Here is a 112,669-nt window from a genome sequence, read left to right on the forward strand (position 1 = left end):
GTTGAAAATCCTACCATAAGCTTGCTGCTAATCACAGTGACAGGATGAAAAAAGGCCTTTCCCTTGTGTCCAAAGAGAAGCACTTTTTTTCACCACCAGTAACTGTCACTAACTGTCACAACGGCCGTCAGTTTCCGTCTGCCTTGTACGCTTCAGAAGTTTTCATCAACACAGAGAGAGAGAGCCAAAAACACAGAATGAATCAAACAGCGACGTTTTCCATCGTTAAACTACCCGCCAAACATCTCGAGTTAAATTCAGCTTTGCTTGCATTGGACTTTAGGCCGGCAGCAAAACCCTCCAAATATTCCTCTTTTGACTCATACAAGCGATGCATCCCAACCCTTTCAACTGTCTTCACATTAGACCTCATCTCTCTCTCTCTCTCTCTCTCTCTCTCTCATCGTTTCCCTCTGGTCCGAAAATGGCGAAACAAGTTTTTGTTTATGCTACAAGCTTAATACTGATCACCACCGCTGGCTTTGCAGCTGCTATGCCTTCTGAATCCAACTGCAGCCTTCATTTTGATTTGGGATCATCCCCCTCTCCAAATTCAACTTGCGAAGAAGGGGACTGGGGAGGGTTTCTGCACAAAGACTGCTGCGCATCAGCGTTCAATGACTACCTCTACGCGTTGGGGCAGCGCGCGAATCAAACAGGGTTGATATACCTCGACTCTGCCGAGCAGGGGGTTTGCTTGGCTTCCATGAAAAATTTGCAGAAGGATGTTTTCGGCTGTGGGATTGAGAAGTTGACAAGTGGTGCCGGTGGCTGCTCTGACTTCTCTGTCGCTGAAGTTAGGAATAGATTGGGCGACAAGTTGAAAGGTTTGGAGAGGAAGTGTGGATTCCGGTTTTCTGATGGAAAAAAGGGGCAGCTGTGCGGTTCTTGTGTGAAGAGTTGGGAAGACATAGGACCATTGCGTTCATCGTCCTGGGATGCAGAATCTTTGGAGTTTCAAACTAATATTTGCAGGTTTGCAGTGCTGGTGTCGTATACAAGCATTAAACTTGAAGATAAAGGGCATCTTCTTGCAGTTTATAGTTGCCTTGGGTCACAAGAAGGCTTCGCTGGTATGTAGCCTGATGAAACTTTCCACGATGCGCGTGTATTGATTCATTAAAAGTTGTTTGTAAATGATGTTTTTCTCCTTGGCAGATAATCAACCACCAAAGAGTCACAGGAAATTCAGTAAAGGTAAGGCTTCCTCCATCACCGAATCAATACTCACATTTTCAAAACTGAAAACCAGGTGCTTTCACTAACAATTACGATACTTGATGGAACTAGGTCTATGGATTATGATTGGAGGAGGCATCGTGGTTGCCTTTGTTTTTGTAGTACTAGCTGCCTGCATTTTGTCAAAGAAACGTACCAAATCAACTCCGCCACCACCCAAAAAAGCCGGTATGCCAGACACTAATTCATTCACAGCTACATCAACACCAAATCTAAGCTGCAATTAGCATATGGTGCATACTAATTAAGCCTGATTTGTACGTAAACAGCAGCATTTAAGGAAGTGATCTTCGAGGACTCAGGCTGTCCAAAAATTCCTGTCAAGGAAGTCTATTCTGCTACTGACAATCTAAACCCAACAAATTTCATCGGCGAAGGAACTGCTGGTAAGAATCTAAATAAAAGATGATGCAAAACCAACTTAGATATCGTATAATCTGATGATTTATAATTTATATATTTTTTGTTCATAATATAACAGGAAAGGTGTATAAAGGCATCCTATCAAACAATCAGCGTGTAGCAGTTAAGCACATTATCAATGACGGAAATGTGGAGACATTTGCCAGAGAAGTTACGAGCTTATCGCACATCAGACACCCGAACCTTGTTACTTTGCTAGGTTATTGTGCAAACGAAGATGAGTGCTTCCTTGTCTATGAGCTTTGTCCCAACGGAAACCTCTCAGAATGGATTTTCGGTAATTCTTTTGCCTTGACACGAAATTTTTTAGCTTTTCAAACTAAAGGTTTTGTGTAGGTTAATAAATTAATGTGGTAACTAAACAACAGGGAAAGATAGGAACCTGTCCTGGATCCACAGGCTTGAGATTGCAATTGATAGCGCTCGAGGTCTATTGTTCCTCCACACGTATCCAGAAGGCTGCATTGTCCATCGCGATATCAAGGTATGAGGATCTAACTGAACAGTGTCACCCTAAATGAATGAAAAAGTTGGACTCTCTAAGATTTGTATTTTTTCCTGTTGCAGCCAACAAACATTCTCCTTGGGGAGAATTTTGAAGCAAAGCTATCAGACTTTGGACTCTCCAAGATTATTGAGCTGGGAGAAACCTATGTCAGTTCAGAAGTGAGAGGAACTTTCGGGTACGTTGATCCTGACTATCGGAACAACCACCACGTAAATTCATCAGGAGATGTCTACAGCTTTGGAATCGTACTTCTGCAGATCCTATCGGGGAAGAAAGTTATCAACATGAATCTGAACACCCCAATGCCATTAAATAAACAGGTCAGAAAATCACCATTTCCTCCCACAATCTTTTTTTTTTCCTTTCAAATTGATTACCTATAAATTTTCCGGCATTGATTCAATCTGTTCTTTCTACTTGCTAGGCAAAGGTCCTCAACCGAGATGGCAGCATCAATGAATTTGCCGATCCTAAACTTGACGGGGAATACTCAGAAGAAGCGTTTAATCTGACGCTTCAGCTGGCTCTCTCATGCACAGCACTCAAACAACAAAGACCGTCAATGCAGCAAATTGTTGTGAGATTACAAGAGGCGCATGACATATCAACGCATGCAAAGGCCTCTACTCCTGAAGATTCACCAGATGCTAGCTTCTCGTATTGACAGTTTAAATCCACGAAACAGAAATGGAAACAGAAACAGAAACTATTAGCTTATAAATTGTTATGAGAATGCTTTTTTTAGTGTTCATAGTTCAATTTTACTCTCGTAACAATATGTCAATACTATTGGCAGAATACAAATGCATTTGTGATTCTGCATCAAATTCGCGTGTGGATGTGTGCGTGAGTTTAAAACCAGCATTCTAAATGCAGGCGTTGGTAAACTAAAATGACAAAATTTGGAATTATGAAATAGTAGAAGTTCATAGAACTTACAGATATACAAGTATTTCCATGCTCAACTGTACAATGTGGGTACGGAAATTCAGAGGCACTACGAAATTATGATCGAACTTGCTGGTCTCTTTCCGGAGTAGTAGGCAGCATCCTTCACCTGCAAATAGTTACTGAAGCTGTAAATTCGCAGTCCTCTTGTGCGCACTCATCCAGTGTGCTCGTAAAAGCCAAATGCTTTGCACTTTCGAGCATGAAAGATCCCATTGTGGTTAACCTGCACCTTCTGCATAATGCGTTACAATCACGATGGATTTCCGAATATTAAGTCCAAAATGGCCACAAACAAGAGCGTCACAGCACGCTTGTATCGCAATTTAGGTTGAAACTTAATTTTAGCTACTAAATTTAAATACCATAAGCTAGAATCTTGGAGAACAGTAGTTAATATATTTAATCTATTACAGGTCATTATACCGATATATAAGAGTGAATAATTTAGCATTATAGAACTAGAAAACTGATGGTCATTGCTAATCTACCTGCAGTATAAATTTACATCATTTTAACAAATTTTTGTTCCTAACTATTCTTTCGTTAGATCGTTTTCCTGTTCCCTGATCATTCATTTTCGTATATTGTCTCAATCTGCAGAGAAATCAGGTTCATCTGGCTTTAACAACCGAGGCATGTCCAAACTGGGAGAAGCAGCTTCAACCACCTGCGCTTTCTGCGCAATTCCGCGTTTTGTATTTGCAGCAAACTTGGAAGCGAGAAATGTGACCCCAAGATGTTGGCCTTGGCCCGAATTGCTTGCATTCTCTCCTGATCTCTCACCACTCGCATCACCCTCATAATTTCCACCTGCTTGTTCTTCATCATAGTAGTAGTAACCGTCTTCCTCTTGGCCCGGATTTTGCATATAGTAGAAGCTCTCCTGCATAGCCAAGTCCCTCGTCATCTTTCGCTTCTTAAACCTTCTCCAAGCGGCTTGGATAAAGCAAGCACCCCATGTCCTCCATTGGTGGGAATAGTACCTAAAGGCATGCTGTAGTTTCTTGCTGTGAAGGCGTTTGAATTGCCCAGCAACAAACTTAAGGTCCTCCGCTCGAAGTGCAAAAGCTTCAACTTCGGTAAGAGCTCTAACTGTCCGTGTGGATGAAGGCAAGTTGAGACTAGAGCTTGGCATCAAGGCCCATGTCAGCAGTTCCTCGCCGCAGAAGTCCCCAGGTCCAAGAGCGATGGAGTTAAAGAACCCGGACCTCCCTCCATTGGTTGTGGAGCTCTCGAGTTTCCCTCGAATGATAAACAGCATCTCATTTACTGGATCACCCTCTTGAACTATATGCGTGCCTTGGATACTCAAGGATGAGACAAGACGTTCGCATATGGCATCGAGAAGCTGATCATCCATTTGTGAAAAAAAAGGAACCTGAAAAATAACAGAATCGGATTTATCAAAGTAGGAAATCCTCCATTTGCGAAAATTCAACTGCTTTAGTTGCATACATAATCCATCGATCCACTGATAGGGTTTTGGGTTTCATGACAGAGACTTACACGACGAACAAGCGAAAGGCATAAGTGCCGCTGGATTTCATGGCAGAGGTCTAAAGGTAATGACCGCAATATGGATTCTTCATCAACTCCTCGTGTGGCAAACCATTTGTACTGCATAAATCTACGAACACGTTCGCGCAAATCCTCAGGTAACTGCCGATGCCTCATCCACTCCTCAGTATCTTTTAGCTTAATCCTCCATTCTTCGAATTTTATCGACATTGATTGCAGATAAGTCTGAAACAAGGGGGAAGCAAGTATCAGTTAGACAGCATCAGTATTTGCAAACACTTTTCATCAAATCACAGTCGATCTATATAACTGCGACCCTGACAAGATCAACATATAACTACATAAATAGTACTGGTGCTGAAAGATAAAAACTCATACAATACCTGCATGTTGCCAATCAATAATGAGAACAGAATTAGACCAGTGAGACATAGTGTAATGGAAAACATTATTTCCCAAAAGTAAGTGCTCGTCTTCAGAGTCTGCCCATATGAACTACAAAGAGAAAGGACCGTATCAGAACTACCAGCGGTAGAGTACTTAAAAATACTATCATAAAACACTTGTAAGCAGGCATTCATCGATTCTTTCTTGACAAGAATAACCGAAAAAGAGAGAAGGTTTCTCCAAAGATCACGAATGTGTGTGTTGTCCATATTTATTATGTAGGTGCATCATTCATGTGTGCACGACTATATGTACGTGTTCCTAAAGCAATTAATCATGACCAACTAGATCGTGGAACTCGATGTATATGTTATGTATCTGTATATTTATTTCTAAGGCCAATTATAGAGCATTGGTTGAGAAGATCATTTGTCAAAAGATTTCCAAGAATACAAATTTCAAAATCGATTCAGTAATCGAACATGGTCAGAAGTGAATACAGATGTAGCTTAGATTTCTCCACAGAAAACGAATGGATAGCAAAGATTCCCGTAACATAGCAGTTGCAGACTTATAACATTTAAGTAGAATGATACCTTAAGTTTCTTAAACCCCACCACAAACAATACAGGTACTTTGGATAGAAGTCCTTTGTAGTAGCAACATCACTCTTGAAAGCATCCCCAAAAATTCCAAACTTAAATTTGGCTTTCTCATTATTTGCATCACAACTTTTAACAACTTCGGTGACGTTGACCCAGTACTTCCGTTCTGGTAGTTCTGTACTACTACAATCCAGAAAACTTGTGAGGCAAGAAACAATCCTTTTCGAGTTCTCCTCTTTACAATAGGATTTCCAGCAAGAGAACTGCCGCCCTATGGAAGATATATACCAGACAGATCCAACTATCTGTAGCAGCAAAGGGAATTAGTGTTCAATTAACTTAAACCAAAGTAATTAGCTGAATTGATGAGTTTATCAGAAGTAAACAATTAATGGATGATTGCTTTGTTGCTTACATGGCCGGCTAGAACGAAGAGGAGGAGATTGTACGCAGCTCCCGCCCATGCAGTCTTTGCTACAACACCGGTTGTCTTTATGATACGTTGATTCAATGGGAAGATGAGGAAGATCCGAGGAATGTACTGAATCAAAACGAACAGTGCCAGAGTGTTGTTGGCATGATCAGCTCTCGAATTCCTCGTTGCTGGAATCACCAACCAGATAACAAGCTGCGCAACAAGTCACGCAAAGCAAACTTTTGTTTACAAAAACCTCAAAAGCAATACTCTACTACGCTTTCTGGAGAATCATTCCAAACTAATTTATCGGTGTCAACTGGAAACACGATTCTTGCAAGCAATCAAAGGGAATCACAAATTAAAATTGCCCATGTTTGGTGGCTACGATTGGATAGGATATCGAGAGGCTATGTTGAAGTACCTCTCCTGTGGCTTCTCATAAATGAATCCCAAGAAGGCCAGAATCAGTAAGCACCTCTCTCATATGCTTCTCCGTAAATCACTTTAGAAATCGCTAAATTGATTTTATGGAGAAACAACCCTCATGTGTTTAAGGTGCTGAATCAACTCCTAAACGAGCCCTAACTTCCGAAATTTGGCTAGAATTCGATCATATTAGACGAATCACTAAAATGAAGCCAACTTCCATATTTTGTCCAATTATCCATTTCTTCGTAACCAATTCATCATCTACTTCAACTTGTACAAAATTGGGAAGCTTGGCTCCATTACTTCCTTCAACATACTTTGAATCTAGCGAGTTATTCAATTCAATACAATGACATGAAACGTATTACAAATTAATTACTTAATCAAATCAAAGTTTGAATTCCATGCCTGGGGGACCGGAAGGGTGGCGGCAAGATCGACAATGAAGTCAGACTTCAAGTAGCGGATGGCAATCAGGTGGGGGTCCATGACGAGGTCACCGCGGCCGAAAACCCTAGTGCTGGGATTGACATAGGCCGTGCGGAACTTGATGATCATGTGGAGGAGGTAGAAGAGGTCGGTGAGCGTGCGGAAGCAGGTGACGACGACGGCGAGCTGGTTGTCGGTGGTCAAGCAAGCTGTGTCGCCGACCCAAGGGAGGTAGAAATAGAGAGGGTCGACGAAGAGGGCCAGAATGCAGATGACGAGGAAGATGTGGTTCCAATGCGCTACGATATCGCTGTCGGGGTCGAGGATTTGGTGGTTCCATAGGATTGTGAGCGGGTTCTGTTCGTCGGGCACGGCGGAGGTGGAGACGTCGGCGGAGTTAGGGTCGGTGTAGAGGGGGCGGAATTTAGCGGCCGGCGTGGGGATTATTCTATTCATCTTCCATGGCGGACTCCGGGTTTAAACTCGGATTCCGCGTTGTGGAACCTCGTGGTACTGATCTCCACGCCCACACGCACACGAAGATCGAAAATTGTTTGCGAAAACTTAAGAGAGAATTTCTGAAATTCAAATTTTCATAACCTTGATCAATTGATGATGTGATTTGATGGAGTGTTGAGAGAGAGAGAGAGAGAGAGAGGGATGGAGAAATCCGTACAATGGCATGGGGGTGAGAGGGTGGGAGAGAGAAAGGACGCAAATTGGGAAGAAAGGGTTTCGTTATTTTTAGACCGTTGAGATTTTCGCGGGAAACGGGAGAAAAAGCGTGGACTTCGGTTTCACGTTAACGTCCACTCTTTCAAATAGTGTTTGCGTTTTGCTATCTTTCTCTTTGCAAAAGCTCGTGCTATCTATATACTATTTTTTATTTTTTACACTTTTTTTCAATTTTCGACATCCGATTGAATAAATTGAAAAGATCAAAGGATAGCATCACCCATGTAAAAGTGAGATTTTCACAGCAAGGTGTACAGTTTATATATGTCCGTGTTGACGTTAACTAGAGTTTGTATTAGCATCACACACACACACACACTCAATAGTAGTGAGTGAATTATTAGGCTGAGGACTTGATTAACAAACAAATATAAGGTAATGGACATGAACTAGCTTTTAGTATAATAATACTTATTTTTTCAATGTTGAAAGAGACGCATTTTTAGAGTAGAGTCATAGATTGATTAGGGACTTAAATATCCATCTATAAACTAAATAAAGCTTGCGGTATCTGTATTATCGTCGTTGCTACAAAGTGGTAAGCCATTTTTGTTCCTCACATACCTGCCATTACTTCTTTCCTCACCAGGAAAAAAAACATACTAAACCATAGATGACAAGGATGATCAAATAAAATAGCAAAGTGTAAATAACAACTCGCTTCAATTCTTATTATTGAGTCCTTAACAATTTGGGCTTGGATTATTTGTCATTGCGTCATGACATATAGATTGAGAAATATCAAAGCCCACTTTGACAAATTTCGATAATATCTATATTTTTTCTTGCTTTTATAGAAATAAAAGCAATTTTGTTGTTGTTGCAAATGAGAATTCTGAACCCTTAAACTCAAACTCCTACCGATCACGACATCATTTCCACATACCCTTACTAGTGTGCTGACCCAAGCGGGTTATGAAAGCTAAGAATTACAAAGCAAAACTGGAAATGTCGATAAAAATGAAATAAAAATTGGGAACTAGCTGTGTGAACTGAATTTGTAGTTGCACAGATTTAGAATTTCCATGAAAAGCAATCAACAATTACTTGAGAAAATGGGCACCTTCAATTGACCACACAATCGCATGCAGACATTATTTGGGGCCTATTGTTCCACCGGCTTGCCTAGCTAGGAAACCCTACCTAGCTGTGTCGAGAATAGTTAGTGTATCAGATCGTGTTCTTGGCACATTGAAAATTTTCTCTAGCTTAACTACACAGACAAAAAAAGAGACGCAACTTTGTAGGGCATTCTTCAACGTTATGTTTCTTTCTCGTTAAACAAATTAATTTTGTAATTAGAAAGAAAAAACAAGTCTTCAAACAGTAGGGACTGGCCTGCCATGAAAACTCTTTGGTTGCTATCATATGAAACGAGTGATAACACATCCCGACAGTCCAAACAAGCAAAATAAAAAAATAAAAAATAAAAAATAAAAAATCAAGAGTCAATACAAATTTTCAGAAACAATATTCTTGTGGAGCATAACACCCTTTCATAATTTTTTTATAAAGAAAGAAAAAAAATAGTGTTTATTAGGGAAAAAATATTATGCATTAATTAGAATAAAACTTTCTCAAGTATTGGCCGGCTTGCTGGATATGAGTCATATGACAGTCGTTTACCTACAGTAATTAGAGTAAATAATATACTAATATAAGATTTAAGTAACTCTTTTTTATTTTTCCTAGAAAACAAGAAGAAGCATTACAAATGAATCTTAGACATGAGAGAACAGTAATATTTTCAACACCTGGGCGCATGTATGAGACGGAGGGTGGGCAAAAGCAATGGAGAAAGACCTAAGAATACTGAGAAAGAAACCTTAAGAAAATATATGAAGTATATTAGAGTTAACGGAAGACTTGACTCAAAACTAAGCGCAGTGGCATTCTAATATTCATACAGCCGACCCCATTTAGTGGAATAAAATTGGTTGTTGTTGTTGTTGTTTTATTTGTGGATATCCCTCTAGTTCTCCTTTTCCCATAAAAGATGGAGACCTAATTAAAGCTTTGGATCACATCCACGTTGTTCCACAAATTATGCAGTAACCCCACTAAAAATTATAAATCCTCTACTCCATGTTTGAAATTAAAGAAGAAAAAAAAAATCATGTATAATTTGGATTTGTTTTTGGTCAAAATAATACTTTCGATTTTTTAATTTTGATCAAACAAGTAATAATTTGGATTTGGTGATGCAATCTTGAGCTGCTGAGCTGAGAGCTGACCTGTAGGTGTAAGAAGCAGCATAAAACCCGGATTTTCTGGCCTCGGGTGATGGTTTGTACTTAATTATATTGTATATATATTTGCATGAATCTCCACCGATTATATATATAACATTATTTTACTATCTATAACAATGGCCCGCAAGTTCTCCACTGTTGCATGGATCTGCAGATCCTTTTGTGGAGATTCTCCAGCGTTTTTACGCGTCACTTTGTTTTGACATTGCTAATTCAACGCTTCCTCTATCAGCTTTAAGTAATATAGATCTAGATGACCTACCTCTTACCATGAGAAGAGATAGAGATGATCTTGGTTTACGTTATTAAAAGTGATATATGCTTCAGCGAGTAATGTGTTTATACATTTGAGTGCATAAAAATTTAAAAAATTTAAAAAATTTAATTTTAAGAGCATAGGGTTAAAAAAAAAAAAAAACAAAATAATCCATGTAAGTATTTATGTAGAAATAACGCAGTGAAAACAATAAAAATAATATGAGATCTTGGTATGAGTACAACCTTATAATACTCCTACAAAATACTAATTTTGAAATGAAAATAAATTAAATGTAACTAGTCGGCCAAAAGGCCCACATATAAAGTAGTGCAAAGACTTGGTCGTCTTGCCGTTCTCTTAAAATCTATATAAAATTATTAAGAGAACTTTATTTGTCAAATTTTTCCCTTTTTTTTTTTTCATTTTGCCCTTACTTTTGATGCACACTATTGACAAAAATGAGGGCAAAATAGTAGTTTTGTACCTTTTGACAAAATGACAATCATATTCCTATTTTTTATATTTTACCCTTTTTTTTTTTAATTAAGAAAATGACAATCATATACTTATTTTTTCAATTTTACCCTCACTTTTGATACATATTATTTACATAAGGATGACAAAATAGGAAAAATAGGGGGAAAAAGTTGACAAGGAGGCTTCTCTTAATAACACTTTTGATACACAATATTTACATAAGGAGAACACAATAGGAAAAAAAAGGGAAAAAAGTTGACAATGAAGCTTCTTTTAATAATAGTATAAAAAAAAATGCACTTATTAAGAGAAATTGTTCACACACAGTGTGTGCTCTCTACTAGTACATATTATGAATTCAAATTGAACACTTGCCCTAATTAACTTCATAATCCTGAAAACCTAATTTTTTTTTTTCACTCATGCATATGTCATCTATAATCTGGTCCGTTGGTTGTTCTTTATAAAGAAAATACTATTTTCACGAGCATGTGTCTACTGTGTGCAATTGAATACCATGGGGAATTTGATAAAAATAGTAAGAACAACAGTTGGATATTATTTTGGGGCAACTGAAGTGATAAGTGAAAGAGTTGATCGGTCACTCAAGGTAATGGGATTAAACTATTTGATGTCAAATATCTCTACTTGGATGCGAAAAATCCCGAAGTTGATGCAACAGGAAACAAAAAGTTGTGACCACTCGAAAAAGAAAGTTAATATTAAAGTGACATAAAGTTGTATGAGAAATGTTAAGGAAATTCTTTTAAAAGTGAAATTATTAATAGACTCACTGATGATAATTTATAATTTAAAGTTAATTATTGTGCTAACATTATAAAATATTATATAAAAAACATAAAGTGACGAGTTTAAGAAAATCGCTTTAGTATTTCTCAAGTTGGATTTGCACTTAGCTTTTAGCTAGCCCTACTCGATCTCTCTTTCCTCCTTGGCGTCTACTGCTTCAATCTTAATCAATCTTAATACGTGCACAATTCTCTTCACTCCTCCTCCACATTCAGCTAGCATGATGTGAATGCCCGCCTTCCTTCACAATCATGCACCTCTGTCTCATTTTTTTATACATAATTATTATATATGGGAATCATTTGTCGTAAGCAGATCATCTTCTTATGAATCGTATCTTGCTCCTATTAAGAATATTAATGGAACAATAAGTTTATAGTTTTTTTGTTTTTGTTTTTGTTTTTTGAGACACAGGCCTCTAATGATCAATTTTTTTTTAGTATGTAATCGATTTAATTATGATTTTTTCAACAACTGAGACTTGATTTTCGATAATTTGCCAAGTTCTCTTTTGTTTTTTTAATTCCAGCGATAATTTAATTTAACCTAAACTATGATAAAAGGGATTCGAACTTAGGTTGATGTACAACTATATTATCTAAACCAACTTGGTTACATCCATATGGTACCGTTTGGTACGTGGGACGGAACGGAACAGAGTGGGACAAGGCGTTTCGTCCCACGTTAAACGGGTGGAACAAGCTGTTCCACGGGACGAGTTTTGGGTGAATTTTCGTTCCACCTCACCCCCCTGGAATGACTCGTTCCACATCCGTGGAACACAAAATTATAACTTCTCCGTCTCCTTCTTCTTCCTCCTTGTTTCCATCCGAGGGCATCTTTGCTCCCGCTCCGTTCCGTTCCGTCCTGTTCCGTCCCGTCTACATACCAAACGATATATGCACGTCGGGAGTTAGTTTTTTTAGTTGTCTATATGATGTCGATGATGAACGTCCACTTTCTTAAAATTATAAGTAGGTAAAGGTTTTTCTGCATGTATATGTGTAAAAGCACTAAAAAGTATTCCATGGGCTCCCCGACCTAATTTGAGCACTTCCAGTTTCATGTAAGCAAGAAGAACAAAGCATTTAGGGCATTGGGAAGGATGGGGTCCATCCATGCATCACGCATGTAAGTGCTGCAATTTCACCAAATTATCTGGTCGGATTTGGACCTGTTTTGGGGACCTTTTTCTTTGTCACAATTTTTGTGTGAGAGAGTAGTTCACTCAAATATGATTTGATTGGTTGGAGTTAAATTTACTTACAGAACTCAAATTCCAAGTCGTTTTTTTTCTCTCATCTTCTCTTTGTCCGTTCCTTGCATCACAAGAAGTTGAAAATTCTTTTAGAATATCAGTAGAGGATGTATCCCGTTCTTGCAGGATTGCTTAGACAAAAAGGAAAATTTGCTTTATGGTAATAAATGCTTATATTTAGGTTATAGATAGAAGGATGATATTTGAGGTAAACAAGAGTAACCGCTATTGACTATAAAATTGGAGAAAATCGATTAAGGTGGTTAAGGCAGGGACGGAGTCAAAAAAAATTTCTAGTGGGGGCAACAAAAAACAACTAAGAAAACCCTATTATAGTATGGTTATATGCAATATGATATTAAGGATGGTTTCAAATGATGATGTATCACAATTCCAATGTTACAAAAATTTCAATATAGTAGTGGAAAGTGGCAAAGTGATGAGAAAATATTTAAGTACATGATAGGCGGGAGAGTGTTTTTTCGGTTTGAATGATAGAACAAGAGCACTATTGCTCATATAATATTTGATATAGAGTATAAGTAAAATGATTGTATGTTGGATATTAGATACATATATTTTCTTCAAAGATAACCCGTGTATATTATATAATTGTAGTCTGCAACTAAACAAACGAATTATTTGAGTGGGGGCATCTGCCCCCAATGAGCCTTCATTGGCTCCGTCCATGGGTTAAGGGAATCTGGAAATAGACTTTAAGAACATATATGGAGTACTTAAAGCTAACTACGCAAAACCGAGCGCAGCAACTTTATAGGATTCATACAACTGACTCTACATAGTGAGATAAAGCTTTGCTTCTGTTGTTGTGGTTGCTTATTTAGGTTCTAGAAGCAACTAAACTATTAGGGTTGCTCAACATATTTTTCTCTAGTCTAACCTCTGTAGTATCTAGTATCTTAAAGCGACTTCACTTTAGATAGTGAAAGATATAAGAACTTTGGCTAGGAAAACTAAGACCTATGCAATCGCCCGGTTGTGTTCGCTCGATGATTAGGCAGATCTCTCCATCACTTAGCCTGAAATAATCCGGTTGCATTCAGAGTTTCTCCCTGCAAATGGTCAGTCAAACTTCATTGTCTTTCAACGGCACACCATTTGAACTTATTCTTTCAAATATTATGGATTGAGACATAAAGAAAAAGCTAGCTGGCTTAAAACGTACTTAATCTTTTTTTTTTGATCAAATAAAACATACTTATCAACTTATATATTAAGAGTAGGTAAGAGATTCTTGGCTAACCCAAGAATATTTCTTCTTCTAATTAGACCGTTAATCATGTATTTTTATTTTTATTTGTGTGTCGCTCATTACGTGAATACGTATTTGTATAAATTATATTTTTATCGTAATAAGAAATATAAAAGAGAAATGTATAATGTTCATGTGCTAGAGTGTAGGTGGTGGTAGGCTACTAGTCTAATTAGAGAGCAATCATGAGTTTCCAAAACATAACAATTTATTGTTTGTGTGATGCTAGAAAGACAATTATTTCACATTATATTTTGTAGACCACATAATGTGGCAACTGTAAAAATATAATTCAACCATCAACCGCCACATCATGTGATTTACAAAATATGGTCTAAAATATAGGTCGCCCTATCATTTTTATTGTTGTTGAAAAGATGATAATGAATTAGGCGAGTAGAGCTATGCATAAGACTCTGGACTACAATAGTATAAACTTACTCTCTAAACTTGCACAAGGCGGAAAGAAAGAACCAAGAACCCATGATTAGTTATCAACCACACGTAGGCTACTTCATTCCCGTTCATATCGATTAGAAATGACTAACTCTCTGATAGAACGTTCCCGTCGTCCTAGCATTTTCCTTATTGTCTAATTACTTTGTCAATTTACAAAATAAATGACCATCATTTTCCTCTAATAACACCAAAAAACACTATAACACGCAGAGCACACCCATTTCACTATATTATATCTTTGTAAAATCCCGTGGACACTAGTGAACAACAAAACAAAAAGATTTTGCGCTTTTAGTCCTTAACTTATTAAATTCTTTAAATTACACTTTTCCCCATCAAACACCATGAAACTGCAAAAATGCCACTCTGGATATTTGCCCTGGGTTCCAGATAAAGACCAATGATTCATTGACAAGTGAGGAGCTTGCAGTCTCGCATTTGATGGGTTGCAGTTTCATTGCTGTGTCAGATTATAACTATAACTATAACTCTAAATATATATATATATATATATATATATATCTATGGTGGGTTTCGGAGATGAGCGTGAATTGTTAAGAAAATTGCAGTGAGTGCATGCTTGTTTACAGAGCACTACTTTCCCCCACTCCCAGTGTTCTCTTCTCTCAGACACAGCCAACTAGCCAAGTGGAGAGGATAACCTACTCAGAAAGATTCCACATCTCCATCTCTCTAGAACAAACAACTTTTTAGCTGAAAGAGAGAACCAAACTCAAACCTACCATTTGTTTTCACAAAAAATAAAGACGTTAAGACCCATTTTCTCTCTCCTCCACTCTCTCTCTCTCTCTCTCTCTCTCTCTCTCTCTTTTCATATTCCATTCTGCAGCTCCAATCCCTAGTTCCCAACCATCCTACCATCCTCTATATTCTTTTTTCTGGTATTCTGGTTTGTTCTTATCTTTATTTGTTTGCATTGGTTGGTCTAAAACTAGTACTAGTACCACAATAAAAATAAATAAAAATCCAATCTTTGCTATTTTTTCTGTCCAATTTCTTGTTTTTCTCGACTTGGTTGAACTGGGTTTTCTTTATTTTCCTTGAAAAAATGGATTGTGTATAGTTTCTAGACAGCCAGTCATGGATCTGGAGGGGGTGAGCCGCAGCCATCCAATCAAGGTAATACATGCGGCCGAGTGTTGTCAGTGTGAGTGTTTCACTACCCCAATTCAAATTCTCAGCTTTTCTGATAAGTGCTTCTTGTGCTTCTGCTTAATTGTTGCAGAAAGATTCATGGAAGACGCTGTTAACTCTGGCTTACCAGAGCCTGGGAGTAGTATATGGAGATTTAAGCACTTCTCCTCTGTATGTTTACAAAAGCACTTTTGCAGAAGATATTCACCACTCAGAAACCAATGAGGAGATTTTTGGGGTTCTCTCGTTTGTTTTCTGGACATTGACGCTGATTCCATTAGTGAAATATGTGTTTATTGTGCTTAGAGCCGACGACAATGGCGAAGGTGGGACTTTTGCTCTGTATTCTCTGCTTTCCCGGCACGCCAGGGTGAGCTCCTTGCCCAATTGCCAGCTGGCAGATGAGGAGCTATCGGAGTACAGCAAAGATGGGGTTGTTCCGGCGGCCAACAGCGCTTTCGGGTCGAGTTTGAAATCGACATTGGAGAAGCATAAGGTGCTGAAAAAGGTGCTGCTTGTTCTGGCTTTGATTGGAACTTGTATGGTTATTGGTGATGGGGTGCTCACACCAGCAATTTCTGGTACTTTTGAGGTTATATATATCATCATCAATATCATGCTATTGGTTTTTTAGGTTTGAAACTTGTGGAAATTGGGATTTTGAGTGATTAGAATTTGCTTATTTGTGGATGCAGTTTTTTCCGCTGTTTCGGGGCTGGAGCTCTCCATGTCGAAAGAGCAGCATCGATGTAAGCTCTTCGCTGCCGGAGCTTTTAATCTGATCCTACAAATCAATTACATTGTTTTAGGAGAATATTGAGTTAAGGATTTTGGTTATGTGGTTGATATTCTCTGCATTCTTCATCATCTAGATTGAATATAACTTTCCAATTCTAATTTAGGAGCTAATAGAAATGTTGGATACTAAAATACGCACAGCGGAAACATGACTTCATGATCAATACAGAATTATTTAGATATTTTTGAGTAGTTAATCAGGATTAAGACCTCTAACACGGCAAAGAGAATTCTAAAAATCGAAGCTGCTTAGTGATATCTTTGCATCTATTCCGAATATATCTGCAAAGAGACTATTAGCAGATGCAAATCATGTTTTGGTATCAAAATCTTAGTTTTTGCAGAAGCTAATCCAAAGTCATGGATGTTCTAAATTTCAGAAGCTTTCTCTTGGTTTCTATTGCGCAGACGCGGAGTAAGTGACAAGGCAGGCAATAACAAAATTTGGGATAAATGAAAACATTATGGCGGTGACCCTACAAAAAAATTAAGACAAATTAGCCTGCTTTAAGTAAAGTTAAATCACCACCAAGCTAATAAAAATTGATTAGTGGAACACCTGGTTAGTTTTTCTCTGTTCTTTTTTCTGTCGACATTTGATTAAACTTGTTTGTAGAAAACTAAAGGCGAAACAAGTGGCTGAAAAAAACAAAGTTTAAATTTCATGAGAGTAAAAAGTCTTGTCTTTTATAAAGTAACATTTAGCTACAAGATGAAGAAGAAAGGTGATTAATTTAGGATAAGACTGATTAGTATAGATAAAGTTAAAAGAGCGACCTAGAGCAGACATTGTATCGCTTTCATTGCTTTGAATCTGATTGGCAATATGGCCATAGTTAAACTTGTCGATAAGATTATGAATTATGACCTGTGTCCTAATCACTAATCAGCCTCTGATCAGACGTACATAATCATGACTTTGGTATCGAGCCTTGACCCGCTTGCTGCTGATTAAAACATTTTATCAACCTGAATGAAGTCACCATCTCATCAGTCTATTTTCAAAGTGCTTAAACTGTTCTAGTTAGATCTTCGCCTTATATCGGTCACACTGTATATTTGTGTGTGCTTTTTTTTTTTTCACAATTAGTATCGTTTAACCTCTTTTGTCGATGATCCTGCCAACTTTAATTTTCTTGTACTTGCTAACAGAAAATTTTCGGTTGCATCTCGTTTTAAGCATATGCATGTTAAGATATAATACAATTAGAATATACTATTCTCGTCGTTTTTCCTGCTTAATATGTTGCTTTATACACGTTCCTACTATGACGGTTGGCAATCCAGATAGTTTGCCTATATCTTTGATGAATTACGGGCAAGTTATGCCATGGTTTCTTACCTGAACTCAATAAATTGGTTATGAACTTATTGTAATTCCTCATAATGTGTGGTTTCTGCAGATGTTGAAGTCCCGGTTGCTTGTGTCATACTCGTATTTCTGTTTGCCCTTCAACATTACGGGACCCACAGAGTAGGGTTCTTGTTTGCACCAATTGTGATCACATGGCTTTTGTGCATCAGTTCCATTGGTGTATACAACATCTTCCATTGGAATCCCCATGTTTATCAAGCACTCTCTCCATACTACATGTACAAATTTTTGAAGAAGACCCGAAAGGGAGGTTGGATGTCCTTGGGCGGTATACTATTGTGTATGACAGGTACGAGAGTCTGTATAGTAAACCTTCTTTTCATGGATGCTTAGTTTACCTTCTCTGACATTATCTTGTTTATCTTTTGAAGGCTCGGAAGCTATGTTTGCTGATCTCGGACACTTTTCACAGACGTCAATCAAGGTATCCGGACTGAATGGACTATATTTGGTTAATTGGAGATTTTCCATTGTACTAAGTAGCCCGTTGCATTTTATGTTGCAGATTGCTTTCACCTTTGTGGTTTACCCGTCGCTGATTCTAGCATATATGGGACAAGCTGCATACCTTTCTAGGCATCATATCGTAGCAAGTGATTATCGGATTGGCTTCTATGAATCAGTTCCTGGTATGTGTCTACCAAACTTGCAGCAGTTATTAACTTGTAAACTGTACGACCGAGCTAATTAGAGTTCTCTCCTTGTCTCAGAGAAAATAAGATGGCCAGTTTTGGCAATAGCCATACTCGCTGCGGTGGTGGGAAGTCAAGCCATCATAACTGGAACTTTCTCGATAATCAAACAATGTTCTGCTTTGGGTTGCTTTCCAAGGGTCAAAATTATCCACACGTCTTCGAAAATACATGGTCAAATTTACATCCCCGAGATTAACTGGACTTTGATGTTGCTATGCTTGGCTGTTACCATTGGTTTTAGAGACACAAAATCCATGGGAAACGCATCAGGTACCATCCACATCAACCTTAACTTTTTGGTGCGTGCGTGTGCGTGTTAGCTTTTGTATAATGTATTTCTGTCTTACCTTCATGTAGGTTTGGCCGTCATAACTGTCATGCTGGTAACTACCTGCCTTATGTCTCTAGTCATAGTCTTGTGCTGGCACAAAAGCCTCTTCTGGGCAGTTTGCTTTATATTATTCTTCGGCTCCCTTGAGGCACTCTACTTCTCAGCATCGCTCATAAAGTTTCGTGAAGGGGCTTGGGTCCCGGTTGCTCTTTCATTCATCTTCTTAATGGTTATGTATGTTTGGCACTACGGCACCTTCAAGAAGTACGAGTTTGATGTCCAAAATAAAGTCTCCATCAACTGGCTCCTCAGTTTAGGTCCTACTCTAGGGATTGTTCGAGTCCGGGGAATTGGCCTTATACACACTGAGCTTGTCTCTGGGATCCCGGCTATTTTCTCTCACTTTGTTACCAACCTCCCTGCTTTCCATCAAGTTGTAGTTTTCCTCTGCATCAAATCCGTCCCAGTCCCACATGTCAGACCCGAGGAAAGATTCTTAGTGGGAAGAGTTGGTCCAAAGGAATACCGGCTATATAGATGCATAGCACGCTATGGTTACCGTGATGTTCACAAGGATGACGTGGAATTCGAAAGGGATCTGGTTTGCAGTATTGCAGAGTTCATTCGGTCAGAGAGACCAGAATGCAATCTAAGTCCAGAACAGTTGGAAGACAATGAGAAAATGACAGTTGTTGGAACTTCATCATCAAACTTAGATGGCATAAGAATGTCTGTAGACGAGGCAGATTTTTCCGAAATAGCAAGCACCTCGGAGTTGCAGGAGATAAGGCCTACAGAAAAGGCAAAGAAGAGGGTGAGGTTTGTTGTTCCAGAAACCCCACGAATCGATAGGGAAGCAGTAGAGGAGCTGCAGGAACTGATGGAAGCAAGGGAGGCAGGAATGGCATTTATATTAGGCCACTCGTACGTGAAGGCGAAGAGAGGTTCAAGTTTTATGAAGAAAATAGTGATCAATTTCGGGTACGATTTCTTGAGGAGGAATTTTCGAGGGCCGAGCTATGCTTTGAGCATTCCTCATGCATCTACTCTAGAGGTTGGGATGGTCTACCACGTATAATTCTGCGTATACGGTACAACTTGTACTCAAATGTACTCTACATCATGGCATTTTATGCTCCCCTTACACTGTAAAAACTTGTAGAGCTCTTGGGCAATGCAAAGTGCTTCTGATGGTGCTGAGCATGCCTCCTCAGTAAATATATGCTAACATCAATAAGAGAGTTGGGCCAAGTTTTGGGCTTGTTATTTGGGTTCAGTTTGTAAAGCTTCTAGCACATTATTCTTGATCAAATCAGCATTTTTTTTATTCGGGTGATATTCTGATATAATTCAAACTGGTACGGTGGATTTGAACTTAGTTATGAAAGGAGTACGTTGCTGTAATCAATTTTTCTACATTTATGTTTGCGATTCGTGACTTTAATAAAATACATGAAGTAATTAGAGCTCATGGAAGAATTGAGGCAAAATCAAGCTCAATAACGTTCTAAGATTTATACAGTTGATTCTATTTAATGGAATAAAATTTTATTGAGGTTCTATGACTGCGTTTCATCGTTTCATCTAATTCTAAAGTGATGAACTACTTCCATGATTATATAGTAGAAAGATCGAATTGCAAAAATAAATGTGATAATGATGGGAATGGGAGTCGGTGCTAATTCACGTGGACGAGTCATGATTGTTGAAAGCCCTACTCCAAAAGAAACCTTAGGAGGACACGAGAGAGACTTATCTATACCGAGATGCCATAAGTGATATTTAAAGTCAATTTAAATTGTCATCGTGTTTTAATTTAGAAAATTGTTATTAACACTCTAAAAATCTCGTTTGGCACTCCAAGTTTTCTATAATTAGAAGAAAAAAAATACACTTGTGAGAGGAATGTAGAATGAAATTTTTGGAGTGCTAATACCAATTCCTTTTAATTTATTCACATAATAATATGCGATTGAGTTTGAGTTACCGTTATAGTGATATTTCGTTTCTCTTGCAGGAATGCTTTTGTTGACTATTGAAGGAAAAACAAAGATTCATAGAGGATTAAAAACATTCCTAAGGTCACGAGAGACCCCTTTAGTTTGTTAGCATATGACCAGTGAGATCTAATAAGCACGTGATGAGAGGTGATGAGGGTTAAGAAACCAAAAAGATAACAATAAACAAAGGTGGTCCTCTTTCGATTTATTCGATTAGAAGGCGACAAACTGAGAGTATTATGTAGAACGTAAAAATAGGTATGTAAATAACACAACTCTAAACAAAAACAACAAATGTAGAACAAATAATTGAAGTAACTTGGAGAGTTGTAAATTGATTTTATTGTACAAGCGTCGTCACTCTTTCTTTGTAATTTACAGGCCTACAGCCTACAGGTCTGAAGACTGAAGTCGCAGTTTTTATGGACAATTTCTGTGGATGCTCCAAAACAGCACAACATCAACTGACGATGCTGTGCTTTGCCCGATTTAGAAAGAAGTATGAACAACCACACCCTTATAACGAAATGACGCTATTGAACTTAGATGTCAAAACGGTGATATTATGTCAATCATATAATGTCATATGAAAAAGTTCAAATACACAATAGTACTTGATGGACTTGAGATACTACTGCAAAAACTTTTTAGTTGTAAGGCTTCTGAGCGAAGTAATTAGCACCCACTGTAATTAAACACAAATTTAAAACCCAAAAAATGTAAAAACAGAGGATATGATTCCCTCCTCTTGGTTTTATTTCACAGCAGTGAGATCTCTCTCTCCTTTACCTTTTCTTTTCCTTAACATTGAGAGGTTCATTGCGTTCACTGTTCAGTACTGCCAAACCTTCCAAATTCTCTATACCCTGTTTGTCTCTTTTACCTTCTCTCTCTCTCTCTCTCTCTCTCCCCCCTCTCTTTTTATCTCTCTAGAAAGAGTCACTCTCACTGATTAATTTGTAGAAAAAGTAACGGAACACTGTCTGTTGGGTCTCCTACTTAAGTGGATTTCCTACAAGCTCTGACCTTTCAAATCTTCAGGTGTGAGTGAGTGAGCATTCTTCTGCTCTTAGATGCTCAGCTCTGATCATCCAAAACAGCATCAATGGTGAGGAATTTGGTTGCATTGCTTCTGGTTTTTCTGCTTCTCTCTGGGGATTTCTCTTCAGGAGCATCTGCCACACCTCCTGCAAGTGAGTAAAGTATCCAACTTTATACCCCCACTGTGCTTCAAATTCCTCATTTGCTTCAATTGGTAATCTTGTGATTTCACATATATGTATATGTGTATGTATATGCAGAAATTGTAACTGGGGTTGTCTCCAATGTGGTTTCTGCTCTTTTCAAATGGCTCTGGTCACTGAAATCCACCTCAAAAACCAATTCAGGTATTTCTGCGAACTCACATTTTCCAAATTTTGAGCATGTTTGTAATTAGTGTGTTTTGTTTGGTTGTTAATGTGGTAATTAGAGAATGTTCTTTGCAATGGTGAGGTTTATGAGGTTAATGGGGTCCAAATTTTCAGCTGTTTCTAGCCGTTCGATGATCAAATTTGAAGGTGGATATACCGTGGATACGGTGTTCGATGGAAGTAAGCTTGGAATTGAACCACATTCAGTTGAATTATCCCCAAGTGGAGAGCTTCTGGTTTTGGATTCCGAAAATAGTAACATCTACAAGATCTCAATGCCATTGTCTCGTTGTAAGCCGCTTTCGCTGCCCTAACTCTTGAATTGTACCATTATATCACTGCTCTCGTTGCTTGTTTTACTAATGTATATCCATGGACCCAGTTAGGGAGATTCGAACTCGTGTGCATAGGCAATGTGGCTAGTAAGGCTACGCCCACATCAGTTCAACCTGAATAGTTAAATTTTCTATTCGTGTTGATGTGCAAGACATTAGAATTTGTACTTAAAGCATTGTTTTTCTGATTCCTTTCTTTACTTCAACTCTTTGCCAAATTCCATTCATTTATAAAAAGTACCGTTGCTGCTTTTATATGCTTTTGTTTAGTGGAAGCCTGTACTTTCTGGTTAATCAATTGCTATCTTTTTGGAGATTTACTTTTCTTTTGGTTTGCGACCACGATTCTCTAATGACCAGTTAAGCTTCTTGTTTACTCATGTTTTTAACCTAAGCTAGATTTGTTTACTTTAACACTGGAAACTTGGGTTCGTTGTATTTCATCTTCATTAATACCTTTAAGCTTCTTCAAGATAAAATCTTTGTCATTTATCGGTTAATGATTTGGCATGCCACTTTTTCTTTTGTAATTTCATCTTTATTTGCATTTGTTAGTATATTCAGTCATTAAAATGATAAAAAATAATATCAATGAAATATGCAAACTACAGTCTTCAAATTATCACTTTTGTTGTAGAATTAATTTCAGTTCAGTTCCTAGGTGATGCTTGCTTGCTATCTGTTTTTATTTTGCTAGAACCTATCGTATTCTTTTATATGCTGAATGAACGATATGCAGATAGCCGACCCAAGTTGATTTCTGGATCACCTGAGGGTTACTCTGGGTATGTGGACGGGAGGCCAAGAGAAGCAAGAATGAACCACCCAAAAGGGCTGACTGTGGATGATAGAGGAAATATTTATATCGCAGACACAATGAATATGGCTATCAGGAAGATAAGTGACACCGGTAAGTCTCTGGATGTTTAAGGCATCACAGTTGTTAAGGAATCACCCCTTTCTTCTGTAATTCTTGTGCTAAACGTAATGGCACGAAAAACTTATTTCACCCTTATATAGGGGTTACGACTATTGCTGGTGGAAAATGGGGCAGAGGAGGTGGTCATGTTGATGGTCCAAGTGAAGATGCAAAGTTTTCTAGTGATTTTGATGTGATATACGTCAGTAGCAGCTGCTCTCTTTTGGTTATTGACAGAGGAAACCAGGCAATTCGGGAGATCCAACTCCACTATGATGACTGTAACGACCGCTATGATGGAACTTTCGGTTTAGGTATAACTAAAAAAGTATGGACTTTCAACAGTGTAATTTGCTTTAGGTGATGCAGCTCTTTAAAATCTGTTCTCGATCGTTGCAGGAATAGCAATGCTGATTGCAGCTGCATTCTTTGGTTACATGCTGGCACTGCTGCAGCGTAGGGTGCAAGCAATGTTTTCGTCAAATGATATAAGTTATTTACAGGATCAAAGAACTATACATAGGGCTGCAACAGTGGCACCATATCAGAGGCCTCCTAAATCCGTCAGGCCCCCTTTAATTCCAAATGAAGATGAAACTGAGAAACTAGATGACGGCTTCTTTGGTTCACTAGGGAAGATCGTCCTCAACACTGGCTTGGCTGTGTCTGAAATCTTTGGGGGAATATTTACGGGCTTTAGAAGTAAGCCCCGACAATATCACATTCAGCAGCAGTATCATGAAGCTAATAAACATTCAAATGCTTGGCCCATGCAAGACAGCTATGTGGTTCCAGACGAAGACGAGCCTCCATCATTAGAAACGAGATCCCCAACCCCAAATAAAACCTACCCATACATGACCAAAGACCTGGAGAAGCCTCGCCATTCGAAGCAAAGTCAAGCTTACTATAATTCATGGGAGGGTGAATGTCAGCAACATCAACAACAGCAGCAGCAACAACTTCAGATGCAGCTGCAGCAGCACCATCACAGGCATTACTCAACAAACCCGACTACATACTACAAGGAGAGCAGTGAGACAAACGAAATTGTGTTTGGGGCCGTCCAAGAACAGGATGGACGGCGTGAAGCTGTGGTGATAAAGGCAGTAGACTATGGAGATTCTAGATATAACCACCAAAATATTCGACAGCGTTTCAATTATATGGATTATAATTCCTCTGGTTACTGATTCCCATCAAAAGAAAACAAGAATATCATCCCTTATGTTGTATTTCTTATTTTCTCATGGAAATGTTAGCTTTCCGAGAGTCGTTTCTCAAGGAAATGTGAAAGTTTTATACCTCAGCTTAGGTCTGCATTTTCCTGTGTCTAGAGATCCAAAGAATCAAAGCCAGTGCCGGTTTTCAGATGTAGACTTAATCATATTGGCTAGATTGAATGTACTTTTCGGTAATGGATCATGAACTACAGCTAACAAGCAGGCCCATGAAATATAATTCTCAGCTACCATATGGCTCATCATGTATTCAGTTCCAACGGAGATTAATAGTTTCAACTTATTAAAACCAAAATAAAATCCAAACATGTAAATTCGAAATATATAGCTTTAGTATTAGAATATTGAGCAAATTAAAAAATGATACTTTTTTACACAATCGTATAAATTTGACTACCTAAACTAGGAAATACAAACAGTGTAATTTCTTATTTTCTGACTGCCACGTGCAATATCGTATTAACACGAGCAGTTCCTTCGAACCCTATAGACTGACATATGGAGCTTGAAGCTAGCTAGCACCACTTCATTTTTGTGCATGGAATATTAATGGCCGACGCCGGGGCTTGGACCAGAATTCTTGACTCCCCAGAGGGAAAGAACATCAGAAAAATAGTTAACAACACCGCCTCCGCTCGGACTGGCGGTCTTCCTTGGATTGTGATGCTCCCGGTGGCTGTGGGGGTGACGATGAATCTGGTGATGAACGTGAGAACCATGCTCGTGAAGAGGACGGGCTTCGACGGCGGCAAAGAGCAAAACAAAGCTCACCAGAAGTAGGGCAACAACGAAACGTTCGCGTGTGATGATTTCTCTGGCCATGATTACTGGACAATATTGGAGTCACTGGGTTCTAATGAGTTGAATGATTTTGCTTGGAGTTATAAAATTGTGTAAAGTAGGGTGTGGTATTTATAGAGAGAAATATGGTAAGCTTGTTTTGTTTGACTAAAAAATGTATGAAAATAATATAGTTTGAATTTGAGTGCCCGTTCAAACGCGTAAGAGAACTGGTTTCATGTGAGGAAGCATGAACGAAATTGAAACCCTAATGCAGAAAGATTCAAAGTTTGAAGAGGAAATTAAATATAAAAAAAAATAGGACTGAATAACTAGCTGGGTGTAGTATAATTTGAATGCGTGTACCCAGTAATTCAGTCGTTCAAGTTTATCTAGGTATGATTAATATTTTCTCTTAAGCCATCATGGCCTAAATTTGTTTGAAATATGTATGCACACAGAATAGTATTTGATTTAGTGCTAGCGTCATGCATGCATTAAATATTTTGACTTGTTACAGATTCAACTCTCACTAGTTAATTAATTTCTAGTAGATGATTAATTAGTTCTAGTTAAGGACTAGTTAAGCACTGAGTCTGGTAGTGTAGGCTTGTAACTAAGTAGGGTATAAAAGCGATTGCTGGGTGATGAAGCCTTGGTCAAACGAGGTCATGGTGTTTGAAATTTGTTCACTAATCTTGTAAAGTTACTTTAAGCACGCTCTAAGCCTCTTGCGTTAGTAGGCCATCCTTACCAGTGGGTTAGCAAACAAAGGACTTAGTTAAACGCTCCAATACGTCGTTGATTAATATTAGGGTTCATGCTGTATCTATGCGACTTCATGTTCATTCAAACATGTTCTAGATAATCATTACATATACAAGTAAAAGTCTAAAATAAAAAATAAAAAAATTTAAAACATGTTTATGATCTTATATATAGCAGTTGACCTATTCAGCAGGAAAATGCATACATAACGAGGTACAACTTTTTAAAAAAGAGCTAATTTCCACATACATTTTTTAGATTTTTTTGCACCGTTCTTTATTTTTGATCATCAGAGTAATTAAATCAAACGAAAACAACTAATATGATTAAACATGAGCGTGTCTGATAAAAAAAAAAGACGTGTGTGTTTAGCATTTCTGTTACGTGAACAACTCAAAAGGATAAAATTGGACTTTTAAATTCTATGATGCCAAACAAGCTTTGAATATTTTGCTTTGAGTGTTTATATATAATTTTGCCCTAGCAGTAGGTCAAGTTTGATTGGACTTATATCAATATATCCATCAATTTACTTGGCCAAATCATGAAATCATGCACGACTAAAGTTTCAACATTTGAATTTTTTCATCTGTATCTTTTAATTGATGAATTTCAAAAATGCGTTCTTATTCTGTCTGAAATATTATTGGTAAAGAAGAATAATATATAGGAAAAAAAAAACGCATTATTCTTTTCTAAGAAAACGATGTTGATCCTAGAAGTCAACAATTTGCTTCAACTTCAAGGGAGGAAAAAATAGGTGCTTACTTGTTGGTCAAGGAAAAGAAAAAGATTAAATGTGCTTCATGCTCAGTCAAACCCAGCTAGCCAGCCAGCCTACTTCCTTTGACAAAAATGAAAAGAAAAAAAAAACAGAAGGAAAAAAAAAAAAGTATAATGACCTGAATGGACATGCAGATTTCATTTTTCAAGTTAGTACCCAGAAATCTAAAAAGAAGGAAGTCCATGTTAGAACTAATAACCCTTGACGGTATCTTACAATGTTCTTCATTCAAGCTTGTTTGGAAGTCATTTTAAAATGATTAAAAACGATTTTAGAGAAAATATTTTTGGATTCCAAAAGCACTTGAAGTGCTTCATCAAGTGCTTTTTCAGGATTCACTTGCATTTTTACGAACGATTGGTTCCAAAAACATTTTCACCAAAAGTATTTTTAGTCATTTTAAAAGCACTTCTAAATGAGTCCTCAATTTCTAAATTCTTTTTTACAAACGATAACGTTAGTGAGTTAAATTATTAATTGTTAGGAGGTAGAAGGATCTATGAGGATTAAACCCGAATCAAAGTGCATAAACATAATTGTTTTCCAGCACTCTAATAAAGCGTAATATGCGATTCATTTTCTAGGTTTTGGACAAACCAATCTGTTTAATAAAACAATTGATGATAAAAAAATTCCCCCATAATTAACCTGGAATTGATAATATAAATTAAAAATATGATTAATCACAAACAGTCTGTTCCCGCCAGTGACAGATGGAATTACATAAACTACCAAATTTCCAATATTACCCTCATCGCGTCCAGTTAACGTTGACCTGGCTCCCGCGCCACAGAGGACCCTCTTTGGTAAACTCACCAAATTCGACCGTTAAAACTTTGCTGGTTCTCCGATTAACACCTGGCAGCCGGTGCCCGGTAAAATACATTTCACCTCCAGCGAGAATTCCGTTACATATCGACCTATATTTGTCTCCCTCATACTCCTCGCTCCCGGATCAGAAAATCCAGAAAGCAATCGATCGAGAGAGGGCGTTAGGGTTTGCAGAAAGAGAAAGATTTATGGATTTAGGGATTTTACCCAAATCGAAAATCCTTAAATCTTTCTCTTTCTCTGCCCAATTTTCCCTCTGATTTCCGAGCCCTAATTTTCACCTAATTTTCTGTTTTGAATGGCATCAAAAATCACGTACGATGCCGTTCCGAATCCGAAAACGGACTCCGCCGCGGAATCCGATGACGGGGAAGAATTGATGCTCGCGAGGAGAAGCGGGTGCTGTTTCTGGATCCCCTGCTTTGGATCCGAACCCTCCTCTCCCGACGGGTCGTGGGAGCGGATCCGTTCCACCGGTGACTGCGAGGGTCTGTGGTGGAACCGCGGCTGGAAGAAGATCCGGGAGTGGTCGGAGCTCCTTGCGGGTCCCAAGTGGAAGACCTTCATCCGGCGGTTCAACAAAAACAACCCCAGGCGGTCCGTGAAATTCCAATACGACCCCATGAGTTACGCCCTCAACTTCGACGAAGGACCGGGGCAGAACGGTAATTTGAGTGATGATTATTTGTACAGGGATTTCTCGTGCCGGTACGCGTCGATTCCGGCGTCGGCCAAGTCGTCGATGGATTTGAGTAACGACTCCCCCTCCTTGACGTGAGAGTCACGTGATGAGCGAATGTAGAGAGTGTGTGAAAGAAGGCCGAGGAAATTGATGGTGGGTGTTCGGTGCGCTGCGCGCTGGGTTGTGCGGGAGAGTTGACGGCGGAGGAGAATAGAGGAGCGCGGCGGCGTTTGATTATTTTGCTATTTAGGAAGCCCTGACTGTTGGTTAAGTTTGAAAATATACGATCAGATTTTTTTCATTGTTTCATTTGTTCATTTAATTAATAAATGGCAGATCATGAAATATTGATTCCTGGCTAAAATTTATATATTCTCTCTGGTTGGAAGTGTATTTGTTGGTTCGGAAAGTTCTTCAATGCTTGTGTTACTACACAGAAACTTGCATGCAAGTGAGACGTCGTGATGTCGGTCTACAAGCTTACCGACATCACGAGCATTAACTTGACATTTTCATTGTATGTAAGTTGTTTTTGTGTTACTGACTTGATTGTTGTCCTTTTAAGTCTCATTTGGTCTCTATGATTGAATTAGAATAGATAACTCATAAGATTCAAGGATAATAAAAGTAAAGGTAAATGATCACTTAGTACTACGGTTTAGTTGTATTTTTCTTTACTTGTAAGTGAGATGTCTTAGGTTTGATTTTCGCCAACGGCGAATTCGAACTACATTATTGCTAACCTATTGTGAAGTTTAACTCACTCACCTACCACTTTAGTATAGATAATATCATTTGTTAAAAAAAATAAAAATAAAAAAGGAACCACATGGTGGCTTCGCCATGCCAGTCCACTCTTCCAGGTGCTGGGAAGACTCATAGAAGCATTTCAGCCCCCTCTGACTACCATCGTTCACCAGCGCCATGAATCGAATCCATAACATGTTGTATAGAATACAGACCTGGAATTCGTCCCCAACTAGATCTTGAGAGGATTAGACATGCAAAAAATTTATTCATATAATCATCATATTTTGAAGGGGATTTGGAATAATAGCTCAACTTTCTTAATAAGTACATCTTCTACCTTTAAGTTTTGAATACTTTTGATATTATCTACACTAAGGATGGCCAAGTTGGCTAAACTTCACAATAGGCTAGCTATAATAATTTGGTTTGAAGTCATCTTTAGCGAGAATCGAATGTAAAAACTCTTACTTACCAATAAAAAAAAATACCACCATACCTCTTCTACCTTCACGTTGACCACAATTACTTTATTCTGCCTTCGACGTACCTCAAATATGTCGGGTTATCCACCTTATTAATCCTAACTAGGAAACGAGAGTTTAGACTTTTACTAGGGATTTGCTTTGCGTGCTTGTGTGTGGTGTTTTGACAAGGAAGGCACCCACAAAGCCACAAGCTCGGGCAAGTTGCTTATCTTTTCTTTCCGCATGTCATCCCTTTCTCCATCATCACCACTTTTCTTATCTTCCTTTCCATCATTATATTTTCTCTCTTTCTCCGAGCACCAAACCAGTATAATTATCTTTTGTCAACTTTCATTTGTTAGAATAAATATAGAAATATAGAGAATAATCCAAATGATGATTTTGAGGTACGACTTGAATCGTTTTTTTAAAGTGTTATTTGCCCCTATTCGAATGAGTTTGCTAAAAGGTTATTGGCAAATCACTTACAGGATACAACAAAGTATGAAATATTAGATTAGCAAAACCTAATCGTATTCCCTTATAAATAATTAGAAAGAAATTGATGAATGTGGTGGAGAGAGAAGAGAGAGCAAAAAAATTGTGTAGACAACAAATTTCTGAATGAATATTCTCTTATATCAATGTTACTAATATATAGAGAGTATTGCACCCGTTAGACACATTATTTGGTTTGAGTATGCCTTTTCACCATGTGATACAACTTATTGCAGTAGTATATCCAAAAGACATATCTGATACAAAACACCAATTACCCAAAGGTCATATATGTTATAAAGTATGCGATCAGATACCCAATCAATGGATATGTCTGTTAGCAACAATGAAAAGTTGCAATGCTTCAAATTGAAGAGATGTAATTATTGGGCAAAGAACCCAACTCTTTTCTGCCAATACAGAACACACGCATATACATATGCCTATTATATACAATCATACAATATAATATATATATATATATATATATATATATATATATATATATATTGTTCTTGAAATATTCTACATCATTCACAGTCGCGTAATGAGTACTATAACGGGATGAAGATATATTTCCGGTCGGGGAAGACAAACTTCTGGTTATCTCATTTGAGGGTCCTTGATCGGATGACCGAAATACAGGCAAATCCTCTCAGCTCGACATTTTTACAAACACCGACCCCTACTCAATAGGGCACCGAAACGCTATTGGTTATCAAGATTGCTCATTTGATAATTCAAAATTTAACTATCTTATTTTTTCCACAAAACGCTTTCAGCTCTCCTAAAAACACCGTCAGACGAGCACTAATTAACTTGTACCATACAATTGTACAAGGGGCAAGTCACAAATGTATCTCGATTTTCAACGCACAGCCGTAGCTATAGCCTATGTACAAGGGACAAATCCCTAATCTATCTTATCCTGTGATTTATCTTATCCTGTGATTTTCGTTGCGCGGACATCTCTACTGTACTTATCAAGGGGAATCTGTGGAGCCCAAAAATACATAAAGGAGGGCATCTTCACACTTTTATTTATTCGTTGGTGCATTGGTGACTGTGTGATGCTTTTGACCCAGGAAAAAAATCTGCATATTCCAATCCAATCCCAAAGTAAACACATAAAGTAGTACCATTCAAATTTGTTTCTTGAAACTACCAAACCACAAGTAGTTGGCGACGAACTTTATATTTGAATTTTACAACATACGTTTTGGATTCGATTTTTTATGTGTGTGAATTACACGATAGTATCATAGTAGTTAAAAGAAGATAAAATGCTTCTAGCACCTTTTCGGCCCATGAAGAAGTAAATTACTGATCTTTAAAAAAAATCAAAATCTATTTCTTGGTACAACCTCTTTAATTTTTTTTTAACAATATTTTTAGTAGTTAGGAGCCAGTTCAGTTGACAACTCTTCTCCCAAAACAAAATCACTGGTTATAGTTAATTTTTTTTATTATCTTATTTGAGTTAATACAAAATACAATGTGGAAACCTCAACTTTTTTGCTTGTTATTTCAGCACAAATTTTTGAAAATTATGAGGGGAATTTTGATTTCAACATGGCCACATGGGAATGGCCAAAAAGTGGGACCTGGCTTCTCTGCCCTCACAATTCTCATCCCTCCTATGCAGTCACGGTTAAACTACATCAACATTTTATATTATTATTATTTTTTATCTTATTATCTTCGTAAAAAATTAATATAAAATATTAAAGTGATTTAATCGTAACCGTACAAAATAAGAGAGTATAGAAATGTACAAGAACAGAGAGAGAGAGCAGAGTAGCCGGGTCCAAAAAAGTGAGAACCTACTACACCCAATTTTTGAATAAAAGGTCTCATTTCCCAAGAAGCAAAAGATTCTGTCAGTCTGTCACACAGCTTTCATGGATCCCCACTTTCTGCATTCTTCAGCTTCCCTGCCCCTTACTATCATTCAGTCCGAAGATTAGGAAAAACATGAAAAAATGCTTGAGAAAAAAAAATGAGGGAGCGAAAACCACTTCCCCGACCAATCAAAAGCAAGAAAAGGAAAATGCATTTGAATTGACCCCTAGCAATAGAGATATTTTTCAATGTGCCAGAAATACAGTCTGATACTTCATGTGTTATAAATTTTATTCACTTGTATTATTACACTTGATATATCAGGTTATGCTCGGCACAATGACTAATTTCTCCTTGCCATAGATTGGCTCATGAAAATTGTCAATTGAGACCTTTAAAGGCAAAGGTCAAAACCTTCAACAGGAGAATCGTCGCTTAAAACCAGCATTGATTGGATTGTTGTTTGTCTCAAATTATCTTTGCCAAACAAGGATCTTGAAGAAAAACATATACAGAAGATAGAAGCAATGAAGTTCTAACTGCAAACAATTTAGAGCTAATTCCATGGATCCCATTACGAACGAACTACAACAACATTTGCTTTTCCGACGTACATAGCCTCCGCAACTTTGAAATTGCGTTAAACAAATGCGCGAAAGCGCAATCCATGTGACAAGATTAACGCAAATTTCCCACAACCTTGGCATAGAACATATCTCGGCTGCCAGCATTGTCATTCCCTAACATTAGAAAACCCCTTCTTCACAAGACATTATATCTGGTTTTAAAAAAGTACGCGATATGGTACACAATCAATCATCACAAGTACAGAATTAGCATTACAAAAATTTTGGAAAGGCGAAACTAGACCAAGGCGTAACACGCTTTGATCATTGGATTAATAAGCAACCATGGAAACTATAAAGAATATACCTCTCATTCTGGTTGTGTTCTATTCATCCATGGCAAGTCTGTGTTAAGAGACGAAGGCATGCCCATCTGTGTATCTATCGAGCTTGAAAACTTGCCCTTCTTCGACCAGAGCCAGATCTTGGAAACAGAGTAGCTTTCACCCTTAGTCACACTGCTGATCTTCTTTCCCTCCATGTCACTATCAATTGAAAGATTACCATTGTTTTCTATCGCTCTTGTTGGCCTTACATTGCGGCCTAGTTGATCATTTGATAAGGGAACCCGAAGTTCTGAATCGTTAAGCACATACTGATACGAACCCATTGAAAAACATCTTCTTGCATCCAATCTACTGCTACTACCCTCTCCTCCTTCTGTCTCCCCTACCTCAGCATCTACCTTTCTAAATTTGCCGAGTCTCACAGGCAAGATCCCCTTATCGACAACAATTTCGTCAATGTCCAAGGTTTTTTGCCTTGAAGCAAACCCGTTTTCTCCATTACCAGGATACCCTTCTTCTTCTCTATAGTCATCAAAATCAAAAATTGGGTTTTCAATCGAATACTCGGGATTAAAAAGGGTACTCCTACAAAGAGGACATGTTGAATTTGATAGTAGCCAAGTATCTATACAGTTGATATGGAAAGCATGGTTACACGTAGGGAGCAATCTGAGCTTGTCCTTCTCGGTAAACTCACAAAGGCAAACAGAACAATCGAACGGCTCTTTCGCACCCACAATATCACGATACTGGAAAACAGGAAGTGCATCGATAAAAGCTTGATCTAGACCGGAATCATGAAGGTGGAAGAGCTGCTGCAGCTGTCTCTGAAGAACATCAGCAGTAGACATTTCTGGGTACCTATTAGACTGAGAAGCTGCTGAGGAAGACGGGTGCTTAGTAAGAAATCGAACGAGCAGGTGGAGCAAACCGGAGATGAAAAACAGCACAGCCAGAATCACTATTATAAAAAGCAAAGCGGGACTAATTCTTGAACCGGCTGATGATGGTGGTGATGGATTCGAGTTCGATTCACTACGAAAAGCTCCAGCATATGGGGGTGAAGATTGAAGAGAAAAAGGAGGAGGGTAGCTCAAATAACCATCTTTAACCTGGATTTGATGCTGAACCCAAGACATCTTCAAATGAGTGTGCCCAGAAAACCATCTAAGATCTTTCCCCTCTGCCATTCGAGGTATCATAAAGCCTTCTGATACAAGTAATACTGGGGAGGGTGAAATCAAACACCGGAGCTCGGATGCAAGGGCGAATGCTATTAACCAACTACGCTACGAGCCCCTTCAATGTTCATATATATCGTTACAACCAATGACCATGCTCTTCTCTTTACTCAGAGATTAATCAAACACAAACCCAATTCATTTTTCATGGGATTAAAGCCAAATTCAATCACTTTTCCCAGTTCTTCTTCCATCATCGCCAGATTTCCATCCCCAACTTCTATTTTCCTGCAGATAAATACCAATATTTTTATCTAACTTCTATTGTCGGTATGTATGCTTTCAATTTTCACACCAAAATGACTGATAATGCAACAGAATCTGACAAAAATAATGCGGAATAAAAAAAAGGAGCATACCTAACTTGATTCTTCTGAGGAATCCACCATTTTTCATGTAATTTTCAAAAGCTGTGCAGCAAAACGATGCTCTTTGCTAGCTTCCAAGTTGCAGCAGAGAAGAAGAAACCCTAAAGACTCCGGCCTTTTGATTCCGGTGGTAAATGTACAGCGGAAAGAAGAGGAAAGTGAAGTTGGGTTTCTCTTTCTCTCTCCAAAAGTGTCACTTTCTCTCTCTAGAGTTCTTGATTGATGGAAGCAGAGAGCGCCAGAAGGGTGACAGTGGCGAGAGTTCCAAAAGTGCCAAAAAGGAAAACTAACGTTTAGCTCCCACGTGCTGAAGGGAGCGCGTGGGGATCGTATGGTCAACCGTAAGCGACAAAGTGCTTAACCCCGCAACCATGGGCTTCAAGGTGGGCCTGGGCTTGAACTCAAAATGGCTTGTCTGTATTCCGGTGGATTAGGATGTAGGATAACGAACCAGCCAACCGGGTGGATGACTTCTTTTCTAAGGCACATCCAAGTGGCTGAGTTTTGGAAAAAATAAAAATATTTTGGTAGCATTAGAGATGTGACACCCTAGTCCATTTTGAACCTAATTATGCGCCACTTCTAGTGCTGGATTTAGAAGTAAGTAGGTCAGTTGGTTAAGATAACTGTGTTTTTTTTTTAACGAATGTTTTGTTATTAATATGTTATTGACACGTGATCACTATTTTATGATGGTTCCATCACTTTTTTTCTTTTTGTACAAATGATATTCTGTTTTAAACTAATCTAAATTGAAGACATGGAGATTTGAACTCGAGTATAATAGGATTATATTATATTGAGAGATTATATTTACACACCTCAAATTACTTCTCCTACACTTTTTTAATTTTTTTAATATTCTCTATACACTACTAACACTTGATAGAAAAATATTAAAAAATTAAAAAGATGTGGAAGAAATAATTTGAGGTGTGTGAATATAATCTCCCTATTCTATTTTAAACCAATCTCAGTGTGATGATATTTTCATTTCAATGTTAAAAGAGTTTGGAAGTGCGATTCTTTTCTCCATGTTGATAAAGAAAAAGTGAAGTGTAAGTAAGTTATGAGTGCAACTTTACATTCAGCTAATCTGTTAAAATTTTCAACATTTTAGGTTAATGATATTACGTGCATGATAGTTAATTGGGTGTGCCTTTAAAGCATGAAGTTGTGAATATATACTTTATCTTAAGTTTAAAGGCAATTAGGTAATTAGGTGAGGGTTTTGGATTGCAATCATAATTTAGTTGGAAAATGATAAGAAAGATGACAAAATAATTTAGGCTGCCTGCACTTAGGTACATTATCCCAAGGCTAGTCTGCCCAGATGTCTCTATCTCTCTCTCTCTCTCTCTCTCTCTCTCTCCCCAAGCAATCTCTTCATCTGTTAGTTAAAAATGTATAATTGCCATTTGATGATGTTTAATTTGCCACGCAAACTATCGGGGTACACTGTAGAGAGAATAATAATCATGGCGTGTGCATAAGATCGATTTAGGCGTGTGTATAATCACATTGGTTAAAGATGATGTGTTTTCTGTAATGTATCCAAGTTCAAATATTCCTCTCTATATATATATTGTTTGTAAAATATAATAATAAGAATAGGGGATCCCATATAATATTGATAAGATGTTTATAATATGTCAATAACAAAATGTACCGATCTGATATTAACGCAAGTAACAAGTTTCATAGTCTTCAAGAATGAATTTCTACAAATTAATCATAGGCATTAAGCTTAGATTGTTCAACTTATGACACATGGGGATGGTTTATTCTATTCTCTATTGATTTGAGAATTGAAGGATTTTTGATTGGGTGAGTTCAAATCAAAGAAAGTTTTTTGGTCTATCTTATTTTCTTTTTATTCATCGTTTTCAGATGTAATTGAAGGAAAAGAGGGAAGATTTCGTAAGACTTTGCTTGGTAAACGGGTCAATTATTCGGGATGTTCTGTGATTGTTGTAGGTCCCTCACTTTCATTACATCGATATGGATTGCCTCGCGAAATAGCAATAGAGCTTAATAAGACATTTGTAATTCATGGTTTAATTAGACAACACTTTGCTTTGAATATAGGAGTTGCTAAGAGTAAAATTCAGGAAAAAAAGTCGGTTGTATGGGAAATACTTCAAGAAGTTATGCAAGGGCATCCCGTATTACTGAATAGGACGCCTACTCTGTAAACTGTCTACTTGAGACTGTCCCTTGGCCCGTACGTCCTGATACAAGGTTAGAATTCTAGTTCTTCTAGAGTGGTATCTCGTTGAAGACTTGGGCCTCTCACCACCCCCCCCCCCCTCTTTCTCCTCCTCCTCCTCCTCCTCCTCGTCGCAAACAAGCCCAGTTTCTAAAGCAGTTTCTAGCAGTTGAAAAAAGGTTTGCTTCCCTCTACCTAACAAGCAAAGGCTAGAGCACACTGCTGCTCTTGTGCCTAAAAGAGATTAGCTTTTCCAATATAATCTAAATTACGGGATTGAAAATTCAAACTTGAGTACAGATAAAGAAGCACACTACTCTAGTCAACTTTGTCAAGCTATGTCTGGGCTATGCAATCTCAGTCTTTTAGATTGCAGCCAAAAAAATTTCTCAATTTCTTTCTTTAAATCTAAATCAATTTGATCCATGTGTTTTTTTTTTTTTTTTTTTTTCCCCAAAGATTTCTAAGATAAGCAATTTTGCTGCACGGTTAAAAGAGTAAAATATCACAACAAAACTCAGATCTCAATTAAGACATGAGATAGTGGCTGCATATTATACTTTTATTGGTTCAAAATACAAACATTTCTCTAAAATAATATGCTATTATGGACTTAATTACTACATGGAAATATAGATAAATATGGGCTTAAATTGGAAAAACTATTTTCGTAATCAAATTAGGCTCATAGATGATTGTGGATCAAAGACTCTGGACCTCTCTTCTTCCTCTATAATGGTGTTGATCATTATGGCAACTTGGTCCATGCTCGGCCTAACCTCCGCAGAACGGTTCACACACTTTATAGCCACCTGCAGCAGGTTCACCATCCTCTCCTCACTCGCATATTCCGACATTAGGGTTTTGTCAAACACTTCTGCAGTCCATTCCTCTCGAACCACTGAGTGAACCCAAACCATCAGATCCACGCCGTTATGCTGCACAAGTTTGCCCGTGAGTAGCTCAAGAAGGATCACACCAAACCCGTAAATGTCCCCGTCGAAGGCGCTTGAGGTACTGCTGGTCCTAGAAGCCTTGCGCGGTGTTTGGTTGTCTAAATCTTTGATTACCATGAGGCCGTATTCACTTATGCAGGGCTCCATTTTATTGTTGAGCAAGACGTTGGAAGATTTTAAGTTGCCGTGCGCAATCCCCTCTGCGCGAAGCTCCTTATGCATGAAAGCTAAAGCTTCTGCTATGCGAGCAGCAACGGAGAGCCTGCTGCTCCAGTCAAATGCTTGGCCCCTATGGCTTCCTGTTACTACAGGGTAGAATCATTCTACATAAAGAAAACAGAAAACCAGGCTTCGAATCTTGTTTTTTTTTCTAGCAAGTAATATATTGTCACATCACATGTTACATCATTTCGTAACTAAAGTTAGTGTACAACAAAACAATGAGGAAATGATTTCCTTGCAATTCATTTTAATTTTGTTCCTTAATTTTCTTTTGATATAAAATAAAAATACTAGTGTGGACTAGGGGAAAAGAGGCCCAAAGAAATCATTTCACAAATAACAAAATATCTATATATTTTATGAAAATATGCAAAAAGTTTTTACCATGGATGAGTCTGAAGAGGCTTCCATTCTCTTGATACTCGTACACCAGAAGCTTCTCTTGTTTCGAAGCGTAAAAGGCAAGAACCGGCAGCACATTCTGGTGCTTAGCCTGGTACAACCTCTCCATTCTCTTCTTAAAATCGCTACCTGAAATCGCCCAATCTATCCTTTTCACCACCAGTACCATCCCCTCCTCGAAGATGACCTTGTAGAGACTGCCATACTTGCCTCTCCCAAGCAACTCGGCAGGGGCCCTGAGCAAGTCCTCGAACTTCAATCCATCCACCACAGGGCTCGTGAGGACGATAAGTGAAGACAAAACCATATTAGTGCTCTGGCTCTCATCATCTGACATTGTGACAGAATAATTGGACTTGCTCAATCCTCCCTTGAACTCACTTGATGCTGCACTAATTTTGCTCACGCTTTCATCGACTGCCGAAACTTTGTTCGCGGCATCAACCTTTTTAGCTTCCTTTTTGTTCTTTGTACATATTTTGAAAAATACTAGCACAATAAAAACCAATGCCAAAATAGCATATCCTATGTATAATATCACTTGATTTTTTGAGACACCCTTGGAATTTTTCGAGTTCCCATCCGTTGTCAAGGATGACGACAGACACTTGTTTGCCAGTGGATCTCCACACAACTCTGAGTTTCCCACGAAGCTGTTTGCTTGGACAAAGCCTTTCGTGTTAGGGATTGGTCCTTGGAACTTGTTGTTAGAGACATTGAACTTGTCGAAATGGGAGAAGTCAAAATTCGGAATCAGCCCAGTAAGCTGATTGTTGGAAAAATCGAGCGTTTTGAGGTTGTTCAGTGCAGTAAGGGACTCAGGGAGGGTACCTGAAAGACGGTTGTTGCTGACAGTGAATTGAGTGAGCTGATTGCAGTGTCCAATCTCACCTGAAATTTGTCCAGCAATGTTGTTGTCATCAAGGGCAAGGGTGGTAAGAGAAGCCGCGAGAGGTTTCGTGTTGCAAAGCGAAGCAGCATCAAACGCGCCGGTGAGATTTTGGCCATTGAGGAAGAGTTTTGTGACAGTAATGTTGGGAGAGTCACAGTCCACATTCTGCCAATGGTCCTTGCAGGGATCAGAGGATGGATTCCAACCCCACGAGAGGCCGGGTTCGACACCATTAGAAATCTTCGCAAGGAAGATGATGAGTGAGTTCTTGACTTCAACTTCCACAGAATGCGTTCTGTGGAGGACGAGGGAGAACGAAAAGAAGATTACCAAGACAAAGATTCTATTCATTTTTTTTACAAATATCGATCTAGCGTTCGTACGTGTAAAAGGGCTTGCAATAAGTGGGATTGAGGAAGAACAAACTCTCAAGGGTGATGTGGTTTGCCGACTCTATACAATGAGAGCTTGGCTTCTTATTGTTTACCTTGATGTTAGGGACTTAGGAGATAAAGCCATTGGCCAGCTAAGGTTAAGTAGTTATTTGAAAAATATATGGCGCCGGCAGACTAATGACGGGTGGAAATGTGTTGCCAGCTCCCTTGGAACAATGATTTTGGGGGTGACAAAGTCTTATTTTATTTTGTAATTACTTATTAATGTTTAATTAGTGTAATTTTCGGACAACTGTTAATGTGAATGAGAAATACTTAAAAGAATTAAACTTTACAAGAAAATTGTAGTAATTTTCACACTCCCGTTTAATCCTTATGCGCTCTTTCTCTTTGTTGGTCACTTAATCTCCTTTGGTTTATTAAATCTAAAGGCTAATAGCAGCACATGAAAACAAAAAGCAAGTTCGTAAATACTTTTAAAAAAAATTCTTTATCAACCATGTTAACATTGGTATAATATTAGTTGTTCTTGGAAAGAGAAAAAATTACTTATAACAATAATGCAATTGTGGCGATATCAATCTAGCGTTATCATATAAGACTTGGAAAAAAATAAGTCGATGCTTGATTAATTTGACCTATAGTCGCACTGAGGTAAGTTACTCTCCCGTCTAAAGCCATTGGTGAAGTTGATCTTGTCAAAAAGTCACCTTACAATTCTTGAAGATTTTATGATTCAATGGCTGAGACGTATTCATCAAGCGTTGATCCATCCAACAGGGACTGCCATGCAGTACAACTGTACAAAAACAATGCAAAATAATTAGGTCACTATCCTATAGTGCTGCACTTGTTTAACTAACAATGATTGTCTATTTTATATTCTTCCGTGGCTTTCATGCTTATCTCTTAATTAATTACTAGCTATTGCCTATCTAGGGGGCTCATCGCATCGACTGCAACTTTGGCCTGAGGGAGTATTAAAGTTCACAAAACTCAAAGCATAAGACAAATTAATTTAGATGAGCTCAGGCTTGAAGTCGATATTTCTGAAACAGATTCGAATCATCATGTTTACAGTATCTCATTCGGCTCAAATATAAAATAGACAATCTGATGATGCCAAACTTTGACACTTCCCATCTCATTGCGCACCTGTCACCGAGTGTTTTACTTGATCGTGTGTCTCTGTCTTTTATTTTGTGACGTGACGAGAAATAGTAAATATGTGTGATGTGACATGTATTTATACCCAGGGCCGCACAAAATTTTCTCGGTAACTCCAAGTGGTTGAATTTTTACAAATTCTTTACTTAATAACGAAGCCGAAACTGGATATCCGAATCATTTTATACTAACTTAATATATCGTACTGTTTGTTTTCAAGATCCAATTTACCAGCATATATAAATAGCATTTGGGGAGATGCATGTTATCATCACCACGAAGCAGCCTGTTCGTCTTTGATATCCTCATCATCAAATCCTACATCACATAAAGTTAATTAAGAGATCACTAATTCATCCCAAACGTTTAGTTTTATATGAAATAAATTTCAGCTACAATTGATTGTAATAGTACATGGACCGAGTTGCTAAGGCATTGTACTTCTTTTTGTATTCAAGTTTGAATCTTCATATAATTTAGATTAGAATATCATTCCGTAAAAGAAAAATGCATGGGACCAGAAAAGTTTCCACAAGCCAATACCTCTCATGAACTACAACACCAAATCGAGATAATTTGATTTGAAAGAGTGAAAATTAATAGTCTAGACTGCAATAAGAAGAAGAAGCAAACCTAACCTTCCAGTTCCTGTTCACACTGATTTCAGTAACTTAAGAGCTTTCATCTATCCATAAACGCTTTTTTAGCCTCAGTTTTTGGTTTGCACATTCAAGCGTTGAATAAGGCCTTAGAATGGCTTTCCTCTATTCGGGATCGAAACCTTAATGGTTGATCCTCCCGCAATAGTTGCAGCAGCTAGATATGATCCAAGTTGCTTGCACATTGTCGAGTAACTTAGACACACAAATTCATAACCACATCACTAAGCTTCAAGAGCCCCGTGAAAGTTTGCCAGCATGTTTCTAGGACAAGGCAATATCTGCAGAAGTTTTTGTATCAAATTCAAATACACAATAAAACATTTTGTACGTGAAAGTTTATATAGTTACCAAATATTGTACTCTCCAAGATTGATTGATTGGTTGATGACATCCAGGCATACAGAACCAAAATTTTCAAATTAAAAACGCGATCCCAATCGACTTAAAACAACTGACCTAGGCGCAGTACATTGACAGATTTCGTAACAGACAACACAAGAATTCGAACATTCGCCTAGAAATATCAGCAAGATAAAAGGAAAAGGTCAGAATCTACTAGACCTATTCTTATCATTTTTTATCCCCTCCTCTCATACATTACTTTTTGTCTTATTATCTCTATAAAAAAATCAATATAAGATGTTGATGTAACTTAATCGTGACTGTTCAAATAGGAGAACATAGAATAGTAAAGAAATTAGGAAGATAGAGAATCCTCATCTCTTTTGACATTCGCCTACAAATATCAGCGAGAAAAAGGAAAAGGTCAGGAACCTACTCTTTTCTTTGTCTCTTTGCAAACGTGCATACTGCTGGAAGGTCAGTTGTACATTGGGTTTCATTAATTGGTACTGTTCAACTGTCTCTAATTAAAAAAAAAAGTTTTTTTTTTTTTTTAAAGCAAGCGTATAGCTGCATCTGCTTTCTCTTGTTTTTGATCCATAATTTTGAAAAAAAAATTTCTTTACTAAATACAATTAAGATCTCAACTTTTTTTTAGAAGTTGCTTTAAAAAAAATTGACGTAATCCCCAAACTAGCCCTAATTTCCTCTCTTTTCTGCTTTTCTCCTTCCCAGTCTCTATTTTCTTTGTGAATATTTGCCGTCTAGGTCCGAATGCGGTGGTTTGGGGATGTGGTTCTGCCACTGGGGTTTTTGGGTGGGTCCTGTAGGTTGGAGTGGTTGGGATTTTAGAAGGTAGTCCTGAGGTTAACCAATTTTGGGTAAGGGGGTGTTCTGGATTGTGGCGTTGGATGGCTTTTCCAACAAAAAATAAATTAAAACTTTTAATTTATTTTCAGTTTTTATTATTCTAATTAAAAAAAATAGTTGAATTGATGCAAGGACTTTTAAAGAATATTAATTGGTGGGAAAACAAGATTTTTATTTTTAATTTATATATTTTAACTTTTTATGTGGGATGAGAATATAACATCGTGAACAAATAAAGTGAGTTGCTCTAGCAGTTCTATTTTAAGAAAGAATGCAGTCATTGGCACTAAGGAACAGGTGTCAAGAGATGTTAAGCCACATGGCAGACAACATGGGTGACACATCATATGATGAAGTGTCAGACCTGTTTTGATATAGATGTGGAAGGATAATATCTTCAGAGAGTGCTTTCCGCACATACTTTTATACTTCTCATGTATTTTCTTTTAAAAAGTTTTGGCACTAGATGAAATGAATTGGAAAAATCAATGGACATAACAAGAATATATGAGAAGTAAAAAAAAAAAAAAATGTATGAATATCAATATCCTATCTTAATAAAGCAGTTCTGGAGTTGCAATCACTTTAGTGGAAGAATTTTCAAATCAAAATCATTGAAAATTAATTAACTAATACCTTCCACATTGGTTATAGTGAGTGTAATACTTATATAGGAATAAGACATGTGAGTTTTGATTCGTATTCTGCTATTGTTATAAAAGTGGGAGTTTAATAAATGACTTATATATATAAATTTAAAGACCCATTTACTTTTGGCTAAATTTTTTTCTTGATTCCTGTGGTGAGACACTACTTTTAAATCGACCCATGTGATAAAAAAAGTGTTAATCTTAACCCTGTGGTGAAGTTCGTTATCAATCGTAGTCCAAATTGAAATTTTTGTCAAAATCTCATCTACATGCAGGGCTAAAATGGTCATTCCATTCTTTTTTCTTTTCTTTTTAGTAATTCCACTTTTTTATAATCAACAAAAATAGAAGGAAAAAAAAAAAAAAAAACAAAGAAATCCCTCCCCAATCCCTATCATTGTCACCACAACCACAACGACCACCCACCACCTTCCCCCTCTCTCTCACATAACCCTAGCCGTCCCTTCCACCATTGTTCTTCTTAAAATAAAACTAAATTCAATGTTTGCATATATAATAACTTATATTCTAATCTAAATGCGGCGATGTCTTTGTGATTTTTTAAATCTTGATTTTGGACTCTTGGCTATCTTGAAAAGAGAAAGTTTGATAATATGAACCTTGTAATTTTATTGTTTATTTATTCTTTTATTGTAGCTCTAAAAGTTTTAAAAATAAAAAATAAAATTTATGTCCATTCAGCGCTTTATGATTGGTTGATGGAATCAATAAAAACGAAAAAACAATTTTATCCCTACAAATTATAGAAGAATGAAGAAAAATCTAATTTGGACTATGATTGATAACAAATTTCACCGCAGGATTACAATTAATAGCTTTTTCACCATAAATGTCTATTTAAAAGTAGGGTATCACCACAAGGATCATGACAAAAATTTGGCCTTACTTTTTATTTATTTTTTATTCTATGATTGGACAAAAAATAAGAATCAGTACATTCAGATGGAAGGAGTTTAATTCTCATATTGTTAATATCTCCAACTTTCCAGTCTACTGCAAAACGCTTAAGAGCAAATTCATTTAATCTGGGGTGGGTGGGTTTTGTGAGTTTATTCTTGTCCACAAATCTTAAATTAATCCAGAATTTAGCATAATAATCATTATCCACAAACAATGGCAAGATTGATTTTTAATATGCCTGTTTTGTACGCTTCTTTGTCAGTACTTAAAGAGTTTGGTAGAGAGAGAGAGAGAGAGAGAGAGAGAGCAGAAGAGAGCATGGATATGCAGGTAGGTTGCAGGTGGGGTGTTTTGTTACCTGTTGTGGCTATGGTGACGGTGGAGTTCACAGACGTCGGCGTAACGACTGTAAGCAAAGCAGCAATGTCAAGAGGAATGAGCAGTTATGTTTTTGTTGTTTACTCTAACGCCCTTGCTGCCATCTTTCTCCTTCCTTGCTTCATTTTACAGTAATAATTCTCTTCTCAGTTCTCACATCCATTCATTTCATATCTTCTCTGCAGTTCATCAGTGATTACTTTTACCTTAAGGTAAAACAATGACATTTCTTCCGTTTACTCTCTCTGTCTCTGCAGAAAGAAGCCGGCCGCTTCTCTTCCTCTTTCGCTCCTTTGCGGACTCTTCCTCCTTGGCTTAATTGGGTAAGAATATTGTGTCATTTTGTTCTGTTTGCTTAATTATAATCTGCGTAATGAATGCTCTCATCGCTAGATCAATTTCGTACTGCTATCGAAATCTTATGTGACAAGGAAGATTGTTGCAGGAGTTCGAGCCTGATATTAGCATATAATGGCATCAACTACAGCTCACCAACAGTTTCATCAGCAATGGGAAACCTCATACCAATTTTTACCTTCGTACTGGCGGTCATTTTTAGGTATGGAACCCTTTCTTTACTTTCTTATGCACACATCGCGTGTTTGCATTTTCTTATAACTTCTTTCAAAACTATATAGGATTGAAAAGCTGGATTTAAGGAAATCAAGCACTCGAGCCAAATTGTTGGGCACTATTGTATCGGTATCTGGTGCTTTCATAGTGATCCTTTATAAGGGCTTGGCAATCTTAAAGTTCAAGGGTTTATCACCACCAAACTTTTCTAACCAGCACTTCGTGTCGCAGCAGACAAATTGGGTCTTTGGGGGTTTTCTCCTTGCTCTGTCTTGCCTTTTGGCTGCTATATGGAACATTGTGCAGGTACCCTGCAATCCGCGAGATTCTACCTTGTAATCGGGGGATATATCCTCAGGTCACATGATGAGCAAGACACTCACATGGCATATTTCCCCGATTACATGCAAGTTTTTCTTCTGCAATCCAATTAATATATTCATTACATTATCATGGAAAGTTCACTTAGAAACTGAGTTTTCAGTTTTCCCCATCTCTCAGGCACCCATTGTTAACAACTTTCCATCAAAGGTGACCATAGTATTCTTCTACATCTTTTTCGTCACAATCCAAACTACAATATATTCCCTAATTGTGGAAAGGAATCCAAATTCTTGGGTATTAAGGCCCGACATTGAGATGATCGCCATTGTCTGCTCCGTAAGAATAACTATAAACCTTAATTTGATTGTGATGGAACTTGTTTCACGGTGATTATGAATTGATGTGTTCTGATTTACATTATTTTAGGCTATGTTTGGGAGTGTCTTTCGTACCGCTGTTCATGTTTGGTGCTTGCAGCAAAACGGGCCAATCTTTGTAACCATGTTCAGGCCGTTGGGAGTTGCCATTGCAGCAGCCATGGTGGTCATCTTCCTCGGTGAATTGCTTCACCTTGGCAGGTTTTATTTATATCTCATTCATTAAATTCAACTCAACATTCCCAGATTAAGCATTTGCATGGTTAATCGAATGACCTATACATGTTAATATCTATGTCTATGGCAGTGTAATTGGATCAATCATTATTGCAATTGGATTTTATGCTATGATATGGGGACAAATCAAAGAACAGAAAATCGCTATGGAGAATGAAGTCCACAGCTCGGCATCAGCCACCCAACAGGCTCCACTTTTGCCGTGCAGAGTGGCGGAAGATCAATGACAAAGAAACTTGCAAAAATTTGTTCATGAATAGGATGAGAAAGAGGTCCCTTCGGGGATATCAAATAAAATTAGAACGATACAGAGGATATGATGAAAAAGAATTGAGCTTCAAATTTATTTAGAGGGGTAAATGGGATTTAAACTTGTAAAAGGTGTGAGGTGGATTTAAGAAAAGTGCTAATACATCGATCCTAATATCTTATCTTTCCACTCATCTTATATTTCGACCCACCATACAAAGTAAATAAAAACCCATACTATTTTCCCACCCATTGTTATTCCCAAAGCACCCTTACCCCCAACACCCTGCTCATTGGCCTCCTATTCCGATCATTACTGCCCGATCAATGCTTGATTTCCTTCTCATGTAACATGTTCTCCATTCTATTTTCAATTCTTTGAATAATATTACCAAATATGATTGAAGTGTTGGCTTTCATTGCTACATTCATTGGTATAAATAATTAGTTTGAGTTACAAGAGTCCTACTGGGATACTGAGTTCCCATAATCCCATCTATACTCAATGCACAAGATTACAATTATCACATCTTTGACAGATTACAATATACTTCTAATTAACATGGGACTCTTGTTTAACAATTTTGAAACACAATAGAAAGAAAAATGTGGAGCTCTTCAGTCACTTGATACAATCATACACATATGCTGCACTTCCATTGTAATTTGCATGCTTTGCCTGTGCCTAGCTAGCGGGTTTGGCAGTGGCATCTCAATCCGCAATAACCGACTTCCCTCCAAATGCCTCATCCCCTTCCTCTCTCTCCTCGCCATTCACCGACACAAAGTGACAAAAACATGACCCTCACTTGTATCACCTATCCACAAGATCCAGTCCGTCTCATAACCTTGATCAAAATAGCATGCTTAATCATGTTGTCCATTCTGGAGGTTGAAGTTTCGGAAAAGATTGAGAGGGCTCGGAGGCGACAATAAAGCGGGGTGTGAGCGGTGTGCTAAATCGCTAGGGACGAGGGAATGATACTTCCTTTTTTACTGTCCTTATATGTCATTTTATGAGAGGATAAATTAGTCCTTAAAACTTTAATAAAAAGTGGTAACACTCTCTAAGAATTAGTGGGGACTTTAATTTGTATGTTGAATAGTCCTGCACTTGCTTCATTTTGTCTTGGGGAATCATCACGATTGGTTTTGTAGGAAAGAGACAACAATTTGATTAATTATTATCGTGCCACAAAAGGTGACAATATTTTTAATATTTGTTACCAATAAGTTAACCTTTCCCTTTCCTCTCTGGTCATCCATATATCATATGAAAGTTTCATCCTGGAAAATATGCCTGCTTTCTATGTATCTTGTTTTACTTTGTGATTAGTTAGGGGGGGGGGGGGGAGAGAGAGAGAGAGAGATGCAGATGGAGATGGAGATAGGTTGTACATGTATGTGGGGTGTGTTACCTTTCGCAGGCATGGTAACTATGGAGTTCGTAGACGTGGGCATAGCAACCATAAGCAAAGCAGCAATGTCAAGAGGAATGAGCAGCTATGTTTTTGCTGTTTACTCCAACGCCTTTGCTACCGTCTTTCTCCTTCCTTTTTTCATTTTACAGTAATAATTTTCCTCTCACACCCTTTCAGTTCATACACACACACATATACTGTTTATTTTTACTCAATGTAATATATAATGACATATTTCATTACTCTGCAGAAAGAAGCCGATTTCTCTTCCTCTTTCATTCCTTTGTAGACTTTTCCTCCTCGGCCTAATTGGGTAATATTTTTTAAATGTTCCCTTTGTTTTGTTTGTTCATAATCTGGGTAAAGCTTTCGTAGAGCATACAGTTTTGTGCAACTTGCAGGAGTTCGGCTATGCTATTGGCGTATAGTGGCATCTACTACAGCTCCCCAACACTTTCATCAGCAATATCAAATCTCTCACCAATTTTTACCTTCATACTGGCAATCATTTTTAGGTAGTAAGGGCTTTTGTTTTGTTTTTTTTTTTTTTTTTTTAATCCTCTCCTCTATGTACACATCAGATGAATTACTATTACCTTTCATTTTTTTTTTCCTGAACTAGGATGGAAACACTGGATTTAAGGAGAGCAAGCAGTCAAGGAAAATTGTTGGGCACTCTAGTGTCGGTATCTGGGGCGTTTGTCGTTGTCCTATACAAGGGATCGATAATCCTAAAGTTAAAGGCTGTATCAACCCCCGACTTCCTTCACCCGCACTTGATCATCTCAGAACAGACAATGTGGGTCTGTGGAGGTCTTGTACTTACAATGGGTTGCTTCTTTGGTGCATTATGGAACATCACTCTGGTACGTATTGGTTACCTTCATTTATGATTAATAGCTAGAGACGGATATATCACTTGCAAACCAACAAACTCCCACTCTGACCTTTATTTTTTTTCCCTGATCTGTCAGACATCCATTGTTACGAACTATCCATCAAAGGCAACCTTTGCATTCTTCTACAAGTTCTTTATGACCATCCAATGCACAATATTTTCTCTAATTCTGGAAAGGAACCCAACTGCTTGGGTGTTAAGGCCCGACTTCGAGATGGGCACCATTATCTGCTCAGTGAGAAGAACTATAAACTTGATTCTTGAAAATGTTGCTATTTAAGTATCTTTTATGTTTAGGATTGATATATACCAGCTTTTGATTATTTAGGCTGTATTGGGGAGTGTCTTTCGTCTTGGAGTCTATTCATGGTGCGTGCAACAAAAGGGACCGATCTTTGTATCCATGTTCAAGCCCTTGGGTGTTGTCATTGCAGCATTCATGGTGGTCATCTTCCTGGGCGACGCGCTTCACCTTGGCAGGTAACGGGTTTTATTCATATCTACTTCATTAGATTTATGATCAAGGCAGAAATTATATCGGTTGAAATTTGTCTGTGGCAGTGTGATTGGATCTTTGATTATTGCAATTGGATTTTATGCTATGATGTGGGCACAGAGCAAAGAAAAGAGCAATTCTATGGAGAAAGAAGTCCACAGCTCGGCATCAGCCACCCAACATGCTCCCCTTCTACAATGCAGAGCCACGGAAGATGTATGACAACTCGAGAATGAATCAACTCGAAAGGAACGTGTTTTTTTTATTGAACTCAAGGAATACGAAACTCAATGACTTTTAGCTACTGTGCACACATTACAATTTAGGGAAGAGTATGAAACATTATGAAACAAAGATGGAACTTTCTCAATAACCAAAAGATGCATGACCTAATCGACAATGCCACGTCTAAATAGTTTATCTGCCATTGTTACTACTTCGAACTTGATTAACAAGATCAGGTGCTATATCATCCACATAGTAGTACCATGCGCAATGATCTCTTCAAATAATTTTTTTGGAAGATACAGGTAACATGGGCATTGCTTTCATTGCGTCTACAAACCAAGATGTAGACTAATTTTCTCTCATATTATCTTCAATTGCCACCACTCCTACTTTACCAGATATCTTCATTCTTGATCATGTCCTTTCTCATGTGCCACATATCCAACGAAACATTCTCATCTCTGCTATACTTATTTTTTGCATGCTTTGATGCTTGACTACCCAACATATCATGCCATAAGCATTGTTGGCCTTATTGTTGTCGTCTAATATTTTTTTTGTGCTTTAGTGGCATATGTAACGACCTATCCCCAAATATTACAGTTTTTATAATTTTAAAATGTGAATTTACGATAACGCCCTTCAAGGCAAAAACATTGACTTTTGTTGACCATCTTGTCATGTCTTGTAAGATTCGTTTCCTTGGCGTATCCTTGTAGTACTCATCGTTATGAACGCGTAGGCGCAAGTGGAATTGAATTTGGAGCTAAAACGAAGATTTTACATAATTCAAAAACGTTAAGGGCATTTTGGTAATTTCACTATCGGAGATATTTCTCCACTTTGGGCCTCTCCTTGACTGACACGTGGTAGACTTTCTCCCCATTTCTAGGGGTGCCCGTTTCTCCTTCGTGCCTTCTCTCTCTCTCTGTGCTTTTCTCTCCCTTTCTCGAACCCTCTCCCTTTTTCTCCCATCTGAACTCTCTCGCTCTAATTCTCTCCTCCCTCAAACTCACTGTTTATTATTCTTTGCCAATCACCGAGGCACCACCACACTGACGAGTAAGGATCGAAAACCCTCAAATCATGTCATTATCGCTGTTTACATTATTTTCCTAACTTCCCTATGGATTTTTGTGACGGATTAACACATAAACAACGAAGAGGGGAAACTTCCCTCATTTGTCCAATGACTTTAGAGTGATTTTCCGGCCAACTCCGGCCACGGCCGAGGAAACCAAAGGTATATTTCTATCCCTCTCATTCGTAGCTTCAAATCCATATATGGCATGTTAGTTATAGTCGTGAAATTGAGCTAATCGGAGCTCGAGAATTTCCCGGACATTTTTCCAAAATCCGACCGACCCACGGCTTGAAATCGAGTCGACCCGACTTGTAATCCAAACCAGATCCAAAACCCAGCTACTGGGCCCAATCCAATAACCGTCTCAAACCTTTGGGCCATGTAACCCAAACTTTTGGGCCATTAACCCTGACCCGGATCCAACCCAGCAACCCAAAGCCCAGATTCGACCCGACCAGGACCCAATCCCAGTTTCCATGGTCGGCGTGTGGAGATCACGCCCTTTCGCAGGAGGTACTGTGCTCCGCCGCAGTGGTTGTTGTCAGTGAATTTTTTGGCGACCCATCTTGGCTCGTGCGGTGGCATGTGGTCTCCCAGGCCACCATCCCGTTGCAGCGCGTAGGGGAACCCAAGGTTCCTCCTTAGGTTTTTTGACGTGCCGAATCCGAATCTGCAGTCCGTTTTCCCAAATTCAATCGTTTTAGTAGAGTTTTATTAAATGGCCTTTATTTGTGTTAGGTGTGTCGGTGGAAATGACACCGTCTTCTCTAGTTCGAGCAGCACCCCGACAACAAAATATCTGTGAGTGGACCCCTTCTCAAATTACATATTTTTTTTATAAAATATTAGGCTTGCATGTATTGCAGATTTCATAAATTGAGTATGTTTTATATTATGTTTTACAAATTTCTATATTTATGGTTTACAAAGAATTTATGATTTATTTAAATTGCTTTTACTAAAGGTTATGAATTATTGGATTTTCGTATATGAAATTCTATGGATTTACGAATATGAATTATCATGGATTTATGTGATGAGGCTTTGAGTTTTTGAGCTCCGGATTTGATATGAGATTTTGAGATACGTTTTCGGTGATTATCTAGTGGGTTATCATACAACACATACACACAACCGAGTATGTAGACATCTATGGATATAAGGCACAGTTGTGGATATTTATGACATACTCCCAGCTTCACTAGCCACAGCTACTGTCAGTGTGTTATGTTATATGTATATGTTTCTTCTCTGGCGTAACCCAGAGTCGTACAGCTTCACCTTCGAGTGATGGTGTGACATCGCACATCGCCTAGGGGAGTGATCCTTAAATGTATTTTCCCATCCCTACCTAGCACGAGGCCTTTTGGGAGCTCACTGGCTTCGGGTTCCATGGGAACTCCGAAGTTAAGCGAGTAGCGCACGAGAGCACTCCTAGGATGGGTGACCCATCGGGAAGTTCTCGTGTGAGTTCCCAGAAACAAAACCTTGAGGGCGTGGTCGGGGCCCAAAGCGGACAATATCGTGCTATGGTGGTGGAGCGGGTCCGGGAAGTGATCCGCCCCGGGCTGGGATGTGACAAATTGGTATCAGAGCCTAACCCTGGTCGTGGTGTGCCGACGAGGACGTCGGGCCCCTAAGAGGGGTGGATTGTGACATCCCACATCGCCCAGGGGAGTGATCCTTAAATGTATTTTCCCATCCCTACCTAGCACGAGGCCTTTTGGGAGCTCACTGGCTTCGGGTTCCATGGGAACTCCGAAGTTAAGCGAGTAGCGCACGAGAGCACTCCCAGGATGGGTGACCCATCGGGAAGTTCTCGTGTGAGTTCCCAGAAACAAAATCGTGAGGGCGTGGTCGGGGCCCAAATCGGACAATATCGTGTTATGGTGGTGGAGCGGGCCCGGGAAGTGATTCGCCCCAGGCCGGGATGTGACAGATGGACCCTATATTTCTTTTCTGGCGTAACCCAAAGTCGTACAACTTCATCTTCTAATGATGGACCCACTACATATACATATATGTTTCTTCTCTGGCATAACCCAGAGTCGTATAGATTCACCTTCGAGTGATGGACCCTTATGTTCTTCACTAGCGTAACCCGATGTCGTAGAGGTTCACCTTCGGGTGATGGTTATGCCTTCAGGCCACTATGATGCCCCTAGTTGAGTACATCATTGATATGATTTACAGATGTTTACGAATTTGCCTTTGGGCAACTATATTACCATTACTAAGCACTAGTTTACACATATGTAATTTACGAACGTTTTTCATGGCATGCTAGAGTTTTCAGAAAACCTACTATGTAGTACTATATATGTGTTTTCCAAACAAGGGGTTAGTATGTTCATAAAGAAAATGGTTTTCTTACTATTAGCATTATTATTATAAATTTTGGTCCACTCACCCTTTGTTTTGCGCCCCCTTAGGAGTTAGAATCGAGGCATTCGATTCCGGCATCAGGGCACTTCCGCATAGGTATCATCAAGTCTTCCTTGTGTAGGACCCACTCCTTTATTCGTAACATTTTATATTAATTCTCTCACATTATTCTTGATTAGTTGTTTGCTCTGAACATGTTCCTGCAATTGCATACTTCATTATATTCAAATTTACACATTTTTTTTACGTTCGTTCTTTCTTTATATGTTGCATGCATGTTCAAAATGGCTTCATCACCCTCGGGTGTCGGCCAACATGTGCCTATTCTGATATTTGGTGATATAGGTGTCAGGGCGTGTTAGCATATGGTTACATAACACATCATATGCACTCTTTCACTTCATCCATTCAGCTTGTATTCTATAGTAAAGATCTCCATCTAATCCTCCCTTCTTCTTTTCTTTTTTTTGCAATAAAGATTCAAGATAGCAAAAGTGTTCACTCTTTGGTACTTCCTGATTTCTAGTCCTCACACCTATCTCATCTTAACTCCATTCCTAGTGAACTTGCACTTGCACTTCATATACTTTGTCTTTGACCTACTTGGGTGAAGATCTTAAGATTCCAACGCTTTCTGTCAAAGGTTAAGCTTCACATTTACTTCATCTTGTGTTTTATTTATCAACACTATATCATCTGTGAAAATCATACATAAAAAAATATCATCTATCAACACTTATATCATCTGCGAAAAGATATATGACAACGAAATTAACTCGCAAAGTTTCATTCGTGAATCGGATTAGCAAAAGAGCTATAATGGTTATACACTCAGCACTAACCTTAAATTAATCCAGCATATCTTGATTATGTTGGAGGAATCCTCATAATTTGGCTGTTGTAGCAATCAGACAGCACTTCAGGTATTAATATATTTGTTACCAATGCCTTTTCCCCACGTATCGTATAAAATGTGATAAATTATATAGCACCCTGATCAGTACGCCTGCTTCCTGTATATATAATTGTTTTACTTTGTATGTATGAGAGTTCTATATTAAAAAAAAATGAAAAAAATAAATTAAATTGAGAGACAGAGGCATGAAATCCATGGATATGCCGGCTGGTTGTAGTTGTAGGTGGGTTGGTGTGTTACCACGATGTGGGCATATTAACAATAAGCAAAGCAGCAATGTCGAGAGGAATGAGCACATCAGTTTTTACCGTTTACTACTTTACCCTAACGCCCTTGCTACCATCCTTCTCCTTCCTTTTTTCATTTTACAGTAGTTCTCTCACCCTTAAATTTCATTTCATATATATCACCTCTGCAATTCATCTATATGTATAGTGATTACTTTTACCTCCATGTAATACATAATTACACTTTCAATACTCTGCAGAAAGAAGCCGATTTCTCTTCCTCTTTCACTCCTTTGTAGACTCTTCCTCCTCGGCCTAGTTGGGTAATTATTTAACTTTTCCATTGGTTTTGTTTGTTCATAATCTGCGTAATGCTCTCATAAAGCATACATTTTGATTTACTTAAATATCATACGACGAGAAAGAAAGATACGTTGTTGCAGGATTTCGGGTCAGATATTGGATTATAATGGCATCAAATACAGTTCCCCAGTACTTTCATCCACTATGTCGAATCTTGTGCCAATCTTTACTTTCATATTGGCAATCATTTTTGGGTAAGAAGGGGTTTTGTTTTGTTTTTCTCGTGTTATGTACTGATCGAATGTGCTAGCGTTGCTAGTAGTACAATATTAATATCACCTTCTATTCTATTTCTTTCTAAACAAGGATGGAAACACTAGATTTAAGGAGATCAAGCAGTCTTGCTAAATTGTTGGGGACTCTTGTGTCGGTATCTGGGGCATTTGTAGTTGTTCTATACAAGGGCTCAACAATCTTAAAGTTAACAGCTTTATCACTGCGGAGTTCCTTCACCCGCACTTGATTATCTCAGACCAGACAATGTGGGTCTACGAGGTCTTCTCCTCGCAATCACTTTTTTTTTAGCGGCAGTATGGAACATTTTTCTGGTAATCCTACACTAACCCAGTAACAGCCTGTTACATTGTCATATTTCCTTGCGAATAACGAACTCCTGCTATGACCTTGATTTTTCCCCCTCCCTCGGACATCCTTTTGTGAAGAATTTTCCATCAAAGGTGACCGCTGTATTCTTCTACACCTTCTTCATGACAAGCCAATGACAATATTTTTTCTAATTGTAGAAACGAATCCAAACGCTTGGGTACTAAGGTCTGACGTTGAGATGATCGCCATTGTCTGCTCAGTGAGAAGAACCTTAAACTTGATTCTTGAGAATGTTTGTAATTCGGTCTCTTTGACCTTCAAATTGATATACACACTGGTTTTGATTAATTAGGCCATATTCGGGAGTGTGTTTCGAGTTGGTGTTCGTTTGTGGTGCTTGCACGAAAAGGGACCTATCTTTGTATCCATGTTCAAGCCCTTGGGAGTTGCCGTTGCAGCATTCATGGTGGTCATCTTCCTAGGCGACGTGCTTTACCTTGGCAGGTACGCAACAGTTTCTCTTAATATCTACATCATTAGATTCAATCCGAAACCTTCTGATAGATGCACTGTCCATTTGCATTGTTGATGAAAAGACATGTATTAGTCAAGTACATTGGAAACTTTGTTGAAATTTATATGTTTGTGGCAGTGTGATTGGATCTATGATCATTGCAATTGCATTTTATGCTACAATTTGGGGGAAGAGCAAAGAAAAAAGCAGTCTTGTGGCGAAGGAAGTCCACGCCTAGGCACAATCCACCAAAAAGACCCCTCTTTTGCATTGCTTAAACAACATTTCATTCACTAGAGGAACCAAAAGTTTCAAAAGAACATTTTTCTCATTCACTTGTATTTAATTTTGTTTTTTCTTCACTTGGTGTATTTTGGGAAACAAGAATGTATAATGAATTTTTATAAACGAGCTCTATTAAATGAGAGAAAATTGAGTATAACAGTTTGACTCAAAGAGTAAGATCGTGTGCATTGAGAGTTGTACTTGTGAAGGGTCGGATGATTTACGAGAACTAGGTGGAACAAGTTCACCGTCATTGTGCCATTCTAGATCACTATTACACAGCCATGTGGAGCGAGTCTTGCACTCAAGGTGCCAAAAAATGATAGAGAAGTCATTCTACTCAAAATTTTCTCTCCAAATACAAGGGAACTTGTTCTTTTATGAGAAATACATGATCAATCAATTCGGACAATCCTACTAAAATTTCTCCCCTAATATTTGAGGGCATGTACATATACTGTCCTGCTACCTTAAGGTCTTAACAGGTGGGTGATGCAGGCCATTCACAATTAATGCAAAGGCTGCATCAGCAGCTCAACATTAATAGTTTGGCTTCTTGCTAGTTGGTTTCTGTGCCACTGTAGCTTTTTGCAGCAAATTACTATCAAATATGGGGATTTAGATTATTGAAATTTAATCTAACGATTATAAACAATGATCAACTTTAAAAGTTAAAATAATTTTATCCGTTTGATTAAATTTCAATAATCTGAATCCTCGAATTTGATGATTTAGGAGAAAGAAATCCAAAAATGATCTCTTTCTGCAAATTAATAAGCCGATGAATAGGTAGTCAACATTATTTTATTTTTAGAAAATTAAAAATCCTTTGTCATTTTCCAAGTTGTAAGTTGGAAAAATAAAGGCTTGAAGCATGCCGTTTTGAGTTGAGGCAATGAGGGCAACTTGAGGTATGAAATGTCCATGTTAATGCACGTCATTAGCAGTACTTTTCCAAATTAACTTATTCTGTCAGATCTTCGTTTTACGAAATTGGTTAGAAGAGTGTATTTTTCCACCGCACTCAAGGATGAGTTATTTTTTTTATAATTTAGATTAATTTAGTATAAATTGATTATCGTTTGTATAAAAGAAAGACACATGTTTATTAAATATTTTTCTGCCTGAACCTCTTATTCTTGGATTCTTCATGCTGCGCATGCTTGCGTTTGATACTTGTAATGACTTTTGTTGTATGTAAAACAATGAACTTGTTTGACCTAAAAAAAAAAACAATGACCTTGTACTGTATTTAATAACTTCATTATCCAGATGCTGACTGGTTGGTATAATACAAGGAGGAGGATTTTTTACCTTTCTAATCACTCTATTATTCCATACTTTTTTATTTGAATAATCATAATTAAACTACGTTAATATCTTATATTAATTTTTTTATAAAGATAATAAGATAAAAATTAATATATGAAATAAGGAGATAAAAAAGGGATGAGAATAGGAGGATGAAGAATCCTCTTCCGTAATATATATATTGCTCTTAAGGTGAGAGGAAAGAGAGCACTACAAATTCTGCTCTCCTTGCAACTTTTTCTTCACAAGAAGAACAAGGAGCATTCTGATTTCTGCAACCGCGAAAAGAGAGTAAGAGATGGTGTGGCAACAGCGCATATGGGGGGCCGTGCCCTTCACTGCCATGGCAATCGTTGAGTGTGCAGAAGTTGGCGTGTCAACAATAAGCAAAGTTGCCATGGCGGAAGGGATGAGCCACTTTGTCTTCATTGTCTACTACAACGCTCTTGGTACCCTCTTGCTTCTCCCCTTCTTCATCTACCGAAGGTGTGATTATCTTTTTCTTAATAATTTTATTTGTATTTTGTTGTTGGGGAAGCGTTGACTTCAATGTGGCAGTGCCCGCTACTATTTAAAAGTACAATTTCATTTTTTTCTGCAGAAACAAGCGACCACCCTTGACTTTCAGGCTCATTTGCCAATTCTTTCTCCTCGGCCTAATAGGGTAATTCTAGTTGCTTTCACTTGATCAAATTCGTATTGAAGTAATTGATATAGACATATAAATGATGAAGTATGCGATAATACCAACTCAAATGCATCTGATCCCATAAGAACTCCGAAATTAAATGAGTTTAGGCGATAATAGTATTAGGATGGTTTAGGATGGACCTCCTGAGAAGTCCATCCTACGATTCCTACCACCTCTTTCTTTTCCAAGGAAAAAACGGACATATAAATGATGAAGAAAACTGTACTGCAGGAGCTCAGGGAAAATTCTGTTTTTCGCCGGTGTCAAAAACAGTTCGGCTATTCTTGCGGCAGCAATGGCGAATCTCACCCCAATTTTCACTTTCTTGCTTGCCATAATTTTCAGGTGGGAATATCTTTTAAGTTCATAAATTGTATGTACTTCTGTGACGGTCTATATGTATTTGGCTAATAAGGACTTCAACTTTAGGATGGAAAAGCTAGACTTGAGAAAAGCAACCGGTTATGCCAAATCCTTGGGCGCCATTATAGCAGTGGGAGGGGCATTGATAGTGACCCTCTACGACGGCCCTGCTCTTTTGAATTCTTCCTTGTCTTCCGGCTTGAATCACTCGACTCATAGATCTTTCGTCTCACAGTCATCAACCTGGATCTTTGGAGGTATGGTACTTGCAATCCAATGCCTCGTATCTTCGACATGGAACATCGCTCAGGTAAAATTTAATCCCACAACTCACCTCATACTTTGGTGCATTAGAAATTGGGAATATTTTGGTTTACCCTGTCTTATGTGTTACTCAAGCAAAACTTTGCTCGAGATGGGATTTTCTTGTGACATGTAAATGGTTTTTGTGATGTAGTTTGGAGGTTTTCTTTAGCACTTATTTCTTAGGAGGAAATTTCAAATTGGTAAATTTGTTTTGAAATCGATTGATGATCCCTTTTTTACACCGATCATCCCTCGTTTGATGCACGCCTTAATACTTATTTACAGCACGCAACAGATGCATTCTCACGCTATAAAAAGTCACTTTTGGTATCAAGCGTGGCATGAAGTTGTACTTCTTTTTGGTTAAATGAACTTGTACTTTCAGGCAGCCACTGTGAAGGATTACCCGGAAGAAATGACCATAGTCTTCTTCTACACCATGTTTCTGACAATTCAATGCACAGTTATCTCTCTAATTGTGGAAAGGAATAATCTGAGTGCTTGGAAAATGGAGCTTCCCATTGAGATAATCGGCATTTTGTATGCGGTGAGAAGAACGAAAAAACTTGTTATAGTGTTTATTAAGGAATTTTAATATGATCTCATCGTTTATAGGCAATCTGTGTGAGTGTGTTTCGCATCAGTGTTCATGTCTGGTGCTTGCACAAGAAGGGGCCTGTTTATGTAGCCATGTTTAAGCCCTTAGGAATCGCCATTGCAGCAGTTGTGGTGGTTGTTTTCCTTGGCAACACCTTTTATCTTGGCAGGTATGCTCAGGCACATAAACAAACTTTTGCATTTAAATGCTCTTCATCATGTTTATCAATGGATTTATTTCTTGTGCAGTTTGATTGGATCTATTGTGATCTCGCTGGGATTTTATACCGTGACATATGCACAACTAAAGGAGAAAATGATGGAGGTTGATAATGCAGTTCAACAATCAGAACCGTCGACCCAAACGACTCCGCTGTTGCGAAGCAGTAATGAAGTATGAAAGGCTAATACCCGGAAATTGGAGTTTCAGAAAAGAAACTTAGAAGAATGTGTAATAGGTAATGCCAAGATTTTATTGGCATAAAATGTGAGGCATGCCAAATTCGGATTTGTATTGCAACATTTATTCGAAATTTAGTTTAAATTATGTAAACAAAAAACTCTTCCCACCCAAAACTCCTGCCAACCTTTCGTTCTTTCCACACAACAGTCACGACTCACTCACTCCCTTCAAACCTTCATAAACCAACTCCATCCTCTTTCACGTTTATTGACACATTGATATAAATTTTAAAAGAATGGATGACCAAACTTCGTTTGAAAGGTATTGAATTTCTACTCATGCATCTCCGAATTGAAAACCCCCCTCCTCCCCCTCCCTTCCTATATTATTGAAATAGTTTCAAACCTTTTTATCTCCTCCTAATAATAAAAAGACTTCTTAACCAAAATGGTCCCTGAGATTGTCATAAGTTCTTACTTTGGTCCCTAAGATTGTCCACCATTTCAAATCGCATGATCGTTTTGGATAAAAAAACCTAATTAAAAATAAAAAATAAAAAATAAAAACCTTCGTTTCTAAGATTTGGAAGAGGTATGGCACCAATTTTTTTTTGTACATCTTTTTGTTTGTTTAAAATCTTTTGCCAAAATGTTAAGTTTACCACATATTTATACTCTCTCTCTAATACAAATGATAGTATAAATATTTAGTAAGTGTACCATTACTCAAAATCTTGAGTTCATGTTTTGTTTGGCACAACAACACCTAACACATAAGAGCAACTCCAGCGTTGCAAAGGCCCCCTAGGGCAACTAACTATTGAATAGTCTCTAGTGAACAGTAACTGCATTTTGCATCTCCACTCTTTACACTGAATAGCCATGGCAATCGTCAATAAAATATTGGTATTTTTTATTTTACAAAATAATTTTATTTGTAATTTCAGATAAGATTTTTAATCGCTCTCGTTGCGCCACGTGTCATTATCCGAAAAGACAATTTTTTGTGATAGATTTCGATAAAATATTTATCGAATGCCATCGTACCACATGTCGTTACCTTTTCATAATTGTTGAGGATAGATTTCCAATAAGATTTTTAACCAATCACGCTGCGCCACGTGTCATAATTTGTTTACAATCTTTGATGATAGGTTGCGATTAGATTTTTAACGAACGACGCTATGTCACATGGCATTATCTACAACCTAATCCTTTCTTTTTCCTCCATATAACCCACTATCCATCCTAAGAAATCGCACACCAAAATCAAAATCTCTATCATTATTCATAGTTTCTGCTTCCTTCTTACAATGTCTTCTTTAAGGATGTTGTGGGAAATTGATGAGTAAGAAAAAGAATTGTTTAAGTAAGGAGAAGAAATGTTCAACCTCCAGGTGGGCGAAAATGTGATGGAATAGGAAGAAGATGAGGAGCGTAGAAGGAGAGATGACAAAGCAAGAAGCCAAAGAGCCTCACATTCCCGTCAAGTTATCCAAGTTGCGGCTCAGATATGCAGGTCCAGCCGTTCCGTAAACATTGATAGAAGCAAGCAACGATGAGGTACGGATCTCTTGGACGATTATTTTGTCCGTAACGGTGCATTCCTTGAACGGGCGTAGAGTGTAGATGGGTGTTATTCATGACAACTTATGAACTGACATGCATAACTCTGAATTTAGGACAATCTTTGACAATATTCCAACATTCCCACCGGGTGAATGATTTGTTTTTGTTTTTGGTTTTGGCATCATACCAAGCTTGTGCTTAAAGTATCTACACAATGCGGGAGAAGAAATAATTATAATCAAAGTAACTAATGTAAATTTGGGTATAGTACAAACAAATAAAGAATATATTATTACCTGATCCGTTAAAATTTTCCCACTTCGAAGATTAGCACTAGCTTGTGCCAAGACGTCTCTTCAAAGACTAAACGATTGGTTGAGTATTCTCCAACAACTGGACATTGATTATTTGGTTCTTTTCCCACCAATTTTCTCAAGATAATTGGTATGAATAAGACTCTACATTTCTCGCAACTGCATCTCATTACCCGTAATCGGATCAAGAGTAATTTCAACCCAACTATAACACAACGTAACATCTTCAAAAAGCATCCAATTCGTACCTGCATCATTAGTCATTTTGTTGGAAACCAATTGGATTGAAACTTTGAGAGAAAGATTGGAATGTGGTTGAAAGTATTTGAGAAAATCTGAAATTGTGGTGTAAGGTAGAAGATAATGAGAAAACATTTATAGAAAAGTAACATCATTTTTTTTTTAAATTTTTTTTGGATTATTTTATTAAATTTTTTAACTTAATTAATTTCTGCCGTTGGATTAAAAAAAAATTTGAAATCCAACCCTCCAGATTGTGCCATGTGGCACAACATAACATTTTAGAATTTTTAAATGTTATTTGTTTTTTTTTTTAATTTACAAAGGCGAATAACATGGACCGTTGATCTTAAATCCAACTGTTGATATTGTGCCACATCATCTAGCCGTTGGCGGAAGGTTTGATTTTTTTTTTATTTTGACCGTTGGAAATCCAACGGTCCAAATAAGCTATCCATTGAAATCCAACAGACGACGTTGCGCCATGTGCCCCACAACGGTAACAATTCAAAACTCGGCGCTGTGGGCCTCACCAACTGAAAAGTTGTCGATGATGCGCCCCCAAACGCATGTGAACAACACGCGCTTGACGTAAATTTTTTTAAATCATGGCTGACGTCATCATGATGTTAACCTTGCAGCACATGGCCCCCAGACTCTCGGACCACTGATTGGAGCCAGGCCTCTCACTCGGCCCCTCTCAGTCCACACGCCCACATGGGCTGGAGCTTGCAGCTCTGGCTATTAGGTTGGAAAAGTCGCCAGTCCATCGGGCTAATTGTCCCGGTGGAGTTGCTCTAAGGGATAGGAAAGGTTGGGTTGTTTCCAACCGATAATCAAGAAGGTCTACTTATAAGGATGTTATAGTGGAGCAAAACAAAATCATTCTAAGAGAGAGATGGGATGGAGGAGGTGGTTTCAAAAGGATGTTCTGCCGTTCACGGCCATGGTTACGGTGGAGTGCACAAACGTGGGATTAAACGTCCTATTCAAAGCAGCAACCTTAAAAGGTCTAAGCTACTATGTTTTCATCGTCTACTCCAACCTAGTTGCCACTCTTGTCCTCCTCCCTCTGCTTTTCTTGTTTCCAAATCCCAGGTAATAACAACATCCATCTCTTCACTGCATACGAGATTTACCATGCTCCGATAATTCGAGTCTTCGTTTCGAATTCGATGCAGAACAGGACTTCCTTCTTTCAACCTCTCTCTCCTCCTCAAAGTTTTCCTCCTTGGACTGATCGGGTATTAATATGTAATTCTGCACATGAAAAGCTATGGTGGTTTTTGATTAATTTTGTGTTTAATTAAGTAATTTAAGTTGGTTATTATGTTTGATTTTGATCAATTAAGCAGGTTTTTGGCTGATTTATGTGGATATATAGGCATAAATTACAGTTCACCAACTCTTGATTCAGCTATGAGCAACCTCACACCGGCGTTTACCTTCATACTCGCCGTCTTCTTCAGGTTCCATTTTATCTCTTCCCCCTGTACTATGTACATGTCAAACATACATTACGGACTTTGCTTGACTCCTTACTAGTAAGATGTTACTTCTCCATACATGCAAATCATAATTTGACACGCATGCAAAGTAATTTGTTAAGATTATAGAAGAAAACAAGAATGTACATATATTGTGATTTTTCTGCAAGTAGAAGCGGCTTACAAATATCTTCACCAGTGGTTGTACAATGGACAAGATGCCTCCTATTTGAATGATTAAAACACAAAAAAAATATTATGCTCTATGAAATTTCTTGTGAGGTATAAAGCTATGTGATGTGATGGTGCTGTCTAATATGATATGAGTGGATGGATTTCTTGTACTTTTGTGTATGTCAATTTCTTCTTTAATTTTAGGATGGAGAGTTTAGCTCTGAGAAGTTACAGCACCCAAGCTAAAATCATGGGCACTTTAGTATCAATATCAGGGGCATTGGTAGTGGTTCTTTACAAGGGCCCTACGATTTTATCCACTCCATCTGATCCTAATCCATCTCCAATGTTAAGCACACCACCAACAAATTGGGTAATTGGAGGCCTCCTATGTGCTCTTCAGTATCTTCTCTACTCAACTTGGTATATACTTCAGGTATATACATATATATGTACAACTGGAGGCCTACTATGTGACCTCGTATTGACTGTTTCGTGACCATGTATGGACCATGTAGCACACTTTTATTGTGGAGCCAAAAATAAGGCAGAAACACTAAACTCTAAACAGTCTATACATATATATGGTCGATGTCTCGTCACAAAACGGTCAATGCGATGGCAATATCTCATCATGCTCCATTAATTTACTCACTTAATCCTTTAATGTTTAGTTATGCTCGCCTAATCTTTTAATGCCTCACTATTGTTGTTTAGAAACAAAGGTGATTAGAAAATTTAGCCTTGATCATTCTGCTGCATATTTCAGACCCATGTCATGAAGGCATATCCAGCTGAGATAGTTTTAGTCTTCTTATACAACTTGTGTGGGACAATTATATCAGCACCAGTATGTTTTATAGCAGAAACAAACTTGAGTGCCTGGTGGCTAAGGCCTGATATTGCATTGGTCGCCATTATTTACTCGGTACGTGAGTGAGGACTGTCAGATTCATAGAGCTACTATGCTACTTCAGGAAATGTATAACTCTCAGAACTTTTTCTCCTTTTCTAAAGGGATGCCTTGGTTCTTCCTTCGGTTCGCTTGTTCACACTTGGGCCCTGCACTTGAAGGGGCCTGTCTATATATCGATCTTCAAGCCGTTGTCTATAGCCATTGCTGCTGCTTTGAGTGTCATTTTCCTTGGTGATGCTCTCTCTCTCGGCAGGTACTCTCTCTCTCTCTCTCTCTCTGTCTCTCTCTCTCTAGGAAGGAGTGCAAAATGACTCTTTTCGGAGTTACAATAACAAATATTGCCCTATGATCTTCCTAATTTTGCAGTATTGTTGGAGCTATAATTCTGTCCATGGGGTTTTATGCTGTAATATGGGGTAAATCGAAGGAAGAACAAATGAAACCATTGCCTATTGGTATGGGAAAGGTCCCTCTGTTGGAAAGCTACAAAGTTGAAAATATGTAAAATTATGTGTACAATGAACATTTAGCTGATTAAGGATTGTTACGTATCACTGCTAGCACTATGATCTAGTGATATTTTTTTCACTTAGTAAGTGGAAGGTTTGGAGTTTGAGTCAATTTGACTCTCATAAATTGCGAGTTCAATCTATAATTATGACTTATATAGCTTTACCCAAATTGCCGCCCCTAATATAATAAAACTATGTATTGAGACTCAATAAATGGTAAAACAACTTCCAATCATAAAATCACATTTCTTAATCAGTTTTATGAATATCCTACCAAAAACCATCATAAAATCTATTTTGACCTTGAATAACTTTAGGACTCAATAATTGATAAAATCGCTTTTCAACGGTTTTGTTCGTTCCATCTAAACGTGATTATTGTTGGTTCGAACTAAAATTAATCTTTGTGAGGACAAAGCTCAATTAGGCCTAAACGTCAAGATAAATGCTAAGGGAATCTTCTTAAAAGTTGAACTCTTCATGAAATCTCTATTGCCTCACATTTTAACATCAACTTCTATATCAATTACAAAATATTGTGTCAAAAACATGAAGTGACAGAAAATATAAAGACTCTCACTTTTAAAAAGTCCCTTACCATTTCTCAAACATCAACTCAACCAAGCTGGCATAATGTCATATAATAATTTGATTAAATTTGTCCTGAGCTACATAAAACAACTGTGAATTAAGATTGGTCCCCGTCACTCGTCACAAGTTGCCAATGAATGTTGACTCAGAAGCGCTTAACAAGAAGCCAATAAATCGAAGGGGTCCCCTGATTGCACACCATTTTTTGTCCTCTAAAATGAAATGAAAATTTTGCATCATAGAAAACACTAGAACCCCAATTAAAAAAAGTTATCTTAAAAGTTCAAAACAGCACGAAACTAGCACAATTGTCCCCCTTCGATTATTGCACGCAATTGAAAAATGATCTTAAAACATACATTATTGGACCATATCATATATTATAAAGTTTTTTTAAGAAATGACATCCTATACCATAATCATAGAGATGCCTTTCATACTAGTCATCAAAGCTTTCTTACATTAGGTGCAGATTTAGGCGTAACTAAGATAGTTAGAGCAGTTTGCACTCAAGTTCGAATATGTTCTTCATAGTTTAGACTGTTGAAAAATGTAAAACTCCGCATAAAATAATTTATAAAACAAAATAAGCCTTATTTTGAATGATTTTTTTACAAATTGGATCGAGAGACAGTATTTTTAAAATCTCACGCATAATTACATGCACATATGGTTAAGTTGTAGATAATATTAATCTTAATTAGTGATGGATCAATGACCTGCTTCTTTGAAGCTTAATAATGTATAGAACGGGTTGCTTGTTTGAGTTAAGTTGGGACATATATCAATAGGAGGTGGATTGTCTGCCCTTCCATTTCCATATTCTTCCTATGCCTTCCTGTTTGTGTGGTCACGATTAAGCTACATCAATATTTTATATTCCTATTACTTTTTGTTTTATTATTTCTATAAAAAATTAATATAAAATATTAACGTGGTTTAATCGTAACCACACATCACAGGAGGGTATGAAGAAAGTATGAAAACAGGAGGACAGACAATCCACCTCTATATCAATATTGACCAAAGAACATTATCAATGATGACAAACAGTGAGCCGCTAATCCGCATATCTAAAAACCCTTAACACGGCATTAAATCGGGTTCTTTAACTTGTTTTACCTTTCTGAGATTGTGTGGAATCCAATACTATTTATATATTCATTATTGCACCACCTAGTCATGTAAGCAAAGAGTCATATCATTTCCTTTTCCTATTGTTTTGTATTTTTGTTTGTATTTTTGTTAGAAAAAGAGGGAAATATGTCATCTTCGGATTTTTTCCTCCAAAGTTCAGGAATCAAATGATCTGAACCTTTGAAATTTGATCCAACGGTTAAAAATAAAGAAGTTAGTAAAAAAAATTTTAAAATTATAATAATTTTTTACCGTTGAATCAAATTTTAAAGATCCAAATAACTTGATTTCTGAAAGTTGAAGGGAAAGATCCGGAAAAAATCTCTTCCCGAAGAGAGGACCTTAATGGGCCAATCAACCTTCCACATTTCACATCGTTGTCAACCTACAGTTGCCTCCTGTCTTTAAGAAGGATGTAGCTTTGTGATCTCAGATAACACCCGTTACTTATTTAACTTTACCATCTCATCCTCTCTGTTTCCTTCTGAGTTTTATAGAGAGAAACACAGAGAGAGAGAAAGAGGAGCATCCATGGCAGCAGTAGGGAGGTCTTTTTACACAGATGTGCTGCCGTTCACGGCGATGGTGACGATGGAGTGCATGAACGTCGGCCTAAACACACTCTTCAAAGCTGCCACGTTAAATGGAATGAGCTACCATGTCTTTGTTGTCTACTCTTACTCTGTTGCTGCCTTTGTTCTCATCCCAGCTCCTTTCGTCTCCCACAGGTTCGAATCTCCTTCCTCGTCCCATAAATTAGAGCAGTTTAGAATACCGTCTTCTCGTAAACAATATAATTGGTCAAAATCAACAAATTCTTCATCAATTTTTCTAACTTGCATCTCTAATTTTCTTAACTTGCAGATCAAGGGTGCTTCCTCCTCTCAACTTCTCCATAATGTCTAAAGTTCTTCTTCTTGGACTCATAGGGTACAATCCTACCAACCCATAAGTTCCCAAAGCGATTTCATCACACTCTTCTTCTCCTATGCACACCTTTGTTTATTACTGCCGTTTGGATTAAATAAATCAAACGAATGGATGTATGCAAAGGTGTGCAGAACGAGAAAAATGAGCGTACACAAATCACTTTGCTAAAGTTTTTAGGACTAACTGATTGTTTATCTATTTAGTGCTAAATAATTTGGTGTTCTTGGGTTGGGCAGGAGTTCATCACAGATCATGGGGTACACAGGAATCAACTACAGCTCTCCAACGCTTGCTTCAGCCATCAGCAACCTTGTGCCAGCTTTCACTTTCATCCTCGCCATCATTTTCAGGTCCCTCCTCTCTCCCAAACCCCACCCCACCTCCCCCCACACCCCCCGGGGCCCGCGCCCCCTCCCCCCCGGTCATTTACTATTTTACCCTCCAATGATAAAAAACTAGTGACCGAATTTGTGATGTTGCTTTCTGTATAAAAAGTAGGAAGTGACCAGAGAAATACGTTACTTTTGGAATTATGACAAGGCAGAGGACGTGTGCCCACCACACTTCCCCTCCTTGGTGCTTTTTCCTATTTTAGTTTTCTTTCTCTCAAGTGGGGCAGACACAACGTGAGATAAACAATTGTTAGTTGGGACTTGGGCTTCTAGTTTTCTTATATGGAAAATGCAAAATTTTGGGTTCCGTGACATTTATATGTGGTGTTATTACTAAACGACTTACTTACTTGTTCTCTTAGGGATATTACTGTGACATTTTGGGTTAATAATATGCAAATGTGTAAGTCTCTTTACACAGGACACTGTATTATTATAAATATACCTTGATGGCGGTCTGTATGTTGCATGTAAGTTTCTTCTCCTTATATTAATCCAAGCATTAATATAAACGAACGACAAAGTTAATATTTCATAGACCTAGAGTATGGTATTAATAATAAAACATACAAGCGACAACATGAATGGATATGTAACAACACATGATAGTGTGACGGTCAATCTAATATTTCTGCTCGTTATATTAATAATAAAATAGGCCTATTGTTGGATTCCGTAACTTTTGGAGTCCTACCATACATCAATGTATATACACTACCCTTTAAGTGATTCATTTGTTAAATCCCTTAAAATTCTTCAGCTCACGTCTAATAGTTGAATTCAGCAACGTAGGTCATAGATTGATGTCTTTTACCATGACAATGATTAACAACTAACTTTTGTTTTTCTCTCCTTTTACCAACCAAAGGCTGGAAAGTGCAGCTCTGAGAAAGAGAAGCAGTCAAGCAAAAATCTTGGGTACAATAGTTTCACTTGCAGGTGCATTTGTGGTGACTCTCTACAAGGGCTCTTCGATTGTGTTTGCTAATCGGTCACAGTCCCTTTCACTCCACCAACCTCTTCTAAACTCTACACCAACAAACCCAAATTGGATAGTTGGTGGCCTTCTGCTAACGGCTGAGTACATATTGGTACCACTTTGGTACATTGTTCAGGTAATATACAATCGTTCAGTTTCCGACCTTAAACCCTAAACCCTATTCATACTAAATCCTTCAGTTTCCGGCTTATCGTGATCTTTAATTATAAAGTAGTAATACTTTCACAGGCACAAATCATGAAAGAGTACCCGAATGAGTTAACCGTGATCTTCTTCTACAATGTATGCGTGGTTGCCGTATCTGCAGCGGTTGCCTTGATAACAGAACCGAATTCCAGCGCTTGGAAGTTGCGACCTGATATTGCACTGCTCTCCATACTCTGCTCAGTAAGATACTAATTGTATGGTAAAAAAACAGTGCCTATCTAATGTGACTAGTACACCTTAATCGTATCGATTTTTCTGTGTCTAGGGGCTATTTGGGTCATGTTTGAACAATGCTGTTCACACATGGGTGTTGCGCTTGAAGGGACCTGTCTTTGTGACAATGTTCAAGCCTTTGTCCATGGCCATTGCCGTTGCCATGGGCGTTGCTTTCCTTCGTGACACTCTTTATCTCGGAAGGTTAGAAAGCATTACTAACCTCTTTTTTTTCTTTCAGCATGGTTGGTGACACTAATATAGTCATCGTGCATTCCTCTCTCCTTTATCTTTTTCCCCTAGCGAAAGTGCAACTTAATATGTCTTTATTTTTTGCATTATTTCAGCCTAGTTGGAGCAACAATAATATCTATTGGGTTTTATACCGTACTGTGGGGAAAAACAAAGGAAGAGGCCGGTGAAGAATCTGTAGCTGCTAGCCTGGAATCCCCATCAACCACCCACAAGGCCCCTTTATTGCAAAACTACATAAACGAGAAGTAAATCAAGGATTTGCAAATGTATATATGTATGTATGAAAGTAGAAAACAAGACGTTCGATTGACCATCGACGTCTTTTTGCTTACTAGAAATCTTCCATATGATTGTTTGTGCCTGGAGAATTAGCAGACACTGCAGAAGTTGTAGATGCAATGAGGGAATGCCCACCTTCTGGAACACTGCTTGGCTCCTTATAAGTAAGAAGCATTCGACCATTAACTATCAGTCACAATCTGACACTACAGAATCACTTCGTCAAAGCGCGGACAGCAAAATGTCATACACGCCTCAATCTGTGATGGTCTTCTAATCTTTAACATATGTAATTAACTGTAGTATTGCTCTGTTCTACGGATTGTTTCCTGCATGTAAATCGATGTTTGTTCTTGACCGTATATGTGTGATGCACGACAGTGGTGATGAGGAATGAGACCCCTTAAGTTTAATAATCAACGACATTTGTTTATGGATGGAACTCAACTTAACGGCGATTTTCAATCTTGGAAGTCGCCTCATCTCGATGGAGTGGACGTAACAACTAGCTCGAAATCAAACTTTACAAGGTCATCCTAGACTTAGAGACTTGAGGAAGAGCTTGGGAGGGATCTGGACATGATTTGAGAGAGGATACTTTTAAGTTGTATGAAACTTTCTGATGTAATCTTTATTTCATAAAAATAATTTTACAACCCGAAATATGCTATTGTACAAGTGACATTGTTTCCTTTTACCCATAGTATCGCATATTCTCCGACTAAAAGTAAAAGTAAAGAACTCATCCCACAATCCCTCTACTCGGAAATTTGGTCGGTATAAGTTTTATACATGGTTCCTATAAGAGCATCCTAAAAATCATTTGCGTAAAAAGCTAGAGGTGAAGTGATCTGCGTTTGCTCTTAAATTTTGAATTGAGTCTTAAGGCCAGCAGACAGCCTCTACTTTCTCTAAGATCGTATCTCTAAGGTCATCGGCCATAGAACTTACTTCCTCTAAAGCATTCTCTTTAGTCTTAAGATCATCAGACATGGAAGATGATATGCAATGTGTTGTGAGGATATCCAGTGTCGCTGCCTTGGCAGCTTTTGTTTGCAGAACAACCATCTGCGCGGGAAGTATGCAACTCACAATTCAGCCAACAAAAGAAAAATGCATAGCATGCATGCATATATTCATGTATTTGTGTGTGCGTGAGATAAAGAAACAGAAAAAGACCTGATTATATTCAAGGCCAAACTTTAAGTACTCGTCATCACAATTCTCAACCATGATCACCAAGCTCTTCAGATTCTTCACAGGCATATCATTGAAAGTAAGAACCTGCACATTTCACAGAATAATTACACACGTGTATAAGATGTTATATCACCGATTCTTTTCACCGTCATTTGCTGCATCAGATCAAGAAAGAAAAAACGGAAAAGCTTAGTCTCTGACCTGATTGTTAACGATGTCCTCATATCCAATATTAATGTCAGCAACAAGTACCTAGCACAATTTTGCACAATGTTAGCCATAAAATCAGGGCAACAAGAACTTATGCTAATATGGAAAAGCATGAGAAAAATAGAATGCGAGAGAGAAACCTGAGAAACAACAACGAGCTGTTCATCAGTAGACTGCGCCATTGCATGTAAATGCTTGTCCAACAGTTTAATTGGAACGTCAAATATATTTCCAAACTGCAAATAAGTAAACACCGAGGTTAAGATTTAGCATGGTAAACAAATCTATCATGTTCACTGTACAATTAAACCTGGATGCATTAGGCAGAAACTAATGAACACATACATATTACAGTCTTAGAGAGAATGAGCACAGAAGAGAGAGAATTGGAAGCAAGGGCACACCTCAGAACGCAGATATGGAAGGGATACAGCTGTCAAAACAAATCCAGCAACGATATAATAGGAGGGAGGTTTTCCCTCAATGTGTGAAGGGATGAGCTCCTTGTGTTTTGCTAGTTTAATGCTAAACTCAAGTGTCTCCGAGTTTCGAAGAACTTTTACTAGGGCATTGTCACCTATGTATTTTTGAGAGACAAGGTAACTGAAACCTATGCGCTCTCCATGCCTGAATGGAACTAGAAAATTGATACAAACTGGTATTACTTCTGAATCATTTCATCTGCCACTCTTCTATAGAGAGTCACCAACGGGGGCATGAAAGCAAAAGTGACATGAAAAGTAAGCAAACACACAAAGAGAAAGTATACCTGTGCCATCACTAGCGATGTTAACCCCATCAAAACTAAGAATAACATCAGATGGCTTTAGCAGTTGAGATTCTGGAGCTGTAGGTTCCAGCCTTCTAATTCGGATACCCTTTTGATCAGGTCTCATTCCCATTGACATACGAAGATCAGGATTCTCCATCTTTTGCCACTTAATCCCGAGAATTGGAAACCCTGTATAGACACCATTCTTCTCATAATCTCGAATAAAGTGCATAATAACTGGTACAGGTATAACATAGCCTATATTTTCCGCATCTTCGTGTTTGAGGGACTGGAATGCAATTCCCACACATTCTCCCTTATCATTAAAGGCAGGCCCACCAGAGTTTCCAGAGTTGATTGCAGCATCTATCTGCAAAAAAGCATCCCAATGACCCCAAAACACAAGTCAAGACTCGAAATCAGACGGACAAAATTTCATTTTCATGTAAGAGACTATATAAGATAACCACCTGCATTCCCAGAAGCTCAGTAGAGCCATGGACATAAGGCAGTATCTCCATTCGCGACACAACTCCGCTCGTCACGGAGATTGTGTCGCCCCCAATCGGGTACCCAACAACAGTCACGGCATCTTGGAGTGCTGGTAAATCTCCAAACTCCACAGGTGAAATCCCTTCCCAGAACTCATCATCACTCACCGTAAGCATCGCTGAAAGTAAAGCATCAAACTTTAAATTGCAACGCAAAAGAAGAAAAAGAAACAAACTCTAAATTGCAGCAAACTCAAAGAACAACTATGCAATTACAAATACAAATGTAAAACCGTTGCATACAAGGAAGCATCACCAATTAACGAAAACCCGGAATTAAAATCGACAAAAGATGCAAACTTTAAACTGCATTCACCTCAAGGATTACTATGCAATTACAAAAAGCAAATCTAAAATTGTCTGCATACCGATATCGCATTCGGTTCCAATGGCCAACACGGTGGCCAAGTACTTGGTATCGGAGCCCCGTTTCTTGAGCTTGACCTGGGTATGATGATCCACCGAATGCGCATTGGTCAAAACCCTCCTGCCCCGAATCACAAACCCACTACTGCTGGAGCTGTACTGCTTCTTCCTCTGCCACGGAAGCGAGAAATTCGGCTCCGTGTGGACACAGAACACCTTCACGACCGCGTCCATGGACGGGACAACTCTCCCCACCCTCTCCCACCTCGGCACCGTCATCAGCGGCTCCGAAACGACCGACAAATCTCTCCCACAAGCGCCGTTTTGGTCGGGGAGTCCGAAAGCCGATATCTTGATGGGCTCGGAGCTGAGGGGCTCGCTCACGGTGGCGGCGCTGGCGGGACTGATGCGTTGGATATGCATAGTGTTGGATCAAATGGTGGGTTATGTGTTTTGGGATTTTAGTTTTGATTATATAATGAAAAGGCGTGGAATGGGGGTGGTTTGGGTGGTTGGGCGCCGGTGGGTCGTCATAGAAAATGGGTTTTGTTCTTTTGGCCGTCAGAGACTCGCTGGAGTCAACGGCGGCCTTCGTCGAAGCTGCGGGGTAAGAAAAACCGAGGGAGGAGTAGAGGACAAGAAAATGAAGGCGGAGGGAAAAGCTTACGCGTCGCGGGAATTACGTTACTGGGTTCACATAGCGGAAAGTGTTCAAAGAGTCTTCAGACTTGTGACTACAGGACCCGGCTTCTCAGCGGCCCCAGTTTCCGTACACTCTCATCCCTCCTGCTACTCTTATTATTTTGTACGATTACAATTAAGTCACGTTAATATTTTATATTAATTTTTTTATAAAAATAGTAAGACAAAAAACAATAATGATATGAAATGTTGACATGATTTAGCACAAATAAGAGAGAATAGAAGTGTATGAGAACTGAAAGAGCAGAGAAGCTAGGTCTATGAGTACAGTTGACCAACATAGCCTAAACCTTACGACACGCCTCCGCTGTTATTATTCTAGTCTACGAGAGTTGAACTGAATCCGGATACTTATCGAATTCTCATCCAGAATCCATGAATCATATTTATTTATTGTACATCATGCGATTAAAAATTATTTTAAATATTTTTATTTAAAATTAAATAAAAACTAATAATATGATGTACAAATCTGCAGGATCCTCATCAGAAAAAATCCTGTTGGGATCTGGTACACCGATAAATTTGAATATTTTCTAAAATCTCGTAGTTTAGATTAAAGTAAATTAGAGTATCTTTCTTAAAGATAGATGTGTTGATAAAAAAAAGTATTTGTAAACTGCCATTGGCCCGTTAAATAATTAAATTTGACTTACTAAACTATTTTTTGACAAATTAGACTTTGAAGTATTGATATCAGCCAATTAATTCATCACTGTCAGATTTGATAAAATTTTATGTATTTTGTCATCAAATACTAGAACGATTTTACTCTTAAAAGTAAATTACGTGCTAGTTACGTGTCATTATTTGACAAAAAAGTGGATAAAATTTCAATGAATTTGACAATGAGGGGTTAATTGGCTAATTCAAATAGTTCATGCGGTTAACTTACCCAATTCTAGGGCTCGTTTGAAAAAAAATGATTGAAAGTGCTTTTAGAGAAAATATTTGTATTTTAAAAGAACTTCAAATGCTCTTGGAAGATTTACTTGTAATTTTATTAAGAATTGATTTCAAAAATATTTTCAACAAAAGCTTTCAATTATTTTAAACGCATTTCCAAATGAATCCTCAAAAGTTAAAATATGAAAACCCGTCCCTTATGAATACAAAAACAAAAGAAAGGAAAGTCATCTGCAATTACTTCGAAAGCCGATCATGACAACAAACGACCAATGAATTGCTCCAAGCTTTTACTTTCCACAATGAAATGAAATCTCTCCCTTTCTTTTACGAGTATTCTAAACTTAATCTATGGGGATAGGTCCTCTCTTAAGTCTGAAAGACTTGGTCATCATCTATGGGAATAGCCCCTCTCTGAAGTCTTAAGACTTAAGACTTGAGGTCATCAGACGTAGCTGAAGGCATGCAATGTGTAAGGAGGATATCAAGCGTTGCTGCCTTGGCAGTGTTCGTCTCTAGGACAACCATCTGCACCGAGAACAAAGCGATTCAGCCACCAAAAGAAAAGCACAAAGCCTGCATGCACGGGTGGACAGAGAGAGATTAACCTGATTGTATTCAATATTAATGTCAGCAACAAGTACCTACAACAATTTTGAAAAAATGTAAGCCATCTTAGCCATGAAAGTAGAGTAAAAACAACTTAGCCCTAAAACGGAACGATTTCAGTGACCCAAAACAAATGGTAATCCAAGGTTCAATGTGTTGGTGTAAACTTGCAAGTGCACAAAATAGTCGTAATATAGCGTTTTGCAAGCCCAAGTATCGTTCCCACGAGGATTCTAATTCAACCTCCAATTTGATAAACTAAACCAAATCTAATTATATTGAAAGCACGCAAACACGAAAATATGAACCCAAACAACAAACTAGACTCGATGTTCATTAATAATTCAATCAAAAATGTGAAAAGTTTGTTGTGATGATTTTATAAACGAACAAAAACAGAACCTTAAATTAAAACTAAGATTAAAGAGAAGAAAACGTTGTGTTTTAAGGCAAGTGATGAAAAGTATAGGGATTAGGAATCAACCACAAGCAATCTAGTTTAGGTTTCAATGCATTCAACGGATCTTTTGATTCTTTAGATGATAATTCCAATATCTAAGTCCTTGTCAGGCACATTAGACCATAGTTTTCCTTAAGTAAATGGTTCTCTCCTAGTTCAGGTAGAGATCGTATATCCTAACATGCAATCTATCCTGGTTAAGGAATAAATTTTACAAGTAGGACTCTTTACGCTCTAGAAAACAAGGGAAACAAGCAAACCATTATTCTTTGCCAAGCAATAATGTAACTTACCACACTTAACCACAAGAAGCTAATTGAATTATATTGCTAGTTCAGCGTCAAATTCATCTTCCAATCTTACTAGATGCAAAGTCTTAAGGTGATCAATCAGAGAACTCAAACAAAAAGTAACAATTCAAACAGTGATTAAACATTCATCTGAAAGAAACTAGAAATCCAATGAATAACATTAAAAACCATAAACATCCATGCTAGGGCATCATCCTAACTCTAGAAAAAAAGTTTAGTCGCTCATAGAATACAAAAACATAATTAAAAATCTTAAAAACATGAAAAACTTCCAAACGATGAAGATGGATAGCAAAGATGGTCGGCGGCTGCTACTTCTCCAAAAACACGCAAAGAATCCTAGTTCGAGTAAAGAACCTGCCCTAGCTTCCTACAATCTTTCCTTGATATATTCGTCAAAATCCTAGCATCCTTAGGTCTTTTGCAATCTTTCCCTCATTTGTATTGGACAACTAATGATGTGGCAAGTAAGCTTCCCAAGTAAATTACTCCAGACCCATTTGAAATATGATTAAAGTCATCTCCAACGTGTTCTATCTTGGGTTTTGGGCTTCGACTGAATTATGACTTAAAAAACCCAATAGACTTTGCAATTTCCACATAGACTTGGCTGACCGACATCTGGTACAAGAATCACTATAATGTCTTATAGGAAACTCAGAATCACGAACCGTAAAATTTCTCTGAAAGCTAACTTCTGTATCTTTCTAATGGTATAAGGCTCAACAGCTGGTTCATTATGAGGAAGTACAGTTTAATCTATAAAATTGGCTAATCTGCACAAACAGCTTCTGCTTCCAGCATGCCTAATTGTTTGGGCCCAAAATAATATTGTTGGCCCGAGTGTAAGTTTGTGCTCGGCCCAAAGCTGTGTCAAAATACTATGGGCTGCCTGATGATTCCAGGCCATTTAGCAGGGATGGTTGAGTCCTATCGCAAAAATGAGTAGTCCAGATAAGCAAAGAGGGTCGAGGAAGTCCTGGTGCAACTAGGATTCTCGACCAGCAATGAATAAAGCCCCAAATAGGGGTGAGTTCAAAGTCCTAATGGGAGTAGGGTTGTTTGAAGCAAAGTTGGAACGGGGCAAGAACTCCCAATCCAGATAGGGGTTTAATTCGATCTTAAGGAGTTGGTGCTATAAATACAAGAAATCATGTAACAATTAAGGACCTTCAATTCAACATACAATTGCCCTGCGCAAAACCTCTCAAACACCTTGAGATTTTTCCTTTTCTTTTTTCCGCTGACACACCTTCAGTTTGGATAAACAGCAGTGTGGAGGCAACCGGCAAATACCTTCAGTTTGGATAAACAGCACTGTTGCCGTAGAATCAGCCGACCAAGGAGCACCTTCAGTTTGGATAAACAGCACTGCGTCGAGGCCGACTGGTTACCTATCCAAGTCTCGGCCGAGAAGGGTTTTCAAATCCTTATTGGCAGGGGTCATCTTATCAGTCCTCTCGACGAAGTAAGGTGTTACGAGTTACGACATTCGGCGTACCAGACGCCGAGTGATTTTATGATTAGATATTCACAAGTGAGTTTTAGAGTTCGGCATTCTGACGGCCGAACCACGTTCATGATCAAGACATACATCACCTTTGAATATTTGTGTCCGTATAGTCTAGTGTCGATTTGACGTGTTTATACTCTTATGAATATAATCACAGTGACCGAATCGGGCGCCGACGATTTGTGAATTTCGCAGAACCAGCAGCCTTGTCTTCAGGTTCTAAAACCCAAATACCGAGAGTGTTCCTTCCTCAGTCGCAGTCGCAAGATAAAGAAGTTAGCAACGCGCTCAACACGACATCAACGAATTTTACTCCTCGGCCGAGCTCGGCCGATGAGTTGGCACGCCCCGCATTCAACCAAATGACGTAGTTAGCTTATTAGTTACTCGGCCTGCGCGCCACGTAGGTTTTGTAATTTTTAGAGTCAACACAAACTCATTTCAATCACAAAAGTGCTCCTTTTTCTTCTTTCTTCATCTTCACTCTTCAAATCTAAAAAAAAACATAAAACTAAGTGAAACAAACTAAATTTACTCAAAAACATAACAAGAATCTAAACTAAAGGGCATTAAAATGTATGCAATACTGATCGTATCATGTGTCCCTAGTATGAGAACTACAAATTATAACAAACCAGTATACAGTATATGCCCCGTTCTTCTCATAATCTTGAATGAAGTGCTTAATAACTGGTGTCAGTATGACAGCCTATATTCTCAGCATCTTCATGTTTAAGAGACTGAAATGCGATACCCACACATTTGCCCTTATCATTGAAGGCAGGCGCACCGGAGTTTCCAGAGTTTATTGCAGCACCTATCTGCAAAAGGATTACAAGAAAGGAAACGAGGAAGCCACAACAGGTCGATAATCAGGTTTTAGTGCGTAAGTCGGTTACTACGTATGGTCGTAGAAGACAATACCCAAAAGAAAACCTGCAGTCCTAGAAGCTCAGTCGATCCATGATCATAAGACAGTATCTCCATACGTGAAACAACACCACCTGTCACAGAGATTGTGTCACCCCCAATAGGGTAGCCCGCAACAGTCACAGCATCTGGGAGTGCGGTAACTCTCCAAACTCCAGGGGTGAAATTCCCCCAGAACTCATCATCGCTCACCGTAAGCATTGCTCAAAGCATCATGCAAAAGAAAGAAAAAAAAGGGAAAAGAACTATTCAATATAATAACTCACGAAAACAAAGCATCAACTTTTTCAAAGCATATCAAATGAAACGAACTATAAAAAGGAAAAAAAAATTATATCATATTCATCAGATGATTGGAAAACCAAATACAAAACATGATACGTAATTGCTACGTTGCACAGATACAGACACGGAGACACGTAAAATTTTTCAAAAACTAGAACACAGATACGGCAAGGATGCGGCAATTAATGTAAAGTGGTAAGTTGGATCCTAATAAACTTCCGCCATCAAACTAAGTAAGTAATCTGCAATGTCAAGCTACTTCTCAGCTAAATCCTAATTAGCTACATAATTAACATCTTAAGAAAATAAACTCATAACGATCGGAGGTGGTGTCGCTCGTCGGGACTGAGACGGCGTCGTTTATGGCGGTGGATTTGGTATCTTGGTCGGATGTCCATGGTGGCGATATCGGTGTCGTCAGCTTCTGGGGTTTTGGGTTTACGACCTCTTTTTCATTTTTTTTTTTTCTCTCTTTTTTTTTTTTTTTTTTGAGAAAACTGAGAAACGGGTTTATCGGGATTGTCGGTCTGAGAGCAGTGAAGCTTTTGCGATAAGGGCTTTTTATATACAGGCAGAGGTTCCAGAATCAACGACTTCCATCTTTTTGAATCAGATAGTGTAGCAGATGACGGAGGAGGAAGGAGACGTGAGAATTGGGCCCGAACTTATTTTCAGCCCACAACTAAAATTAGAGCTCAAGTGGGCTTCATACATGTGGGTTGAATTAAGATGGGCTTTCTTCTTTTTCCATGAAAATTGAGAAGAATAGTATCATTAGATCATCATACAAAGTTTTAATCATTTTCAATTAATTAAGATGTAAGTTTTACACTTCTTTGGGCTAATCCTTTTGAAATTCACTCGTTAGGAGTCGGTAAATGAGAAGATGATCTACAGAAAAGCCATCAATCTGTCAATCGGCAAGAACACCTCATACAAATAAGGTTGCCTCGCTACACCAAGTGGTAGGACGACCGTCAACCGCTGATCAAACCGATATCATGTGACAATATGCTGGTTGAATATTGGTCATTAGATAACTGACCAATGCTAATCAATTGACAATTTGATAATTTTTTTTTTAAGGAATCTTCACACATGGCAGCAAATGATTGACTTGTCACTTAGCTAATACAAAACTTTGGTTATCCCACCTTTGGCCCATGCATTCACGGACATGTGTCACTACCATACTCAATGCCTAAACACCTCATGTTGAAGAGGAGGGAAGCTCCACTATTTCCACCTTTATAGAAAGGGATTACTATTCTCACGATCACAACATACTTGGCCAAAACTTTGCGGATTTGCTAACCCAAGCATTGAAGGCTTTCCGATCAATATCACATTGACGTTCTCAGTACTTATAATATTCTATCTTATCGTAAATTCTAGTCATCCCTCACTCGAATCTTATGTTATTACTTTAACAATTTAATATCGTTCATTAGAATTGAACTCACAAGTCAAAACTAAAGAATACACCTTTTGCACTATTTTGCATTTTTTTTTTTTTTTTTTACTACTTTATCTCCTTCATTGTGCAATCGATCTTTTTCCTTGCATTAATAAAGCAATTTTCCCAATGTATCTCTCTACTTTGAGACTTCAATTTTGAAAGAGTTGAAAGAGTCGAAGTCTTGATAAACTTGAAGAAGCCAACCACCAAAAAACAGGTGACCTTGCACCCTCCTCCTCCTCAACGGTTGGTGCAAGGCTCCTCCTCCCTTCTGCCTCCCACTTTATCTTATCCATCACTGTAATTTCCGAACAGACAAAAATCGAAGCCTGCTACAGAGCCTCTTCGGAAACCCCTTTCGAGCTTTCCCTTTGATTTTTTATTGCCCCTTTATTCCCACTGTCTCTTTCTGATTGAAACTTTAAACCACCATTTCACATATTTTAAAATCTCATCTCTTTCACTTTTTGTTCCCCACTTCTGATTTCAATTCTCAGGCTTTTTTCGACCCCAATCTCTCTTGGGTAGTTCTTGTTTTGTGATATTTTTCTTGAATCTGTAATTTTTTCTTCGAAATTTTGGTTCTTGCAATTCTGGGTCACTTCGATTTCAGTTTATCTTTCACTTTTGATATCTGGGCAATCTGAGATCTCAGTTTCTGAAACTGGGTTGTGCTGATTTCGATCCAATTCGATTGCTTTCCGTCGAATTTCAATCCCAAGGCAATGTCACAGGGCTATGCAATCGAGCTTTATTTCGATCCAGCCCTCGAAAACCAGGTCTTGAAGGCTTGGAACGTGCTCGCCCGCCGTCAGATTAGTACCCAGCTCATCGAAATCGAATCACGACCGCACATCACCCTCTTCTCAAGCCCCTTCGTCGAACCCGCGAAGCTCGAAAACGTGATCAGAGCCTTCGCCTCCAAGCAAGAGCCTCTGGCCTTGTCCTTTTCTTCGATTGGGAGCCTCCCAAATGACAACAACGTCCTGTTTCTGGCGCCAACTCCATCGGTTTCGTTGCTGCAGTTTCAGTCCCAATTGTGCGAGATAATGAAGAAGGAAGGTGTTGAAATTGGGGAGGAGTATCGCACTGACTGTTGGCTTCCTTACTGTGCTGTTGCTCAGGAAGTGCCCAAGACTCGACTGGCGGAAGCGTTTTGCGTGTTGAGGGACTTGAAGTTGCCGGTTGCAGGGTATGCCATGGATATTGGATTGGTGGAGTTTTCGCCGGTTCGCGAGCTATTCTCGTTTGTGCTAGGTAACACAGTGGAAGCATGAGATTTCAGAGCAATGCCTACGTGTTAATCTACAGTTTTAGTTGTTGTTTACTGAATATGTGTTACCTTTTGATGTTAGTGTAGATTACTGTCTATGGTACTACATAGTGTAGTTACAGATTTTGAATTTGATGTTTTTCGAATTGGAAAGTTTCATTTTATCTTCCCCTTGGATTGATACTGTGTTTTGTTCATGTTGACGATGTTTCAAAATACATAAGACTGTTCCAAAAATATCCGAGCTTGCGTGGTATTGGAGTATTGATTCAAAGAGTGAACATCTTATTATGTTGGCTCTAATGTTTAGACCGTATCAAAGATGGTAAATTGGATCAAGAGTGTGACGGTCCCCAGTGGTTTAGGTTATAAACTTCTACTGGCGTACGTTTCAGCTGTCATAGGTTTTTTTCTGATGTAGCCTTATGAAGAATATTTTCCATAGACTGATTAGGTCATGTATCTTTGAATAACTTGGACCCTGTGCCCCGGGCTGGTTAGTCATCGACCTTGCTTTACTAGTTATCTTGAGCCTTGGGTTTTTTTAGCTCATAAAATATCACCTTCATCTGCTGAAGGTGTACGTACGCTGTGTGCGAGCACCGGGGCATACAGCTGTTATAGGTTTTTTTGTGATGTAGGCTGATGAAGGATATCTTCCATAGACTGATTAGATCATGTGTCTTTGAATAACTTGGACCCTATGCCCCAGCCGGTTAGTTATCGACCTTGCTTTGCTAGTTATGGTTTTTTTAGCTCATTAAAATAACACCATCATCTGCTGAAGGTGTGTGTATGCTATGTGTGCACTGCAGATATCTGTTAGACTACTCTCACTTTTGTGATGCTTCTACTCTAGTAATTTGAAACTCACTGCATAGTATTAAAATTTCGTTTTCCGATTGTGTACTCTGTATTGAAACAATGCTGGTACTGTACCAATTAACTGTAGAACATTTAGTGTCGGTTTGCAATTTTTGTTCCAGAGAAATCTGAAACCTATCAGCTTCAACAATCTAGCTATGGTTTGTGGTAATCATCCTTGTCAGACTCTTCTCTCTGTGATTGAGCCAAAAGTTCTTCTAGGGCTTTGCTGTACTGTTGACTGAAGTTGTCCTTTCCGTCTGCGTGCACGAGTGTCTGTAGCTTCCCAAAATCTGCTGAATATTTGGGAAGGTCTATAAAATGTGATATATCAGTCTACTATGAATTTTCCTTGAATTTTCTGTCGGGTTCAGGTAAGGATTTGAAATTTATGTCCTGGGTTATGTATGTTTTTTGTCGAGGACTAACATTCCCAGAGTTTGTGTCCATGTCACTTGTTAGTCGTCGAAAAACACTAAGACTCCAGCTTACTGGTTGATTGGAGCCTGGGAAGTTACGGTGATAGTACTATGAGTAATAGCTCTAGGTTGTCATAATACGTAAGTATGGAATATATGATAGAGCACCGGGGCATAGATTATTTTCGACTAACATTTAGTTTACAACTGATTATTCTCAAAGCACGTCATAAGCATTACTTTAAAAAGCTACAACAATGCCAAATTGGCCCTAAGATACCACGCCTCCCTTGATTTTGATAATTTACATCAGAAAATGGTTCCAGTAACCAATAGGGCCTGGCATGCACCAATGCACACAATCGTTATAACCGTCCGTCCACTTGTTCCAGTGAGCTCCGCGGTCCCCGTCCGGTCTCATAAGCATGGCCCTGGTTACATCCAAAACCCAAAACCCTAAACTTCTTACCCTGCATCTCCCCTTCTTTTCTTGCTCTTTCAATTTCCTCAACCTGAATGCTCCTCAATTCCCAATCTGAACGTCCCAAATCAATGTCTGCCTCGCTCAAAGGACTCATTCAATTGCAGTACCCACCGGTGTTCCAAACGCCACCCTCAAAATGTGCCGGTGCAAATGTCCTCAACAAGGTCAGGAGGCCTCCCTTGCAGTTCTTGCAATCCATGATGTACTTGAATGCAGTTTGAAACGCCAAGTGAACGATGTGGCTACTGTTGTAATTGGTGACATTAGGTTCACTGCAGTAGAAGCATCCAATGAGGTTGCCACCTTCGTGCAGGTACATTACCTGGTTAAACCAGTGCCCAGCTGAGAATATAGCGTGGTCTAAATCCGGGAGGTGTTCTGCCCATTTCTCGTCGACTTTGTCTAGTTGCAAATCGAAAATGCTGGATCCTGTACCATTAACCATCCTCTCTTCTGCGGCAATGAGAAATTTGGACCATAATTTCTTAAGGGTGAAGTCATGTTGTGGAAAGTACCATGTCGTGACGTGATCTTCGAAATCCTTGTAAATGTCTTTAGGGGATTCCTCCTGCAAGTTGATGTTGTAAATCATTGAAGAAACCACACATAAAACACAAGAATCCGAGTTTGAACTGACCTGTGACAAGAGGCAGAGCAGAGACTCAAAATGGTTCTGATCAACAGAGTCACCGATAACAGCCATTTTCTTTCCACGAACGATTTCCAAAAACGTCTTTGGATCGAACCATGGAACATCGCAGTTGTCCGGCTTCCATCTCCTTGTCTATTCTACCATATTTGAAACAATTCCTTGATTCAGGAATAGTGGCACAGCTTGTATTGGTGTAGATTGGCCCTCTAAGTTCTGGAACCCAGTGACCTTAAAAAGGTCACACTCCTCTTCTACAGAAACCAAAAATTGCAATATCTTTTGAAATCACACCGAAAGAAAATCACAAGTCGTTTGATAATCAATTCGTTTTTGGTTTTTACGCTAAAGAAAATGTGTATAGAAGAAGGAGGAACAAAGAAGGAGAAGAAATGACGGTGGAAGAAATGCAAAAGGAATAACAGACGATGAAAAATAAAAACCAAAAAATTGGACTTTCAAGTTTTTGTGTTAATATAAACTCCTGCACTTCTCTCCCGCCTCCCTTTCTCCCACCACGTCCCTACGTCCTTCTCCCTTCATCATTCCTCCCATATATTTTCGCTCCATCTCTAGCACAAGAAACGAAAACTAAAAACGAAATGGTAATCAAACTGACTCTAAAATAAATCAAATTTTAAAAGAGAAACGAACAACTGGGTTTGGAGAATAAAGTAAGAAGAAGATGAAAATGGTGGGCTATGGCTAGAGATGCGAAGAAAGGAGCCAATCTGCTCATGACTGTCTGTCTGTCTCAGAAAGAGAGAGTGTGTGTGTGTGTGTGTGTGTGAGGGAGGGAGGTAGGGAGAAGAGAGAGAGAGAGAGAGAGAGAGAGAGAGAGAGAGAGTCTAGAGAGAGAGAGTCTTGATTATAATTAAGGGGCAGGCAATGCAGATTCTGTATTAATTAAATTTTGATTGCATGGATTGTGGGAGATTTGGATGCCTTGTCTGCTCTTCATACCCTAACATCCGCCAAAGAAGTACCAGTAAACGGCAAATTTGAACTACATTATTGCTAGCTTATTGTGAGGCTAAGTCCATTCACTTTTCCTTAGGGTAGATAATATCGTTTGCTCAAAAAAAAATGTTGGTATTTACCCAGGAAAAATATAACAACAAAACTAAGAAATCAAAATCTAAGCCGCCGTTAATGCAGATAGGCAGCACAGAGTACAAGACCTGAATTGGACATTATCAAGCAACAACCTACTTACAACTTACAAGAACATGACTCGTTTTTAAATTCCAAGCACATACTATATATAAAAATTTGACTTATCGGTTGGAAATACTCTTAAAATACTTTGAACTAGAGCATTTAGAACTTTTATTTTCATTTGAGCGATATTCTAAAATAATCTGAAATATGGAGGGAATATATCTAGGTCTGAAGAATATCTGACACAATCTTAACGTTGCCAAACAACCTCTATATAAATGGCGAACACTTTGTGCTCAAATTAATAAAAGATCAATGGTTTTCAACATTTTTTTTTTTCATCTGTTATACATTGGCAAATTGGTAGTAAAAATCTCACATTCGGAATATTTTGCAATTCACTTGACATACTATATCTCTGAACTAAAATTATTATACGCCTATGTAAGAAAAACAAAATTAAAAAATAGGTATAATAAACTATTAAGTATGGATTTGTATGAATGTTTGTACTAAGTTCTAACTAAACCCTAAACCCTCCTCCCTCGTTTCGGATAATCTCCATCAAAAAATGGTTCCAGTAATCGACAGGGCCTGGCATGCACCAATGCACACAGTCGTTGTAACCCTTCATCCACTTGTTTCCCCAGTGAGCTCCCGGGTGCCCATCCGGTCTCATAAGCATTGCCCTAGTTATATCCAAAACCCTAAACCTCCTCCCCTCCATCTCCCCTTCTTTTCTTGCTCTTTCAAACTCCTCAACCTGAATGCTCCTCAGTTGCCAATCAAAACGTCCCAAATCGATTTCCCCCTCGCTCAAAGGACTTGTTCGGTTGCAGTATCCCCCGGTGTTCCAAGCCCCGCCTTCAAAATGTGCTGGCGCAAATGTCCTCAACAAGGTCAAGAGGCCTCCCTTGCAGTTTTTGCAATCCTTTATGTACTTGAATATAGCTCGAAAAGCCATGCGCAAGGCTTGGCTGTTGTTGTATTTGGTGACATTAGGTTCGTTACAGTAAACACATCCGGTAAGTTTGTCACCTTCGTGTAGGTACATTAGACGAAAAAACCAATGCCCGCCTGAGAATATAGCGTAGTCTAATTCCGGAAGCTGTTCTGCCCATTTATCGTCGACCTTGTCTAGTTGCAAATCAAAAATGCCGGATCCTGAACCGTTAACCATCCTCTCCTCTGCAGCTACGAGATATTTGGACCATAATTTCATGAGGGTGAAGTCGTACTGAGGAAAGTACCATATCCTGAATCGGTCATCGGAATACTTGTAAATGTCTTTAGGGTTTTCCTCCTGCAAGATTAATAGGAATAATATTAGGGTTTAGAAAATCTTTGTACATGCTCCTGAAGGGTAATATGTTATTTCAACTTATTTGAATAAAGAACAATTGCATATATGGCATGTCAATATAGCAAGGCACTACTCTATTGTAAAAGGAGTGGTCTTAACTATGATGACACCTGTGGAGCCTAAATGCTTCACGGGTCCCATTCACATGGCGAGACAGAAATGTTAATTTGTTACATGGCTTTGTCCCACTTCGTTGCCATCCCTAGTCTCTTGACTGTTAAGAACACCTAATTAAGTAGCTTATAATCGCCACCGTAAGAATGAGTGGACATTGTTGCAAATACAGTATCCCCTCTAAACTCTGAACCACTACGATTGCTTGTCATCACTCCAAAAATGAGACGAGCACGAAAGGTAATGATCTGCATACATGGCATTTGTGGTACTGTGACATCGTGACGTTGCTTCAAAGCATAAAGCACCAAGCAAAGTTGTCACAATGTTTCTAAACTACTTTAATTTGCTGGATGAGATTCAAATTCAAGTAAAAAGCGAACGGACATACTATCCTAATCAATTGACATAATCCGTATTTGCAAACTATTATTGCTATTATGTTAGTGAAATCACATGTTACGATTGCTGTCATTTGTGTTGCGATTGATGTCATTTATTATGTTATGAATGGCTTACGTGCATAACATCGTTGCAAATTATATTGTTTAATGTTTATCCACTGGTATTCGGATTCTTCTTCCATAATAAGTTTCAGATTTCAAGGTCATGCAAAACTGTCACACTGAAAAATAAAATTCTAATAAAGCAACTGAAGATCTGGATTAGGCCAGCGGGTCAAGACATTACACCGAGTTAGAATTCCGTTTAGAATTCTTTTTTTCGGTAGGTATAAATTAGAGTAATTTAGAATATCAGCGTAGAGAAACATATCAAATCCAATATCAAAATATGAACTGACCTGTGACAAGAGGCAGAGAAGAGACTCGACATGGTTCCTGGCGACAGAGTCGCCGATGAACGCCATTTTCTTTCCCCGAACAATTTCCAAAAACTTTTTCGGGTCAAACCGCGGGAGCTCGCACTTGTCCGGTTTCCATCTCCAATTCAGAAACTTCCTGTCCCTCCTCCCATTTCTGAAACAATTTTTTGATTCCGGAATCGTGGCGCAGCTCGAATTCGTGTACATTGCTCCTCTCGAATCCGGAATCCAATGACCCTTGAACAAATCACACTCCTCCTCCTTATCTACAAAATGCAAAAAAAATCAAACTTTTCAGAAAATGATCCAAAATTTTTGAAAAAAAAAAGAATTGGTTTTTGTTTGTGACAAGAAAAAGTTACTTGGTGGGGGTAGGAGCTTGATGTTAGTGCGATCAGGGGCTTGATGTTCTTTCTGTGCTGCATGAATGGATGTCTGGTTTTGAACAGAATTGAGATCGTTAAGTCCCTGTTTGGGAGAAATTAAAAAAGGGTTTGGAGAATAGAGTAGGAACAAGCTAAAAATGGTGGCAGTGGCTAGAAATGTGACCAAGAAAGGAGCCAATCTGCTCATGTTATTATTATGGCCTCTCTCCCTGTTGGGGTAGTTGTGGGATTTTTCTGGGCAAAAAGTACAAAAACTCATGACTGTCTGAAACATATAGGGGGGAGAGAGAGAGAGAGAGATGGGAGAACCTATGAAGAAGAAGTTATAAGGGGTAGAGAGTGCAGAAACTGTATTCCCATCATTAGAGAAAAGGGAACGTGCCTTGTGAGAGAGCCAAAGAGGATCTTTTTTTCTTACTTCCCTTTTAGGTTTTCTGCTTGCTCATGATGAGCTTTTACTTTCCTTTTATTTTCCTCCTTGATTGAGCTAATTACAAAATACACCTCGAGTTTTAGGTCAAGGTCAAAAACCACACAACGCTTCAAATGTTTGTAGTTTCGGTTTTTTCACATTGCGTCATAAAGTATTAAAAGTTTTACAATTCAGGTAGAAAGAAACTCCATGCCTACTCCGTAAACAGTATGTGAACTATTAGACTGTAAGACATAAAAATAACTTGAATTGTTAACGTGTGGTTGTGCTTTGTAATTAGGATTTTCCACAAAAGAATGGCAGTTCGGAAATCAAGAGATAAGAAGAGATGGCTTTATGTGGAAAGTAACGTCCGCCGTTTAAAACACGCGGCAAACCGTGCAAACGAGTAACTGAAATGGGGAGAGAGAGAGAGAGAGAGAGAGAGAGAGAGAGAACATGCATGTGCCCAGAATGTTCGGCGCAATCTAATTCCACCCACAAATTTCATTATCTGTCGACACTAATTTACAAATCGATGACAAAAGTGACCAATCATGTGCGCTACGCGGCAAAAACCCAATCGAGTTTTGTGAGTGGGTGAGTCCCATTCCCTTATCACCCTCCTTTTTAAAGAGAAATTTTTAGTTGTGATGGGAACACAAGTGGTACATCACGTGTTTTAATAGAAGTGATAAGAAATTTTATTTTTTAAGCTATTAACTTTTGGCACACATATCTCATCATTTATATAGTAACACGTGATGTACCACCTCGTGTACCAGTCACATTGAAAAATCTCTCATCCTTAAGGAGGTTTGAAAATTTTAAAATTTTTGTGGTTCAAGACCATGTCTATGACTATCCGAACCGATGTTGTTGCATTGCATGAGATGAGATGAGATGAGATCTTAATCATTTTTATATACCTTTATTTTTTATTTATAAAGGATATTACTACTTTAAGTTAGTTTATGAGGATGAAAATGATTTAAATTTGAAACGCAATGAGCAATAAGTCGAAGAAACCCTTATCATCCAGAGCGATCTACAACTAACATTTTCTCCGGTTTTATCTTACATGAGTTGGATTTTTTTTTTTTTTTTTTTTTTTACTTCTTTAAAAACCCCAATTCAAATTAAGGAAGCATTCAAAGTCATCATCCATGCTAATGAGAGATTTCTCAATGTCCGGGTAACACGGCTCGATACATTAAGTGTCATAATATAAGTGACTGGATACTTGAAAAAAAATTCTAACCACTTGTATTATGACGCTCCGTATACCAAATCGTGTTCCCGTCACACTGAAAAATTTCTCCTTGCTAATAATCATATTTTAAACTTCATATGACTTTGGTTCCTCGTATTAATGGCAAGGAATATATTATGATAAATAAAATTAAATAATGACATAATTAAGGATACCCCACAATTTTATATTAATGCAAAACACAAACAAAATCAATTGTAAACATTAGGTACAATGAGAAGAATCACATTCATGCTACTTATAACTAGCCGGTCGGTCCAATCATTTATTATGGACAGATTAACAATTATCAACGTATCATCGATATTACGTCAATATGTTTTGGTCAGTTGTGTAAAATCATATTATGTCAATTTTCTTAGTAGCGGACAATACAAGCTAATTGGTCGGGAGGTGTGTGACCCACCTTACTAATTGTGCTGGGCACTTGGGTTCGGTCTCATCTGGTGGTCCATCCGAAACCTTAACCGTTCACACGACAGGACAGGTGTCTCCAGTTTATGCAGTTAAATAAAAGCGACATGTGTTTTGGTAAATTTGTAACCCCTCTCCCAGACATTGTTCTTAAAAGAGTTGTTATTAAACCATGAAGAATCTCACCAGATCCTTTTTGTGAGGATTTAGAAATATTTCAATCACATCTGTTCATTGTACATTGTACGATAAAAAATTATTGTAAATTTTTTTATTTAAAATTGAATATAACGATAAACAGATGTGTTTGAAGAATCCGACGAGGACCATCCTAGTTCTTAAAGCTACTTCGATACTGAAATCTGACAAACGTGTCCTGCACTAGGAGTTTGCTTACTTTTTCGGAGAGAAAAAAAAAATTTAACGTACTCCAGTATATGGCACGCACCGCATGAATAAATTGTTTGACGTAATAACTATGAAGACATTTTCCGCCACAAGAGGGGTGAATACAAGTCGATACATTTCATCACGACGCAACGCTGCTCTGTGGCTGCAAACGGCTGATCGGATAAAGGCTTGTACAAACAACTAGCAAAACGGAGCAGTTGCAAAACAAGTGATTCTCCGGCGAACAGAAAAAAAATGATCTGCATTCACATCACGGTAATGAATTCTTCGAGCCAGAAACAGAACATTGTTACAAAGATTTTGGAATGCACAAAGATGCAGGGAAGGGTAAAAAAAATGAGCTAATTGCACATTCACCGTCTACCCATAATCTTTACGATTACGCTGCAACCGGAGTTACCAGAATTACAATTCGCAGTACAGGTACAAGAAGATAACTAGTAAAACAAAATTATACCCACCATACACAACAGAATTTAGGGAGTACTGATTCGTCGTCAAAAATGCAAAACTATATAAAACCCTGTCAGCGGCACCATGGAAATTTCACAAACGAGTCAAAAGGCACTTCGTAATACAAATGAATCAAATGCGGCAAAGGTGAAGTTTCTGTCCAACAATCTCTACGTTTGCCCAAGACTCGGGTTATAACTTATAATACAAAGGGGAAGAAAGAAAAAACAATACGGTGACAGCCTGTGCAAATTTCCATAACCAGAATGTGATAAGATAACAAAATTCGGCGGTCCTGACTAAGTAATAACTATATATGTAACAACTGGAGAAGAGAAAAAAAAAATTAATGACAGAATACATGACGACCTTGGCCCGGCCTGAGAGTTCATACAACCAATCTCCCCAATAAATATGATCGAGTAAGGATCGGGATTGCAGGGTGTACCTGAACGGGCACAAGTCCAAACATTGAGCACCAATGTCACGGCTTTAGGCATGTGCATCGAGGATGCTTTCAAAGAGTTAGATATCTACACAGAAAAACTTGTCTGCAGTGGCTATCAGAGCAGATTCAGTTAAAATAACTGCTTCCAGGACCCCAGGGGGCTTTCCAAAGTTAACAGGTGGTACGGACTGGTGTTCCGTGCAATGAACGCGTGCACCTGCCCTTTAGCCTTTTTTTACTGTTCATGTGAACAACTTGTCAACTCCTGTACGTTTCCTATCCAAACCCCTGAAGTGCTGCAAGAAAGAAACGAGAAAGGCTCACCATTAGGAAGAGAGTGTTCCAAGAAAATTTCAAAGAAGAGTTATATCAAAACGTATTAAAAACCAAAAACCCAACCAACAAAAGCAGATGGATGGAAGTTTCCAAATCTCGAATGGATGGAAGTTTCCAAATTTGGAACGGATGGAAACTCAATTTCGATTCTCCTCCTATTATGATGGAAACTCAGGTTTCAAATTACAAGTTACAGTAAAGACAAGGTCATATTCCGCTAATCCTAGAGGAGTAGACCATTTTATGAAAACTAAACAGAACAAGAATTTAACTGAAAATTTGAAAACGATTTTAAAATTAAAAAGAAACTTCAGCAGGATCAAATCCAAAGCTTCGATTGAGGACAAATCATTAATTTAACTGATTGTAATCACAAGGGAATGGAAAAAGATATCTCTAGGGATGAATGGCATCAATTCAATTTAATTACTGCAGTAGTAACTGTAGTGACACCATCGAAGGGTTTCCTTGCTTGTCTAAGGAAATAAAGAACTTAAAGACATTGATAACTAGGATCTGAAAGGCTAGAAAAGCTCACCAAGCCTTGACAGGTTTGCCACATTGTGCCACAATTCTACTGCCATGAAGGCGGCTTATAGCTAACTCGATCAACAGCATCCAATCCACTATCAGGTTCCTTTCTCTTCAATGCACCTCCCACCTGAAACAACTTTAACTGTTCCTCTACCATAGCTTGCGAACTGGGAACAGAAAGCTGCCTCATTCCCGAAGGTAACCTATCATCTCTCCGTTCAATTTCTGTAGCTCCAGGCCCGGCATTAAGATCAAGACCCTGACTACCCCATTTCCTACCATCAAGGCCAACATTACTGCTACCACTGGGAAGGCTCATCATATAGGGTCTAGGGTAAGGGGATGAAACTACACCGCCAGGTCCCACCATCTGAGAGGGCATGGGGGGAAAGCAAAGTGCTCCACCAGATGATGAATCCATATATGCAGTAGAACCAGAAAAAGGGCTCGATGACAAAGGAAAACTGGTTTCAAAAGGAAACCCTGGATATTGAAACACAGCAGTTGAGGGCGAAAGCACTGACCCCCTGTAGATTTCAGGACCAAATGAGGCATTACCAGTGGGAGGACACAAAACTCTCTGAGACCCAGCAGCAGCACCGTAACTCTGCTCACACCTGCCAGGGAACATCGGAGGGACTGTGATGGCAGAATATGGGTTTCCTGGAGGGAACCATGCTGAAATGTTCCCAAAATCAGGGTTGTTTATTCTTAAACCATGAACAGGAGTACGAGGCGGCATACTGGTTTTTAAATGCTGGGTGCAAGGAGCTGTGTCAGTGCCAACATCATCAAGACCTGGCCCATTGTTTAAATCAAAGTCTCTGGAGTCGTTGACCGCACCATTAGATAGTCCACCAGATAATGATGACCTATTGGGCAAAGGAGGAATATCCAACCTACAACTGTTGCTCATAAGCGGCCCAGTATCAGGACTCTCATCCACTCTATTCAAATCAAGATCAAGCCCTCCGGAGCCCCGATCACGAGATCCAGACTTGAAACCCATTACATCTGAGTTTTGAACAACTTCCTCATAAACTCTTTGATCAGGCACATTCAAGTCAAAGTCCAGAGGAGGGCGGACTTGTTTGCTGGAACCAGTATCAACAATAGGTGCATCCGTTGTATTGGGAGATGCTTCTACATTCCTTCGGGGTTCTGCAGGTCGGAATGCACTGGCGGTTGAAGATCCTTTCCATCCAAGTTCACCAGTACTCCGCATCAGGTTTTCAGGAGGGACAAATGAACCTTTGGCCGGTGCTACTACAGTAATTGATGCAGGGAAGCTCCCTGACATGGAAGACATTTGAAAAGGTAAAGGGCAAGGAAAATGAACAGAGGACGAAGTTCCAGGATCTCCTGCTTTAACAAACTCTGGTTGGCTCCCATCATCAACAGGAAAGCCCTCGTTCAAATCAAAGTCCAGCTTTACAGCAGTACCTGACGCCGAGGCATTCACGGAGGAAACTTGCCGCTCCTCCATCCCCCCTGATTCAATAACTTCTGACTTACACTTACTAGACTTGTCACGCTGCTCATTTTCTATAACAGATATTGACAGTGACTCTGCCTTGGAAACCGGTTGATTGGAACAGTGAACAAAAGCCTCATTTCTTTCTGTAGTCTCCTGAGCAAAATCTCTGCTGTTCTGCAAAAATGGAACAGAACTATCAAGTGTCTCTTTCTCTGTCTGTGCAGTGTGACCGAAAGCCTTAATGTCATCTGTCTGTTCATCCATAAACTCCACATGTAAAGTGTTTCCAGAACCAGAACATAGAACAGCATCCTCACTCTTCCCCTCTTTGGACTCTGAGTGGATTCCTTCAACAACAGATGATTTCTGCTCTGTCAGTATAGCACTATTCGAATCCTTTTTTAAATCATGGTTCTCGCCAGCCAATTGAGAGGATGCGCAAGTAGATATTTCAATGTCCTGTTCAACTTTTGCACTCCCAGAGGCTGCTTCAGACACAACTGGTGTACTGCTCCCAACAGTTCTTTCATCTGCACAAAGAACCAAATCATCATCAGAAAAGGAAGACAACACTTTTATCTTAGAGTCAGAAATGCTGCTGCTGTTACCATTAGAAGCCTCCAATTTTCCTTGCTCATGAGACTGGTTAGATCCTTCAGCCTCCAAATGACCCTCTTTTCTAGCACATGAAAGTGGCTCTAATGCTGAAGCATCACATGACTCACCAGGCTTCACATCATCCCTCAAGGATTGACCATCAGTATTTTGTTTCTTATTTGAAGAACAATTCAAATTTGCATTACACTCTGCTGTTCTATCCCCGCACCCAGATGAAGTAACTTTAACATCAGCAAAACCATTAGTTGGCAGGTAGGTAAGAGTGTGTCTTGTTTCACTCTTACCTCGCAATGAGTCACATCCACTGCCCTGCTCAGTAGCACCACTATTGACCGCTCCATTAGGTTGACATTGGATGTCAGCAATTTCTTTGCCCAGTTGTTTCAACTTGGCATCTTCTTCTGAGAATGATCTCTCAGGCACAGGAGAATTCCTCCCAGGAGAACCTGATGGTGACACATTCTCAGATTTGGACATTTCTCCAGCAGCCACACTAGCTAGCAAATTCATCCCAACATCATCACCAGGTGAAGCAGCGCCACTACTTTCAGAAAACTTCACACAGCTTTCAACTAACGCATTCATGGAGCTTAACGATGCTTCATACGATTTTCCTGTCCTTAAAGTGACTTTTGACGAGGAACCAGTAGCCTTTGATGCTTCTGTTTGTTTTTCACCATCTTCACCACCCCTATTTTGTTCGCTGCCTAAAGTTGGCACATTGCCATCTTCAGAACCAGACAATCCCTCTTTGCTGTGAAATGCATCTGAGTTCACATCTGCTGTGCTATTAACGTGCAAGGCATCGCTTCTGCGCTTAGATTTTTGGTCATGGTTGTCATGCTTTTCAGCAGGAGGAGACCCTCTGTTAACAAGATCTTCAAAAGAACCTCCTGAGGTACCACGAGCAGGACTCCTACCAGTGTTTGGCAATCTGACAATCAGTCGGTTATTTCCATGGTCAACCATGGGCACTTCAGGAAGCTTCTCATAGGATACTCCAACTGTTGAAGCCTTTTCAAAAGTCAAATTTCTATTGAGGGTACAGGCTTTTCCTGGCCCTGATTCCTTCTTAACTCCTGAGGCAGTAGACCCGTTAAGGCCATTGCTTGATTTCCGATGGCGAGAAGCACTGCCAGAAATTTTGCTCACACTAACTGAACCAGCAGACGAGCTCCTTGCATCTTCCCTATATAAAGAACCCACAGTCCTCGCATGATCACTTGACTGGCTGTTGTTCTGAGACTGGCTAGAACTGCTGCTTCTTTCCTCCTTAATTGGTGTCAATGGAAGATCTGAAGTTCCAGCACCTAATGTTCTGAAATTCTGGTCCTTTGAGAGATTGCCGGATGATATACTCAACAATTTCGTTGATCCAGGTGAACCAGAAGATTTAGAAACTGTTTCTCCACAGCCAAGCTTAATCTGAGGAGTTTTAGACACAGAAGGTTGCATAGTAGAACTTTTTGTGCCAACCTCCGATGAACTTCCAATCTTTCTGCTCCCTACATGAGAAACTTCTGAAGATGCATGCTTTGTAGGCCAGGAAACACCGCCACGACTAGATTCAGTCTTTGTCTCATTCAAATTCATCTCAGCTTCAACACGTTTCTTCCACATATCAACTAAACTCCTAGCTTTCTTCTGGATTTCAGAGTTTCTGTAACTGCGTAAATTATTCACAGACTTGCCAACATTACAAGTCTGCAGCGCATGAAGATTCACAGGAACCTTCTCCAGTGCACAAAGTAAAGCAAAAAGAAATTCCTCAACGGATTTATCACTTTCTTTTGGGCTACTACCATCACCAAGTTTTCCCTTGTGAACTTCTTGGAGCCATTCATCCAACACACACAAACCCTTGCGTTGTACAAATTGCCCAAGGCAATCCAACCTATCAGTAACTGCTATCACATCAACAAGCATTCTTCGGCCAGCCAAATCTATTTTCTTATCAGCACTTTCAGCTTTCATAAGTTGGACAAACTTCTCAACCCCCTGTGTGTCTAGTAGTCCTCCTTTGTCCGTTATTTTTCCAAGCTCAGACTTTAGCATATTTTCAGGTCTGGACTGACCAGACTCTCCATCTTCTATTTTAACTAAACGTTCTCGTTTGGCAGGCTCAGAGACCTGATCTCCTCGTTCCCTCTTTTTTCCTTTAACCTGCGAAGAAAAGGGGGATGTGCTATTCTGTAAACTATCTGAACCAGATTTTATCTGTGGTGTTGATGACGGAGTATTCAAGGGTTTCGGAGAACGACCTCCCGACTGCACTGCCCCATGCATTTCTAGTCTTGTCTTGTCTAATAGCTGATCTACTTCTTCCTGTCGTTCCTGTAGTTTAAAGAATGATCACTACAAATCTGAATCATGAGCATATAACTTTAAGACAATGAATAAGTAGTGAATACTCACATTAATAAAGTCTTTGTCAGTTAACCACCATAAACAATTGTTCTCAGTATCATACACTCGTCTGCACACAAATGAGGATATCCCTGAAGGAAGTTCAACACCTTTACGAAGGAATGCAACTTTACACGGATGGAGTAACGATGCAGCAGGTATCTCATCCTTGTGAAAGGAGTAAAAGACCTCGTTTGGGGCAGCTTCTAGCGAGACCCCTTTGGAAAGCTTTACATCAGCAGGACGATAAAGCCAATTTACACCTAAGCATAGACGTTCCTCCTTGTCTAATATTAGCCTACGAATTATTCCAATAAAAGGTGGGGAATCCTGGGGTGGCTTGAAAAGTGCACAGTCGCCAACACAAATTTTGCGTCCATCCTATACAACAAGGGAAATATCTCATCAAGCTTAAGAAATACGAAATAAAGTTTGACTGTATTTAGGTACAATAGAAATCATAGAGAAAAATGGATAGACAAGACAACGTTAACCTGTATTCAGCAGACAGAACTAGAAAACACAGCAAAATAGTTTCAGATATGAAGTCATAGTTGAGGCAATATAGAAGCATCAGGACTCATACAAATGAAGGTCAATTCTTAAACAAAAAACATAGATTCATCTCAGACAAACCATAAAATTTAACACAAAGTGAAGTTGCTTAAATCATTCCTCCCAATCGTAACCCACTAAGTGGGGTCAGCTGTATGGATCCTAGAACGCCACTGCACTCGGTTTTGCACCAAGTCTTCCATTAGCCCCAAGTACTCCATGTCTTTTCTTAGAGTCTCTTTCCAAGTCTTCCTAGGTTTTCCTCTACCCTTTTCCAAAAAGTTTGTTTTAAGAAACTGAAACCAAGTTAATTCTAAAGAATAGACAATCTGAAACTAAGGAAGCTTATAAGACAAAATATAATTTCAAAGCACTCAATCAATTACGTTCTATGAGAATCAACAAGAAAGAAAAACAAAGTACAAAAAAGAAAAATCCCCCTTTCTTTGTCAATTACTCTATCATGCACATCCACAGGCTTCAGCTAATCCATCTAAGCAACCAAAAAAGGAACAATTCTAAACACGCAATCCGATGTGAGGTAGTAAACGAAATTCAAACCCAAAAAATTCATCTATGAGATAAACAGGACAGACATATGAAGTCCAGGTAATAATAGGAATACATTAAATTCACATATACGTATGAATGGTTAATTAACCATATAAAAAAGGTTTGTTTCTTCCTATCAAAAGGGAGCCACATAATCGCAATATGGAAAATTTAAAAATAAATAAATACCCAATACCCAATTGGAGAACAAATTAACCAAGAGAAATCAAAACCCACGAAAATTCAAGAAACCGGAAGAGGAATTTCACCAAAGGAAGGGTATAACAAAATCCAAAACGACGACAAACGAAATTAAAGTAATTAATAACATAATCGCCGCAACAAAGGCTCAAGTTAATCGAAAACCAGCAGAAATTGACCGAAAAAACAACAAAAAGAAATACAATCGCTCGGAGAAGGTGAAATTATATACTTTGGAGAAGGAATCGGATGCGGTAGAAAGGTCGGAAGCTACAGTCGTGGCGCTGGAATGAGGGACAGGCCACATGTGCCGACGGCGTATCGACTTCTCAGCTGGCGACCCATGCATAGCCCTCCATCTCGGTTTTCAATTCGCGAGCAATCGATCCCACAATCGTCCACCTTGAGATGAAACATCAATCCGGAGTCGAATTCAACAGCAAGAACCCTAGATTCTGGAAATTCGGAGGGGGATGGAGGGGAGGGGATAAAACCCTAGATCAAGCCGCCGGTCTTCGATTGGTTGGGGGTTGAAACGATTCGGGAAGTCCAGGGCTTAGGTGGCGGGGATTTAACCATGGGTCGGGTCAGAGAGATTTAAGGATTTGGGATCGAGAACGAAGGAAGGTAATTTCAATTGGCGGAATCCAGAGAGATTTCGTGCGAGGAGCTCGGGATGAGAGAGAAAGTGAGGGGAGAGAGGGAGAGAGGGAGAGAGAGAGAGAGATAGAGAGAGAGAAGGAGAGATTTGGTACGCAAGACGAAACAGGTGAGAGAGAAGGAAAAAAAAAGAAAAAGAAAAGAAAGGGAAATGGTTTTGGGGACGAGAAAATGCCAGTTTTGCCAAGCTAATGCTTGATGGAGACAACAAGGACGACGTCGCTTCGGGCTTTGCACAAGTTAATTTTCAATATGGTGTGTTATTTAATTTAATAGGTTCCCAAATTCCATATTTCCAATTATGTCTTTGTACATTTTCTAACACTATTTTTATTGTATTAATCAAGCACGTATGTATGAATTAATGACATTTAATATTCATATCCTTTTGTTGAAAAAACCCACAAAGTGCATATGAAGTCTTTTAACAAATTTCCAAATTTTCACCTATAAAAAAATTTACTTGCTTGTAATTTTAGCATTTTGTTGAAAGACTTTTTGACTCAGCACGAAGCAATCAAAGGGTTAAATATAAAGAAAACTAATGAAAATAGCTTGAAACTTTGAGTTTTAATCAAAATGACAAAAATGTGTTGTAAGTGAATAATATCAGGAATGACTTTTCAACAAGGTTCTAAAAAACGCTAAGCGCTAGTCGGGCGGCGGCCTAACGCCTAGCGCCTAGCGCCTATGCAGATTTAGATAAATTTCTTGTATATCTTGTATATAAGTGCATATTGACACTTACAAAAAATTATACGTGTATGAAATTCACAGATAAGATAATAAAATAATGATCCAATGCAAAAAGAGTATCCAACCCAGCCGATTTTCCAATCGATTTACAAGAAAACGCCTCAGGTCACGACCGCCCAGTGCCTAGGCCATTTTTAGAACACTGCTTTTAGAGTAAAAATGTCATTTTTCGTTAAAGTGAACAGTACCGGGAGTAATTGATTAATGATTGAATGAATACAATTGATACATCCAAATGACTTAAATAAAGATTACAACCGCTTGGAACAATTCAAAGAACTTCTAGGAATTAAAGCGACATTAATTAAAATATTAATTGGACGGAAATCAAAATGTCTTATTTTTATAAAAAACTTTAAGCACTATTTGGGTGGCTAAAACGACCCTCGATAGCTAAAATCCGTCGCATATCATGACAAAGCAATGAGTTTGATTGGTGGCGTCACTCCTTTTTCAAAAAGGCATCACGGGTATGCAAATCGTTGCGTTGTTTTATCTTTTGACAGTTCATTTCCTCTCAAATCCATTTTGTTATTTGTTCTACATTATTTTTGTAAACGCATGTTTTTCATTTTCTCATTTAAAGCAATTTTAATTTTTTATTAAGTACAATGTAAGTGATTTTGGACGGTCCATAATCACACTCAAAGATGTCGAAAGTTGTAACAAACGTTGTTAAATCGTTTTTATTTATTTTATACTAAAATATGTGTCTCAAAATTAGTGTGTTAAAATTATTGAGCATGTTCCCTAGGTTAATTTTATAATATACCCAATTCTATTAGCAAACATGATGATTGTTTTTAGCATGTGGAAGTAGTTAAGAAAAATTTATCATACTATTAATTATGGTATTTTATTGGTGAAACACTCTGACCCGAATATCAATTTTGAATATCGGTCAGCATGTCTCAATTTGAGTGTCATTATCGACGGAGCCAATGAAGGTTTAATGAGGGCAGATGCCCACACTCAAGTAATTCGTTTGTTTAGTTGCATACTACGATTATATAATATATACGGGTTATCTTTGAAGAAAATATATGTATATAATATCTAACATACATTCATTATACTTATACTCCATATCAAATATTATATGAGCAATAGTGCTTTTGTTATGTCATTCAAACCGAAAAAACTCTATCCCGCCTATCATGTACTTATATTTTTCTCATCATTTTGCCACTTTCCACTTCTATATTGAAATTTTTGTTACATTGGAATTGTTATACATCATCACTTGAAATCATCATTAATATAATATTGCGTATAATCATACTATAAAAGGTTTTCTTAGTTTTTTTTCGGTTGCCCCCACTAGAAAAAATTTCTGACTCGGTTCCTAAATGTCACCATGATATTTGGGTTGGAGTGCATCAGTTGGCATACCATATTTTTATTAGAACGATTTTGATTATGTAAATTTTAGCATTTTCATAGAATTCAATACTGAAGTAGCAATCTCACAATTACGACATGATTATGACTAACACGTTATTTTGTAAAGTGAGAGGAAAAAAAATAGTTATTTTTACTATAAATAATTATGATTTTGTTACAAAACCACGTATAATGCTAAGTATGTATGTAACAAAATTTAAGGTTGTAAAGTTATAAAGTGAATTTCAGAAAAAACACTTGAAATGTTTTTTGCAAAAAACACTCACTTTAAGTGTTATTGAAACTCAAAAATACCTTCACTCAGAGCGCTTTCAGTCATTTTAAAAATATTTTCAAATGAGCTTTATATAATTGATAGGATTTCCTAAATTGTAGATTTTGGTAGATTTTAGTGGATTTGAGTGAATTATGGAAAAGAAAAGACATGTCAAATGCTAGGAACAATCTCATCCTTCTCCAAAAGATTTCATTAAATTCTCCTCTCCTCCCTACCCAATCTTATTGGTGACCGTCTAGGTTGGCCAAACATCACCTTACCCACACAAACTACCAGAGGGGGCGTTGGTGGTGTGTAAAAGGTGCAGTGGCATATGGCCCTGAATTTTTTAGGGCCCCAAAATTTTTTATCCTCTTATATATTACATATGTATAAATTTATAATAAAAAAGTTTTAAATTGAAAAGAAAAATCATCATCATATGATTTAATCTATATTACAATTGATTAAGTGAAGCTCATATTTAATATATTAATTTTCTACTTTTCTCTAGCAATAAAAACATGTGTATTAATTTCTTCCACAAGTACAAACGTATTTTAATATCTCTCTTTCAATTATGCTCTATTTTTTCATAAATGAACCCTAAATCATGATTTTATGTTGGAGATTAAAACATCTCCAAGGGAGACGTCAAATTCAAAATATCAAATTTCAATTTGATGGCTGACTTGGTAATTTGACATATTGTTTATATTTTTTTTTCCACCCGATATGCCAAATTTATTACTTCATTTATGTTTTTTTAAAACAAAAATAATAAAAGTTGGGTTGTTGTTGGTTTAAAAATAATAAGAGTGAGATGCTAATTTCAATTAATTTTGAATATTAGTTGTTGAGCTTTGTATGAATATATTGTCCAATTTTTTTTTTTTTTTAAATAAGGAGGGCCTTTTATTAAATTAGCACAGGGCCCCAAAAATATCAGAGACAGCCCTGCTCACTACTCACCTATCCTCTCAGCAGCAGCAGCACCTCCTCAAAATCAAAGATTTGTACGCTTCTATCACGAAGTTCGCAGGTCTTCTTTTCTCAACTCTTTGGATCCAGATTTTATCATCTCTCATTTTTTTCTCCCTTCCAGTTTTCTCTTATTTAAATGCTCACAATTTAGTCACGTTAATATCTTATGGCTTAAGAGAGAGGAGATTTAGAGCGGAAATAATCATACTCCCAACTGCTTTCGTACATATCAATTTGCAAATGTTAGAATGTACGGTAAGTGGATTTCATGTACTCGGTTTTGGTTAGCAAATGGGAGGCATTCCAACTAATGCTACTAAGGAATACTGAGCTTTTAACGGACTTGAAACTAGAGTTGTCGAGTTCTCCTTTATAAATGGAACCGGAAGAAAAGAGTTTGTAGTTCAGTTGATTAATTGCATTCATTATATATACTCAAATTCAACTTCAATGCAACGGGAAGAAAATAGTTTGTAGTTCAGTTGACTTAAAATACTACCGTAATGTTATTGTTGCATTAAGTTGTTATATAACCCTGTATGATTCACTTTCCAATCCTATCGAATAAACAATGTCCATAAGTTTTTTTATAAAAAAAATAAAATAAAATCAGCTAATGGCTTTGTCGGAAGCTGGGAAGACTTGCTGAGATATTTCAATTTTCTTCTAACTATCATCGTGTGATTTACGAACACCAGAAATCAAACTTAAAACGTTGTGTTTGTTGACGAACTTGAAATCGATCTTCAACCACCGAGTATAAGTGGATGACATAACATGCAACCTGTTGCTGTACAGCCCAGCAGATGGTGATTGACATCACGTTCGCGATCATCATCCAATCTAAGCCGTAGATCCAACAATACCTCTCCTACTTTCGGAATTCTTCTCCTTGATTGGTCACCCTCAACCAAACTTTTCAAAGAATGACACCACAGCAGAGTCCACCCCTCGGCCCTCACATGGCTTGTCGTTTTGCCCCATCCAGTGATGTGGATTAGAGTTTGGTTGTTGCATGTGGAAAGCTGTTTTCAAAATCCCCAATTCCAGAACAATCCAAAAACTCCCAAATATTTGAGTCGTTTTCTGAGGCTGATGGCCAACGAAAACGACCCGTTTGTTTTCTGGTGTTTCTCTTCTGGGTTTTTTCAAAAACAAAAACAAAAAATCTTTTTCAAAAAGGATCTTTGAAAGCAACGTTTCGGAAAACAAACAAAACAATTACATTTGATTTTGACTGGGAAAAATAATTGGTTTTTAATTTGTTGAAAGCTCAACAAACTTTTGCGAAGTGGGAAAAAAGAAAACAGATGCGTTTTGGGAATGGTAGTTGATTGATTCAAGTTAAAACGAGAGTTTTTGGAAATGGACAACAAGCATTTGGTTTTGGGGACTGATTAGGCCATATGTTGCCTCTCCGTTTTTGAATGCGACCCATCTAAATCATGAATCAAGATTCTCTCTAAATCTTCGAGTTTAAAGCTTGTGGGCTAAAAACGTGAGCCGTTTAAGGGGAGAAAAAGAAATTCAAATTTTTAGTTTGTATGAAGTAGCCAATAGGATGAACAAATGGCGACAATAAAGTTTTAATTAAATGGTCCGAATTTCTAGATTCACCGACTCCCAAAGATCCAGAAAGGATCTCAATTCCTAAATCATAATCCCCCCAAATCAATTAAATTCAGGAAACAATGAATTGTGTAAAATGTAGACGTATATGGCTACATTTCGTGACATAATATTTGGTGATTTGATCGTACAAGTTACACATGCAAACTTAAATACATCCATGTCCTTTTAGTTTGACACTTCTATCAATTTCACACCTCGTTATGGTCTGAGAAAGAAGGAAAAACTTCAGTACAATAGATTAATTACGTGATTAATAAGGCTACTCCCACAAAACAGTAGGTATTCATGTATTTTGATTTCATTCGCGGACCAAACTCGTGTAAAAATAATCAGTAATGCATAGGGTTTCACTTTTTTTGAACGTGAATGACCAGCTACGTGGTTAAGCCATCTTATCATCAGCTTGATTAGGTGAGTACTAAGGTCACTCTCACATAGGAGTACGTTGCATGTATTAGGACAATATCGGTCGACCTCAAGTGTACAGGGTCCAACTTCTTGTGAGAGTATCTAACCAGCCACAAGTAGCGGCGAATTCATGAAAAATCTTTGGGGCCATAAGGAAAACAGAGTGCGTAACGTGTAAATTTTTATGGAAACAACATGTAAATTTTTTAATGTGTAATTTCGTCGAACAATTAGTGCGCCATAGTCGTATACCGAGCCATGCAACACGCACAAAGACGCTTACAGCAAGTTTCAACGGTTTTTTAGAGTGACCTAAGGGCGTCTACTCTAAATACTATATACAACTATTTGTTTAGGGCATGATGGATTGATGAGTAGGAAAATGGTGGGTGGAACGTAGTTGTAGGAACCTCTTTCCGGCTTGACAATGTCGTTGGCCTACAAACCTTCTTTAACATATTTACTTAATTTATACCAAACTTTCTTAATCCGACGATGTTAGTTAATGTTATACACACCTAACCCATAAAAATAGAAGGCTGGAATGTTCTAACTTTTAGAGGCCGGCTTCGAATTTTATTTTTTTGTTTCTTTCAGAAATTTGCTGTCCAATAAGATTTGATTCACAGTTGGTAGCAAAGGCATCGTAAATTTTCAATTCTTCAAATGTAAACAATCATAATCCATGCAGAACGTTACATTTCACACATTGCATGATCCTATGAATAATTTCATTCGACATCGTGATGAAAGATATAGCTTAAGAGTATCAGCTATGATGCAACTAGCATTGACTAAGACATTACACAATGATCCAAACACTTTGTCGCCTCATGAAACTGGTGGTTAGCAATCCCAGAGTGACGGTTAGGCCAAGGCAAAGAGAACCCTTCCGATATCGTAAAATGCGTTTTACAACTTGGGAATTAGTCATCCATCGGCATAATAAAAACAAAATTAGTGTTAGAATGTGGTCCAATAGTTGCTTTTAGATTACCTAATGTTTTAGTGACGTCATTCGCCGTTAAATGTTTGACAAGTGATCAAAATGGGAATCACATGTCCAATAAAAAGGCTTGTCACATGGTGAATAGGTAACAAAGTAGTATCTATCTATATACTAATATGCGAAATTGTGGTGAAAAACTTACTTACACAGGACATATACTTCTCTATCTTTCTGTTCACAGTTTTTTGTCTCTTTCTATCTGTAAGTCTATTTCTCTTTTCACATCTTTCTCTTATTCTGATAGAAGAAAAAAAACGAACATAATTATTCACCAACTGATCGAGAGAGACATGAATAATGATATGGTAATAATTTAACTTTCCTTAAGAACTAAGAGTCAAAGTATTTGAAATCTTAGGATCGTGCAACCAAACAAACACTAAGGCCATAATCATGACGCATATTATGTTAATATAGTTGTCATTGTTGGTGTTAATTAGAGGGCCTACTAATACACGCATAGTCGTGATCAAATTACATCACAAGTTTCTCAACACGTTTCATGTTTGCACAATTTCGTGTACGTTGGACTTTGCTCTTGATCTATATGTTCGAAGTTGACAGATTCAGATATTCGTACCTTTCATTTTAATAACACGGTTCTTGTTAGTTCATTATATTAATTCATCTCAGACAAACTAAAAGTTCAAATCTCTCTTTCTCTCTTTTCAACCACCCAGATCTCTAAAATCTTGAGTTCAGAATATAGAAATTCGAAGAGAATCTCGACTCTAAGATAAATGGGGTGAGGTGCGTGTTTGAAATTTAGCAAGGAGGAGATGGGGTTTGAAAATGACAGATTGGGTGGCATCTAATATGGTAGACACGGCACTGCTTTTGTAGATTTGTGCTTGATGTTTCATCTAATGTGGCAAACATACCTTTCCAGATCATGCATCATGATTCAAATTTCTTGATCAATGACTCCCTCTTTTTTTGCCTACTTGCTTAAGAAAAAATATTGTTCGACTTTTTACGCATTCAATTCAATTAGGATGTTGAGGATTTTAATTAACTTAGTAAATTATAGAGTATTTAATTAAGATTTTGAGTGATTTTATAAAATTCAATGTGTATTCAATCAGGATTTTAAAATAATTTATTAATTTTTTTTTATAAATTTGTGTGTATTCAATTAAGATTTTTAAAAAAGTTTATAATATTCCAAGAGTATTCAATAGGAATTTGTTTTAAAAAACTTTAAAAAGTGAGGAATTTGAAGCAATTGGAGAGATTTCGTATTGTATTTTAAGTATTCATAAATCTCACATCTCCCCTTGAGATTTCAAGAGATTTTGTAGTTTATCTTGCCTATTTTCTTATCTATTTGGTTAAGAAAGAATATTGTTCGACTCCTTTCATGTAAAAAATCGTTCTTCGTTATCAGCAAAATAAACTTAATAAATAAAAAACGACAGAAAAAAGAAAAGTTTATATGCATTTGTTAAATTGTATTTATTTGTGAAATTAAAATGACTTTTTATATATAAGGAGCCTAATATTTTTCTTTGTTAATGAATGGTAAGAGACTTAATTGAAAGTGCTTATGAAATGATTAAAAGTGCTTTTAGAAGCCGAAAGCTCGTCTAACTGTTTTTGGATAAAAAGCATCAAAGTGGTTCTGAAGAAGCAAAATCGCAAGCGGGCCTTATGTCCTTTTGCTTATTTGGAAACTATAAAGGATTGGAATCATGGGTCGGTTGGAAGGCCTAGTCGTCATTATTTTGGTTCACCTAATAATGAAGCCCACAAAATTAGGTGGACCTTAGAAAATGTTAAGCTATTTGCACATTTGAATATGGGTTAGTTTAATTTTTTTTTTTCTTCCTTTTAAAAGAGAATTTATGAACAAAATCAATTTTGTCCTTTTTAAAGGATAAAATAAAATAAAATTAACCTTGTCAACAAAACTAAATAAAAATAACCAAAATAAAAATTATGAACAATATAGTAAATTAAAAAACAAAAATAATATATTTTTTTTCAAAGTCTCACATCAGATAACTATATTAGTTGCCTTATTTTCTCTTCTACGTTTTTCTCCTTAATAAAAATAAAGTTTTAGTGATGAAATAATTATTCAGGAACAATCACTAAAGATATTAACATCTTTAGCGACGAAAAATCTTTTGAAGGTTGTCACCAAAAAGCTTTAGCAACCATTTTATACTCTCTCTTTGTAAATGTGTACAACTGCCAGTTTCAACTAAAAAACTTCTAGTTATCCAAACGTTTGGAATCCCAAGATAACTTGTAGCTCAGTTGGTTAATTAAGTGCATTTGCCTTTGCACTTAAGATTCTCAAATGACTTGTAACTCAGTTAGTTAACTTTGAATTTGCATCCTTTTAGTTAATATTGAATTACACTATGTTTGGGTGAAGAAATTTAAGATTACTAAGGAATTTGAAAATGATGGAAATTGAAATGACGAGATTTTATTTTCTAGAATTTGTAAATTTTCTGTTTGGTTAACCTAAAACAACAATAGAATTGAATACGGAATTTGTTATTTTTAAACTCTCAATCATAGAAATTAAGAAATGATACCTATTTACATGGAATTTGAACTTGGGATTTGGAGGTCCCAAATTCCAAGTTTTTTTTCCATGCAGAAATTCTAAATTTCTATGTTTATGAATCCAAACAAGAGAATTGGTGCCTGTCAATTTATAAATTCTGACTTTTACCAAAATTTCATGTTTATTTTCCTCATCTAAACATAGTGTTTTAGTACAAAAAGAAGACTTAGAAAGATTTTGGTTGAAAAACTCGGTCGAAGTATCTAGTTGCCAAACATAACCTAAAAATTGAAAATCTCAGAAGATATGCGAAGGATCTTAGGAAGATGATCAGTAGGGTTCTATTATTGTAGTCCATCTTATAATTAGCTTCTCTAAAACTAAAATATTGATCATGATAGAATCTGAGATTGCTGATAGATTACACAAAATTGACTTGAAATCTAATTACAATCACGATCCAGGATTCCTGCTCATCAATCACTGCAGGCTAATTATATGGAAATCTAATATATACGTAGGATTTGAATTTTGGGAGTCTTGGTGTTAAAAGTTCAAGTTTTTTATATACAAACAGAGCGCAAAGCGCGCAAAAAATATATTTTATCCACTAAGACGTTTCGTGGAACATTTGGTGGACTTATTGCCATCAACCAGATAACTATGTTGCACAAATGTCAACAGATATCGACATATGTCAAAGCAATCTGATGAGTGATACCGAGAGAATTTGCCAAGTGTTGTCGACACAATTGTCGAGATATACCTAATAGGTATATCAGTTGATACAAAAGAAACTTGTACTAAACATTCAGAAGATCATCAAAAGTCCTTCCCATGACTATTTCTTAGATTCTAAATGATCATGGAACCACTTTGGTCCCGATGTGCATCCGCCTCTATATAAATTGATTTGTAAATATGTATGTGGACATTTCACCAAACAGCTAGACACACTCACATTCGTCTAGGGTTTATCACGGGGACCCTTCGATTTCCATGTCCACCGATAACCTTTTGTGGCACTTGTGAGTGTTTGTCTTTTCGTAATATGCTGAAGCTGGCGAAGTTGCTTGATCAATTTGTGTGGTCATGGTTGTATTTGGTCAGGGCACACTCGCATTAATACCCTTTTGTATGTGTTTGGCTTGTTAAATATGCACTAATCTACTGCGACAAGAAGGAATGCTGCTGTCGATGTATGCATGATATATTTATCTCATATGGAAAATTTTGCTACGGCTCCTTGACGAATGATCTAATGACCAAAAACATGAATGTATAGGATGCTTCGGAGTAAGCTCACATTTTCTATATGCCATATATCTATTTGTATTGTAACTTGTACTTATATATAGACAAGTACCGCACCGCACTTGATATATTATATTAAATTTTGCTTGTACAACCAACAAAAAAAAAAAAAAAAAAATATATATATATATATATATATATATATATATGTAGAGAGAGAGAGAGAGAGAGAGAGAGGACTGCCCCCGTACTTAACTGTCGTATTGATGTCATTGTCAATGCATACGGGCAGAGGGTTTTGCACATTAATTCCTTGTCTACATTTTCCTTCTAACTGGTTTTTAGATATGGTATGGTTCTTTTTATATATGTGGATTATCTATGATATTTCTTTTGTTTGCATATTACACATCACTCAAAGTTGAGTGCATCTTTGCTCTGGAGGTGAAGCTCACCCTTTATTGGTTATCGATGGATTAGTTTGGTTTAATAGATTTAAAGACATTAATCTTAAAATTTAAACTAATCTAACGAGCATCATTCTCGCTTTAGGGATGAGCAAAAATGCACTTCTCAAAGTTATACACATGCAAAAATAAACGTTAGGGGTGATGTTAGAGAGATCATATACTTAAACTATATTTTGTAGACCACATGATGTGTTGGTTGATAGTTGAACTTCTTTTTTAAATAATTCAAATATCAACCGACAAATCATGCAATTTACAAAATATAATATAAAAACATAATCTTCCTAGCATTTTCCAAATGGTAATCTTATATCATGAATGGTTTTTTAATTCTTTCCCTCTTCGAGGTACACAGTTTGTGGCTAATTAAAGCTTGAACATGTATAAGTGTACCTTAATCTAGATTAGTTTACACTTTAGTGCAATTAGGTCAATGATTAATCCCCATGCAACGTAAATACCAACGCTCGAGGAGGTGCAGGGAAAAGAAAAGGAAATAAAAGAATATAATAATGTCTGCACATGAAAGCTCCATACCTTATGATGTATAGATCAAAAACTGTTGCAATGTAATAATGCAGTGTCATGAAATTGTTATTATATAATTATATATATATATATATATATATATGGATTACTATATATTGACGCGTACAGCAAAGTCCAGAGTAGATAATCACATGGGGACTGAGGAGCACTCACAGATGGGACTTGATCAGCGAAACGGCTAAAGACAAAATCGGTCTGAGATTTCATATTATCTGCCGTATCCTCTGCTGCTGCTGCAACAGTGCCGGTGGGCTCTCGATGTTTCAAGATTTTGGGGTTAAATTACATTCCTTAATTAGCTGCTAGATTAATTTTGCATGCAATCTCACATCCAATCACGTCAATAAACTGCAATCCCCATTTGTTTTTTTTTTCCTCAAGTCAATGCGACATTGACGCGAAATTTTATTTGTATCTTCATTTGTTCTGTGTGTATCCACACACACCTTTAATGGTGGATTACTTTAGCGACTTATTTTGGTCTCGGGACCTTGCGTAAGTCAAAAAAATTGTCTGAAGGGTTACACGGGGACTTTACAGAGGTGTGTATAAATAATTGTTTTATTTTTCTAAATGACATTGAGAGATGTTGAGAGGACACAACAGATGTCTAACTTGCCTCATCAAGTGTCAGTAGGCCCCGAGTGTTTGAAAAACTACTGATATGTTTTTTTTTTTTTTTTTTTTTTTTTTAATGAAACAAGTACGATATTCATTAAAGCAATTTAGAATTCGTACAAATCGAAGATAGTGTGCTAACTAGATTTTGATAAAAATCTTGTCGCAACTTTCAACCCAATCTAAGAAAAAGAGCGTCCCGCACAACAAAAGTCCTATCATCAAATGAACAATATGAAACGAGATTACATGTCTTCCTCAAATAAAAGATCTTGAATCAAATCCGGAGGCTCCTCTAACCACATCACCTCCTGAAAACAACTGAGGTCCATCCGAGCAAGACGATGCGCAATTGAGTTACCTTCCCTCTGAACGTGTCCACACTCCATTTAAGGCAACTCCTTAAGAAAGAACCTCAAATCATTTATAACTGATCCCCAAATGGAATCATCATCCCCTTTTCCTTTCATAGCAGCCATCACCACACTTGAATCACCTTCCAACTTTACCTTGACATCAGGTGGATATAGCCTCTTGACCAACCTCACTGCATGGCGAGCTGCAATCAGCTCCGAGTACAGGGTCGACGCAGACCCCTCGATAGAACCAGCCATAGTTCCTAGAAATCCACCTGTGTGATCCCTAAGCACGACACCATAGCCTCCCTGAGAGCTGCCTTTACTCCATGCCCCATTAAAATTACATTTGATCCATCCCACCCCAGGTTTCCTCCATTTTTGAACTCTTTAGCCGTCCTCCGAGTCTGGGGTTTGTGCCATTTATGAAATTCATGCATCCAACCCCCAGTCGTCAAAACTATCTCATGTGGTGGCATCCGAGCCCCATTCCACAACACCTCATTCATGTGCTTCCGTGTTGCCAATAAAAACATCAACCAGAGCTCAAACACAACCATGGGAAGCTACTGCGCACACGTAACCATCCACTGCACAAGAGAGAATTGGTCACAACCATTATCCACCCTTAGCCCTAGACTTCGAAACCACACCACTCTTGCCAAGCTACAATCTCTAAATACATGCTCTGTTAATTCTACTTGTACACCATAGACCACACACGCCTCGTCTCCCATCACTTTCCTTTTGCTTAGATTCAACTATGTGGGTAAGGAGTCCAAGCATGCACGTCAAGCACAAATCTTCACCTTCCTCGGAACACTCGCATTCCAGAATTTCTTCCAAATTTTCTCCCCCACATCACCAAAAGAGGACGAAGATCCACTTGCACCACTACTGTTATTTTCAAGTATACCCCGAGCTACCTGATAAACACTCATGACTGAGAACTTTCCATTACTTTCATAATGCCATATTCGCCTATCTTCGACATCCTGTACGCTAAGCAGAATGCTTCGGATTAACTCCACTTCCTCAGGTGAAAAATGATCATTCAACAACCTCGGTACACCCCAAATAAGCTCTTCCACCGCAGCCTCCATATCCCAATTCCTCGGTGGTAGCGTTAAAATTAAAAAAAAAAAAAGGATTCCCTCAACACCCAATTGTCTCCATATCCAAATCTTCTGCCCATTGCCCACTTGCCACCGTTGACTTTTTTGAATCACCTGCCTCGAAGCTGCGATGCTTTTCCAAATATACGAACTATTAGGAGTCATTAGTGCTTCCATAAATTCTAACCTAGCAAAATATCTAGCTTTAAAAACTTGGAAAACGAGTGATTCCAGTTGCTGGAGAAATCGCCATGCTTGCTTTACCAACAGCGCTAGATTAAATGCATAGAGATCTCTAAAGCCTAATCCCTCCTCATTCTTAGGCTTACACAAATATCTCCAATTAAGCCAGTGTATTTTCCGTCTTCCCGTATCACCACTCTACCAAAACTTAGCTATCATCATATTCAGCTCCTCGCAAAAATATTTGGGGAGAAGGAAACATTGCATGGAATACATAAGCAGAGCTTCAGGGACCATTTTAATTAATAATTCACGTCTCGCACTGCTCAGTATGCCAACCCACCAACTTTGTAATTTTCCACATTCTATCTTTCACATATGCAAAGGTTTCCTTCTTCTATTTTTGAACAAGCATCAACAACCCCAAATATTTATCAAGGAATTCCACCCTCCTCATGCCAAGACAATTAGCCTATAATTGCTTATCATAGTTAGTGAGATTTGGACTAAAGGAGACACAACTCTTCTCAAAATTCACAGCTTGTCCAGAAGTCATCTCATACGAGCGTAGCAACTGTATAATCATCCATCACTCATCAACGGTACCACGAGCGAAGAAGAAACTATCATCAGCGAAAAACAAATGGTGGATACTAGGTGCACCACGACACACTTTAATTCTTTGCAAATCCCCATTAAACTCTGCATTTCTTAGTAACGTCGATAAGCCCTTAGCACATATAATAAACAAATAGGGAGAGAGAGGGTCTCCCTGAAAAATTCCGTGTTCCGGGTGCACATAACCCACCGGGTCCCCATTCACCTTAAAGGAGTAGGACACCGTTGTAACACACAACATAACCATGGGGATCCACTATTATGAGAACCTCATTCGGTACATCAAGGT

General features: G+C 38.1%; 16 protein-coding genes, 1 long non-coding RNA gene and 1 pseudogene across 28 annotated transcripts; 11 read left to right on the plus strand and 7 right to left on the minus strand.

The window, feature by feature from the left end:
- The first annotated feature begins 424 nt into the window (after nt 1–424).
- On the plus strand, nt 425–2,834 carry LOC137739273 (putative receptor-like protein kinase At5g59700). Its single transcript, XM_068478827.2, has 8 exons — nt 425–1,073; nt 1,159–1,197; nt 1,291–1,407; nt 1,509–1,625; nt 1,721–1,939; nt 2,031–2,146; nt 2,230–2,490; nt 2,595–2,834. The coding sequence occupies exons 1-8, from the start codon at nt 425–427 to the stop codon at nt 2,832–2,834; spliced, it is 1,758 nt and encodes a 585-aa protein (XP_068334928.2).
- A 626-nt stretch (nt 2,835–3,460) lies between these two features.
- CNGC18 (cyclic nucleotide-gated channel 18) lies at nt 3,461–7,597 on the minus strand. Its single transcript, XM_068478567.2, has 6 exons — nt 6,887–7,597; nt 6,047–6,259; nt 5,623–5,936; nt 5,023–5,134; nt 4,628–4,864; nt 3,461–4,499 (listed from the first exon to the last, which is right to left on the minus strand). The coding sequence occupies exons 1-6, from the start codon at nt 7,361–7,363 to the stop codon at nt 3,711–3,713; spliced, it is 2,142 nt and encodes a 713-aa protein (XP_068334668.2). The 5' UTR covers nt 7,364–7,597; the 3' UTR covers nt 3,461–3,710.
- Nucleotides 7,598–14,899: 7,302 nt separating this feature from the next.
- On the plus strand, nt 14,900–20,111 carry LOC137739081 (potassium transporter 8). Of its 4 annotated transcripts, XM_068478564.2 has the most exons (9): nt 14,900–15,570; nt 15,677–15,756; nt 15,892–16,166; nt 16,281–16,334; nt 17,787–18,047; nt 18,130–18,182; nt 18,264–18,387; nt 18,469–18,723; nt 18,811–20,111. In XM_068478564.2, the coding sequence occupies exons 1-9, from the start codon at nt 15,532–15,534 to the stop codon at nt 19,860–19,862; spliced, it is 2,193 nt and encodes a 730-aa protein (XP_068334665.2). In that variant the 5' UTR covers nt 14,900–15,531; the 3' UTR covers nt 19,863–20,111. The 4 variants fall into 4 exon arrangements, with proteins under 4 accessions (XP_068334665.2, XP_068334664.2, XP_068334667.2 ...); XM_068478563.2 differs by having other exon boundaries at nt 14,901–15,570; nt 15,677–16,166; XM_068478566.2 differs by lacking the exons at nt 14,900–15,570; nt 15,677–15,756 and having other exon boundaries at nt 15,970–16,093.
- A 1,491-nt stretch (nt 20,112–21,602) lies between these two features.
- LOC137740036 (uncharacterized) lies at nt 21,603–24,921 on the plus strand. The gene is made up of 6 exons (XM_068479824.2): nt 21,603–21,977; nt 22,086–22,172; nt 22,311–22,487; nt 23,271–23,441; nt 23,552–23,764; nt 23,850–24,921. The coding sequence occupies exons 1-6, from the start codon at nt 21,890–21,892 to the stop codon at nt 24,641–24,643; spliced, it is 1,530 nt and encodes a 509-aa protein (XP_068335925.2). The 5' UTR covers nt 21,603–21,889; the 3' UTR covers nt 24,644–24,921.
- A 2,816-nt stretch (nt 24,922–27,737) lies between these two features.
- LOC137739274 (uncharacterized) lies at nt 27,738–28,924 on the plus strand. The gene has a single exon (XM_068478828.2). The coding sequence runs from the start codon at nt 28,153–28,155 to the stop codon at nt 28,630–28,632; it is 480 nt and encodes a 159-aa protein (XP_068334929.2). The 5' UTR covers nt 27,738–28,152; the 3' UTR covers nt 28,633–28,924.
- Nucleotides 28,925–31,954: 3,030 nt separating this feature from the next.
- On the minus strand, nt 31,955–34,889 carry LOC137739802 (RING-H2 finger protein ATL46). Of its 6 annotated transcripts, none has more exons than XM_068479514.2 (3): nt 34,604–34,889; nt 33,024–34,472; nt 31,955–32,192 (listed from the first exon to the last, which is right to left on the minus strand). In XM_068479514.2, the coding sequence occupies exon 2, from the start codon at nt 34,203–34,205 to the stop codon at nt 33,027–33,029; it is 1,179 nt and encodes a 392-aa protein (XP_068335615.2). In that variant the 5' UTR covers nt 34,206–34,472; nt 34,604–34,889; the 3' UTR covers nt 31,955–32,192; nt 33,024–33,026. The 6 variants fall into 6 exon arrangements, with proteins under 6 accessions (XP_068335615.2, XP_068335616.2, XP_068335614.2 ...); XM_068479515.2 differs by having other exon boundaries at nt 31,955–32,182; nt 34,604–34,872; XM_068479513.2 differs by having other exon boundaries at nt 31,955–32,188; nt 34,604–34,872.
- Nucleotides 34,890–37,348: 2,459 nt separating this feature from the next.
- On the minus strand, nt 37,349–39,781 carry LOC137738945 (putative inactive receptor kinase At2g26730). The gene is made up of 2 exons (XM_068478414.2): nt 38,384–39,781; nt 37,349–38,076 (listed from the first exon to the last, which is right to left on the minus strand). The coding sequence occupies exons 1-2, from the start codon at nt 39,642–39,644 to the stop codon at nt 37,496–37,498; spliced, it is 1,842 nt and encodes a 613-aa protein (XP_068334515.2). The 5' UTR covers nt 39,645–39,781; the 3' UTR covers nt 37,349–37,495.
- Nucleotides 39,782–44,270: 4,489 nt separating this feature from the next.
- Nucleotides 44,271–46,844, plus strand: LOC137740907 (WAT1-related protein At5g40240). Of its 2 annotated transcripts, XM_088700581.1 has the most exons (8): nt 44,271–44,430; nt 44,563–44,809; nt 44,936–45,001; nt 45,124–45,237; nt 45,317–45,557; nt 45,753–45,911; nt 46,002–46,153; nt 46,260–46,844. In XM_088700581.1, exons 2-8 carry the CDS (start codon nt 44,619–44,621, stop codon nt 46,414–46,416), a joined length of 1,080 nt encoding a protein of 359 aa, XP_088556707.1. In that variant the 5' UTR covers nt 44,271–44,430; nt 44,563–44,618; the 3' UTR covers nt 46,417–46,844. The 2 variants fall into 2 exon arrangements, with proteins under 2 accessions (XP_088556707.1, XP_068336812.2); XM_068480711.2 differs by having other exon boundaries at nt 44,363–44,809.
- Nucleotides 46,845–47,669: 825 nt separating this feature from the next.
- LOC137738812 (WAT1-related protein At5g40240) lies at nt 47,670–49,626 on the plus strand. Its single transcript, XM_068478283.2, has 7 exons — nt 47,670–48,007; nt 48,110–48,172; nt 48,261–48,374; nt 48,482–48,725; nt 48,834–48,992; nt 49,086–49,237; nt 49,319–49,626. Exons 1-7 carry the CDS (start codon nt 47,808–47,810, stop codon nt 49,473–49,475), a joined length of 1,089 nt encoding a protein of 362 aa, XP_068334384.2. The 5' UTR covers nt 47,670–47,807; the 3' UTR covers nt 49,476–49,626.
- Nucleotides 49,627–54,017: 4,391 nt separating this feature from the next.
- LOC137739276 (uncharacterized) lies at nt 54,018–55,955 on the plus strand. The gene is made up of 3 exons (XR_015966946.1): nt 54,018–54,416; nt 55,200–55,261; nt 55,355–55,955. It is a non-coding gene; the product is annotated as an uncharacterized LOC137739276 (long non-coding RNA).
- Nucleotides 55,956–57,271: 1,316 nt separating this feature from the next.
- Nucleotides 57,272–59,645, plus strand: LOC137741154 (WAT1-related protein At5g40240). Its single transcript, XM_068480957.2, has 7 exons — nt 57,272–57,598; nt 57,714–57,776; nt 58,035–58,148; nt 58,233–58,476; nt 58,858–59,019; nt 59,088–59,239; nt 59,319–59,645. Exons 1-7 carry the CDS (start codon nt 57,411–57,413, stop codon nt 59,467–59,469), a joined length of 1,074 nt encoding a protein of 357 aa, XP_068337058.2. The 5' UTR covers nt 57,272–57,410; the 3' UTR covers nt 59,470–59,645.
- Nucleotides 59,646–62,358: 2,713 nt separating this feature from the next.
- LOC137739277 (WAT1-related protein At5g40230) lies at nt 62,359–64,807 on the plus strand. Of its 2 annotated transcripts, none has more exons than XM_068478829.2 (7): nt 62,359–62,692; nt 62,776–62,838; nt 62,950–63,063; nt 63,460–63,691; nt 64,025–64,183; nt 64,273–64,424; nt 64,538–64,807. In XM_068478829.2, the coding sequence occupies exons 1-7, from the start codon at nt 62,493–62,495 to the stop codon at nt 64,674–64,676; spliced, it is 1,059 nt and encodes a 352-aa protein (XP_068334930.2). In that variant the 5' UTR covers nt 62,359–62,492; the 3' UTR covers nt 64,677–64,807. The 2 variants fall into 2 exon arrangements, with proteins under 2 accessions (XP_068334930.2, XP_088555681.1); XM_088699555.1 differs by having other exon boundaries at nt 62,366–62,692; nt 62,776–62,848; nt 62,979–63,063.
- Nucleotides 64,808–66,460: 1,653 nt separating this feature from the next.
- On the plus strand, nt 66,461–70,350 carry LOC148694005 (WAT1-related protein At3g28050-like). Its single transcript, XM_088699554.1, has 7 exons — nt 66,461–67,139; nt 67,276–67,341; nt 67,578–67,691; nt 68,602–68,848; nt 68,962–69,120; nt 69,206–69,357; nt 69,501–70,350. The coding sequence occupies exons 1-7, from the start codon at nt 66,943–66,945 to the stop codon at nt 69,655–69,657; spliced, it is 1,092 nt and encodes a 363-aa protein (XP_088555680.1). The 5' UTR covers nt 66,461–66,942; the 3' UTR covers nt 69,658–70,350.
- On the minus strand, nt 70,293–73,557 carry LOC137741127 (protease Do-like 9). The gene is made up of 8 exons (XM_068480927.2): nt 72,789–73,557; nt 72,340–72,539; nt 71,867–72,239; nt 71,502–71,734; nt 71,238–71,333; nt 71,089–71,139; nt 70,867–70,971; nt 70,293–70,755 (listed from the first exon to the last, which is right to left on the minus strand). The coding sequence occupies exons 1-8, from the start codon at nt 73,207–73,209 to the stop codon at nt 70,570–70,572; spliced, it is 1,665 nt and encodes a 554-aa protein (XP_068337028.2). The 5' UTR covers nt 73,210–73,557; the 3' UTR covers nt 70,293–70,569.
- A 6,229-nt stretch (nt 73,558–79,786) lies between these two features.
- Nucleotides 79,787–81,473, plus strand: LOC137739810 (uncharacterized). Its single transcript, XM_068479525.2, has one exon. It carries the CDS (start codon nt 80,687–80,689, stop codon nt 81,236–81,238), a length of 552 nt encoding a protein of 183 aa, XP_068335626.1. The 5' UTR covers nt 79,787–80,686; the 3' UTR covers nt 81,239–81,473.
- A 1,258-nt stretch (nt 81,474–82,731) lies between these two features.
- LOC137740344 (xyloglucan O-acetyltransferase 4-like) lies at nt 82,732–83,719 on the minus strand (annotated as a pseudogene).
- A 1,397-nt stretch (nt 83,720–85,116) lies between these two features.
- On the minus strand, nt 85,117–88,236 carry LOC137740342 (xyloglucan O-acetyltransferase 4). Its single transcript, XM_068480203.2, has 3 exons — nt 87,474–88,236; nt 87,091–87,377; nt 85,117–86,114 (listed from the first exon to the last, which is right to left on the minus strand). Exons 1-3 carry the CDS (start codon nt 87,769–87,771, stop codon nt 85,335–85,337), a joined length of 1,365 nt encoding a protein of 454 aa, XP_068336304.2. The 5' UTR covers nt 87,772–88,236; the 3' UTR covers nt 85,117–85,334.
- Nucleotides 88,237–90,551: 2,315 nt separating this feature from the next.
- On the minus strand, nt 90,552–98,484 carry LOC137740837 (uncharacterized). 2 transcript variants are annotated; one of them, XM_068480643.2, is made up of 5 exons: nt 97,820–98,484; nt 96,289–96,660; nt 93,864–96,207; nt 91,783–93,785; nt 90,552–91,204 (listed from the first exon to the last, which is right to left on the minus strand). In XM_068480643.2, the coding sequence occupies exons 1-4, from the start codon at nt 97,934–97,936 to the stop codon at nt 91,819–91,821; spliced, it is 4,800 nt and encodes a 1,599-aa protein (XP_068336744.2). In that variant the 5' UTR covers nt 97,937–98,484; the 3' UTR covers nt 90,552–91,204; nt 91,783–91,818. The 2 variants fall into 2 exon arrangements, with proteins under 2 accessions (XP_068336744.2, XP_088556527.1); XM_088700401.1 differs by having other exon boundaries at nt 91,783–96,207; nt 97,820–98,412.
- Nucleotides 98,485–112,669: the final 14,185 nt, after the last annotated feature.

The sequence above is a fragment of the Pyrus communis genome, chromosome 9, assembly GCF_041283825.1.
Source record: "Pyrus communis isolate YQ-2024b chromosome 9, ASM4128382v1, whole genome shotgun sequence".
Lineage (NCBI taxonomy): Eukaryota > Viridiplantae > Streptophyta > Magnoliopsida > Rosales > Rosaceae > Pyrus > Pyrus communis.

Excerpts from the sequence above, each read along its gene's own strand:
- LOC137739273 (XM_068478827.2), top strand. The coding sequence starts at position 425 with ATGGCGAAACAAGTTTTTGTTTATGCTACAAGCTTAATACTGATCACC. Across the intron at positions 1,940-2,030 it reads CCTCTCAGAATGGATTTTCG|GGAAAGATAGGAACCTGTCC; the intron begins GTAATTCTTTTG and ends ACTAAACAACAG. Across the intron at positions 2,491-2,594 it reads CAATGCCATTAAATAAACAG|GCAAAGGTCCTCAACCGAGA; the intron begins GTCAGAAAATCA and ends TCTACTTGCTAG.
- CNGC18 (XM_068478567.2), bottom strand. The coding sequence starts at position 7,363 with ATGAATAGAATAATCCCCACGCCGGCCGCTAAATTCCGCCCCCTCTAC. Across the intron at positions 5,135-5,622 it reads TGGGGTTTAAGAAACTTAAG|TTCATATGGGCAGACTCTGA; the intron begins GTATCATTCTAC and ends TTCTCTTTGTAG. Across the intron at positions 4,500-4,627 it reads GCCTTTCGCTTGTTCGTCGT|GTTCCTTTTTTTTCACAAAT; the intron begins GTAAGTCTCTGT and ends GTTATTTTTCAG.
- LOC137739081 (XM_068478563.2), top strand. The coding sequence starts at position 15,532 with ATGGATCTGGAGGGGGTGAGCCGCAGCCATCCAATCAAG. Across the intron at positions 15,571-15,676 it reads GCCGCAGCCATCCAATCAAG|AAAGATTCATGGAAGACGCT; the intron begins GTAATACATGCG and ends TAATTGTTGCAG. Across the intron at positions 18,048-18,129 it reads TATACTATTGTGTATGACAG|GCTCGGAAGCTATGTTTGCT; the intron begins GTACGAGAGTCT and ends TATCTTTTGAAG.
- LOC137740036 (XM_068479824.2), top strand. The coding sequence starts at position 21,890 with ATGGTGAGGAATTTGGTTGCATTGCTTCTGGTTTTTCTGCTTCTCTCT. Across the intron at positions 22,173-22,310 it reads CACCTCAAAAACCAATTCAG|CTGTTTCTAGCCGTTCGATG; the intron begins GTATTTCTGCGA and ends CCAAATTTTCAG. Across the intron at positions 23,765-23,849 it reads TGATGGAACTTTCGGTTTAG|GAATAGCAATGCTGATTGCA; the intron begins GTATAACTAAAA and ends CGATCGTTGCAG.
- LOC137739274 (XM_068478828.2), top strand. The coding sequence starts at position 28,153 with ATGGCATCAAAAATCACGTACGATGCCGTTCCGAATCCGAAAACGGAC.
- LOC137739802 (XM_068479514.2), bottom strand. The coding sequence starts at position 34,205 with ATGATACCTCGAATGGCAGAGGGGAAAGATCTTAGATGGTTTTCTGGG.
- LOC137738945 (XM_068478414.2), bottom strand. The coding sequence starts at position 39,644 with ATGAATAGAATCTTTGTCTTGGTAATCTTCTTTTCGTTCTCCCTCGTC. Across the intron at positions 38,077-38,383 it reads CCTCTTCAGACTCATCCATG|GAAGCCATAGGGGCCAAGCA; the intron begins GTAAAAACTTTT and ends CTGTAGTAACAG.
- LOC137740907 (XM_068480711.2), top strand. The coding sequence starts at position 44,514 with ATGGCAAGATTGATTTTTAATATGCCTGTTTTGTACGCTTCTTTGTCA. Across the intron at positions 45,002-45,123 it reads TTCCTCCTTGGCTTAATTGG|GAGTTCGAGCCTGATATTAG; the intron begins GTAAGAATATTG and ends AGATTGTTGCAG. Across the intron at positions 46,154-46,259 it reads GAATTGCTTCACCTTGGCAG|TGTAATTGGATCAATCATTA; the intron begins GTTTTATTTATA and ends TGTCTATGGCAG.
- LOC137738812 (XM_068478283.2), top strand. The coding sequence starts at position 47,808 with ATGCAGATGGAGATGGAGATAGGTTGTACATGTATGTGGGGTGTGTTA. Across the intron at positions 48,008-48,109 it reads CTTCCTTTTTTCATTTTACA|AAAGAAGCCGATTTCTCTTC; the intron begins GTAATAATTTTC and ends ATTACTCTGCAG. Across the intron at positions 48,726-48,833 it reads CATTATGGAACATCACTCTG|ACATCCATTGTTACGAACTA; the intron begins GTACGTATTGGT and ends CTGATCTGTCAG.
- LOC137741154 (XM_068480957.2), top strand. The coding sequence starts at position 57,411 with ATGGTGTGGCAACAGCGCATATGGGGGGCCGTGCCCTTCACTGCCATG. Across the intron at positions 57,599-57,713 it reads CCCTTCTTCATCTACCGAAG|AAACAAGCGACCACCCTTGA; the intron begins GTGTGATTATCT and ends TTTTTTCTGCAG. Across the intron at positions 59,020-59,087 it reads TAATCGGCATTTTGTATGCG|GCAATCTGTGTGAGTGTGTT; the intron begins GTGAGAAGAACG and ends CATCGTTTATAG.
- LOC137739277 (XM_068478829.2), top strand. The coding sequence starts at position 62,493 with ATGGGATGGAGGAGGTGGTTTCAAAAGGATGTTCTGCCGTTCACGGCC. Across the intron at positions 63,064-63,459 it reads ATACTCGCCGTCTTCTTCAG|GATGGAGAGTTTAGCTCTGA; the intron begins GTTCCATTTTAT and ends CTTTAATTTTAG. Across the intron at positions 64,184-64,272 it reads TGGTCGCCATTATTTACTCG|GGATGCCTTGGTTCTTCCTT; the intron begins GTACGTGAGTGA and ends CCTTTTCTAAAG.
- LOC148694005 (XM_088699554.1), top strand. The coding sequence starts at position 66,943 with ATGGCAGCAGTAGGGAGGTCTTTTTACACAGATGTGCTGCCGTTCACG. Across the intron at positions 67,342-67,577 it reads CTTCTTCTTGGACTCATAGG|GAGTTCATCACAGATCATGG; the intron begins GTACAATCCTAC and ends TGGGTTGGGCAG. Across the intron at positions 69,358-69,500 it reads GACACTCTTTATCTCGGAAG|CCTAGTTGGAGCAACAATAA; the intron begins GTTAGAAAGCAT and ends GCATTATTTCAG.
- LOC137741127 (XM_068480927.2), bottom strand. The coding sequence starts at position 73,209 with ATGCATATCCAACGCATCAGTCCCGCCAGCGCCGCCACCGTGAGCGAG. Across the intron at positions 70,972-71,088 it reads AGGACATCGTTAACAATCAG|GTTCTTACTTTCAATGATAT; the intron begins GTCAGAGACTAA and ends TGAAATGTGCAG. Across the intron at positions 70,756-70,866 it reads TTGGCCTTGAATATAATCAG|ATGGTTGTTCTGCAAACAAA; the intron begins GTCTTTTTCTGT and ends CTTCCCGCGCAG.
- LOC137739810 (XM_068479525.2), top strand. The coding sequence starts at position 80,687 with ATGTCACAGGGCTATGCAATCGAGCTTTATTTCGATCCAGCCCTCGAA.
- LOC137740342 (XM_068480203.2), bottom strand. The coding sequence starts at position 87,771 with ATGTTTCAGACAGTCATGAGTTTTTGTACTTTTTGCCCAGAAAAATCC. Across the intron at positions 87,378-87,473 it reads CAAGCTCCTACCCCCACCAA|ATAAGGAGGAGGAGTGTGAT; the intron begins GTAACTTTTTCT and ends TGCATTTTGTAG. Across the intron at positions 86,115-87,090 it reads TTCTCTGCCTCTTGTCACAG|GAGGAAAACCCTAAAGACAT; the intron begins GTCAGTTCATAT and ends TTAATCTTGCAG.
- LOC137740837 (XM_088700401.1), bottom strand. The coding sequence starts at position 97,936 with ATGCATGGGTCGCCAGCTGAGAAGTCGATACGCCGTCGGCACATGTGG. Across the intron at positions 96,661-97,819 it reads CATCCGATTCCTTCTCCAAA|GATGGACGCAAAATTTGTGT; the intron begins GTATATAATTTC and ends CTTGTTGTATAG. Across the intron at positions 96,208-96,288 it reads CTGACAAAGACTTTATTAAT|GAACGACAGGAAGAAGTAGA; the intron begins GTGAGTATTCAC and ends TTTAAACTACAG.